The sequence below is a fragment of the Podarcis raffonei genome, chromosome 8 (assembly GCF_027172205.1).
Source record: "Podarcis raffonei isolate rPodRaf1 chromosome 8, rPodRaf1.pri, whole genome shotgun sequence".
NCBI classification, from domain to species: domain Eukaryota; kingdom Metazoa; phylum Chordata; class Lepidosauria; order Squamata; family Lacertidae; genus Podarcis; species Podarcis raffonei.
Genome location: NC_070609.1, coordinates 27,735,903 through 27,843,334, shown reverse-complemented (window position 1 = coordinate 27,843,334; position 107,432 = coordinate 27,735,903). Strand labels below are relative to the sequence as shown.

The 107,432-nt window shown below is 42.6% G+C and overlaps 4 protein-coding genes across 10 annotated transcripts; 2 read left to right on the top strand and 2 right to left on the bottom strand.

Moving 5' to 3' along the window:
- Positions 1-3,367: 3,367 nt before the first annotated feature.
- RSRP1 (arginine and serine rich protein 1) lies at positions 3,368-10,625 on the bottom strand. 2 transcript variants are annotated; one of them, XM_053398752.1, is made up of 6 exons: positions 10,294-10,624; positions 8,707-8,765; positions 7,380-7,976; positions 6,749-6,897; positions 6,244-6,287; positions 3,368-4,543 (listed from the first exon to the last, which is right to left on the bottom strand). In XM_053398752.1, the coding sequence occupies exons 1-5, from the start codon at positions 10,365-10,367 to the stop codon at positions 6,279-6,281; spliced, it is 888 nt and encodes a 295-aa protein (XP_053254727.1). In that variant the 5' UTR covers positions 10,368-10,624; the 3' UTR covers positions 3,368-4,543; positions 6,244-6,278. The 2 variants fall into 2 exon arrangements, with proteins under 2 accessions (XP_053254727.1, XP_053254726.1); XM_053398751.1 differs by lacking the exon at positions 6,244-6,287 and having other exon boundaries at positions 10,294-10,625.
- A 1,306-nt stretch (positions 10,626-11,931) lies between these two features.
- Positions 11,932-20,178, top strand: TMEM50A (transmembrane protein 50A). Its single transcript, XM_053398753.1, has 7 exons — positions 11,932-12,128; positions 14,113-14,223; positions 14,948-15,060; positions 16,846-16,913; positions 17,586-17,678; positions 19,206-19,272; positions 19,723-20,178. The coding sequence occupies exons 2-7, from the start codon at positions 14,131-14,133 to the stop codon at positions 19,766-19,768; spliced, it is 480 nt and encodes a 159-aa protein (XP_053254728.1). The 5' UTR covers positions 11,932-12,128; positions 14,113-14,130; the 3' UTR covers positions 19,769-20,178.
- A 1,297-nt stretch (positions 20,179-21,475) lies between these two features.
- Positions 21,476-42,239, bottom strand: LOC128418743 (RH-like protein). Of its 6 annotated transcripts, none has more exons than XM_053398750.1 (11): positions 42,039-42,239; positions 36,429-36,457; positions 35,982-36,168; positions 33,536-33,686; positions 32,118-32,265; positions 26,039-26,205; positions 24,972-25,109; positions 23,831-23,961; positions 22,873-22,952; positions 21,768-21,841; positions 21,476-21,578 (listed from the first exon to the last, which is right to left on the bottom strand). In XM_053398750.1, the coding sequence occupies exons 3-11, from the start codon at positions 36,146-36,148 to the stop codon at positions 21,552-21,554; spliced, it is 1,083 nt and encodes a 360-aa protein (XP_053254725.1). In that variant the 5' UTR covers positions 36,149-36,168; positions 36,429-36,457; positions 42,039-42,239; the 3' UTR covers positions 21,476-21,551. The 6 variants fall into 6 exon arrangements, with proteins under 6 accessions (XP_053254725.1, XP_053254722.1, XP_053254720.1 ...); XM_053398747.1 differs by lacking the exon at positions 42,039-42,239 and adding an exon at positions 40,189-40,536 and having other exon boundaries at positions 36,429-36,619; XM_053398745.1 differs by lacking the exons at positions 36,429-36,457; positions 42,039-42,239 and adding an exon at positions 40,189-40,536.
- Positions 41,209-104,533, top strand: MACO1 (macoilin 1). Its single transcript, XM_053398743.1, has 11 exons — positions 41,209-41,554; positions 68,376-68,517; positions 69,685-69,811; positions 72,045-72,168; positions 75,305-75,483; positions 76,992-77,490; positions 93,840-93,998; positions 94,894-95,076; positions 96,714-96,834; positions 99,796-99,970; positions 102,452-104,533. Exons 1-11 carry the CDS (start codon positions 41,475-41,477, stop codon positions 102,652-102,654), a joined length of 1,992 nt encoding a protein of 663 aa, XP_053254718.1. The 5' UTR covers positions 41,209-41,474; the 3' UTR covers positions 102,655-104,533.
- The last annotated feature ends 2,899 nt before the right edge of the window (positions 104,534-107,432 follow it).

Below are 107,432 nucleotides of genomic sequence, written 5' to 3'. Positions count from 1 at the left end.
TGGGGAGATGAAAACTTTGGCCACTGGCCGAAAAAGGATCCTCACCCTTGTTCTTGTGGTAAATCGGATAGTGCAGAACTCTGCCTGGTTTGCTGACTAAATGGAAATGTGTGGTGGTGGTAAAGGAGCCAAGTGGTGGCACAAAGAAAAATATGAAGAGTTAGGGCTGTTCTTTCCAAAGTAGGCAAATCATTTCCATAGCCCTGCCTTTGAAGCAAGTGGGATTAACTTATTCCTGAATAGCCAGACGTGGTTAGCAGGCACCAAAGCGTGATTTAACAATATGGGGTTTGTGCTATTAGAAATGCAAAATTATGTACTGTATATGTACCCAGTTCTCCAATATTGCTTTTGTTGAAGAACATTGGTTATTTGCCAGGATGTTCTTTCAAGTGGACAAACAGGAGGCCCTTAGAAGACAAATGGCTTAACACCTCCCAATGCCTAGGAGCGGCAGGGACATGTGATTAAACCTACAGTAACTGGCAACTCCCTCCAGTTTCCATGTTAACGAAAGAGCAGTTTAGAAGGATCAGAAAAAGGGAAGCCTAAGCAATAAATGAACCCCCCTAACTTGGGGTGGGGTTGGAAATGGAGTTTTATGGCTGCTATCCTGTGCCTCAGAAGGGAATTATGACATCATTGAAGAGGATCATGTGTTACAAGTCACGCCCACCGATACATAACCTGTGTTTTATTCCCTGGTATGAATGCAGGACGACTCCAGAATATAACAAGAGTTGCCTAATCTCACAACAATGTATTTGAAATAAAAATAGTTTACAGTTTTCATAAGTTATCAGTGTGGCTATAAGAAACTGGAAAGTGATTACCAGAACAGTAGGCGCTTACTGTAAATATTCCTTTCCTGAGGGTGCAGAAAGAAGCCAGAAGAGAGCAGGATGAATCTAACCTGAACCAATTAGGAAGGGTGGCTCACCTAATTAAAGTGACAAAATTTGCTGTTGCAAACCCTGCCCAAAATCACCCTCTATGGTCGTGTACCTAAGAACATTGCCACAAAGGATGCAGAACCCTCAAATATCCCATAGCACCTTCCCAAGTGTATTTCAACCCTGTTCCATGTGTTGTCTTCCAACATGAAGTTCCAGATTCAATGTAGATAATAAAATGAGGTATTTTATTAACAAGCAAAAACCCATATATGTACAGCAGCCATCAGCTGAACTTAATCTTCCCTAACGGAACAAGCTGAAAGGTTTGGTCTTATACAATCCTGTATGTTTATGATGCATACATAGTATCAGCTGGGGTGCATGCAGGAGTTAAAAAAATGGAAAGGGGGTGAATGTAATAATTGGGTATGGACAAAGGGGCTTGAGAGGGAATAAGGCATGAAAATGGTGTGCAAGGGTTGAAAAAATGGCAGAGGGAAAAGGAGTGGGTTGAGATGAAAGCAGGTGCATGAAAGGGACTGAAGAATAGGGGGTAGTGACTTTGTAATTGGGCAGATTAAAAGGTTGTTTGGTAGTTGCAATGTGTGGACGGCAGAAGATGCAGGTTACCATGGGGATGTGTTGTGTGCAAGGAAGGGGTTACACAAAAAAAGGCATGGATGTGGGTGAAAGCAGGTGTAAGGCAGGATTGTATTAGTGGCTTCAAACATGGGGCTGGGAAGGGGGAAAGAAAGCTTAGCATTTGCTTGGTGTGGAAGGGGGAAGCTAATGGGGCTTTAATGGAGGGAATGTCAGAAGGGTTGTAGAGCAGAGTGAACAGGGGCACAGTTCCTAGTTAATTTAATTTTGTAATAGCTGCCAGAGATGTCCGGTGCATGCAATGTCACTAACAAGGAAGAATGAGATCTGAAACTGAATTGGCTTTAGGAAGAAACTAAATATCTGGCCTCACTACCCATGTCATTGTGAAGACACAAGTGATCCTCAACAGATCATTCAGTCAACTCAGACCCTATCTTTGCAAAAACTACCCAACAGGATTACTTCAAGATGGACAGTCAGTGTGGTGTAGTGGTTAAGAGCGGTGGACTCCTAATCTGGTGAACCGGGTTCGATTCCCCGCTCCTCCACACGCAGCTGCTGGGTGACCTTGGGCCAGTCACACTTCTCTGAAGTCTCTCAGCCCCCCTCACCTCACAGAGTGTTTGTTGGGGGGAGGAAGGGAAAGGAGAATGTTAGCCGCTTTGAGACTCCTCAGGGTAGTGATAAAGCGGGATATCAAATCCAAACTCTTCTTCCAAACTCTTCTACTTCAAATGGGACTGTGTTCCAGGTGACAAATTAGATGCCTAAATGGAAAGGATGGATTGCCAACAACTTGGGTTCATTTATTGTGAACTAAAAACTCTACATCAGTGTGGTCCAACATGTGGGCTGCAGGGTACCAGAGCTCTGGAGTAGTGGTGTGAGCATGGGTGGTCCTGAAGACAGCAAGCAGCTACTGCAGCAGGAGCCACCTGGCACCAAGAGGATGGGCGTCAGCTGGGCTTGGGGCAGCAAATAGTGAACAGACACAAGCGCAGTTGGCCACTGCCCGAGGCACCCTCACAAGAGGGCTCATTGAGCTGGGTGCTTTGGGTGGTCCCTTTGGCCGCACTGCTTATTTCCAAGGTAAATAATGGGGAGCCTGGGGAGGGTGGGAGGCGAGAGGTCACACAGGGCAAGGTGCTGGTGGAGCAGGCAGAAAAAAACCATGGGGTGCTAAGTACTGTGGGGGGAAAAACCATTTGATTTTCTTCAGATGTGCTTTACAGGACAGAATATAGAGGAAAGGATTGTTTTTAGCAGCCAACCATAAATTCCTCTTTTCCAAGTTGGTTTTGATGAAGTAATGAGACATCTTCACAATATTTAAAGATTAAGCTTCATAGCAGAATTTTGAATAAATGTTAACATTCAAAATGCTTCAGGCACAACTCAGTTAAGAGGGCATAGTTCACCTTGCAAATGCCAATAATTTTGCTTTGCAGTTCCAAAGCAATTTTGATTTGAAGTGGTAGTACAAAAGTTCTGTTGCGCCTTTGCTTTTACTGAAGGGCCTTACTTTCCAAGGCAGCAGGCGACTCAGCCTGGATGTCGTACAATTAAGGCAATGCTGGCTACAGTAGAGGCCTGGAAATAAACACGGCAACTCACAGCAAAACCCCCACAGCTTCCAGTAGATGGTGCTAGCATTACACAATCTCAGCCCGTGAACATTACATTTGCTGCTGTGGATGTTAGGTTGGCTGTTTTGTATTTTGTTGACAAAGTTTACAGAAGAATCTGCCACATTTTCAGATACCAAAGTTACAAAAAAAAATGCAACTTGCTCATGCCTCTTTGGCCTTGAACATCCCATCCACTTTTGTCAAGTATAAATGCTCAGAAATGTCACACAATATTCAGGATAGGTTTATTTAAAAGTTTTTATTTTATACACGTAGTCCAGTTTTATGCATATTAAAAGAAAGGTGCTGCTTGTGCAAGTGATCTTATCTCTAGCTTTTAAGTCAAGTCACAAAATCTAGCTTTCTCCTTAAATGTCATATGAACTAATCACATTTAGCAATAGCAACACATCCATACAATATAGGGATTACCTAATACCTACTTTCATCTGACATAAACTTTGCCCCAACCAAACCCTTCTGCTTGAAAGGCAGTCTACTTAAATTCTACCTTATGTTTGCATTACAACATTATAAGCAAACTACAAAAAAACCTGAATTTATATATCTAGCACTAGGCTCTTAGCAGTTGTACTTGGAACATGCACAAGCTCAGGTCATAGCTGACATTGCAAATGTTTTACTTCTAACTAAAAGTGCAACATGAGAGCAATTATGCTGGTTCCATAACAAGACAGCAGACAAAAAATATTTTAACCTTGTGCAACTGAAAATTCAAAGTTTTGCCACTTCAAGAGCACAAGTAGAATTTTCTTTGCTTATCCTTCTGCCACTAGCAAAATATGGTGGTGTTCAGGTTAAACAGGAATGTGGGAAGCTACACAAGCCAGCTGAATTACCACCAGGAGCCATAAATCACACTTTTTAAAGTGTTGACTTGAAAAGTATTAAAAGTGTAGAAAAAATAATTTTATATGTAGTACAGTAATTAAGCTACACTCACATTAAACACTAGAAGTTGCTACATGACTCACAAGGAGAAAAGTTACCCACCTGTAATTTAGTCTATTACAGCCACATGAAAAGTTATTTACAGAAATGTAAGATTCCAACCTGTAATTTCTGGACCTCTATATAACTCCCATAGTATATCTGGAAAATAAACCAAATCTCAAATTAATACAGTTTTAAGCATTCTGTATTTAAACCCTGAATTTTGAGAGGATTTCAAACCCCATAATGCCTCAACAGCTCAAACAGATCATGGGTACTGGCATGCTCTAGAGGATGTACTTTTAGGTGAAATGTTATGGAACATAACATTTTCCTCGTTCCCAACAGGAATCCATTGACCAGATGGGGTCTCTTTTTTCTTGTCTTTTCCTGAGGACAGTGTGGCTTCTTTAAAAGGAACAGTTGCTGGTTTTAGGGCCAGTGACCCTGCCACAATGCATTCTGAAAAATAAAATTAACATAAATTGTAAGATATAATCCAATTAGAACAATGTATGAAGACATACAGAGCTGCTTAAAGATCAATTCCTGTGCAAACTTCCATACTTGAATCTTTAAAGCTCATAGGTAAGGACTAAAACGTTCAATTCCTATTAGAGCACTCTCCACATTGCTACCTGTCCTATGCTTCTAAGCCAGGCATAGGCTAACTCCAGCCCTCCAGATGTTTGGAACCACAATTCCCATCACCCCTAGCTAACAGGACCAGTGGTCAGGGATGATAGGAATTGTAGTCCCAAACAACTGGAGGGTCTGAGTTTGCCTATGCCTGTTCTAAGCAGATTTAAAGCTGATTTATCTGTAACTGGGATAGGGGACCAGTGGCCCTCCAGATGTGAAATTATAACCTGCATAATCCCTGTTCACTGGCTGAGACAGAATTGGGAATTAAACAGTATCTGGAGGGTCACAGTTTCTCTATCCCCACTCCTAAGGTTTGTGATGTTTTACACAATCCATATTAAGATATCTAAAAATAGATCATATATCAGAAATCAAATCTCCACAAAAACCCATTATCGCAATGTGCACCATATTAGTAGAGATGTAGGATTTGTTTTTCCAGACCCCTATACCAATTCTGTCTTTTTTTATATATTTAAATTTTCACATGAAAGGTTGGAAGCATGTTTTTATTTTGAAGGAAGTGCCCCTGAACTCTGTGTACTTGCTTCTGAATAGAACTATAAACTACTCTCTTTCTCTCTCTATATATATACATACATTCAATTTATTGATCTCAGAGGTACAAGAAAGGCACTGTCCTGCACTGTAATACTAGTCTCAGATCCCGTTTTTGGCATTTTCTGTTATTTTTTTCTGGGTTGTTCAAAGGGAAGGTCTATTTTAAACCTAATCACATAGCTCAAAGGAAAGAACAAAATCTGTTCTAACACACTACAGCTGTAATCCTAAACTTCCATATCTGAAAATAACCTACAATAAAGCTATCAGGCTTTCAAATAAACATGGTTAGGATCAGACTCAAAGTATGCGCCTTTGGTTGACTCGTATCTAGGCGCCTCCACCCCATTACAATTTTCCAGGGCGTGTGGGGAGCCAACACATGAAGAGAAGGCTCACTACTACAAGTTCCCTTCGCACTACTTGATGAAACAACAGAGAGTGCAACAAAAAGTGTGGGACTAACAGGCTATTCCCTGCTCTTTCCTTCATTGTGAGGCATGAATGCCTACTGAAGAGGGGAGTTCATCTTTGCTGTTTTCAGAAAATATTGTGTATAACCTCATTCATTCCTTAATGCTGTGTTCACTAGATAATCTGGAAGATGAATTGATGAAGTGTAATATTTTTATCAAAATAATTGTTACATCATTAACTCCTACATATCAGCTTCATAAAGATTAGACGATCTTGTTTGCAAGTGAAGTCCGATTCTTCTGATCTTCCCCTTCACATCTGGGAGAGCTAACAATACCATTTTATAGTTGTCTAAATTCCTGCTTAACTTAGAAATGGAACAAGCCCCTGATATTTCACAGTGAGTACCACAGGATTTCATTTGTGTAAAAGCTTTCTAATCTTCTGGAAAATGTGTAATATAATACAGCTTTTGCTAACTTGGCTTTTATTTCCCTCCCCTAAGTTAGCTTGGCTACAGTCCACAATCACTTAGTTACCACCAGATTTTCTTCATCAGTGCTGGAGACCATATTCATGATTTCTATAAGACAGAAATAAAGCATGTAAAATGCGCTGTGTGTCCAGATAAAGAATTTCTGGGAACTTTTCGTTGCATCACAATTTGACAGGTATTAGAACACCATTTGAAATTTAACATCCATATAAATTAGCCTTATCTGGGTCAGCAAAACGTATGAAAAAGGACCCCAACTAGTAAATTGAAGAGCTAGTAAAATATGTAATTTATATTATTATTTAATCATTAGGAAATCTCAGAACATTTTCAAAGAACTCAGATGTTTAGGATTACTTGGTAACTTTACCTCAACAGGCTAAGATTTGACATCTGCCATTTGGTTTCCAAATTTGAAAAATATTAACTACATTTTGAAAATATTTTCAAATATTTATTTTCAATTGATGAAACAAGGCTAGCTCTATTTTTTTTATGTAGTTTTTCAAAGCATTTAGTTTTAGCATCTGAATAACCATTTCACTTACCATAGTCTTTACACTCTCCTCATTTGGCTTTCTGCTTTCACTTTCTTTTGATATTGTACCAATTTTCAAGCTGGCTGGCAGGACCACATTGTCTGTCCCCAAAGTTTTTGCTGCATTGGCCTTTGCGATTTCCAGTAGCTCTTTTTTTTCTAAAACAAATAAACAACAGCAGGTACTCAGCCCTCTAGGTGACATGGGTTTAAAATGCAATAGAAAACTAACTGAAAGCACCAAAAAAGGAATTCAGACAAGTTCCACGGTGCAAGATAAAGGGAAGTTAGTGATGACTGAGCAGAAAAGCTAAATTTATACTTGGGGGTAGAGGTGATTTTCAAAGACAGTACACTAAAGAATTGAGACAGTGACTTCCCAAACACATCAAGTGATTCTAAAACCAACTAAGGATTTGAACACAGGAACTGAACTGAACTGAACCAACCCAAACCACAGTAACTTCAATGTACAGCTATTCTTGGAGAAGAACTCTCTACTTCTATCAGTTAATGAAAGTACAGCAAAAGTCTCTAGACAGGACTTTTTAAACTAAGATGGGATATATTTTTTCTATAGCAAAGTTTGAAAATATCCTAGTATGCTTCTCCACCGATATAGATTGATGATCTGCCAATACCTTTTTCAGTCAAGCGAAGAGGGGTTCTACTGCGAGATCTTGATCGAGAACGGCTTCTCCAGCTTCTATAAGCCTCAGGATATATGGTTCTTCCAAATCCATAGTATCTTCGGCTTCTTGACCTGCTTCTAGAGTAAGATCTTCTATAGCATGGTCTTCCAGGAGACCTACTACGTGATCTGTATCTTGGAGGAGAGCGGCGGTATCGCCTATGGTATCTAGGATGGTATCTTTCTCGGTATTTGTAGCTACGTGATCTTGACCGGCTTCTGGAATAAGATCTTGAATACCTTCTGCACCTCCAAGAACAATTTCTTTTAGCACGTAATCTTGATCTGCTTCTTGACCTACTCCAGCTTCTGGAGGAAGAGGAAGTGCTTGAACTTGATCTTGTGGAGTAAGATGACCTACTAGATGATCTTGAAGATGATCTTCTGCTACAGCTGCTCCTTGACCTTGAACGAGACCTTTCTTTTGGTGAACTCAAAGTCAAGTCATCCATAAAGACTGTCATCTCATCTGTCTTCTTGCTAGATTTTTGCTTTTCGGTATTTTTCAAACTTGTGCCTTCTGCTTTCGGTTGCCCAGTTCCCGTTCCTTTGTTTAGGAGAAGGAGGAATAGATAGAAGTTTTGATTTAAAACTTCTGCTATTGTGAACTATGAAAATGTCATAACTGCATAATGTTTCTTCCAAGTCAACTCGGAAGCATTATTAAAAACCTTATGCCTCAAAGATTTTAAGTGGCATGGTTCAGATCTTTCATTTGACAGCCATAGAACCTCCTTTCAAACAAAAATGCTTGAATTCTAGAAGCTAATGCTCCACTCACATCACAGAACGGTCAAATTAGTATTTTGAGCCACTATGGAGCTGGAGGCATTCAACTGTATGCAATATGAAGTATTTAACAATCAAGATGGCTGCTGTTATATAACAGCAGCCATTTTAGTTACAACACACTGGATCTATCATACTAGGGTATAATCACTCCTGTTTCCTTAATTCTTCAAACCACTTTTGTTCTATGATCCTGCTCTCTTCATTAAGAGTTTTATTTGTTAATTTGTGTTTATTAATAATCAAAGCAAAAATATTGACTGTACTGTATTACTACCACAAAGTATGAAAATTATTCTAATGCCTTAAATAGAGGAATATTTATCACTAGCAAACCATACAGGAAGAATGTTCTGTCTGGAGCCTTGAATCACCTAATTCAGCAAGCACCTTTGAATTGCAGACAACAAATTAAATGGGGTGGAAACATTTTAGATATAAAACATAATCAGCCAAACACTAGACATACATTCCCATAAGCAACATACCAATAGGTGCTGAAAAACTCCCATTCTGCTCAGGACTTCCATGGTTCTGCTGCGGATTCCTATGAACAAGAGTTGCAACCATTCAGTCAGTTCTTTTTTAAAATAAATTTTATTAGAATTTAAGAAGAGCTACAATATTATCCTTCAGTTCATTCTACAGAAAAATTAATACTTTCTCAGGTCCTTCCCCTGCAATATGGGGATAATACTGAGCGACATTGTACTGTGAATTTGATGCACTTTCAACATACTCAAAGTGTTAGGATCAAGTTACTAGTCTTTTCCTAAGCATTTTTACTCCCATCTTCAACAGTGCTTACTCCCAGATAAAACGTCATCTCGATTGTTAATCACACACTGTATAATTTTACTTTCTCCAAAAGCCCCCTTAACAGAAAGCAGATTTTACTGGGCTTTTCAAAAAAAGGACTCATGCTGCTCAGTATGCAAGTGCCTAAAAAATAGCACAATCCTGCCAATGCCAACCACCACTAAACCCTGCTGATTTCAAAGGAAGCATTCAAGGCTGCTTTGGACATTTATCTTTGGGAAACATACATGGGATTTGGCTGTTTCTGACAGCTTATTGTTCTAATTTAGGGGGGTATGGAAAAACTAGACTGCCCTTGTGAACTCTCATGGTAGTTTACACAAAAGACACGTTTGTTCAAAAACATGCTTGACAGCATAAATTACTACTTTACTTCAAGCAGTAGACTAGAGTAGTGTACAAATTAATTAGCTGTAATCCAACGCGTGCACTCCCCCCCATCCCACTTAAAGCTGGCAGCCTTTTCCCAAGCCCTTTATTATCTTTCGCCAAGTGCCACACCCGTGAACAATACATAGTAGGAAGTGAGCCCTACTGAAGGAAACAGGGCTTTGCTTACTTCTTAAGAATCGTGGGCACGACTGCATTGCTTGCATACAAAGAGACGAGAGGTTTCTGCCTGCCTCCAAGGATCTTACTGTCCCAAAACGGATTATGGGAAAGGGAATTAACAAACAGGGGGGAACACCAAGGGCAGGAAGAAATGACCCTGAACAACTACAATTACTTCCTTGGTTTTGTTTGGTTACAATTCCGAACAAGTTAAAGAAATGGCACACCACAAAAGCGAGTTTGGAAGCAAAGAGGGCTGGCAGCACAATCCGACGAGGATACTCTTCGTACCCCTACAGAAGCTTCATTTTAAATTTTTTTTTTACCTAACAGGGTTGTTGTGAGCCATATCAGCCTTAGCCTTCCTTCCACCAATAATAGGTTTATTTGTTACGGGTTTTTCCTCTCCCCCCTCCCGCCCTTCAAGTAGCTCTGGATGGCAAACTCGAGTCTCCTCCGCTTTGTCCTCACAGCTGATGGGTCAATCCGACGCCAACCCGTGTCAGCCTGTACATCCCCCCTCGGGAAGAGGCCAATATTGACCCGCTTCTCTCTCTCGCAGGAGCAAGGAAGCCTTGAGAAAGCTCGTGTTAGCAGCCTCACTGCCTCCAGAGTCTCCTTCAAATACCCCCGCTTCGCCTCACAGCCTTTAGTTCTCCCCTCCCCGCGCGAAAATAAGAGGGGAAAAATCGCTTCAGACTCACTGGTACCAGGCGGATGGGCCCTGGCTTTGTGGTGGTGCCTGAGGGGAGAGCCCACCTTCGTTGGTAACCGCCATGACCGGAAGAAGGAAACGAAGGGAAGGTGCCGAAAGAACAAAAATACGCTCGGAAATCTCCACAAAAAGCCGGGGCTGGTAATAAAGCTCGCTCGGTTTTCTCTCAAATATGTCGTCAGATGCGTTTTTAAAAAATTAAAAAAATCACACAGACTTCCCCCGAACAACAGCGTTAAAATCGCTCCACAGTCAACAGCTGCCGCCAGGTCGACCGGCTTGTTATGGCGCCCGAGACCAACTGAAATGGCGCAGAAGCTTCCAGATCCTCAACCTACGAAGGGAGGGGGCAGGAGGAGGAGAGATTACAGTATGTGTTTGTAACGTAACATTGGCGCTAGCGCGCAAGCGTAGTTCGGAATTGAAGGTAGGGCATAGAACACTGGGCGGTAGCCATAGAGACCGGGAGGCGCCTCCTCCGCCCGAAGGATCAATGGTATAGTGAGCGCTAACTGGGCTATATTGCAGGGTTGTCGTAAGGCGCCTTCAGCCTCATCTTCGATCTTTGCTTGCACATTATCCTGGACAGAAGCCATATCGAACACTTTGGGCCTTACTTCCGAGTAACCATGTATGCGCTTGTTCTGCACGCTTCAGTTTCCGCCCGCTATATTATACAATACATATCGAAATTGTGTTTTTTAGGTTATAAATCTCCCAGCTCGGATGGCTCGCCTTCATACGAGAATTAGACTCCTGGATTAGCCAGGATTCCAATACTCTTGTCTCCACGATCGGGGGAAGTAATGCTTCCGAATACCAGTTGCTGAAAGAACAGGATGTTGGACTAGGTGGGCCGTTGACCTGATCCAACAGGCTCTTCTGATGTTAGCTTATTGATGACAAGACAAAAGCTACGTTTTGTTTTGCGAAGTTAGTCAGTGTAATAAATACATCATTTTAGTGGTTAACTGCATCCTTCCGCGACCCAGAGCAAACTTGTCCGGAGTGCTGTTTTCACACTTTAAAATTCAGCTTTTTCCCCCAAACACACAAGGGGAACAAATCTAGGCATGAATGTATACCCGCTCCTTCTGTGCATCTGCATGATTACTGTTCTGACTCAATTCAGATATTATTAATTTTCATATTTTACCGGCATAACGCTGCTTTTTTAGTTGGAAGACCTGAGTTTGAAAGAACGTGAACTTTTAATTATACCCCTTTGGGGCGGGGAAAGAGATGCTGGTACCAAATCGTGCGGCGATTAAGCCCTGCCTTTACTCCGAATGAACAAGGCGCGCGCGCGCACAGCTTCTACACCAGGCACCATTCTTGTCCTCGGTTTATATAAGCGCACAAGCGAGCCTTCGCTGCGCGGTCAACGTTTCACCACGCTAGAACCCCAATAAAGCAAGTTTGCTCATTTATTATTCTGCATGATTGCGAGTTTTGAAAAGTAAAACGTTAATAAATATACACTTCTTTTATTAAAGCAGTGCCGCCTTCCCATTTGGAATCAGGCGCAACCAGCTCCAAGACATTTGCGACCATGAAGGGCACCAGTGCGCATGAGCAGACTTAGCTGCTCCCTTTTTTTGTCCGAGCCCAGCCATTAGCATCGCAGCGCCTGCGCAGTATAGGCGCCTTCTCCGTAGCTTCGGCCTTTTCAGCATCCGGGTTCTAAGCCCGTGTCTTTGTTTACTTGGTACGGAAAGGGGCGGTTCGGCTTTCTTTCCGCTGGAGGCGAGTCGGTCAGCTGAGCCAGGGCGGCGGCGGCTTTTCCCTTCGAGCCGGTTGTCTCAAGAGCGCTTCTGAGGCGAAGTAAGTGCGGACGGAGCGTCGCTGGGGCGGGTGGGGCGGCCAGGAGGGAGACGGGAGCTGCGTATCTCGCGGGCAGCCGCTGGGCCCACAGGGGTGTGTCGGGCTGGAGATAGAGCGGGGAGCGCCGCCGTGCAGCGCTGAGGCTCAGCTTCTTTATTCCAAGCCCCAATAAGTTCCGTGGGACTTCATCCTCCGGAAGTGTGTTTCGGGCGACGGCCTTCCATCAGTTTCCCCCTCGCCGTCCGTTTCACTCCCCTTGGATTCCGTGGGATTTGCTCCCGAGGAAGCGCATTTTAGATCGCATCCTTCCCACAGAGCTGGGCCACCCAGCCTCCAAACTGGCCGTTGCCATCCGCTTTACTTGGAGGAAAGCCTCACTGAATTCAGTGGGGTTTACTCGTGAGGAAATGCGTTTTCCATAGCAGCCTTCCCGGAGCTGGCCTGTCCAGCCTTCCAAATTAGCCCTCCCCATCTCTTTTGCACTGAATTCAGTGGGGTCTGTTCCTCAAAAAGTACATTTATGGTAGTTGCCTTCCTGTCAGTTTTACTCACAAGCCCCATTGAAATCAGTGGGATGTGCTCCTCAGGAAGTGGATTTAGAGCGGCAGCCTTAGCTTAGAAACTTGGATTGGGTATCCAGCCATCATTTGGCCAGTACCATCCTCTTTACTCTGAGAAATGGATCCCTTTCAGTTGAATGGGATTTGTTTCCCAGCCTTAATAGAGCTTTTGTTTGGATTGATCTGCCATCCATCAATTCGCCAGTTTCATCTATTTTGGATGACTTTTTGTTCGCCGCCTCTGACCCATAATATGATCTCTGGGGGGGTTGGATGGCACAGGGACCACCAGGATGAAAGCACTTCCCCTGCAAGTGGGTGGGTGGCAGGAGATATCCAGCTCCATCTAATTCTTGAGATTTGTATACACCTACTAGTAGGTTCTTTGGCTGACCTGCAGGTTAAATCATGGTAAATTTACTCAGGAGTAGCTCCAGTATGTTCAAGGTTACTGAATTTTAAGAAGGTATGCACAGAACTGCCCTGCACACACTTTCTTGGGAGGAAACTTCATTCAACACAGGGGTGGTGGCATGGCTATAGCCAGGATTTTTGTTTGGGGGGGGCGCAGAACTGACATGATGGGTCAGCTAAGTATTTCCATAGTTTTACTCGTCCGGGGCGGGGGAGCTGCCCCTCCTTGGCTGCGCCCATGGATGGTGGGAATTGGAATCTCAGCACTATTTGGAGACCATCCAATTAGGGAAGGCTGAACTTATTACAAACTATTGCGTTGATAGTTCCATGGGGTCATGAAGAGTTGGACACGACTAAACGACTATACTACAACAACAACAACAATTGCTTTGATGAGGTTAATTCTCAGTTATGGTGTTTGGGTGGTAGCCTGATTATTAATGTAATATAACTAAGAATCGCCAGACAACACAGGGCAAGGTAGCTGTGGCTTACCTGTACAGTTTCAGGTCCTTTCATCCATCCCCTGTGTGCAGTGCAGTACAGTAGAATCCTTCTCATTTCTTCTCCCTTAAACAAGTATATTCCCCCACCCCATGTTGAAATGATACCTCTTGGGAATTCAGCTTTCCAATTGTGAGGCTGTCTTGCTTTGTTTTCTGGCTATCCTTGATTGCAAGTGAAGTATTAACTTCCTTTGGAACATTTAAACATTGCATTTCTTACATCCCTAGCAGTATTTCAGCTACATTTGTGTGCTGCCTTTGTGTTTATTTCCTTATGTGTCTGATTTTATCTTTTATTCTCTTACTGGTATTTGTAACATTGTGTTGTTTTTAAAAATGGTTTTAATGTATTTTTAGAAATGTCTTTGAGCTTTATTTGTAAATGGTAAGTGATATAAGAATAGGTTTAAATAAATTCTTCTCACTTCAAATGCAATTAATACATTTAAAGCCACACACCTAAACAGAAGTTGAGAAACAAATTTCAATTTTCTCTCCTAGGTTTTCCAAAACTCAAATATGTCTGGGTTCCTTGAAAACATGAGATGCTCTGAGTGCGTTGACTGGGGAGAAAAACGAAATACAATAGCTTCTATTGCTGCAGGAGTGCTGGTATGTATACTTAAATCTCTTGTTTGCATTTCTGTTTTTCTTAAGTCTTGCAGTGTTGTGGATTCTCCTCATTTGTAAATTTGTGCATGTTAAAAGCCCACTTGAGTTTAATTGAATAAAACTGTGCATATAGAGTGATACATTACAAATGGGTAGCTCTGTTAGCATAGTATATTAAAAACAAGAAAGCATATTGTACTTTAAAGTGTACCACTTCTATGGTGACTAGAACCTGCTTTGTCAGATGCAGTAAGTTGTGTTTGTTGGCAGATATAAAGATACATACATGTGTACAAAACATACAAAAAGGGCACAGTATACAAGAGATACTGTATGTGACAACATTATAAGAAGCCCAAATGTATGCAGGGTAAGAATAGCAACCCATTCACACAGTAGTAATTGGTGATGGCTGTGTCTTCCTAGTTTCTCTGTGGAAATTTAACACCTGTAGCAAAAAAGAAACCCACAGCTTCAGTTTAACTGAAGCTAAATAGAATCAAATCTGATATTTCTAGTTCACCAGTTCCATACTGGAGCTTCTAGGATCTTTTTACTGAATTTTACTTTGTGGTTGACTGAGCATCAGAACGTCCTGGGCAACCGAAATGTTTTGCCACCAGCTTCTGATTGTTGCCATTATTGATGTCTGATAGAGTGGTCATAGTAGCTTTACAGCAACATTGTATTGAAGATCATGTTGGAAACTTTTGTGTTCAAATAGTTCTTTACAGGTTGGTGGATTATCATAGATGCAGCTGTTAAATATCCACATTCAGATGACTTCAACCATTCATACCATGCTTGTGGAGTGATAGCTACAGTTGCATTCCTAATGTAGGTACTACTAATATTCTTACAGGATTTGAATAAGAATGCATATTGTAAAAATGCTAGTTGGATTTCTTATATTTAATTAATTATTAAAAACTTGCACTGACTTATAAAATGAACCCATTACTTGTTGATATGGATTATGGGATATAGGTTCCAAGATGCAGGCTAATGAACTAAAAGTACTTGCACTGTGTTAGCATAGGATGACTGTTTTGTAGCCTAATCCTAGGTATACTAACATAGAAGCAGTGTTGTGGGTTTTTCAGATTTCAACTGGCAAAATTTCATATCCATATTAGGGTAATTTGCGTGGGAGGACCCTATGGGCTGATCAAATTTAGCATATTTATTTTACTTGTATTTAGTAAACAAAACTTTAAAAATGAAACTGCCTAGCTTGTCTTATATTGTATTTGCAGTTGGAATCCATTCATTGTTACTAAGGAACTTATGAAATGGAAATATTTTCCACAGGAAAAATAGAAACTTGCCCAGAAATTTTTTTGCTCCTACATCAGAGTTCAGAAGTCCACCCCACTGAGCTTAGTGGGGCTTACTCTCAAATAAGTGGCCATGGCATTGAAGCCCTTGTACTGTTTTGGGGTCAGGAGAAATTTATACTAGTCTTTTATTTAATCATAATGATTTAAAATTATTATGCTGATTCTGGTATGGTACCTGACAGTACTGAGGCTCTGAGGCTATATAATGAAAAGGCACAAACATGAAAAAGCAGTATTCTGAATTTGAGAACATATCTGGACTTACAAGCATGCAACAGGGGTGGTTTATGTTTTGTTTTATCCTAGAATAGCACAGCTTTACCTTCCACTTTCTAGCTTAATGAGTTTCCCCGGTGACCCATAGTGTCTGTCTCGATTATATCAGAATATAGTATGGTCTGGGTTGTCTCTATACTGGTATGATGCAATCTTGAGTAAGAAACTCCCAGACTGCTTCCTTGACTATGGAGGGGGTGAGTGAATTATGGCTGTCAGCCTCCTCTGGAGGAGGGATGGGAGAGCCAGCTGTATGCCATCTACCCTCCTCCCACCCTCTAAACTGTATTTAAGCCAGGCTCCTTTGAGTGCAGCAAGACCAGTACCAGAAATTTCATTGTTGGTTAACTCTGGTTTTGCTTATTATTTATGTATTTAAGCTAGATTGTGTTTTTTGTTTAGTCTGTATTTCAAGGTTTTGAATCTCATGAGCTGCTTTGGGCACAGCATATTGTGCAAAAGCAGCATATAAGTAAACTCAATCATCAGTTCAGGGAGGGGGCAGTCAGTGGTGTTAAGATTCCTGAGCTGTGAAGCTTTAGTCTTCTGTGTTTGATTGTACACATTGAAATTTGAGAATAACTGCAGGCTTGTAGGCAATTGATGTTTTGCAGTTGTGATTCCTACTTCAGTGATAAGATTCCAACTTAGTACTTGACTAATCTGTTTTGAGCTGCTTGAATTGTTCTTCAGAACAGCTGATTCCCAAATGCAAGGTAGTATTGAGGTATATGGAGAATTATTGTCATTGCTTCATAGAAAGCTGGTATAGCATAGCAGCTACGAGTCTGAGTTACGGAGCAGGAAGACTCTACCTTGAGTATGTCATGAATTCACCAGGTCACATTAGGCAAGACCCACACTGCAGTATGGATATAATACTGCCACCCTTGCTGTGTTGCTATAAGTATGCTAAAGTATGCACGTGAAGCAGATTGTAACGCTAAACAGTTCTATACAAATGCCAAGTACCTGAATGTGATATGTTATGTTCTTTTTAATGAAGGATCAATGCAGTATCCAATGGACAAGTGCGTGGGGACAGTTACAGTGAAGGTTGCCTTGGGCAAACAGGTAATCTTAAATAAAAATAATAGCAAGTGTGTGGGTGTATGAGAGAGAGATAGCGCTGCTAGGGGTGGGCCATATCAGGTTTTCAACATCACAATATATCACCAGCTAAATACCACAATATCTCGATATATCAAGCTATATATCTGCAGCAGTGGAGGGCCTTGACGAGGCTCCCTGTGGTGGGCCTTAAAATGTAAGGAAGTAGTAGATTTAATAAAAATATTAAATAAGTATATATTTAAGATATTTACAACTAACTTCAACTAAGTGATCTGTTTTGCTGTAAAGCACATCCCAACATAGATGTGCATTGCAATTGCCATGAGTGCCTTTTTTTAATACAGCCTTTCTCGTTAAGCAGGGGTTTGAACCCAGATCTCCCTTGCCCCCACTCCACTGCACCAGGCTCTCAGAAGGGCTACTTTAGGGGACAGCAATGAAAAATGGTGTACCAAGTTTATACATTTTGAAATGTTGCACTTACTCAGCCATGACACATGGAGAGCATGCAGATGTTTCCTAATGCACACAGGCTTTAGGTAGTTCTGAAGGGACTGTTAATTTGTCCTCTTCAGGTCACATATTGCCCATTATTTAAATATTATTATGTTATGAACAATGGAGCAGCTTGTTTTTAAAACAATTGGTGTGGGTTTGTTTTTTCTTTTGCAGGTGCTCGCATCTGGCTGTTCATTGGATTTATGTTGGCATTTGGATCTCTGATTGCATCTATGTGGGTCCTCTTTGGAGGCTATGTTATTCAAGGTAGAGTATCTGTTAAAGGCAACCTTTCAAATTAGCACTTTAGCTTGTGCTTATGTATACATTTTAAATTGCAATCAGGTTAAGTGCAGAGACCTTGTCTCTTGCATTATGAACACTACCTATACCCTATAACAGGCTTCCTGAAACTCAGCTCTCGAGTTGTTTGTGGCCTACAACTCCCATGATCCCTAGCTAGCAGGACCTGTGATCAGGGTTGGTGGGAATTGTCATCATAAAACATCTGGAGGGCTGAGTTTGAGGAAGCCTGCCCTATAATAATGAAAGTGTCTCTTATGTCACTATCCTACCTAAAAAAGGGGGGGAGGCGGCTTCTGTATCACTTCTTTTGGAGGCTGAACTGTTGCTGCCTGTGGCACTGTCTTCCTTTTTCTGAAAGGATTTGTTAATTGTGGGCTACACTTGGAAGGCCTGTGAGTTGCAGCCTGGCATAATGATTGATGGATGATTCAGTCTGATTAGGTTGGGAGATTGCTGAGAATCCTGTGTATGGCACCTTCTTCTCTATTGGAGAAAGGCTGGTATAAATGCAGGAGGGATGGATGGGGAGCCTTTGTCCTTCCAGATGTTGTTCGACTACAACTTCCATCAACTTCAGTTAGCGTAGCCAGCAGTCAAGAAATTAAGCAAGTGGCAGTCCCAACATCATCTGGAGGTTTGTGGGTTTCCCCCCTTGTAAATATAAGCTAATGAGGCTGCAATCCTGAACACACGTACCAGAGTACACATATTTCGATCTCAAGATCATCATCTGAGGCCCTTCCTCCAGGTGCCTACCCAAAACAAGGTGCACCAGTTGGCTTCCAGGGAGAGGACCTTTTCAGTGGTGGCACCCCAGCTATAAAATGCCCTTCACCTTGTGCCTAAACTGTAGTATTCTCGGTGCTGGGTGAATACCCTTATTTTCTCAACCTTTTAAAATATTAAAATATTTTTTGTGATTATAGACACTTTGGGAGTGTTAAGATTTGTGAAAATTTCCTGTGCTGTGAGTTTACTACTATATTGAGTTGCATCCTGTAGCTGGTTTGATGCTGTATTATAGATTTTATGGTTTAGGACATGGGGACATAGGAAGCTGCCTTATACTGAGACAAACCCATGGATCCAACTAGTTCAATAATATCTACACTGACTGGTAGTGGCTCTCCAGGGTTTCGGAGTCTCTCCCAGCCCTTCCTGGAGATGTTGAACCTAGGACCTTCTACATGCAGAGGCTCTACTACTGAGCTATGACTTGATGATCTTATTTGTGTATTTAGTTGTTTTTAAGTAAGAGACTTTTGAGAACCATTGTGACCAAAAAGCTGTATAAAAGTGTTGTAAGTAAACAAGTATATTCATTTTCCAGATTCTGGTAGCAATGGTAGCCTAAGAAGGCAATAGGCGAGCCCTGCAAAACTTAACAAATCAGTGAGCTGGTCATTGTGCTTTTTTGAGGGGTTGGGGGAGGCTACAAATAAGCTCATGGACTTCAGATATAGGACATTCTTTTTTTCCCCTTCCCAGACAAAGAAAAGATCTCTGTATACCCTGGGATAGCAGTCTTCTTCCAAAATGCTTTTATATTCTTTGGGTAAGCATTTCTTCAATTGATTTGTTATTCTGTGTTTAAATGTCACATGCTTGGAAGTTTAGTAGCTTGGAGCACTGTCATTCATACCAAACCTACATGTTCAGGTCATGGAATAATAATAAATAAGTAAATTTCAAATGAGTGAGCAGGACTGGCACAAGCAGTGTTGCACCAGAACATCACAGCGCTAACACAGAGACACATGGAAGTCTCTTTTTTTCCAAAGCAGCCTTACGAGTTGAATCCTAATCACACTTCCCTGAGAGTAAGTTTGGTTGATCTTTGTGGGGCTTTGTTGTATGAAAGATGCATAGGGCTGTACTGTAGAAGACTATTTAAAATATTTTTATCTTGGCTTTCCATAAAATATTTTCAAGGTAACTGCTTTGCCCTGTTAGATGTGACAATTCCAACATTCTATGCAGTTAATCCTGTCTCTTTTCTTAACAGAGGTCTGGTCTTTAAGTTTGGTCGCACTGAAGATTTGTGGCAATAAGCAACAGAATATGTCCTTCTATTTTTAATTGCCCACTCCCTTTTGTAAGCATTTGTGCTCTGGTATCAGTGAGGATGAAAACTGGCAGCGCTTGAAAATCATGAAATTCCTTTGTTTTTCATTCTCTTTGAGACTGTTTTCTACTCTTGGCTTATGACATTAAATATGTAGCATGTGAACTAAAATGTAAAACTGAGAAAAGAGATAACACTTATGAAGTCCTCTTCCTGACTGTTTTTATAAATGAATATTAAACAATGTAAATGTTTCTTTTACAGATCATTTATATGTGTGTGTGTGTCTTCACATTATAACTTATTTTTGAAAATGGGATTATGAGTGGCTTTGGAAGGTTTTCAAATGAAAGATGTTGATGCGGTGCATTAAAATGTAATACAAATGTACTAACATCATATTTGTTCTCTAGATTCATTAAGGGTGGCTTTCCAGCTGTGTTTGGGGTTCCTTTGTTGTGCATACAGTTGATCTGTACTGAAGCTGAAGTAATTTAGTGAGTCTTGGGTGGGGGAAGGCCAAACAACACATTTATTGAATGCAATTCAGAAATCAAAGTTAGAGAGGTCACACTCATTCACACAAGTGCCACTGGGATATTTATCGGGAATGGGTGCTCTCTCTGATGGTCAGCCTAGAAAGCAGAATGATGGGCAGGTGGAGCTAAGCAAGATGAAATCTTCCACTGATCCTAGGGGTGCAGAGTCTTGCCTACAAATGGGTCCCTCTAGCTGGAGTTCTTATCCATTTTCTGCCTGGATCTGAGCTTCTTTTGTACCTTGCAAGGTTATCCAGTGCATGACAGGCTGATTTGCATCATAGCAACCAATTATTAGGCTGCTTTTTCTGGGGGAGACTTAAGTACCAGGTGTGGGGAACTTTGGGCCTTCCAGATGTTGCTGAACTACAGCTCCCACCATTCCTAGCCCTTGGCCATGCTTGCTAAGACTGATGGGAGCTGTAGTTTATTAACATCTGGCAGGCCAAAGGTTTCCCACACCTGAACTATTAACTGAAATGTTACCATGCTTCTGAAGTTTCTGCTGGGCCTGTGACTTCCAAGTATGATGGCTCTTGTCTTGTTACTGGTGGCTTTATGGTGGTGCTGTAGAGGCAGTGTTCTAACATTCGGTTTGTGATAGCAAACAGCAGTTCATTTCCCATGCTGACTTCATTCCTTTAGTATTTTTCAGCTGGAGTCACAATCCACTTAAGCCATTTATGCACAGGGTTAATTGGGACATTAAAGGCAGTGGTAGCAGTAAGAAAGATGGTAGGCATATGGGGATATAAAATTACAACTGTGGAGGCATAGCACATTATAAAATACTTAGCTCCATATATCACACTGTACACTTGGACAACTCTTCCACATTACCAATCACTCCCTTGCAAGGTGCACCACCTAGAAAATGCCCCCAGAATCCTCTGCAAGGTGGCAAGAATTTTACAACAGACAACTCTGTGTGGAAAGTTGTTAAAACCACTGCATTTAAGGTGCTGGCAGGGGGAGGTCAAGTGAGGTAAAATCCACATTTCCACGCCCCCTTGCCAAAGCAAAATCCTCAGCATTTTGCAGGTTCAGCTGTAAATAGTATGCCTTAGAGAAAAGAAGGCGGTTGGCAGCCTCCTTAATGAAGCAGTAATGTAGTTCATTCAGTCTTGCAAACAAATGGTTCCTACGAAAAGGTGCACAACTTCTGATGGCTTTAATGGCAGATCGACAAAATCTTCCACAACTAGTTTACTGCAGTCTTGATGCCTGTATTCAATATCCAGCAGCTAAATGTGGAAACTAAAAACAAAGAAACATTATTGAATTTTTCTATGAGGAAAGGTTATAACATCTAAGGCTTTTAAGTTTAGAGGAAAGGTGGGTAAGAGGGGCCACGGTAGAGGTTTATAAAATTAAAAACGGCATGGAAAGTGGATAGAGAACAGTTAGCACAGTGACTAATAGCTAGTGTGAAATTTAAAAACTTACCTCCCAAAAAGCTTGATCATCAAAATACTTTGTTATAGGAGGTGTTTTCCAGAATTCAAAAGTTAGTAAGAAACCTAAGACATTGGGAAAAGAATGCAAAACATGTACTGAAAAGTGACAAACGTTTCCCAAAATACCTTTCACTGTACCCTCTAAGGCCCCATATGCACTATACACTGAAAGCAGTATCATACAGCTTTAAATAGTAATTGTTTCCCCCAAAGAATCCTGGGAACTGTAGTTTGGTAAGGGTGTTGAGAGTTGCTAGGAGATGCCTGTTCACCTCCGAGTTGCAACTCTCAGAGCAGTTTAACAGTCAATCCCTCCTCCCATGGAACTCTTGGAATTGTAGCTCTGTGAAGGGAATAAGGGTCTCCTAATTGTACTCAGCATCCTTAAGAACCTAGAGCTATGAGGATTATTTGGAGAAAGCCATTATTGTTTAAAGTGGTATGATACCACTAAACACATAGCTCGGGCCTAAGTTCACCATTGAAGCACATCCTTCAACCGTAGCTATTTGACAGTTGGAACACTAGTTTTTCGCTTGATAGACCTGTATGAACATATATGGAGGAATTACAACTTTAAAATTATAGGCTTGCATCCCCTAGACCCATTAAATAAATGAGGCAGGTAAGTGATGTCTCTCTTAAGCCTAAAGTGTGGCATAGGCTGTGTACACACTAGAGCATTAACATGCACATAGGTCACAGAGATCCAAGTTTAGCATGTGGCACTTTAGCGCATATTCATCCACACATGAGTGCTTTCAGTTAAATTCTTTTCCCATCTACACTAGTGGGTGGTGCTTGATGGGGTATATTAACACTCAGTTTGATCCAGGGCAAATTCTCCTGCTTCTTTGTTAGTTTCTACATCTACTGTCATTATCAAGCATTCTTGAAGTATTCGCTTTATCTTTGCTTCTTTCCTCCTCTGCTACTCCACATATCCAGTGGATCATCCAGTCTAGCCCCTTGCTTGGTGCAGCATTGAAAAGGTACAATGTGTGTCCATTGAGCAATCGGACACCAGTAGCATTCAAGGAAGGGAGAGGCTTTAGCTCCATAGAAAATCACAAAGAGTGTTTGCGATAACAGACCTGTAATGAGTCCAGCTATCAGACCCAGGGAAATGATCGCGCAGGATGCACCAAGTTCAGTCAAAGCCAAATAACCCATTCTGAAAATCACAACAACAAAAACCATTCACAAACCAGTAAATACTTTACCACTTATTCAGTGCTACAGTCTTGGTGTTTTTCCATAGGCCTTACACTCTGTTATTGATGGGGGAGAATTCCATGTGATCCACAATTCATATAATATGAAGTGATTTAATTTTCATTTCCAAAAACATTTGCATGAATCAAAACATAACCATTCTTTGACATTTGCACTTCTCTGAATTTTGCTATGCTGCTATTCCAGCAAACATGTGCTAAAAAAACTATATAAGGAGTGAGTGTGCCTAAAAATGTATATACAAAAATGCAACACATTAGAGAAAATGGTTTGCAAACATGTTACGTTAGGCAAAATTGCATACAAAAATATGTAAGGGGCAATGTGCAATATGATGCTGGCAGTTTTTTGTGAAGTCTATCACAAACTGCAGCAGAAATGCAGCCACCTGGACCAAAGAGAAAATTAAAGGAACAAAATTTAGAAGATCAATCCTTCCTTACTATCTCTGTCTCCTGTTTTTAAACTTTCTCTATTTAGAGAGCCCTTTTCACACCAGCTGATCTTACAAAGACCTCCTTCACAATTGCCATTGAACCACAGGACACTGCAGAGAAACTGGAGGGCACATGCTTCAAGTGTGTTACTACTGACCAAGAGCTTTCCACTGACTTGTTTGAATTGAATTTTTCCTAGATGATGTCCAGTACTACAGTGGATGGTATTTCCTTTCCCCCCTCCCTTGCCTTTAAAACTTTTAAAATAAAACCCTCAAGGTGGTGCAAGCTTTCGGTCTACACACTTCCTGGTGGGGTCCAATAACTATCTCCTGAAAAGTTCAGAGGAGATAACATTTGAGAGAGAGGTTCCACCTACCCTTCTAGGTCTTCCTGGCTGTCTATTAGGATAAGAATAATGCGGGTGATCCCTCCAATCAAACTGGGCAGGCCAAATGTGTAAAGAACTCCACAGGTATCATGAATCCTGAGTGCTGGTTCCAGGCGCTTCTGAGTTTGATGGGAAGGGTACATGTGAAAAACAAAAATGCTGTGTAAACACCATAAATTCAAAGCACATTTCAATCATGCAACTTCCCCAAAAGGAACTGTAATTTAATTTCACGCAGCTGCAATTCCCAGCACCTTCAATAAACTTCAGTTCCCAAGAATCTTGGGCAGGGAGTAGTTTAAATGTATGGGATGTGTGCAGCCAAAGGGTCATGTGAATAACCTTTAACGCTGCAAATCAGAAGGTAGCTGTTGAAGGGCTTGTGGGCTGGCTATAAACAGGACTGTCTTGTCTGCCACAATGCCATGGAAGCACAGAGAGGGGGACACTGCTTAGCAGTAGATCAAGAAGGTTCAGTTTCTGGCATTAAGAAGTTTAGAGCAACAAGACTGGAAAAGACTAGCATACGTTGAAAAAGACCCAAGAGAGCCTGTGTGGCATAGTGGTTTGCAGTCAGACCAGGACCAGGAAGATCAAGGTTCAAATTCTCAGTCAACTATGAAGCTAACTGGGCCAGCCACAGTCCCTCAGCCTATCCTACCTCACAGCATTGATGCGAGCATAAAATGGAGAGGGAGCAATACCATTTATGCCACTTTGACCTCCTCAGAGGAAAGGTGGGGTATAAATGTAATAATAAATAAATGGATAGGGTTTCATTAACCAAAAGAGTCAAGGATTCCCCAACTGCTCTGTAAGATGACATGTGCAGGTCTCCTTGGGGCTGGCCCTACCATTAGGCAATGTGAGGAAGCTGCCTCCAACAACAGATGCTTCAGAGACAAGAAACAACTTTAAGCACCATCCCACTAAACCTGCCTGCTGCTCTCAGATGAAGATGAGACTCAGTCTTAGCACCACTGTTGAAATGAGAGTCAACTGCCAACCAGACTGGCTTTTGCACAAGGAATGGAGGAGGCGCCATTTTGCCCTTTGCCTCAGGCAGCAAAATGCCCGCTCCTCCTTGCCCACAATCCAAAATGGGATGGTTCAAAATGGGAACTGTTACCTGTAAAAAGGCAAAGCCAAGTACAGAGCCTGCCCCAGCTGCCAGACCTAAAGTCATCGCAATCCAAGGGTATTGGATGAGGGAAACTGAGAAGCCAACGGCAACCCCACCAGCCAGAGTAGCATTCTGGATGTGGGCCTGTAGAACAAGCAAAAGAAGAAAGTGAGGAATGAAAAAAGTTGGCTGGAAACGTTTTACTGGTGAAAAACGCTGGTGTGTGGGTGGGTGTGTAGATGTTTGTGTGGGTGCGGGTGTGCATGTCTTGAACCAGGATTACCAGCAGCCAGGCACCAGTTAGGCTGCAGAACCAGCCTGTCCACCATATACCAGCAAATTCAAGTTGCGCAGTTCTAGCTGACCATTAGGTCTTGTGCAACAAGCAAGTTTCCCCAGAAGATCAGACTTTCTGCGATAAGGAAAGTGATGGGGACCTGCACGGGAAGTGTGAGACGGGCACTTGCTTTGATGCACACATTCTCCAGTCTCCACGCAAACAACTGAGAGGGAATGCTCATTAAAAAAACCAATGAAAGCAAATATGCAAGCAAATCAGGATGATTTCTCAATAAATAGGTTGCTTGGAAGTGCAAGCATCTCTCTTCCGCCTGTCTCTCTAGTTAGGAGAAAGTGCCTCTAGAACAGGGGTCTGCAAACTTTTTCAACAGGGGGCCGGTCCACTGTCCCTCAGACCTTGTGGGGGGCTGGACTATATTTTCTTTGCAGGGGTGAACGAATTCCTATGCCCCACAAATAACCCAGAGATGCATTTTAAATAAAAGCACACCTTCTACTCATGTAAAAACACCAGGCAGGTCCCACAAATAACCCAGAGATGCATTTTAAATAAAAGGACACCTTCTACTCATGTAAAAACACCAGGCAGGTCCCACAAATAACCCAGAGATGCATTTTAAATAAAAGGACACAGTCTACTCATGTAAAAACATGCTGTTTCCTGGACCGTCCGCAGGCCATATTTAGAAGGTGATTGGGCCAGATCCGGCCCCCGGGCCTTAGGTTGCCTACCCATGCTCTAGAAAGTTAGAGAACAGAAACTTCTAACTTACCATGTGGAACGTCCCATTACTACTGGTAGCCTTTGAGACTGCAAATGCGGCCACAGCACTTGTAGCCATTGCAAAATAGGTGTTGTAAATGGCAACCATTTTTTCCTCTTCATTCTCTACCAACACAGAATTGAAGCTGGGCCAGAACGTCCAAAGGAAGAGAGTACCTAGTGAACACCCACATACAAAAAGAATAATTAGTGCCCTCTTGAACCCATTAAATACTTGCTTTTGTTGGAAGTGATAGGGTGCAACTCAGCTTGCACTGCATCGGCTAATGTATCTGCATGAGAAAAGGTAGATAGAGAGAGGAACTTCCAGGCTTCCTAGATTGTCCTGCTTGTGCCTGACCTGTTGATCTTCCCGCAGGTAATCTTATGATTGCAGACCTCACTTCCTCCTCACCTTCCCCCTTCTTCTCCAAGACCCCATATGAGAACAGATTTATTTTGAGATTTGTCCTATTGAGATGCCAGAGCAAGCGTGGCTCAATTAGCCAGGGAGAACTAGGATCTTTCCTATCAAACACATATTTCCAGCAATAAACATTAGCTTTGTTACTTTCCTAAACCTGGAGTCCCAATGAGATTGTATCTAGCGTACAAAGAGCTCCTCCAACGGGCATTCCATGTTCAGTTAAGACTCTGCTAAGCATTCAACTCCAAATATTCACAGACTGGGCAGCTGGACCTGAATCTAGAACCAGGAAGGCTTGGGCTTGGATTGGCAGGCCCCAATACAAGAGGAGGAAGCAAAAGAGAACGATGGGAACTGAGGTTAGTGGAGGGGGCTGTCTGTGCCTTGACTTCAGCCACTTTAGAAGGGAGAGAAGGAATGCTGGCTCCCCACCCCAGACCTTCCAGCAGAGCAGAACGCCTCTGTGGAGACAGTGGAAAGCTCAGGAGGGGGCTGCAATTGATCAGGCATCTGAACAGGAGGGTGCTGTATTGTTACCTAGAACCAGGAGCTGCCTCCACAGATGGGAGAAGACCCACCAACTCCAAAGCAGCATGCAGTGGCAATCCCAACATTTCTGCAAAGCGAGTGAGCCCCACCAGTGAGTGTACCACGCCTCATCTTCAAAAGCTTGGCAGGTAGGGTAGTGGTAACTATTGGGGCATCTTCACTGCTTCCACCCAGTTCTGACTTTACTGCCCAACAGTGGAAAGATCCCTCCGGCGCCCCCCCCCGTTTCCCAGAGTTGTCAAACTTTTTTAAGGGGGGGACCCCAAAATTGTTGACCTTTTTTAGGAAAGGCTGCTCCCACCCTCGCACTGCTGCCCTGTGCTGCTCCCACGGCAGGATCATGGTGTGGGGCTGGGCAGCTGGATGGCATGGGAGGCAGGCGGGGGTCTCGTCCGGGCAGGGGCAGGCAACACGAGCTGGGCCATCCGCGTCACCGCAGCAGAGAAGCGCTCACACTCAGCCGCAGTCTCACCGTCCTTGCTTGGGGAGGGTGACTGGGACGGGATTGGGCAGGGGAAGGAAACGCAGTCCATGTGAAGGAGTGCAGAGGTGGTGGGGGCAGCGGGAGGAGGCAGGCTCCGTGCAAGGCAGTGGAGAAGCAGGGGAAGGAGGGAGGGGCGCTGGGGGCAGCAGTTGCAGCGTGTAGCCTCGAGCGCGGGGATCTTTCGAGGTAGAGTGTACGGGGGGAGCAGTGGTAGAGTCACATTTATTATGCGCAGAGCTTGGGATGCAAGCACACACCACGCAGCTGAGGTGGTGGTGTGTCGCGGAACCAGTGGAGAGAGCTCCAGACTGCGGGAAAGCATCTGGAGCCTTCCTGCCTCTGATGGGTGCAGGAGGCTCGCAGGCACAAAGCCCCAGCTCCACCTCGCTTACCTCCCCTCCCCGGACTCTGCCTGGCACCCTCCACTGCTTGGCGCCCTGGCTCGCTGCGCCACTACGCCCAATGGTAAAGACGTCCCTGCTGCCCAATTCCTGCACTCCTGAATCATGGCTCTTGAACTCTGGGCCTGCTGTTGAGCCTGTACCATTATGTGCCTGAATAAAGATCCCTTCCATACCTACACATTAGTGCATCTGGTTGCATGTATTGGCTGCGAGCCAGGACAGCTTCAGCCAGATTAACCTGTGCTGCCAATGTCCCCCCAGCCTGAGGAGATAGCATTGCCATCCTCGGACTCAGAGGCCTCCATCGCAAAGGCCCTTGTGAGACCAGAGTCTTCCCTGCTCTGCTGGAGCAAAAGACTGATTGAGCTGCCTGGGGCCCTTTAACTGGTAAGTCGCTTTACAGCAGGGGCAGGGCTGCAATATAGATGCACCTGCTGTGGTTATTTTGAGCTCAGTCCTCATTTGATGGCTGCTGAAGCAACATCAGAGTGCTGCTCTCCTACAGAGCAGCTTGAGCTTTACATCCAGCCATAGCCCTGTCTTGCACCAATGGATGGGTGAATCTGTCCGTTGCAGTTTCTCTCGGTTTCTTGTTTTTCTGAACTTAAATTCAGTTCTCCACATGTATGCGGAAATTTGAATTTAAAGAAGAACAGCAGCAGAATTCCTGCAGGCTCTTTCTCAGAAACAATGCACAATCTAAAGGAAGACTTCCTGAAATTTATTATTTTTTACATTTATATTCTACATTGTTTTCCTTCATGAAGCCCAAGGCAGCGTAAACAAAGTTCCCAGGAAGTCACCCATCCAAGCACAGACCATGCCTAGCTTAGCTTCAACAAGGTAGTGGTCTCATATGACCATCCCCAGAGGCACTATGTTGCCTTTGGGTCCTTCCCAATACCCCAGGAGTGGAGCAAGCAATTTGCAACAATTTGTTTACCACTACTGCTTTGGGCACTACCTGTACTTAAACAAACAACAGAAAAACCTATACAGTATTCAAGATTCAGCCTATCAATCATCCTGCACATGGCAAAACAAACACTGAGCCAAGAAGATATGTAACTGGATCTCCCACTGAGGTATTATGTTTGCAAGGAAACAACAGGTGCGTGTTGCTTGTAATTTATTGCAGCCATGGGAGGCAGGCGGGGATCTGTCTGCAATAACCGCAGTGAAGAGTTGACCACCGTGGAAATTCCATGCCTATCAGCAAGTTCAAGACAAGTGTCAGGCTCAGAAGCTGCAGCTTAAAGTACTAGCAACAGAATCTCCCGTGTTCTTCCTCTGTCAAGCTGCTCCTCTAACCCAGGGATGCAGAACCTTTTTCAAACTCATGGCAGCATTCCCACCTGGGCAGAAGTGGGTGGAGTCGCCACAATAGCTTTCCAGCGGTAGTGTCACTGCTGTTTACCAGGAGAGGGACAGGTGAGATAGAGATGTTTAAAAAATGAAACAAGAGTGGAAATGTTTGCCTATTCATCCCATGTCTGCAACGGAAATCAATCAAGTAAACACAATTGATATCTACTGTTTTTGCTCTCAGCCCATCAACAATATGTGACTAATTACCGTATTTTTCGCTCTATAAGATGCACCAGACCATAAGACGCACCTAGTTTTTGGAGGAGGAAAACAAGAAAACAAATATTCTGAATCCCAGAAGCCAGAACAGCAAGAGGCATCGCTGCGCAGCGATCCCTCTTGCTGTTCTGGCTTCTGGGATAGCTGCGCAGCCTGCATTTGCTCCATAAGACGCACACACATTTCCCCTTACTTTTTAGGAGGGAAAAGGTGAGTCTTGTAGAGCAAAAAATATGGTAATTTGCATGGTGCTTCCCTTGCGTTAAAATGAATAGGGTAGAATAACATAACCTACGTAATTAATTACATAAGTTTTGCAATTTCACCACAGCAGACCATGACACAAATCACGTAATTTTGGGCAGAAGGTAAACTGCAGCAGAACAGAAACAGAGCTGCTGTGTTAGAAACTGAGATATGAAAGCTAGGAGCTAAATGACACCTTAATCCTAGGTTATGGGTGCAACAATGGAATGTCTAGGTGCACTTTTTTATAACAAGAATACAAAGCTGAAAATGAATGAACTGCAGCTAAAAATATTATGTTCTTTTTCACATGGTCTAGTCCTTCCTCTGCCCACCTCCCTAATATTTTTAAGAGGGTCTCTTCTCCAGTCTTCAGAGAGTAGTTGGAAGTGGGGAGGCAGAAAAAGGTCCTCCTTTCCTTCCACTCTGCAGTTGTAATCTGAAATCTTAGGCGCAGTACTGTGCCCTGAGCTCAGAAACTGCTCACGCTAATGAAATTCCCTGTCACAAAATGCGCATGGAACAATGGGAGATTCAAACACTATAAAGCTAAATGCAATGGATACAGGGTGTAATGGGAGGCGATGCCTTCTTGCATCCCCATGGAGGGGTTGGGGCTGTGCCACACAGTGGCGGAAGCACCAAGATTGCCTCCACTGGTGCAGCCCTGACTTTAACCCTCTCAGCTTGAGGCTGCAAAGCTGTTGCTGGGAGGTTATTGCTGCAGCTCCACCCCTCTGGGCGAGCACAAAATAACTGCCATGGGTAGCAAAAGAAGAGATGCTGGTCCTTTGCACAAGCGAGTACTGTGCTCGTGGCACTTTTATCAATATGCGAATACTGACACCTCATTTTTACAAAAAGAAAAAAGCCATCATCATCATTATTATTGCCATATGCATTAATTTTCCAGGATAGCGTAAAACAGCCTAACACAAGTGATGACTGCATATTTCAGCAACATGGCCCTCAATGATTCTGCTCCAATTGTTTTTTGGAGAGGGAAATTTTCAGCTAATCACAAGTTACACACACAACTTTTGGCAACCTGGGCCTGTGGGATGGGCGGTTCCCTACACCAAACACTGTTCTGCTATGAAAAAGGCATGCTTATCTGTATAAGCAGAAGGAAATGTCTCTGAGGCCCAACCTCACTCTAACACATGCGCCACCCATTAACGTTGTAGCACCAATCAAGCCATGACTCTCTGGCCGGGGAGAAATATGGAGAGACTGGAACTGCACTTTACAGCTCAATTAGTGGAGAATGTCACTTCTGCTGATTAAAAAAACCTCTGGTCATTCTGGGCTGGGCACTTTTCCTTGCAGGCTTCTTGTCTCTCTGTGTCATTCTATAAGACTATTTCCATGAAGGTTCAGCCTGAAGAGCACATACAAATGTGTTTGTAATTATTATACTGAATCTGGCACTTCAAGCTGAAGGCAATATCAGATCACTTTAAAAGCCATGGATTCCCCCAAAGAATCCTGGGAAGTGTGGTTTGTTAAGGGTGCAAGGAATTACGTGACCCCCACTGTCCCCACAGAGCTACAACCTCCAGAGTGGTTTAACCCCTCTTCTCAGGAAACTCTAGGGACTGCAGTTCTATGAGGGGAATAGGGGTCTCCTAACAATTCTTGACATTCTTAATGGTGAAGAAGACTGTGGCCAGGTGGCAAGCTTTCCTGCTCAGTTCGCTGCCCAGGTGCTGCCAACGGGCAACTTCAAGATCCCTCCGTAGGTTTCTTTCTCTTTAAACCAGACTTGGACTAGGCAGCCCTTCAAACAAAGGACTCCTTCAAATAGATGGCTGTAAAAGCAGGACACATGGTCACTTTACCCCCAGGCAGATGCCCCAGAAAGATATCCATGATATCAAAAGCTACTGAGAGATCCAGCAGAACCAAGAGATAGGCTTAGTGCATGGCAAAAGCCATCCGCCAAGACAAATACAGTTCCAGAACTGGGCCTGAACCCAGATTCCATATAGTCACAGCCATGTACATGCCATACATTTAATGCACCACACCCAGAATCCTGAGAACTGCAGCACCCTTAAACTACAGTTCTCAGGATTTTGGGGGGAGTTGGGATGTGCTTTGAATGCGCTTGAGATCTATAGTGTGTATGCAGCCTGAGTTTCATTTAAGAACACTTGAAGTTGAGTCACCAGAACTATACACACACCAAATATTGTCAGATCTTTGTTGAAATCAAACTCAGAAGTCAAATGCCGGTTGCTGAATAATGTATCCTACTATGTCAAATGCCACATTTCAACATCAACATCCACTGGGGAAAATTTCTCAAAACGTATTTGTTTCAAGCTCCAGTAAAGAGATTTGTTTGACCTCCCAACCCTGCCTTAGGACACTGATGAAAACAGCTTACCCAGCATTGCAAACACATCAGAGGCAGGCTTTGATCTTTCTTTCTCAACTTTTGGGTGCAGTGACGAATTGTAGAGGACCCAGGAGACAGTGGAGCCAAAAAATGCCCCAAACAAATGAACATGCATCAAGCTGATGTGGCTCTTAATCTGTAGACCACAAAAAAACAGTCACCATTTCATAGAGAGCCAGGGTGGAATGTATTCTGTGGGGAACTGGATGCTGGAATGGAAAGGACTTTAATCTGATTGAGCACAGCTCTTCCGTTAATATATATTATGTAGGAACTGCAATAAAAACGTTGCAGCGTGCTCCTGCTCCATGTGCCTGCCAACCAGCCATCTCTGCCCTCTCCCATATCCTATTCCTCTCTCTGGTTTTCTGTTTTCCACCCCAACATACCCACTGAGGCTGCTCCACCCTCACTTTGCAGGGTATTCCCCCTCTAAAGTTATTTTGACTTCTGCAAATTCTGGGTCCCCCCCACCCCGCCAAATCTGCATGGGCTGTGCTATTTTGCCTACCCACTCGGGGAACTGAGCTTGAAATTAATATACAGGATTAGACAACGGTGTGGAAGAGGGTTATCTATCAGTGCACAACAGCTAAACAGAATCTCCATAGTTCAGAGCAGGGGTCAGGAACCTCTGGCTCACGGGCCAATCTTGGCCCACCAGGGGATCCAATTTGGCCCATGAGGCCATTTCCCCAAAGCCACACCCCTGTCAATCAGCTAACATCACTCATAACTTCAGGGGATGGATGAAAATGCAGGGTTCAATTCTGCTGGGAACTGGCACACACATCCAAGGCAAGCAACCCTGGTTTGTTGGTTTTTTGGCAGGCTTCAGCTATGAGAGGGCCTGCTCATGATGGGGAGAGGAGAAAGAAGCCCTTGCCAACCCCATACTTGGTGCCTGGGGAACGCTGCGCAAGGGATTTCGACAGGTGAGCAGGACTACCCACCTATCAATCATGTGGTGCCATAATGACATCATGTGATTGACAGGTGGGTTGCCCCTCCCCACCTGTCAAAGTTGGCCTATGGGGTGGAGCCAGATAAAGTTCCAGGGAAACAAGCCACTTGTTGCCGAGGGCTTCCCATTGGAGCTCCTTGCTGGCTGCTGGTGGGGTACAGGATGCTGGACAAGTTGGGCCTCTGGTCTGATCCAGCACCAAGGGTTGGTAATCAAACCTACTAGAGGCCAGCAACCTTAAGTCTTAAGACACAGAGAGCCACTCTTGAGAAAGGCTGCCTTGGCAGCTAATGCCAATTAGGGAAGATGGCAAAACAGGGCAGCTGTGCTTGACCCACAAAGGGACGGTTCCAGAGGGGAAAAGGCCTCTGGAAATGGGAAGCTGCCACGGAATCACCCACCCCACGCCTTGTCTCAGTAGCAAAGAGGTTTCTATACATACCCCCAGAACATCCACAATGATCCATCTGTTCCCAGCGAAAACAGCCACCTCCACCATAGCCATGCAGATTAACTGCATCAGGTTGGCTTTGCCGAGGATCGCGCCAGCTGAAATCAGCACCGCTGTATTACTCATAATGGCTGCCAATATGCTTTGGGAAAAGAAAAAGGAGAAAGCAGTATTGTCCGTAGCATCATTTTAGAGTGCTGAAGAAGCCCCCTCCTCCAGATTGGGAGACTGGGTGGTATCCTCAAACAGGATGTGCAGACAGTGTGGATATAGCCAACTAACTTGTTCCATCAGTGCAAGCATTTCCGATTGTGCATCAGAATTTCCCCCTCTCCTCTCCCCACGCTCCCTGAACCTCCACAAATCTCTAGAGGATTTAATGAACTCCCATAACAGATTTAGGGGGCATGTAGGGGGAGGACGGGGGACGGGGTTCTCCTGCATGGAAGTTGTCATTGTTCTCTCTTCAAGCCCCTCCTGCTTCTAGGAAACAGTGGGGCAGGGAAGGCAGGGATTTGACTGGCACACCCCACACCTGAGCAGCCTCTTCCTCCACTTCTGACAGGTCCTGTGCCCCCGCCTCTGCCTGCTCCGACCCTTCCTCTTCCCTGCCGCCCTGGTTCCTGCCTCACAGGTGGCACCAAACCCCATAAATCTCTGGCCCTATCTCCTGGGTCAGTCTCCAGTCCCCTCTGCCACACACTCGTCACAGCCCTGACATGGCGCCTGGGATGACACACAAGAATGTCATCTAAAAGCAAAGCCAAGACTGCATTTTCTCCAGAAGTAGGGCTTTAATTATATGGACATTTATGGCAACTTAATCAATAAATTAGTTGATTAATCCACCAAATTCCATACGGTTAATCAATCTTTATTATTCAGGTGACAGCTGGTCAGGCAATCTAATTGTTTAACCCATCTGCAATAAAATAAAACATACATAAAACTCTGTGTGTATGTGTGTGTGAGAAGTATCCATAGCTGGGGAAATCTTTTACAAGTGATAGTTTGCTCCTCCTGTTTCCCAATTAGCTAGAAACCTCTGGATTCTGTTTCCCAGGCCAGGGCCTCTACTGTCTATTGCAAGGGTGAGGAAACTTTGGCCCTTCAGATGTTGGTGAACTACAATTCCCATCAGACCCGGCAAGCATGGTGAGGGATGAGGGGAGCTGTACTTGAGCAACATCTGGAGGGCCAAAGATTCCCCACCCCATAGCTATTGGGTTTAGCTAGCCCTCCACTGGGCCTGTGTATTGATTTAGGCTGCAGATTGGTCCACAGTAAATTCTGAGGAGTTTCACAAGCCTGAAAAAATTCTGGGTATCCAGAAACTGCGGAGGGTGTCACTAGGGGTGGCGCCAAATCTTTTCCTAAATGCCTTGGGTGCATCAGAGTCAGCAATGGATTCAGGGGAAATTGACTTGAACGATGATCTGCATTACTGGCTGGATATTAATTTGAGGGAATAAATTAATTTTAGATGACTTTATCTGGATATGATTTGGGGATAAAGAATCGGGTACTCGAAGGAAAATTTAATTGATTTGGAGCAAGCTCTGTTGGGTAATGAACTGAAGAGGAAATCATTCGGGTTGATCTGCTGGGTTGACTAACTGACAAATGTATCTGAGGTGATTTGGATGGAAAACTCATTATCTCGCCTTCTGCGACATTTAAATTTTAAATTTTGCAGCTTTACATGTAAATTGGCATGTGCAAATTTTTCACAAATGTGCATCTATGGGTCTATATTGCAAATCTTGCAAGTACCAAACAATGCCCCTGCAGAACTGGTTTTTATGCGTTCCTTGCATTGGCCTGAATGTTGAAGAATCATTTCATTTAAAGAAAAAAACACACCAATAGAGATTTATGCTACAGGTGCGATGAAAAGAGCTGTAGATGCCCTGACAATAAGGTATAATACGTTCACTAATCCACTCACTCAAACACTTATTTTCTAGCTTAGACTTTGCCAAACTGGCACCCACCAGATGTTTTGGGCTCCAAGTCCCATCAACCCCAGCCCCAAACATCTGGAGGGTACCAGGCTCACAAAGGCTGCTCTAGCTAATAAATGCAGGTGTGTGTGGGTCTGTGTTTGGAGCACACCAGGAATGAAGACAAAGCACATCATTAAGAAAGGGAACAGGCTCATTCATTTTGAGTTCAGCCCCTTGATCGTTTTGGTTGCCCTCAGAATAAACAGCTATGAGGATGGGAAGCCTGGTATTATTGGGCTAAAAGTGGGCAGAGTTTGTTTGCTCTGTGAATGAGAGGAGGGAGGGAGGGAGCGAGAGAGGGAATGAGAGAGAAGAGCAATATTTCTTGGTCTCCAGCTGCCCATGTTTCAAAGAAGCATTCTAAACTAAATCCATAAAGCCTCAGACATAGCATCCACTGGTCAAGGCAGGGCCCTGTAAAGCTTATCTACCTTTGCAGATTTATCTTCACTTGCCCATCTGAGAAATGGAAAATGAAGCCATTCACGATCAAAGCCCACTGTACTCCAAGGGCTGCAAGGAAAAGGCTGAATCCAGTGCTGCTGAAGCCGTATCTTCTCAGGAAGGCCAGGAGGAAGGCGAAGCCCAAGACCACCATGATGTAGACATCTCGAAATGCTGCGTGCAACAGAGGCCATTATTCATTTGTTATTTACATTTGTTTGTCACTTTTTACATGCGGACATAAACACACTCCAGATGTAACTCATCAAATACTAACACTACTTAAAATAATACAATCAACTTACTCTCATTTGGGGGAAATTGAGCCTCACCCTTGGAGACTCTCCCCAGCCACTTAAGTATTTGCTCAATTGACCTACTAATTAAACAGAATAACACCTGCAACCCTAATTTCAATTAATAAGCAGGCTTACCTGGGTAGAGTGCAAGGTCTTCTTGAACACTTTGATGGTCATATGAAAAGAAAAAGAAAAATATAAGGATGAAAGCAGCTTCCAAAAAGAAAATGAGCCCAGGCAGACGAATACGGAGACTTGGAGGGTACTGAGAAGACATGGTGTGTCCATGAACTACAGCATTTCAAAAGGGAAGCGGGTGTTAATTCCTTGAGTTAAAAGAGAGAAAGTAGCTGAGAAAGTCTGAATGTGATAGCCAGAAGGCATTAAGTCCTTATCTAATGCCGCCCAGGAGAGCAGGCCAATCTTCTGTTGCTGGGTATTTTGAATCCTGTGGAGTTGCCTTGTGATCTGAGGTTGTGGGATAAGGCTGTGCTAGAATGAGGGCTCTTTTGAGTGGTCAGAATTATTCCAGAGGAATTAACGACTAACTTAGGTTCATTAATTTCCGTGAGTCTGAGCAGGGCTAGCACTGGATACATCCTGAATAACTATTTGATATGGACAAAACTTTCATGGCCCAGATGCATGGAGTGTGATGTTCAGTTTTCCAGTACAGTGGTACCTTGGTTTATGAACTTAATCCATTCTGGAAGTCTGTTCTTAAACCAAAGCAGTCTTAAACCAAGGCATGCTTTCTCATAGCAGCGGGGGACTCAATTTACAATGGAACACACTCAACAGGAAGCGGAACATGTTCTTATTCCAAGGCAAAGTTCACAAACCAAAAGACCTACTTCTCCTTTTGCAGTGTTCTTAATCCAAGTTGTTCATAAACTAAGCTGTTCTTAAACCAAGGTACCACTGTAAAGAGAAAAGGTGTGTGTGTGTGTGTGTGTGTGTGTGTGTGTGTGTGTGTAAAGCTGGTGTTAAATTATAATGGAATAATAATACTGTAATAATAATAACAACAACAATAATTTATTACTCTGCCCATCTGACTGGGTTGCCTTTTGGGCAGCTTCCAACAGAATATAAAAAACATAACAAAACATCAGACATTAAAAACTTCCCAACGCAGGGCTGCCTTCAGAAACTCATATAATTGTTTATGTCTTTGACATCTGATGGGAGTCCAAAAGCACAAGCTTGCATCAAAATTGCATTGTCAGTCATTTGTGAACCGCTCTGAGATCTTTTGATGAAGGGCAATATATAAATATTTTTTTTTAAAAAAGGTTAGTGCAAGGATTTCTGCTTGTGTAGCAGAACTCCCCACCCCCCTCACGAGCCCCTAAAACCTGCTCTGGGTGTTTCCCCAACCCTTTGAAGCAGATTTGGGGAAGCTGCTGAGCGCATGCAGGCAGAAAAGAATTCCATTGCACAAATACTTGTGCTAATGGAATGGGGGCATGAGATACTACCCACAATATGTGGTAATTGAACTGGACCTTTCATGTGCACAAAATGAGCTTTCATAGCAGCTGCAACTGTTGACAGCACAATCATCTTAGTATTGCTGAGTGAAGTGACAATTCAATTAAGATTGTAGGCACATGCAAGATGAGCACCCTGACCATTGATAACAGCAGTGATTGATGTCAGTAGAATCATCTTAGCATTCCTAAACAAATTAATACCTGTAGTGAGACTAGAAACCATTGTCTCTATTGAGAACGGAGTGAATATAATAGAAAGGTGAAGTAACAGGGGCACAATCCAGTGAGATGTTCTCTGGAGCAATCATGGGAAAATTGAAATGGGCAGCTTCCCATCTGCTACTGCCATAAGCCCGGGCCAAGAAACCAGCTGGATGGGTGGGGGCTGGCACTATCAGTGGGCTCTGCTTTCTGAGGATGCTGCATGCTGCCACAGGCCTTGGTATGGACCGCTTTCATTCACTAATTTATTTATTTCAATTAGGGATTGGGGGAGAAATTTTGATTCAGTTCACAGTCACCCTTCGAAATTTGCACTTCTCATAATTTTGCAATGCTGCTATCCAGCCAAGTAAAGTGCACCAAAAATGTACTAGGGTAAAATGTGTATAAAAATGCATGTTAGTGAAAATAACATACACAACTGCAGCATCTGATGGAGAATTGCTTGCAAAAATGTGTATGTAAGGCAAAATTGCATACAAAAATATGCATATTAGAAATTCACACTAAGATGCTGAATTTTCACAAGGATTTCCCCCCCCCCAAAAAAATGCAAATTGATGTGGAAATAATAATAATAATTTATTTATACCCCGCCCACCTGGCTGGGTTTCCCCAGCCACTCTGGGCGGCTTCCAACAGAATATTAAAAACACAATAAAACATCTAACATTAAAAGCTTCCCTAAACAGGGCTGCCTTCAGATGTCTTCTAAAAGTCAGATAGTTGTTTATTTCCTTGACATCTGATGGGAGGGCATTCCACAAGGCTACCAAGAAGGCCCTCTGACCGGGTTCCCTGTAACCTCACTTTCACAGTGAGGAAACTGCCAGAAGGACCTCAGTGTCCGGGCTGAACGATGGGGACGGAGACGCTCCTTCAGGTATACCGGGCAGAGGCCGTGGAGAACTGAACTTGAGTTTGGAAAAATGAGAAACAGAAAAACCAAAATTCTCCCATCCCCAATGGAGGAAAAGTATTGTTGCACACCATCCCAATCTCCCGAGTGGTGCAAGATTCCAGGGGTTCCAGGCGCCTGTTCAGGGTTCGTGCTTCCTTTTGAATGAGGGACAGCAGAGACTGTGGTGTCTTTGTGATGTGTTGTTTATCTACACATATATACCACCTGAGCCTACAATGGAGGGGTTCACAGCAGGTCTTGCTTCTCCTATAGCCACGGCCTTGGATTCCAGCAGAAATCTGGCATAGCCCTGTCTCCTAGCTGCACAGCCTGCTGGCTTCTACATCACCTACCACAACTCTGCCGTTGCATTTCTAACAACCAGAGTTTTGAGGTACATTTGTTATCTGACACAGAGCCACTTCCTTTGTTACCTTAATGGCTCATACTTAAGATGGCCATTATCTCACCAGGGAGCTAGCCTGGCTATTCCAGGAATTGCATTCACGCTAGATCTAAGACTTGGAAGGGGGCTCAAGCATACAGCCTACCCTCTGCAAACTCAAAACAGTATCCTTGTTTGAAGCAGAAATATTTCCATTTGTGTTATTGACTGTAAGCCACCTACAGACGCTGTGAGAAAAGCCTCCCGGCCACTAAATAAATATTTTCATGATAATTAGCTTGGTTCTATTTTGTCCATACATGGGTTACTTATTGATTACTTTTCTATATCTCACTCTTCTTCAGTCATGGAACCCAAGGAAGCCTCTTATCTAGGCCTGGCTAGATTCAGACCTGCTGAATTCCCTTAAAGCTGCTGTATCATTTGAAGGCCTTTTCTGTATTGACGCTGCCATAATCGGCAAGTGGCAGCCCCTTCCACAGGGAAATCAAACTGTGTTATTCTCCCCAAGTGTTTATAACATTCTTACAGGATGCAATCCTAGCCCCATTCACCTGGGAATAAGCTCCATTGAATTCAATGGGACTTACTTTCTTTGTAAATGTGTTCAGGGTTGCAGCCTTAGTCTGGAGCTCAGCCGGCTATGAACTTCTTGGTTTTACTGTTGACTTATTACTGCTCTAACGATTGTTGTTGGCCACTTAGGGCAGCTCCATTTGCAGGAGGAAAGAGGAACATAAAAACTCATTAAAAAGATTAAACAAGGTGCCTTCCCATGATGCAGTTCTTCTCTTCTTTCGAAGACGCTGCCACGTCCTAGGCATGTCTACTCAGAGGCGAGCACTGCTGTATTTAATGGGACTTACTTACCTCCAGAAAAGCATGAATAGGCATGCCGCCTTGCCCCTGAGTAGACATGCACACAATAGGATCGGGCTGTCAAGCTGCGATGCTTTATAATCGCTTTCACACGCGAGGCAAACGGCATGGGACTTACTTCAAAGCAAAAAACGCTCAGGGCCTGGGGCATAACAGCATTTTCTCAACTGGCAAAATATTTACCCACATAACAAAACCTGGCTGGTAACTAGGAGTACACCCAGCTCCTCCCTTGGCAGAGAGCAGCAGCTACTGCTACCTTAACAAATGCCTGTCAGGGAAGAAAGGTCTTCTTTGATTGGCCAAGACTCAGTTTCCCGTGTCACTTTACTTAGCCGTTACACCCAGTCTCACCTCTCGCATTCTCTATTGGTCCTCCTTAACACCATTTATTCAAGTCAGAGATTTATTGGATACATAGCCTGTCAGTCAAGCTGGAGGGGGGGACTGTGAGCGAGCTGTGTTAGAATGCAGCGGGATCACCATTCTTTGCCTCTTTTTACCTTTGGTCCTTGGATTACGCGAGCCTTTTAGTCGGGGTTTTATTGGCCAATAGCCCCGCCAATCAAACCATAGGGGCTCGTACCTAAATGTCAAAGCTAAAGGCGGGATACAAAAAAACTCCTTTCTTTCATTGGGGGATAGCTAGGCTGCTCCTCCTACTTTGGTACCAACTATTCAACGATTGGGTAGCCTCGCCATCAATTTAACAAATCCTTACTTTCACGGGCTGCTCTGGACGCCGTTCTCCCAGCTGGGCGGGACTCGTCATCCTAGAAAAGGGCGGGACCAGAAACGTCGGCCTCCTCATTGGTTCTGCCGCCCGCCTCTCTACCCTCTAGCCCCATATTGATTGATTCGCTCGTCCGTCGACCTCATGTTATGCCTCCCGCCGATTGGCTTATGCCTGAAAGGAGGCGGGGCAGGGCGCGGAGGCTGCGCGCGGGGACGCGGCGGCGGGGAGGGACAGATCTGAAATTATTTTTTATTTCTTTGTTTCCTAGTCGGGCGGGGGGAGAAAAAAAAGGAGGGAGAAAGAAAACGGGGACAGGGGGGAAAGGCGAGCCAAAAAACCCCCAAAACCCCAGACCCGGAGACCCGCTGAGACTCCCTCCGGCGGGTCCCTCGGACAGGCTTGGATGTTGTCGCTGTGACCCGGGCGGGGCAGGAGCGGAGAAGGAGGCGGCGGCGACGGGGGGCAGCAGCAGCAGCAGCAGCAGGCGCCACCACCACCGCCGGGCCAGGCCGGGTTGGGTCTCGCCGGGCCGGACGGGAGGATGAAGCGCCGGAGCGCCGACTGCAGCAAACTCCGGCGGCCGCTGAAGCGGAACCGCATCACTGAGGGCATCTACGGCAGGTATGGCCCGCACCTGCCTCGCCCCGCCCCGGCCTGTCAGTGGCATCGAGGGAGCCTCGCCGGTCCCTCCTTCCCTCTCTTGGCTTTGAGGTGAAGCAGGGGAGGGGGCGCCTTCGCCGCCTCAGCCCCCGACGGGGCTTCCTCCTCCTCTTCCTCCTCACACGGAGGAGGACGACAGGCGAGCTTGGCGGGACTCCCCTCATCCCCACAGAAACGCACACGCGCACCACTTTCACACGCCCCCCTTCATTATCTCCTCCACACACCCCAATTGCTTCTCCCCTCATGCAGCCACTTCCCGCCCTTTGTCCGCCCTCAGGCTCCCCTCAGGGCCCCGCTTCTTTGGCGCTCTGGGCCATTGTCTTCAGAAGAAGCAAAAGTAGCCCCCTCCCACGACGCCCGACACTTCTCTCTCCTCCCCTCAAAACGCTTTGGGGTAGCCCTGAGTGGGCCTTGCCTTCTCTTTCTCTCGCTTAATAGTTACCTCGGATCCCTCCTCAGCCTTCCTCTGAAGCAACGTCTCTCTCCCACGTTTCTGCCCCCCACAGAGTCCGCTCAGACTTGGGGTTGGCACCGATCCTGCAGACATGCATTGGGGGCGCCTTCTTTCATTTTACTGCCTCTGTATGATGGCCCTGCTTGCTCTTAAGTCAGGCTGCAGCACAATAGTGGGATGTGACCCACAAATAGAAGACTGATGCTTAGGGGCCTTCTCTCTCTCCCCCCCCCCCCATGCCTCACTTTGGGAACCCTTCCTCTAGAAACCTCCCTTTCCCTCTATACCAGATGTGGTGAGCCCTACAACTTGCATCATCCCTGACCATTGGCCAAGCTTGCTGGGCCAAAAGTTCCCCACATTTTTTCTATACTCACATCTACACTGACAACTCTTGCTTTGAGGCTTTCACAGGGGCAATCTCTGTTGACAGATTTCCCATCCCATTACTCCAATGTGTGTGCAAACACACACACACACGCTACTTGTTCTTACACTTTATCTTCCCATGCATCTGTTAGAATGTCTTCAAATCATTGCTGATAATTATTGTATTTTTAATGCTGCAACAAAGACAGGACAAACTATTTAGTGACACACACACAAATGCTTTGTGGCCTCAGAAGCTTCACTTCTGGCTCAATTTCCACTTCCCCCAAGATAGTTGTCTTTAGAACTTGGTTCCCCTTCTCCCAATTGTGGGAAGCTTTCCTCTATGATCTCCCTAACAACACACATACCCTTTCTCTTTTTAAGAGGCTTAAGTGAATGATGCTCTGCATTCTATTGAAATATCCCCCCACCCCTCTTCCCTGAAACCACACCTCCTCTTTAGTTGCCATTTCTTCCGCGCCCCACAACTCTTGCAATTTAAGTGTTTCTAGATACAGTACCAGACAGATCGTCCCCCCTCTAATGCCTTTCTCTTAACCCGTTCCATACAACCTTCCCTACAGTGCTAGTGCTCTTCCAGTCATTTTGCTCCCACACCGTCATTTGATGTCCTCACCACAGTTGTGGTTTCAGTTACATTGACTACCCTACACTTAGTGGCCTCCATTCCCTGTTTTTCTCCACATAGATGAATACATTTCCCTAGAATGCAATCACACCCATCAGTTGGGCACCCACAACCCTGACTATTCTTGCCCTTAAGAGTTTCCTCATTTATATTTTACTTTGAAGTCACGCTTTCCATAGAGTGGTAGTCCTGTTTGCTCTCAGTTTTGTCACTCATGCTACTCTAGATTGGTACTGTATTCTGAAGCCCCACCCCACTTCAGTTGTGTGGCCTTCCACCCACCCTTCAACTACCACTGCACCTAACTCAAAGGTCCTTTAGGCTTCCACTATTATTTTCCCTCCTTTGTATTTCTATTGATATATTTGTCAGACTGCAGTTCATTTGTCATCCTCTGCAGTGATTGTCATACTTCTATTCCTGCTTGTCCCATCCAATCAAACTTCCTGCCACAGTGCTCAACCCTGCCCTGCATTGACAGCCCTACTCTTAAGAGTCTACCCCACACACATTGATATACCTTTCCCTAGGATCCCCTCACACAATGCACTGTATCCCAGACACATACTGACAATTCTTGCTGTTAAGAGTCATCCACCCACTGTGTCCTTGTCCTCTGCACTGACAGAGATCCCACTTACCCCATACTCATTTGAGCCACTTTTACAGTGACAGGCCTGACTCTCAAACTCTGCCCTCGCAAATTCTGCTGAAGTCCCCATTCCACTGGGTATTCACTTGCACATTGATAGTCCTACCCTTAAGAGTTCTCCACCTTCTGTGCCATGACAGACCTACAACTTCCCCATTCATTATGCTTCCCCCACCCAGACCAAGCCAGTGTGTCCAGTGGTCAGGGATGACATGAGTTGTAGTCCAACAATATCTGGAGGGCCACAGATTCCCCATGTGCTCCAAAGGACACCCACCCACGCACATATCTTCCTCTAACACACCTTTCACAGCAATGAGGAAGACCCTCCAGAAACTGGCAGTCCTCTTTTACCCCACACCAGATAGGCTCTCAGATTCTCCCTTGCATTTGTTTTTACTGCCACAATTCCATCCCATGTCCCTAACTACCTTCCCACTGTGCCCTCTTATTGAATATATGCTGAATACTCCCACAAGTATGTGATCAAAACATGTTTTTTAACACTGAAGCCCCTTCCTGCCCCTTAGGACTTCCAAACCAGTCTTTCAAATGACTGACTTCTTCTCCTTGTGATGTCTCTTCTTAGACCACTATCCCTTTTTCATTTAACCTTTTCTGTGCTCATCTTAATGTTTCTTTCAGTCCCGTCACGCTATGCTATATTATATCGCTTCATGAATGAAAAGTTTGCCTGATATGTTCTTGCCTTCTTTGCGAATACTCATATCTATTCAGGAGACCGTCTGATTCACACCTCCTTCCCAAGTTGTGTTATTTCACTTTCTTTTTGTGTCGTCTTCCGTTTTTGTATGGTGACTTATTTTTAAAGCTGTGTCAGAGTGAAAGGCAATGATGAAGATATTGTTCATATTCTCTGGTGAGTGGGTCTCAGGATTTTCCATGGCTATTTCCCATCTGCTATTAAATAGGTCTTGGGGAGCTTCTTTTTTAAGTTAGAGAAATGACTGTTGGCTAGAGCCATCTCTATTTACCTTGCTCTATTTACTTCTTACAGCCAGGACTCACAGTTTCTGGTTCATCAGGTGTTAAAATTATGCACAACTTGCAGAAGTGCTGTTATGCTGTCAGTTTGTACAATTACAAGGGGCCTAATAGATGTGAAATTTTGGCAGACAAAATTGCAGTTGTCATTGACAAAGCCTAAGAAACTGTTTTTATTGAGACTTGGAAAAGAGACCAAGCAAAACTTCAGCTTAATACCCAGTGTTATGCAGTTTATGACTTCTGCCTTCACAGTAGCCACTGACTTAACCACATGGGCATAGCTGTTCCCCCAAATCAATGAAAATAAGTTAAAATACATAACAAACTAAGGTTCTGCCCCCCTAACAAAAGGCCTACCCCCCCATACAAAAATCCTGGCTACGTCCATAAATGGCCATCTTAAAGAATACCGTAAATTGGGACAAGACTAAACCATGAGAAATTGGTTTTCCTCAAAGACTTTGCCCAATTGAAGTCACAATTTTGTTATAAAAAGATAGCATAAGTGATTGCTTAAGAACATTAATTACTTTAATACATGTGTATACAACTTTACACACAAACACCAGAACAGTGCTTCTCTGTTACTTTTCTTACTGTACAGCAAGCAGCAGGATCTTATCAGAGGTGGGGTTTGGGCCTCCCAACAATTTAATGTTAATTTACCTGTGTGTAGAACTAGCCACTGAAGTGTTAATTCTCTTTGTTAGCTATGAGTATTACAAGCTGTCCCATTTGAGCTCAAGCTTATGTAGATCAGCTTTTCTCAACTTTATGCCCTCTGGAAGTGTTGGGCTACAAAACATTGTTTTGCTATCTTCAACTGATGGAAGTTGGAGTATCAGAACATCTGGAGGGGATGGCAGTGGAAGATGTTACATGTTTTAAAAATAATGGAAGGAAAAGACCAGGGAGACTTTGTCCTTTGCACATGCTAGGGAATAACACAGCAAAAGCCGGTGCTAATCACGTATGTACTACAGAGGGTTGTGTAAGCCATAGGAACATGGCCCCTGCTCTCAGTGTGTGGTGGTGTGGCTTCAGCTTTGTGGATCCTGCTTTGCAAGGTCACAGCAGTTTATTTTAATTTAGTAGTTATGCCCTTTCTGCAGATATGAGGCTAATACAGTCAACTTGCCTGTTGAACATGTGTAAGCTGGTCAGCATGTGCTACAGACATTTGGTTAATTTATTAAGCAGATTAATTTGTGACTTTAGCCTTTTTCCTGCATTTCTTAAATCCTAATGCAGCAGAATATATTCCTTGTGTTTTATTTTTCCCTGCCAATAGCAAAATAGGTTTGTTGGCTTTATTTTGAATATTCCTGCAGAGATGTTGGGGGTGGATGAACAAAGCACAGTTGCCTGAGGGTGAAAGGAAAAGACTCCCAGGCCCAAAGAGGATCTGATAAAGTGTGTCAGAAAGACAAAATGCTGTTGATTAGTAGGTCACTTGAGGAAAGTGTTGCAGGTCTGTATTACATTGTCAGACTTGCCTGTTCACATTGATGTTTGTGATAAACAGTAGCATGTTGAATAAGCTATCAGCTTTCTCTGTCGTCATATTTCTAGAGTAGATTGCACTGGCTTCCAGCTGAGGTGGATGCATAATATCTCTGCCTGCATGAGGTTTGGTATAAAGCAGCTAATGCTAAGGGATAGTGAGAAGTGGTTGCTTATTAGTAACTACCAATTAGGAGATATATTCACTTACAGTATTTCAGGTTGTGAAAGAGAAACATAAGATTCTGTAAGGATTTCAAAAAATAATTACCCTTTTCCAATTATTAGAATTATTAATGTCCACAGCCCTGTAAATTTGAATCCTTGTTGCTAGTTGACTTTTTCATTTCTAGGAATGGTGGTTTTTTGTTTTTGTATTTGTGTTTTACTGTTAACAAAAGCTCTTGCTTGATTTTTTTTGGGGGGGGTGTAAAATATTGGTGGTGTTTCTAGAACACCCAAAATCTAAAATTTAGCAGGATTTAGCTTTCTATCCAGAGGATGCTTCTGTTGTGCTCCTGCTGCTGGACCTTGGGGTCCCTTCCAACTCTACAATTCTATGATTCTGTGATTCATTGAACTCAAGGGGATGTACAGAGACTGTGGGTAATTCATCTTATCCTCAAAGCAGTTCTGTGAAGTAGATTAGGCTGGGCGAGAGTGACTGCCCCAAGGTTACACAGTGAGCTTTATGGTAAAGTTCAGTTTTGAACTTTGATCTTGCTGGCCATAACCAATTCTCTAACCACCTGTATATCTTACCAAAGTTCCCAGTTCAAATGTTACTTCAGATATAAACTGAAAGGGTGGCTGTAGGCAAGCTGCTATTCTCAGCTGCAGTAGGGGATATACTGACATGCTTTAAAGAGCTGTTGTAAAGCTTCATGTGTAAATGTATGTGGAGGACTTTGAATGCTTTTAAAACATTACATAAATGCTAAGTATCATTACTAAAAATAATATTATTTCTACAACAGCCAGTTCTAGAGCTGGATTTTATTATTATTATTTAGTATTGTGCTGGTATCCATTAATTTGTGCTGGTATCCATTAATTTAGACATCTATGCTGAGCTGGTGCATATTCATTTAAAGTCTGGGATTCAAGGAACTATTTAAGTTCATCAGAGGACATTTTCTAGGTGTTGTTTATACACACACACACACACACACACACACACACACACAAAGTCCCTGCCCACATGTTTGCAACCTAATAGACACAATGCAGAAGGGAAAATGATAGGGTGGGATAACAAAAATACGGAAAGTAGGCACCTGTTCTTACATAATTGATAAAATGACCGGATGGGATGGTCATTGTTTGGGGAGGGGAAGAGTCAAGTGGTAATTGCTCCAAGCCAAGCTGATGAAGTACCCTGTGCCTTCTCACCTGGCCTTCTACTGCAGCTATGTAAATGCGCCCAGTATAATTTTTAAGTTAAATAGCTGATATCTTCCCTCTCTTAAGAGTTTCACCAACTCCTCTCAACTTCCAAAATAGTCTGCTATGTGGTCCACCCAGTAGGATGGGGGTGGGTCTGCTGCTCAGGAAAAACAAGTCTAAACAAATCCCATGGTCTCATGGGACTAGTTGTGCAGGTTTTCATCTGAAATATTTTTCTGCAACATTACTCCTTTTGGGAAAGCAAAGCAAAGAAAATGCAAGAGGTTGCAAAAGAAACAGGTGGGGGGGAATCCTGTGCAGGTGATATTTAAAGAAAGAAACTGTACTGTCTTTCAAGTGTTCTTTACTTTGAATACACTGTACATTCATTTGATCGCTTTTTGCGTCAAGAAGCATGTGTGGGTGAGACTTGCAGTATCAAAGTGGGAAGGTAGTACACTGTTCATTTTTTGAGGTGTGGGATATCCTTTCAGTAAGCAATCCCTAGCATATTGTAAGGCTTGCTCCAAACTTGGTCTAAAATGATTATGTAGTTATTTATAAGTTGACCCTGTGCTCCAAGGCAATGTACAATACTTAGAAATTGAAAACAATAATCTAGATTTATTGGCAAGTTTTTATTACATTTTTTTTAAAAAAAATTCATTAGTGTTTCAAAATTGCATTCTAGATGTCAGAGACACATTGTGTTCTGAAATAGCAAAATAATGTGACATTGATCATGCTGCATCAAGAATATTTAAATCCAAGTTTTTTTATTTTAAGAATTGAATTTTCAATATTTCCTTAAGTGGTGGATCATTGAGTGATTTCTTAGGCATTCTTGAGCCTGCTGGTCAAAATGGAGTTCTGCTGGTGGTGATGGTGGACTTGGAATTCCTTAGCAGAAGCAAAGTAAAGGGATATTGAATTCAGTTGTATGACTAAAATATTCTTGAAGGAGAATTTTAGATGTTCAGAAAGAGCTGAAAAGCAGATTGTTGAAAATCATGGGCCGTGATAATCTGTTGGTTCTATTTATAGTACACTTGGGATCTGTAGATGCAGTAGGTAGGAGCAAATACATATAAAACAGATATTTCTTTTTATGGTGAACACTAATGTACTGAAATTCCTGCATGGGTTCCTTCAGTGCAGTGTGTAGATTACAGTTCATTAATGGGCATTTTGTGCTTAGGAATCATCTTTCTGTACTGTAGCCTGAATATCTTTGTCTAAATTGGGGCAGCCTGGATCCATTTTCAGGCCCCAGCACTGTCTAAGCTCAATGCAGCACACATTATAGTGTCATTCCGGAGCCACCCCACCCCTCAGTCTTCTGAGTTCTAAGGGAGGGATGCCCCAGTAGCTTCTGTGACACAAGATGGAGACCTCCATTCAGTGCTTGGGAGACTAATGTGTGCCTGACCAGCTTAGACGCAGAGCCTTGTGCGCAGCTATTGGCACTTCACATATTGCTGCTGGCCTGGGCAGTACAACATTGCCCATCTGTGACTTGGCATATGCTGGATGGCTGGATACAGTACTGTTGGCCTTCTCTTATCTAAATCCTGTTTAGAAACTCACATTTGTCTGTAGATTTGTTGTTGGAGCCATTGTGCAAAATGGGCTCCTGTTCTTGACGTGTTTTACCTTTAGCATTTAAAAATTCATTTTTATACTCTTTCTAAAATATTCAGTTTCTTTTCCTTTTTGGATAGCAAAAACATTTTCAGAGTATTTTAGTTGAGAAGTGAAATGCTTCAGAAATTGCAAAATACTCTGTTGGCATAGCCACTAAAATTTCTGATCAGTTTTTAGAAGACCCTTATAAATCATGAATTTCATCTTAAGTTTTCTGTTTCAGGAAGGGATTGTAATGGAATGCCAGAAGTTTTATTCTTCTTGTCATTTCCCAATGTGCCAGCTCTATGTATGTCCCCAGTACTGATGAATCATGCTGATTTTAGGGCTTGTTTTACCTGGACTGTAACTTTTATTTCCTATTTGTCATGTCATTTCTTACTGACAGTTTCTACAAGCATGCCTCCTTGGCAGACTGTAAATGCCGTTTGAGAAAGAAGCATGTGCTAATGAGGATTAGCCTCTTTGATGCATATCAAAGATGTTTTTCTTATTTTTTAAAAAATGCTCTTCCTCTTCTGTCCTTTCTTATATCACCTATCCTGACTCTATAATCAGTAGGTCATGACATGAGAGGAATGCTGCATGCAATCACATTAGTCATGGTCTGCATACTTTCAAGTTAGGGTATTTTCTTGATCTGCCTTAAAGTAGCAGCAATCTTTATATACTAGTATCATAGTTGTACATAAAATGCGAGCTGCACAGTAGGGGAGCTACTTTGCTGAACTGTGTGGTAAAAGAGAGAAGGGGATGTTTTTCTTCCTCGTCACATCTGGACTCATGTCTATCAGAGTCTTTATCTAATTTTTTGGACAGCTCAGTCCTAAGGGACCACTTCAGTCATAGCACAGTGAACAAGGGGTATTAGTACAGTGGATCATAGGACTGGCTGGGAGAGAGCTAACCAAGATTCACAACAATTTCCCAACAGAATTTAGAAAAACAACAACACGTTCCTATACTGTATTTTTCTTCAACTTGTATGCAGACATAATGATAATAGAAAGGCAAGTAAAAACTCTGGGTTGTAGCCAACTAAGCTTTATTCAGAGTAGAGTAAACCCATTGAAATTAATGGACCTAATGGTGTTTCTGGCTTCAGTGGCAAGGCACTTAAAACAGTAGTGCTCAGCAGGGGTGTAGGAAGGGGGGGCAGGGGGGGCAGATAGTCCCGGGTGCCGTCACTGAGGGGGGTGACATTCAGCACGCCGCCCGCCCACGACTCCAAAGCCTACCCCAAACCGAATGTCCGCCATGGGTGGCACGATCCACCCCAGTGGGTGGCTCGCTCCAGCCCTGGCTGCAGGGCATGCACACCGTTCTGGGCACCTGAGTGGCTATCCTGTGCCTGGGAGGGCACTCTCCACGCCACGCCCCCCTCGTGAGCGTGCACACCCTGGGCAGCGCAGACATATGCTCCGCCGCTGATGCTCAGGACTTCAGTAAAGAATCATTTTTACAGTGATATTTACAGTTAGTTCAATTTAGTTGTATTAAAGACATATACTTAATTCCCTTTTCCTTGTCCACTAAGTGACTGCTCCCAGGGCTGAACTCCCTTTGATGGAGACATTCTTTTCTTGAAAACATCTGAAGTGTCAAGACACACTGTGGTGGTGCTGTTGCTGCTGCCATAGATAACAACAGCCCCCCCTTCTAAAGGCTTTGCTGGTTTATGGTATGTAATATTCAAATTTTGGAATAGAGTTGAAGCTAAATTCAAAACAAAACAAAACAAAAACAAAAAGCCAATAGACAAAGCTTATATTATGGAGTCTTTCAAAGGGATAGCCTGGAATGGTGATGAAGTTAGTTCTTATAATTCTCTTTTCTCTCTTTTTTTTAAGAGGAAGAAAATGGATGGTGTGTATATTTTCAGTGGGTGCTCTAAAGCAGGTATCTTCAACTTTTTGAGACGAGCACTGAAACATGCAGTTGGGGATCTGTTTATTACCATATATTTGCATGGTGGTAGTAGTCTTGTTGCGACCCACCTTGGTTCAGCTGCTAGTGGGTCCTACTAGTGGGTCGTGAACCACCAGTTGAATACCAGTGGTCTATAGCAAATGAGCTGATTTCTTACAGAGTTGAAGTTTACAAGGCCTTGTCATAGAAGCCTGCATTATATTCCATCTTACCGCTTCAGTGCTGCTGTAGTGTGGAAGGCTGGGAGTCCATCTTGTGTAACCTGCCCATGATTGCTTAAAGCACACTTGTGTGGTCCTCTGTGGTGTCTCCTTGTCTAAAGAGTTATCTTCCAGCAACATTGCTAAAAGCACCATTCAGCCCCAATTAGGAGGGGTTCACACTCAGAAAAATATATACCATATTGACCCGAATATAAGCTGCACCCGAATATAAGCCGCATGTTTAAAATTCAAAGGGGGGGGGAGACAATACCCGAATATAAGCCACTCCCTTAAAATTCCACAGGCACTCAAACCTGTTTCGTTTTACCATGTGTCTGTTTCAGCAGCGATATCGTAAAAGCCCATTTTTGTAAGGTTGTGAATTTAAACCACACTTTAACTTTTTACGGTCGGAATTTGGGGGGAAAAGTGAGGCTTATATTCAGGCCAATACGGTAATATAATTCTCTGCACTGTTTCAGAATGCAAACATTAGAAATGCATGGATGAATAACCCAGCAAGAAGAGGTTGAACCTAGCTGCCTCTCTCTGAAGCTAGCCTTCTCTGTATTTGAGTTTTCAAAACTTGCAGTTCTTTACCTACATGAGCTCTAAAATGTACAAATGCCAGCATTACTGCACTAAATATCCTTTCTGAGCAGACGATAGATAATTTTGGAATGGCCTGAAAACAGACTAGTATTATCAATCCTGCTTTCCCAGTATTATGTACAGTTGTGTTACTGTGTAGGCTTACATTGAACTTAGGATGATAAAGAATTGCCCCTCAGTAAGGTCAGGCAGAGAATCTTTACAAAAACTTACTTAGCTTCTCCTCCCCTTTTCTTAGGCAGGCTAGCAAATATAAGGAGGAGTTTTAACTAAATGCTCATAGACCGTGACATCATATTGCTCTGGTATGAGGCAACTGCCTTTTTTTTTTAACTTCAATCTTTCTCTAGAATATTTGGGGTTGCCAAATATTAATTATTTCCCTTTGGCATTTTTGCTGGAACTTCCCTACCCCCATTTCCCCATCTAGTTAGTTAAGAAATTGGCACGTGCTACTTTCTAATTGCTTGTTGTCATATCTCTCATATGTAAAGAGTGGTGCTTGCTGCCAAAACTGTGTGTATACAATCTTTCAGTCATCTTGAGTTGATTGGGCTTTTCTGTTCTTTCTCCTTCTCGTTTGCCTGTATTAAAAGTCTTTATCTCAAAGTGACATTCTTCAATTTGATATGTTCTCTCCTTTTATTCTTTGCACTCTTAATTTGTAGCTGCTTATTTTTTGTTAAAAATAGCCTTTGACGTCTCTATTCCTTGACACCACCTGTAATAAAGCCTTCATTTCATTGTTGATGCAGTTCCTTGTAACATTGCATAGCTTTGATAGCACTTAATACCAATCTTCTGCAGGTTTAGTTTTGAGAGGAGTTTGAAATTAAACTGGTAGATTTTGATTTCCATTTTTATGTATTCTTCCTCTGTTCAAAACATCAAAAGAGTTTTGTGGAAATTTAAAGACTAACAAATTTATTATGGCATAAGCTTTATGGACTACAGTCCACTTCATCAGTTGAGTTGCAGGTGTATATCTATCTATCTATCTATCTATCTATCTATCTATCTATCATCTATCTATCTACACATTTGTTTGGAAGGTGGGAATTGTAAACAGTGAATGAATACATGAAAGAATGAGGTCAGAGGGAAATGAAATGGAGAAAAGTACAGTGACAAGTTGCTAATTAAAGATGGTAATTAACAAAATGGTTGTTGATAACAAAGACATTCTGGCATTGGAATACCAATTAACACATATGTGATAAATATTATTTGTCTCTGTTCAGTCCACAAGTGAATCTGTTGATGTATAGTAATTTACCATTTTTTAATATTGCTTTGTTCCAGAATGGCCACTAAGGTCACATACAGAGTCACTTTCATCATAGTGTACCCTGACACTCCATGCTTGCTTTTTAACACACCATGGATTCCATCCTGTTGTCATATCCATCTGCAATGATTTCTTTATACTGGGGTTGCCAACATGGTGCCCTCCAGATTTTTGGACTATTGCTCCTGCAATCCCTAGCTGTCGACCATGCTAGTTTAGGATGCTGAGCATTGTAATCCACATCATCTGGTGGGTACCACATTGACAACCCTTGCTTTATACAAACCGTGCTCTCAGATGCTTGAGTTTATCCTATTCCATATGGAGGAATAGCATAGATATTTAATGAACTCCCACAGATAGTGAAAGCAATATGATAATCAAAGTCTTATGCTTTCTTCCTGTTTTACTTCTTTTGATTAAATGATCTTGCTTCTCTTACCCAAGGTGCTCTTTAAAAAAGGGGGAGGGGTAGAACTTGATTCTTCCCCTCTTCTCCCTTTTCACATGTGGCATAGGAATTCATTTCTATTACAATGTTTTATAGTTGACTTATTTCAAATAAATGTGGGAGGCGCATAGTCCAATCAAGTTGAGTGCTCTCACCAATTTCTATGGGATTATTAAGCATATGCTTATCACTTTCTGATGTACTGAATGGTACATCATGTCCTGCTTGTCGTTTCAAATAGGCAACTGGTTGTTGTTGCTTATTACAACTTTATCCCACCTATCCTTCAAAAGGAGCCCAGTGCAGAAAATGACAAAGCAGCACAGCAAAACAATTTAAAAAATAAAATAAGAGCATTAAAAAACTTTAAGAACAACTATGTTTATTACTTTTTGGGGATGGGGGCTTGCAGAGGAGGCCCAGTCTGTCTTGAAGAAGCTAACTGCATTTGTGTGCTGGGTGTGGAGGAGGGGGCTTCTCTCCTGTAGCCACCTGCTTGATTTCTATGTTGGATGTGGAGGAAGAACAGAATACTTGTTCCCTCCTGCACCAACCCTTTCAAATGCATGTACGTATGTAGCTCTTTTTTTTTTTTTTTTGCCTTTGGCCACCAAGCTAGCTAAATGCAGGACAACTTAATATTCTCTGAACCTCATCTGCAGTATGGAGGAGTCTGATCTACCTTGGTTTTCCTACCAGCAAGTATGTATATGAAGTACGTTGAACAATTAGCATGCTGTGTGTGTGTGTGTGCGCGCGCGCGTGTGTGCAATTGAAGGCGCTGAAACTTAAATTCTTGCTTGTTTGGCTGCTGCTCAGTTTTCATAGTGTGCTAGATCAGCTTCTCAATAATTACATGTGATAATTTAGTCTCTTTTAAAGCTAAGCAAAGACAAATACACCTTATTTTAAAGGGGTACACCACTGCATTGTGGTGGATTGATGAATTAATAAAATATTGAAATATACACAACTGAAGAACTATAGTGTCAGAGGGCCACTTCACACAATACAGCAGGAGCAGGTACCCATCTAAAAGGTAGAATGTCTCTAGCAGCTAGTGTAGGTGTATATATTCTATTTATTTATAGAAACATGATGCACAAGTAGTGCAGTGTTAACACCCAGTGTCTACACCCCTGAGAGTTCCTGTCAGTAATACGGCAGTGCACATACAGAGGAAATTATGATCCATAGTCACCTCTGGTAACAAAGTGGAAGTGGGGTGTATGTTGCATTTTTAAAACTATCTTACTTTTTTTCTGAACAGGGAACAATAACTCATTGATAGAACACATACTTTATACTCAATTGGTTCTGGGTTACCCTCAGGAACCCCTGCCAGTTAGATTGGGCAATACTGAGCTAGATGAATGTGCTGTAATGCAGCTTCTGTGTAGCATAACCCTTTTACAAAGCAGCCAGATGTCCTCCCCACTTTTTTTTGCAAGCTACCTTTTTAACCTTCTTCAACATTTCTGAATCACCTGGCCTTAGTTTAACCAGAAATGAAATTCACTACAATGTGAAAACCATGTTAACCCTGGCATTGTGAGTAATATTCCTTATATTCTGCTTTACTGCTTCCTGAGTCTTTTTATCTTCTCTGACCTCTTGTGTTTTTCAGCTGAGTTGCAGTTTTTATCTCATCAGACCTGCTGTTCAGGAACATTTGCTTGTTGTGAATAAATTGCTTCTATACTAACACCGCATTACAGAGCTGGAAAAAATATTTCTAAGTGACATTCCCACAATTGTGGAACTTTTTGCCCTCTCCTGAGCATCTTTTGGAACTGTTGCAGTAATTTTCTGCATGTTCTTAGTTGTGAGTGGCAGGGCTAAACTGGAATGGGATGGGCTCTGTAGCATATATTTTTTAAAGACTGCTTCATGTGTGTCTACCATATATATACATATGTGCGCACACACACACACACACACGCACACACACACAATGCATATGTATATGCATTTGCCATCAGGTATTAGTACAGTAAGATAATGTGTTGCATCTCTGTCAGTCTGCCAGATGTTTATCCTATTCAACTGCCCAGTAAGATGAAATGCAATGTGTAAAATACAAAATCACAACCTAAATAAAACCAATTATAAAAGACAAACTAAGAACCAAGTGATTATAGCAGGTTCAATACATTCCTACAGAAAGATAACGTAACTTTTCAAAAAAAAAATCTAAATAGGCCTTTAGAGGAGAAAGGTTTGATATAAAATCCACTTGGTTGAATCCCATTACTCTGAAAGAGTATCTTACATACTGCTGTTCCTAGCAAAGTGGCTTGTATAATTGGTTACATACAACCTACAACATCCAGCTCTATAACTTAGCAATAAATCAGAGTGTAGGAGGAATGCTACACCTTGCCAAAGGATCCTCAAGATAAGGAATATAGTTGTTTATTTAAACTTATTCTTTCCTGTAATTCCAGGGTAGCTTTTACCTTGTTACGCCTCATTTTGCCTTCTCTTATACAGTGGTACTTTGGTTCTCAAACTTAATCTGTTCTGGAAGTCTGTTCTAAAACCAAAGTGTTCCAAAACCAAGGCACAATTTCCCATAGAAATACAATGCAAAACAGATTAATCTGTCCCAGACTTTTAAAAACAACCCCTAAAACAGCAATTTAACATATGCAATAAACTATGTACTGTACTATAAAATAAATAAAACAGTACAGTGGTACCTCGGGTTAAATACGCTTCAGGTTACAGACTCCGCTAACCCTGAAATAGTGCTTCAGGTTAAGAACTTTGCTTCAGGATGAGAACAGAAATCGTGCTCCAGCGGCGCAGCAGCAGCAGGGGGCCCCATTAGCTAAAGTGGTGCTTCAGGTTAAGAACAGTTTCAGGTTAAGAACGGACCTCCGGAACGAATTAAGTACTTAACCTGAGGTACCACTGTATCTGTAGAAAATTTTGTTGGTAATGGTAAGCTGCTTAGGACAAACTCTGACTCGTACCTGCCACCATTTTCTGACTAGTGAGCCTCTGTAACTTTCAGCTGTATCAAGTGTGCCCTGGAGGTATAAAGTTTGAGAACTCCCTGTGTAGCGAAAGTAGACACAGACACCATTTTTTCTTCCTCTCTAATTATAGAACTCTGTGTGCATAATAGAACTTGGAACCAATGGAATTGATTTGGCCGGAGGTTGAGGACAGGCTAAACAGAAGTACTTCATCATGCAGCACATAATTAACTTAGGAAATTAACTACTACAAGATAGAGCACAGACTACTGACTTAGGCCATTCCTCTAAGAATATATCCAACCCTTTTAAAAATTCACCTATCAGTGGTCATTAGCCATAATGGTACTTTTCTATATAGTATATCTGTGAACTCCAGTTATTAGAAATAAAGTGGGGGTGGGTATAACACCTATGCTGTGCTTGTAAGCTTCTAGAGCAGGGATCAACAAACTTATTCAGGAGGTGGCCGGTCCACTGTCCCTCAGACCTTGTGGAGGGCCAGACCCACCCTCTCCCAAAAGCACCCCTCTCCTGAAAGCACCCCCCCTCCCAAAAGGACCCCCTGCCACACTCGCCGCCATCTTGTCTTCAGCAGCAGCATCGTCGTCCTCTGCCTCGGCCAGGGGTTCGCTGGGCGCAGAGCCCATGCTGCTGGCCTGGGCAACGGAGGCAGCCTCCCCACCGCCACCACTTCCTCCCGCTTGGCTCTTGGCCATACGCAGCTGCCTCAGCAGGAAGGAAGGAGCATTGCCCAGGGGCGTCCGTGGCTTTGGATTGGCCTCAGGAGCTTCCTGCAGCCAATCCGAAGCCACGTCAGTGTCGCAGAAGTCAGTCCCCACGTGGTGAGGCCTCTGTGCCGCATCAGTTTAGCGTGGGGACTTACCGAGCGGGTGTCAGGGTCTGCAAAGTTTGCGGGCCGGATTAGCGAGTCTGGTGGGCTGCATCTGGCCCCGGGCCTTAGTTTGCTGACCCCTGTTCTAAAGGGACTGAATACTCAGGCGTAACATGTGGGGGCTGTGGCCCCAGGTGCAATTTTGAGAGGGGGCACAAACAGGCACCTCCACAGCAGGTTCCTTTATCGGAGCCTGGCTCAGTGCCAGAAGGAGCTGCACCTTGGCTGCAGCACTTGTGCCTGTTGTAGCTCTACCCCCCGGGTCAGGCCTGACCCGGGAGATGATAGCAGGCAAGTGGGCGACAGCAATGCTGCCCATCCTCCTTGGCTGTGGCACACCTCGCACCTGGCGGCAGCAGCTCTGTCATTGGGTCACTTCTGACCCAGCGGCGGAGAGCAGAGCTCCTCAGCTGTAGTGGCTCCAGGTCACATTTGGTCCGGCTGGCGGAGAGCATCCCACTTTGGCTGCGGTGAGGCCTGACCCGTGGTGGAGAGCAGGGGGAGAATGGACAGCAACTTCCCCGCCCCTCTCCTCCCCTGAACTGTGGGCATGGGAGGGCGCCCTCCACACTCTACCCTCTCTTGGGGGCGCACTCCTCATGCCCGCCCCAGGCAGTGCATGCATATGCTCCATGGCTGTGAATACTGACTGCTTTGAAGTGGATGGACCTTTTCTTTAATTCCTCAAGGGTAGTTCATATGTATTGGAAACTTCCCAAACAGAATAGTAAGGGAGCTTTCAAAGTCCTTCTGTGTAATGAATATCCTCTGTTAATAAGGCTTTTGTCACAACCATCACATCACAATGCCTAGATAGATCGATGACATGTTAGGTCTGAGAATAACAAATCTGTGCTGCTAAAAGCTGAAAGAACCTCCACTGTGTGAATTGTAGTATCACAGAATTATAGACTTGGAAGGGACCCCGAGGGCCATATAGTCTAATCCCCTGCAATGCAGGGATCTCAATTAGATCATATAAGACAGAGTAAGGTGCAGTAGAAGAATGTGCCGGATAACAAGGTCTAAGTGCACCAGGAATAGATAACCTGTGTCCTTCCAGTTGCTTCTGGACTCCTGCTGTCATCCGCCCCAGCCAGCTTAGGCAATAGTTGGGTCAGGGGTAATAGGAATTCCAGTCCGCCAGTGTCTGGAGGGTCACAGTTTGCTGATCCAGGCTGTAGCTGTCATCGCCTGCCTATGCATTAAGATCAATGTCTAAGGCCCTGTTTTCTGACCCATCATCATGAACTATTAGATAGGTGGGTCATAATCTCAGCATCTACGAGTGCCACAGGTTAGCTAGCCCTGTGTTCATGATAATGCATTGAGAGTAACAACAAAAACTTGAGAGAGGTCAGTCAAGGAGAGCATGCTGGGTGGGAGGGTGACAATGCAAACAACTTACAGATGACTTGATTAATGAACATTCAGCCTGATTTGTTTGTGGGGAGATTAGATGACATTGCATCAGGCAAGTGTTATCCCACACTTTCCTGTGCATTTCCCTGTTACTTTCCTTATGCAGTCTGATATTCCAGGGAAGCGGGTTTGTTTCCCAAGAGCTGTGAATCAGCTTGAATTTGCTGAGATGTGACTGAATCCCCCAGAAAATAGTGACAGTCTGCAAGCACCCTGTATGCTGTGATTCTTTGCTATAAGTCCTAACAGAATGATTATTACATTGCCAAGCAAGATGTTTTGCTGTGGGCTTAAAGCAGGCATATCCACAGATGTCAGTGTGAAATTATCCTGCCTTTACTGGGCAGCAGTGAATGAACATATACTAAGAAATAGTTATGCCTGTGGAGTGATGAATGCCCTTCTTCTGGCACTGTTTGCCTATCAAGTGGACCATGGAGAACAACAGGCTACTCTCCGTTGTGAACAGTGGGCCCTTGGTTAGGGCAATGGTTGATGTGGGCAAACAGTGCCAGAATTGAAGACATTGCCATTCTACCTACTCATTCTTTCACTCTCAGCATATGACAGAAGGTTACAAAGCCTTAAGGAATTAGAAGTAACTGCATGAACATTGCCCCTTCCTATTACATATTTTTGACTTCTGTGATGTAGGCAACAGGTTCGTAGCACACTGACTTCATGGGAAAAGCTCTGTGGTACACAACAGGACTGGGGAAAATCACTTTCTGATTTTTGATGCTTGTATTAAGGATATACTTCATTCAGCTCTTGCACACAGCTTCATCTTACATAGATGGCCTCGGTCCAGTATACCTGAAGGAGCGTCTCCACCTCCATCGTTCTGCCCAGACACTGAGGTCCAGCGCTGAGGGTCTTCTGGCGGTTCCCTCGCTGCGAGAAGCCAAGTTGCGGGGAACCAGGCAGAGGGCCTTCTCGGTAGTGGCACCCGCCCTGTGGAACACCCTCCCACCAGATGTCAAAGAGAAAAATAACTACCAAACTTTTAGAAGACACCTGAAGGCAGCCCTGTTTAGGGAAGCTTTTAATGTTTAATAGGTTGTTGTATTTTAGTGTTTTGTTGGAAGGCGCCCAGAGTGGCTAGGGAAACCCAGCCAGATGGGTGGGGTATGTATGTATGTATGTATGTATGTATGTATAAATAAATAAATAAATAAATAAATAATATGATTATTATTGCAATGGAATAAAATGGTACATAAAGGCAGAGAAGGTGGGGAGTGCAACCAAAGAAGGGAGAAATGAGATGAGCATAGAAAAGAGAATGGAGGAGGAATCTGAGCTCCAGAGAATTGCTGTAAGTGCTGCTGTTTAGGGTGCCTGCACAGAGCCTGCAGGGCTGGTTTTCAGAGGAGTGTGGATGATTTAGGTGAGAGAAACTGCTACCTGCTCAAAAGGGGAAGGTTCTGCTCATTTATTCAGCAAAGTTTGTGATCAAAATGCGTAATAACATTATTCAGAATCTGCATTTTTAAAAAAATAAATAAATTTTATTAGTATTTTCCACACAACAACAACACGAAAGATATCAAAAAATAACAATACACAACACACAAAAATCAACATTTAAAAACTAAAGAAAGCAGCAACAGCAACAAAACCAAATCCATATCTTACAAGTTAATATTATAAACAATAAAACAACTACAAGACATTGACTTCCACCAATCCCACAGCACCACCTTTATCTCTCATTGTGTCTTCCTGTTTTCCTGTTTTCTTTATCATTTCTATCCTAACATCTAGATATAAATCCTTCTTTCATATCCTTTCACTTCACAAGGTTATTCCAGACTCAGCCAGATTTCTGCCCTCAAACCTTGACTTTTGAGGTATTCATTTAGACACTCCAATTCTTTTTTTAACTTCACTTTTTGGTTTTTGTCTTCTTATGTCTGTCAGTTTGGCTAATTCTAAGTATTCTGAGAGCTTACATAGCCACTCTCCCCTAGTGGGTAACTGATTCACTTTCAAGTACTTAGCCACCAGGATTCTTGCTGCAGACGTTGCGTATAAGAAAAAATTAGTTTCGTCTTTTGGAATATCGTCATTTAAAATTCCTAGAAGGAATGCCTCTGGCCTTTTACTATATGATATTCTTAATATTTTCTTTATTTCTTCTGCAAATTAAGCAAATCTAGAAACCAAGCAAATCAGTCTTCTTTTCTCAGGCCTCTATTTGTGCCCAGAGGAGGCAGTTCCTAATTTAGTGGCTTTTTCTTCTAACTTGAGGGAATAGGATAATTTTATCCTGGTAAAGAGGAGACTGTGAGGATATATGATAGTCATCTTCAGATATCTAAAGGGCTGTCACATGGAGGGTGGAGCAAGCTTGTCCCCCCCCCCCCCCCGCTTTGGAGGGTAGGACCTGAACCAACGGATACAAGTTAGAAGAAAGGGGATTCTGACTAAACATCAGGAAGCACTTTCTGGCAGAAAGAGTTGTTTGACAGTGGAACAAACTCCCTCAGGAGGTGGTGGACTCCCCTTCCTTGGAGGTTTTTAAGCAGAGGGTGGATGGCCACCTGCCACGGATGCTTTAGTTGAGATTCCTGCATTGCAGGGACTTGGACTTGATGACCTTCAGGGTCTCTTCCAACTCTATGATTCTATAATTGCTTGTTTGCTTGAAGTAATATTCAGAAAACATTGTTCTGCGTTGCTGTTCAGGTTTACTTGCAGGGCTTCCTTTTTTTACTTCCTCTGGCAAGCTTGCTCATACTGTATAAAATTTCTTCTTCTTCTTCTTCTTCTTCATTGAATTTGTTAGTCATGCCCAGGAAACACAAAGCTACTAAAGACCAAACAAACAGGCAAACTTCTGTCCAACATAGATACATTAAGACCAAGAGGAAAAATAAATACATTAGAAACATCCTGCCCACTTCAAAAAGGTCATAGGCAGTTAAAGGCCCAAGGCCTGGTTATAGAAAGTTTTTGCCTGGCACCTAAAAATATATAAGGATGTCGCCAGGCGAGTCTTCCTGGAGAGAGCATTCCACAAGGGAAGTCACTGCAGAAAAGGCCCATTCTCTTGTTGCCACCCTCTGGACCTTTTGTGAAGGGGGCACATGATGAAGGCCCTCAGATGGTGACTGCAGGTTCTGGACTGTTTCATATATGGAGAGGTGGTCTTTGAGGTACTACAGTTTCTTTATCCTGCTAGACATGTTGTTGCTGCTGTTGACTCGAGATTATGCCTAGAACCCATATGCAAATATAATATTCCTGATCTACTGACCTAAGAACATCAGGGAGCATGTTGCAGCATATTGGTCCTTCCTCCACCTGTCTTTTGTGCAAATTCCCTCTCTTTTTGCATTAATTAGTGCTTGTATAGTGTTGTGTTTGTGTCAGCGCAGAGTTATAAACCAAATACCAATACTGTGTTAAAAACAATGGGCCAGATGACCTAGAGCCAGTGGAAAGCTGCTTCTCCCCCCTCCAAGGAAGAACATCATGGAATGAGGGAGATTAGTCTGGCCCCATCCTTCAGCCAGAGAAAGGACAGCTCACCTTGCCCAAAAGAGCACTTTGTAACAAGAACTAGTGTCCACTCGCTTATCCACACTTCATCTTGTCCTGCTGAACAGCGATGCAGGTACTTTAAATAAATACCATAGCCATTATTAAAGATGTAGCACTATGCCATGTTTAAAACCTACCATGGAAGGAGAGGGCAAGGGAGTTCATGAGTCCTATGACACATTCCCAATCTCTTTATAGCAGTTAAGAAATTGGGAATGCCAGGTCTGCACTAGACTTCATATAAGCAGCTAAGAACTCTTATTATGGCTACAGTTATTTTGGTGGAGCAGGACAAATCATTGAAGTATGCACATGAAACCGGAGCCCAGGAGGTGGGTTACATTTGTCCAACAAGTATCTTATTACAAGATCATTCTCCGGCAATTGTATAAGGTCTTATAAACTATGCAGATAAAGTTGTTTCCATTCTGTTGTACAGGCTTCCGGCACGTATGGTGGCTTTTAGACATTATCTTGGAAATAAGAGAGCAACTCTTGAAAAGCAAAATAGCATTGTGCATATTGTTCAGGGATTGCCAGTGCTTGAAAGATAGGGAAGGCTCTCAGTAATAGGTGGATGTTTGCTAACTGCTTGAAAATATCTCAGTTTTAATTGCTGTTGTAATGACCAAACTGGCTCTTCCTTTATTGTGTAATGTGTATTTCATTCCCTCGAAATAATTTCTTCAAACTATTCGCAGGAACTGGATGGAGTAATTATTCTGGTGAAAGAATGTGAGATGTCATCAGATGGGAGGGGTACTTTCTGTTGTGCTCAGGCAGTAAAACGATCCTAGAGGGTTGTTCAAGTTTATGAATTAACTTTTTGTATCCCATGCAGCCTGACTTGATTACTTGGAGTGGGCAGGGGTTATACAAATAAATTAAGTTAATATGAGTTTTTATTTGTTTTTAGTTGACTGTTAAGTTTGTTATGCAGAGTTCTTCCTGAGATCCATGCACTGAAGGTCTCCCTGTTTACTTCTAGTAGGCCCACTGGAAAAGCATAGAAGAGTAATACTTGGCTTACTTGCCAAAGTCAGACATAATGCCAAACAATTATTTCACACTGCCTGGGTGAGCCTTAGGCTTCTGTCCTCTCTCCTTCCCTCTCATTGCCCCATGTTTTATTTTTGTGGCAAACTGCAGCTTGCCATTGCATCCAGACTAGTAAACAATAATTTGTGCTTGCCCTCCAAACCAGAATTGGAAACTACAATATGATTGTGGGGGAAGAGGCAGAGAAGGAAGCAAGTGAGCCTGAAGTTCACTCACGTAATGCCAAGCCATAGTGGCCCAGTCCTCATGTAAATCCATCTGTTATCCTCTTTATTTCAGTTTGGATAGAGTGCCTGTTGTCAGCAAGCCTTTCACAGGCAACATTGTAGTACTTATTTCTGTACAGAAATAAACCTGTTGTTCACCAAGGGTAAATCTGCTATTGATGCTGTGATTAGCTGCTATAAGTTTTTATTGGATTTTTAAAAATTGTTCCTATTTTGCACTTTCTCATATGGCAATAGCAGTTTAATTGTTCCTATGGATCCACGTCCTTTAAAGGACTTGCAATAAAAATAGACCTCATCCTGGATGCAGAAGGAGAGATAAGGCGCATGGGAGCAGCTACAAAGTTTAGTTTCAACTATTGCTAGCCTGTTTTAGGCCATTTATTTTGGAATATCAAAATATTAACTAAAAAGCAGAGCCCTACCTTTTAAAATCTGTGAAATGCAGGTAATTGCGGTGTAAATGAATCTAGAAGGCTGAGGTGAGCCTTTATCAGTGATGTGGTTTGCACATAACACCAAGTTACAGTTTAGCCAAAGTGTGGTTTGTTTGAACTTTGAAGCCCAGTGGAGTAACCATAGTTTGTTTTCTGTCAGCAGCCCACAATGTGAAACCACATTTTTTGGTTTATGAACCATGGCCTGTTTTAACTATGGCTTGGCATTATGCCTGAACCTAACAGCCTTACTTAACTATCATTTGTTTGACCCCCACCATCCCTGATGCTTGCCAAGCTACAGAGGCATGAGGCAACAGCATCTGGAAAACAAACCAAGCTTTGGATAAATAACCCATGCCTGCTTGCTTTGTATGTGAGACAACTTGTGGTTCTCTGAACAATTGTGATCATATGCTGTTTGAAAGTTAATCCAGCAAAGATACTACATGGCACCTTGCATTAGGAAATAAGCATTGTCATTAATTGGTAAACAGTGACTGTTTTCTGAGGTACTTTTCTTTACTCTGAGGTGGGGCATCTTGCTGTGTTTTAATGAAATAAGGCTATTGTTAGTACTTAGCTTCATAGTTTTTCACACTTTCTGCAGTGCTGGTATGCAGTGTAGCTGCAAACAGTTTTATCCTTCACACCAACTTAATTCTCCGAACTTTTATGAGAACTGAAGTTTTTGTACTACTCTTATAAGCATGTGACAGTTATGGACTCCAAATTGCTGCAAATTGACTTTGGCATTGTCATCCTCTGATTTTTATGTGGAATTCAATTTGGGGCAAAAATACAATACTTATGCATCCTTTACTTGTGCAAAATACAAATTATGTGAGCATTGCAAACTTACGCCCCAAAACTGTAAACCAAAATTAACAACAGTGACAAATATACTTTCTTTCTAATTATGAAAAGAGCTGCTAGCTGAATCTGTTCTCTAGAGTAGTGCAATATGCCTCTTTAAAAAGGAGCAGAAATTTTGCTTTGGCCGCAGCGTAAATATACATCTATACCTAGGGGCACACCATCTGGACCCCAACTTGTGGTCCCCATTGAAGCCTCACTTACCAGGGGTTTTGCATCTTCCAGTGAGATCTGCCTCACTTAACAGGGTCTCAGGAAGGTTGCATGAAGCCTCTGGAGACCTCCATGTGATTTCATGGGGCTCTCATGAGAATCTGAAAGCTGCCACAGCTGCTTCTCTTTGCTCCTCCAGTGGTGGTGGCATGCCTGCAGAGGCACCCCTTGAATTCCACCTCAGGGGGAGGGAGGAAGCGAGGGAGAAGGCGGGGAAGGGCAGTGGCCCTGTTCACATGTCACAGTAAGCCATAGTTACATACACTGACTGCTTTCATATGGCATGATAAACCATAGTTAATGGTTTACAGTAATTTAATTGTGAAGATAGGTCCTGCTTCACTTCCCTCTGAGTGAGAGCAACAAAATATATTCCTGGTGTAGCATCCAAACTAGCAATTTTAGTTTGTTTTGCTCCAAACAAGCCATGATGTACATCAAAGCTTTTTGGCTCACCAGTATCATGCTGTGTGAAAGCAATCAGCATGTTTGTAACTTTTATTTATTTACATTTTTATCTGTTCATTAACAAAAAAATCTAGGTGGTGTACAGTTGTGTTTTAAAAATCAAAACAAAACAACGACCTTAAAACATAAAATGCAGCATGGACATATCACAACCAAATTTAAACCAACATCAGCATGAAACTGGCAACAGAAAACAATAGTGCCAAAGATCTATAAAGCTCTAAAACTTAAGTAAACAAGTTTTAAAAAATGTTTTCAATTAAGTAATGCCATTTTCTTTTTTTTTCTTTTTTTATAATAATATTTATTAAAATTTCAGAGGAAATACAAAAATATAAAAAAGGGAAAAAAGAAGACAAAAAAGAAGACAAAAAAATACAAAATACAGAAAAATAAAAATAAAAATAGTTAAAAACAAATCAGTCATTCCATATCCTATCTTTCATCTGCCTATTTCCCTGACTTCCTCACACCTCCCTTTTTTTGTATCCTGATTCAGTCATTGTTTCAGCAAATCCTTTATTTTATCTTATAACCAATTAATTAACTCTATACATCCTATCCATCTTTCACCATATTCTGATGTTCAATTTACCTTACTTTATTTAACCTTATCTTACCATAAAATACCTTAACCTTATCTTACCATAAAATACCGTAAAATACCTTAAAACTTAAAAACTTAATACTTATTTATCCTTATATCATTTCTGCTAAAGCCAGACAATTTCATTCCAACATTCTCCCTAATATTCATTAGTTTTACACTAATTCCCAAAATAAAAATTTTCCTTTATAGACTCTTCCAGTTTTCATCCAACGTCCCTTCTTCCTGGTCTCGGGTTGTGTCAGTCCTTATTATCCAATTCCATCTAGTCCATCAACCTGGTAGTCTGATATCGGAGGCTCTTAAGTCTCTTCCATGCCCCTTCTGCAGATCTTTTTCTTCTTGTTTATGCTTGCACTTTTCCTTGTCTTTTGTTGGTCTCTTTCTTAGTTTCTTTCCTTTCTCCTTAGGGAGTAGGTCTCCGGGGAATTTCCATCCATACTCATGTCCATCTCCCCACGTCAAACCAGCCCATTCCCCACAGTCCCACTCCCCACAGTCATCAATATCATCCAAAAGATCTTTAACAGCATATTTCAAAATCTCTCCAAAGTTGAGATCCTCCTCAGCTCCAGATTCCTTCAGGCCTAATTCAAGTTCATTCTTCCAAAACAGCGGCTTATACTCCTGCAGGGCCTCGGGTCTCACCATTTGTGTTGCTTGAGGTAGCACCGTAGCTTCCTCCATTATTATCTGCCCTTGCATTTGCCCAGTCGAACCAGTTTCCTGGATTGGTCCCTGTATAATTTCTAGGTCAATATTCCCTATTTGTCCACATTCACTAGTTGCAACAGTCATCAAATCCAACTTCTCATTCATCAAATCCACCTTCTCATGCAACTGCTCCAGCAAAGCACTTGTCTTGCAAAAAGCAAGCACCAGGACTTCTTCCAAACACATTTTTATTCAAGGTCACAGTCTGGTCCCACGATGTTAATCTCGCAGCTGTGAAATCCCCAAGTAAACTGCAGCAACAATTTGACAAGCTCTCTCTAGAGGATACAATTTCTATTTGTGTCCATCTTTTTAAATCATGTCCAACAAAAGAAAGTTACTTTCAGTTTTCAAATATTTTGTTTCTTTAGAATGCAACAGGTAGCAGTGGAATCAATTTGTTTCTCTTTTTTCTTGCTATCTGTCAAAATGTTCCATTCACAGTCAATGAACGTCTCCGATAATTTCTGTCTCTGGCACCCCGTTCCCAGGTTTGAGACGGTGGAAACTTATTTTCCTTTACTCCCTCTCCAGCAGGCTTGAACAGTTTAATTTCCCCCCCTTTTCTCCTGCTTCCAAGGGGGTTTTAATGGTTATAAATGAAGGAAATTTTGACCTTTGTAAAGCGACTTTCCAGGCTATTAGCTTACAAGATTTTTGTTTCAGTCTATTTACAGAAAGCGGAAGGCGGACTTCCTGTTTTGAACCTTCCCGCTTCGGTGCCAAATTAAAATATTTCTTGATCCAATTTTCCGTTTCTACTCACGGGTACTTGTTTAGAATCCAATTGTCGACAGGAAAAAGTCAGCGCTCTCCGGCAATGGCAATGCGGCTTCCCTCCGTGAAAATAGCAGTCAGTTCGCAGCACCGCGCCGATCACCCTCCTTCGCTCCGGAGCCCCAAAATGGGGTTCCCCGCGAATAGGGGAGGCGCTCCTGGTGCTCTGCCGAACCCCACGTTCCCAGGCTTCTTCCACCTGGGATTTCTAGCGGGTCCCCACCTAAGTAATGCCATTTTCAACACACTGCCTCTTTCCCTGAATATTACATCTTCATGTAATAATAGTGTTACCTCAAATGTATTTATTTTCAACAAGAAAAACATGTTCCTTTGACTGCTTTGGTAATGCCTATGTATGCTAAATTAATGCTTTGCTTTCTTTTTTTCTCTTTCTCAGTACATTTCTGTACCTGAAATTCCTGGTAGTTTGGGCCCTTGTGCTGCTGGCTGATTTTGTTTTGGAATTCAGATTTGAATATCTGTGGCCATTCTGGCTTTTCATCAGGAGTGTTTATGATTCCTTCAGATACCAGGGATTGGTATGTATAACATAAAAGTGCTGGTGTGTGTGTGTGTGTGTGTGTGTGTGTGTGTGTACCAGTTTTGGTCACTTTCACATTAAACCCTAGCTTAGTGAGATGTGATGAGCTTCAGTAAACCTCAGGATTGCGTAGTTTACTTTTCTTCCTCCTGTACTGCTAAGATGAGGAGTTCAGAAGCTTTTCCTTAAGTATGGTTGGTTTGTGTCATCAGGGTCAAACAATAGTTATTAACTATGAAGCCAGTCATTTTAATTATTGTACTGTACTCCTTTTAAAGGTTTTTTAACACTGCTGTCCATTGCCCTGATTTTGCGAGAGGGTGGTATATAAATACTTTTATAAATAAATAAAAATAATAAATAAAGCTGGCTTTTAAAAACTAACTGTAGTTATTAACCACAGTTCCGAATCTGGATGACATGGCAAGCTGTGGTTAAGCAAAAGCAAAAACGAAAGCTTCTGCGCATTCCCTCCCAGCTGGTCTGAGACCAAGTCTTGCTGCAGCTCGTTCCTAATAAACTGTAGTTTGTCATAATATGTGAATGTGGTCGTTCTCTCTAAGCCTAACCACAGGGTTGGCTGAGAGGCTAAAATGGAGCAGGGGACCATGAGCTCCTGGGACAAAAGTGCAATCCATCAATCAATCAATTTCACAATGGTTGGCATGATTTTTCTTCACTAATGCTGTTGATGGAGCAGCAGGCTTGCACACTGCAGGGATACAAAGACTTCTGATAAGTATGTTTTTGCTCAAACTGCAATAACTTAGTCTTCAGACACACTTTTGCCATCTTTGCTGCTACAGGTAGTCCTCTGGATATAGTGTCAGAAAGACCACTGTGGTGACATAGGGCCAAACAACACATGACAAAAAGCATGTGTGTGTGTTTTTAATTGTGTGTATCTGGTTTGTGTGATAAGTTAAGGAGTGACTGATATGAATCTATGGTAAAAGAAATGCCCATTTACAATGCAGTTGTAATCAGAAACAATGGTAACAGGAAAATATTGATAATAAAAGACTTGTCATTCATATAAAAGATTCATAAAAAAATTAAAAGCTTAAATAAGAAACCATTGAAATGCATTGTTTGAAGACTGTTCAGTGCAATTATTTTTAAATTTTAACATACCCTTTCTTCTGCCCCTCTCCCTTTTCTGTAGGCCTTTTCAGTATTTTTCGTCTGTGTAGCATTTACATCAAATATCATATGTCTGCTCTTCATACCAATACAGTGGTTGTTTTTTGCTGCCAGCACGTATGTTTGGGTACAGTATGTCTGGCACACAGGTAGGTCACATTCATTACACTTAACGGTAAATGTAAATCTTAGAGCATGATGCAAAATAATGGTTACTGATTATTTTCTCAAAAGCCACATGTAGTCACAGTTAGATCAGCCTACTGTTGCTTAATTTGGTAGTACCGAATTCAAATTGTCTCTATATATTTGAAATTAGTCTTCAAATATACAATGTAGCCTTCAGGTTTAACATTTCCCAGCCCTCATCAATATTGGATATGTTTTATGTGTTTGCTGCCATGGGCTCTTTTGAGAGGTAGGATGGGATATAGATATAATAATATAATAAAATAAACAAGCTTGCTTATGTGAGAATGAACTCTGGAGTCCAAGGCCTGGCACTCAGTGTATTGTGAACTGCACTAGAGCATTTTTAGCGTTAGGGATCTTGGTCTTTCAGGGTGTGCATTTTCTTCTTTCTTTCAGGGCATACTTTCCACATTTACTTGCATGCTGTAGAACTTACGCATTGCATAGGATTCTAGTGCATACTCTAAGTTACATGCTCAGATCATGCAGGACACTGCTCTGCCTGTTGAATCTCCTGGCAATCTGCAAAATCTGAACTGTGTCTTAGAACACATTCCAGGGGAAACTTCTACTAATTGGCAAGTTGTCTTTCAGGGACGTTTGCCTACTATGACTGCTTTTTTTCTTACTTAAGAATCTTAGATTTCTGATAGATAGTTTGCAAACATAAGGAGATCTCCTCGAGGGAGATACAAAATTGTTTCATACACATACTTATGATGATGATTCATATGCTACTAGCAGCACAGCACCCTTTCCCCATAACTTCTTCCAGCACCGTGTTGATAACAATTGGGTGCAGAAACCATGTAGGTGGCTTTTTAAATAGCCACTTGTTTGGCTGCCTGTGGTCAATGAGAATTGTCTCCAGGCAACCATAGAGAGCAGCTTTGGACAACTGGAAGTGTGTTGGTTCTTTAAAGCTGTTGATGTGCCACAAATAACTTCACATATTTTTATTTAATATGGTCTGAAAAAGCCTTTCAGGCTTGTCTTATATGCAGTGAGAAACCATTGTTTTCCACTACAAGAATGAATAGTGATGCTGTCTCCTGTTTCATACCTGCAAGGAGGAGACACTTTTGATTTTAAATGAACCATCATTCCCTGTCACATTTGTTATGCAACTCTCATTTCTTTAAACCATGGTGTGCTAGAACAAAACCATGGTTTGAAGGTGGTTTGTTCTCACCAGCCCTAGTTTCAGCAAACCAAGTTCCCTGGTGTCACAGGAGCCATAGCTTAGTTTAAAACAGAAAGTAACAGCTTTCAGTCTCCTTCTTGCGGGTGTGAAAGATGGCGAGAGAGAGCATGCGCTTTCTCCTAAACATACTATTTGTATCAGACAGACCCTTCAGTGAACTCTCTTCAGTGACTGCTGAAAACATTTTAGCTTAGACAAGGCTACCCAGATGTCTAGAATGCTGATGTGTTTTTAGTTGATTGATGGTTTAAATTTTTTGAATCTTTTACGTAGTTGTTTTAATTTTTTTTACTAATAATATTGCTTTTTTCTTTATATAAACTACTTTGAAGATTTTTACAATCAAGCAATGTATAGATTTAAATAAATAAATACTATGACACCTCAACCTGTGAGAGGTCTACTGCAGGTATTACCAGTCTGCAACCATCACCTGAGGAATTTCATTCTGCTGCTCTGTACTCTCACATTCACAAATGTAATCTAGTTCTTGCTATGAAAAACTTGAGATAAACAAGGTGGGATTTGACTTTGTCCAACTACAATGGATAATCAACAATATATTTAATTCTTCTAAACAGCAATAACAAGTTTACTCAGTCAGTTGGATAATCAGAATAAAATAGACAAAGTGCTGTTCTCTAATTTATGGAAGCTAACTTCCCCCAACCACTAAATGAAAGATTCAGACCTTAAAGTCATATATATATATTTGTTAAGGGAGTACTAATTTCCTTATTTTCCTAGGACTTCACCTTTTCTTCCAATCTATTGTCTTCATTTAATTTCTAAACACCTTCAAACTGCTTACAGAACACATCTCCATAGCCAGCTGGTTTCAAAAGGGAAATGCATTTTAGTTCTAGCTCTATCATAACAAAGCTTTTTATTTTATTTTTCTTAGTTTATAAAAGCCATGTCTTAAGACTTCTGACTTCCTTTTGGATGTTTATGATGCTTGATTTCTGCCTGTCTGTCTCCAACAGAGAGGGGCGTGTGCTTACCAACAGTATCGCTGTGGATACTATTTGTTTATATTGAAGCAGCAATTAGATTTAAGGATCTCAAAAACTTTCATGTAGACCTTTGTCGACCTTTCGCTGCACACTGGTAAGTGTTCCTTCGCTGTCACTGTTTTTCTTTTTCTTTGTAGTATTCTCTCAGATTTATGATCTCATCTGTTATTCCTAAGCAGACTGTACTTTAACCATGAAAGGTGTCAAGCATGTTACAGCTGCATTTGTGAAAACTTAATTCTTCAGAGTTATTTGAACTGAATAGTGTGTCATAACAGAGGTAGATTTTTCTGTCAGCGTGGCCAGGTGGGGGAGCTTCCCAGACATTCATGCTGAACCCTCATAAGCACTTTCGATAGATATAGCAATGTGCTGCTTTTTAAACTTGTGGTTTATTCATGGGCTATTTGCAAAAGGACTTTTAAACAGCAATGCCTGTTCCCAATAACAGAGCAGACACACAGAGTAAAACTTACCAGTTGATGATCGGGGGTAAAATGGAGGTTAAATCCTGCTGCTTTGGCAGGGCAGCTGGGGCACACAGCCAATGTAGAATCAAGCCCTATGCAACAGCTGGTACAATCTTCTCATCAGAATGACATCAGCTGATTAGTGAGTAGGCCTCATGAGCCAAATTTGTCCCCTTGCAGGCCAAGATTGACACATAGGCTGGAGCTTCCCTACCCTCGGTTTAAGCCCTAACCCTATCCCCTGGATAGCTCAGTCAGTTAGAGCGTGGTAATGGCAAGGTTGCAGGTTTGATCCCCTGCATTGCAGGGGGTTAGACTAGATGATCCTTGGGATCCCTTCTATGAAGTGATCCATCCTCCAGACACCTATTAATTATGGTTAACTTTAACCCTGACTTAGTGTGGAAGGATAAATGTTCACCATCTATTATATAATGGTCTGAAGACCTTAATGGCTTTACAGTACTACATTTGAATGTACTTTCTATAAAAGTGCTATCAACTTTGTTTGTATACCTGTTTAGATATTTGGATGACATATATTGATCTGTGTGTGCAAATTAAGTTTGATGTTTTTGTTGTGTTGTGTTTCTTTGTTTGTTTTTTTCTCCCCTTTTTTGTTTGTTCTTTCTTTAATAAATTGGGAATAAGAGAATTAGTTTAAAAAACACCATTGCTTAGCATGATGTGTGAACCAGGCCACTGTACTAGTGCTGCTTGTGATTTCTCCTTGCAATTTTACATGGCCAGTTTGTGCTGTGTATTGGGGGACTTTTACATATTTAATTTGGCTTTTTTACCCAATATATAATTTCCTTTTAAAATTGCTGCCCATTACCCAACAGCTTACCTTCTTTACATTTACAATTTTAAAAACTTGGTTACTGAATTTATTTGTCACTTTCATAGTGGCTAAAGGTAAAGGGTAAAGGGACCCCTGACCATTTGGTCTAGTCATGACCGACTCTGGGGTTGCAGCACTCCTCTCGCTTTATTGGCCGAGGGAGCCAGCGTACAGCATGACTAAGCTTGCTTCTGGTGAACCAGAGCAGCACATGGAAACGGCGTTTACCTTCCCGCCAGAGCGGTACCTATTTATCTACTTGCACTTTGACGTGCTTTCAAACTGCTAGGTTGGCAGGAGCAGGGACCGAGCAACGGGAGCTCACCCCATTGCGGGGATTCAAACTTCCGACCTTCTGATCGGCAAGTCCTAGGCTCTGTGGTTTAACCCACAGCGCCACCCGCGTCCTTCATAAAGGCTACAGTTGCATTAATTGTTAGTGAAGTTCTTCTGAAGTCAACATGGTTCAGTTGGTGGAATGAAGCCATGGACCACACCTTTTATTAAAATTAGTGGGTTGTAAAACTATAATTAATTTGGGTAATTAATGTAATTAGATGTAAAAAATTAATGTACTGTTTTAATATAATGTATGTGGTCTAACACGGTGAATGCCAAGTGCAATTTTTTAAAAAGCTTACTTAAATTCCTTCAGACACCTCCTAGCTGAAAATGTAACTGTTCTGTCCGCTCTGGATTCCTACTTTCTGTTAGCTGGTTCATCAGAGAAAAGTTTATTGTTGCCTTTTCATCTTTAACCCCAACATTTATCCAAGGAGCTCAGTGCAGCATACATTTCTCCCCCCACCAACGCCATTTTGTCCTCACAATAACTCTGTGATGTATGTTAGACTGAGGGAGAGTGCTGGCTCACAGTTCCCCCATGGGGTTTTGGCCACCTGGGTCATAACTTCAATACATGGATCAATTTTTCATAACGGTAGCACAATCCTCTGCCATCCTTGGAGCAAAATAGCTACCCCACAAGCATTGTCGTCACTGTCCCTGCTAAGTGTTAAATGTGGTGATAGACTGACTGTGCAAAGGCTGCCATGGTGCTCTTGTGATCTGAAAACTATGGAACTGATGAAGCTAAACATCTTGGCTGCACAGAAGCCTTCCAGCAGCAGAGTTGAGCAGTAATTCTAGCTACCACTTGGATAAGGGGTACTGGGGACCCTTTTCCGTCCAAGATATGCATTCCCTAATAAGAAATCTTCTGGCAAAATGGAATTCCAGACATGGAAATGTCAGAGGTTTCTACACAGACATGTCTCCATTCTCCATCCAGGCAACAGAGAGGCATTATTACAGTTCAAGAACACATTTCAGCTAAGCAGAAGTACAGAGAGTGGGTGCAGAGTGTGCTAGTGAGTGGTGTGCCCCGTAAGGGTCCAGGAGGCTGCATAGAGAAGCTTAGAGGGCTGCATTTTGCTCCCTAGCTTGAATGTCCCCAGCCCTGACTTTGGGAGAGTCTGCACTTGAGCCAGATGACTTGAGCGAGGGACATCTCTTCCCCCACCCCACCCCGGATCCTTGTTTCACATTTTTTAGGCTGTGCTGCCATGTGTGTTCACCTGTTTAATGTAACTATCTTGTTTAGCTCTGATCTCATCACCCAGTAGTGCTGCCAACACCATCAATAAATGATACATATAAGATTTTGCTCTGTCATTTCTCTTGATACCCTGCAGTGGAGTTATTCATGGTCCTAATCCAGAAGTACATTTCTCTTCATACAATTTGAAGTGTGATTATTTATAAGTGAATAGCAGGGCCATGTTGTTGTTTTCTGTAGACAACTGTTTCTGATAAAGAATGTAATCCTGATTATGTTTTGTGGCATGCTAGGCATTTTATTAGTTTGCTTGTATTGTCTATGTTAACAAAGTCTCCTCTTCTCTTTCTCTCTCTAGTATTGGCTATCCTGTTGTGACTTTGGGCTTCGGCTTCAAAAGTTATGTCAGCTATAAAATGCGATTAAGAAAACAAAAGGAAGTGCAGAAAGAAAACGAATTTTACATGCAGCTTCTTCAGCAAGCTTTGCCCCCGGAACAACAGATGCTACAAAGGCAAGAGCGAGAAGCAGAGGAAGGTAAGTTTTTGCTTAGCACAGACCTGGGGCAGGCATAATGGTTTGCAAATTTAGAACCAGCCTTGTTACTCTGCCTTTTTCCCACTCTTCCTGCTCTTAACCACGGGTTCTCAATCCAGATGCACCAACACAATCCACTCTTAACATAAACAATTGGTCTTGTCTCTGTGCAATCATGTTATTGGGTTCTGCACCTATGCAGGATGTCTTTGGAAACTTCCCTGCTCGTCTCCTCTCCTTTGGAGGTAACCATTGGCCATTTTAAGCATCCCCAAGAGAGATGAGGGCTTTCCCATTCAGTTCTCATCTGACCACCACAATAGCAGCATTGCTGGAGACTTTCCTTGGAACTCTTTTCTTATTTGTTCATTTGGCTTATTAATACTCCACCTTCTGTATGTTAAGAAGAGATTCTGAAGCTGTTAGCTGTTTTATATTCTTGATTTCAATAAGATCAGTGAATTACTTTTCCTGGGGCAGGGTGAATATTTGTGTGTGTGTGTGTTTAGGACTCTAGAATTTTCTCAATTTAATTAAGCAACTTAAAAAAAACTTTTTTGATTTTTTAAAAGAATTACCTAATTAATCAGGCAGTGGAATTTATAAAGTATTTTAAAAATACAAGTATTTATAAAAACTGCATGTGAAAAGCACAATCTTAACCTCCTTAGCTCTCTTCTGTCAGGCAGGAGGAACTCCTCTGCTATGACACACAGATTGGACATTAAATAATGGAAAAGTGCCTTTTGATTCCAAACAATCATTTTTAACATATGAAAATTTAATTAACCATAAATCATGCAATGAATAAGATTTATTTAGCTAGGCACCCTACTTTTTCCCTTTGGGGAAGCAGGTTAAATGAGCTTTCCTTAGTATTTTAAATCTTGCTGAATATTTTAAGTTTATGAAAGTAGTTGCTGTATTGATTCCTGGGTTTATGCATCATATTGCAGACAACTCTTCAGGGTGCTTTAATGGAGAAATGTACTAGACTAGGGATATGCAACAAAATGTTGTAGTTTGGAGTGCTGTTGTTTAGGATTACAGCCAATCCATTTCATTCCCTCCCCCAACTCAGTTTTCTGTGTTTCCTCTTAATAGTTGTTAGCATTCTGTGACTGCTAAGCACACTCAGACTTCACTGGGCTGTGTCTAGGTTCTCTCCACCACACCACACCCCAAAAAACAATTATATGTTTTCCCCAAATAATTTTGTACTTCTGCAAGCTTGGCTGAACCCCACCACCCTTGTGTGAAGAAAGTGTTGTTTTTACTAGATAAACAGCAGCACTCACAGTCTAAACATAGGAAATAGTGAGACTGGTGATACAATATTTCCTATATGTCCTGTATGAGTTTTCTCTGTGTTGAAAGAAACTGCTTGTTTATTTGTTTTCATATCCTTAATATAAATGGTGAGGAGGACATGAGGTTGAGAATATGTGACACTTCTTATTTAAGTTTTAAATATTGCCTCTTTTCTTTCTTCTTTTTTGGTATTGCAGCAGCCAAAGGATTGTCTGATATGGATTCCTCTATACTTTTGCAACACAATGGAGGCATTCCAGCCAATAAAAAGTTATCTTCAACATTACCGGAACTTGAATATAGAGAAAAAGGAAAAGAAAAAGATAAGGATGCCAAAAAACATAACCTTGGAATAAATAACAATATTTTGCAACCTGTAGACTCTAAAATACAAGAAATTGAATATATGGAGAACCATATCAACAGTAAAAGATTGAATAATGATCTTGTGGGAAGTACAGAAAACCTCTTAAAAGAGGACTCATGCACTGCATCATCCAAAAATTACAAAAATGCTAGTGGAGTTGTGAACTCCTCACCTCGCAGCCACAGTGCAACTAACGGGAGCATCCCTTCTGCATCAGCTAAGAATGATAAAAAACAGAAATGCACTAGCAAAAGCCCCAGTGCGCATAAAGACTTAATGGAAAATTGTATTCCCAATAACCAGCTAAGCAAACCAGATGCACTGGTAAGGTAAGGTTGATATGTTAGTGACCTAGTTTCCTCTCGACTCTTACTTTCTCGCTGTTTCTTTTCCCAGTAAGTTAAAATGTCTTTAAAGGATTTGGGCTTGTGCATGGTTCGGGATTGGATTCAATCTATTCCTGCAGTATTGTTGTGCGATCAATATCTAAAGAAATGAACTAGGAATCTGTGAGTTCTGTTCCTAGTTATGGTGTTAACTACAGTAAGCTTACTTGGTGCAGAATTACACAACTATTTTTTCCTGTGGTCTGCATAGGAAGGAATAATTAATTTTGGGGATCGGGCTAATGAGCACAGTTTCTTATATTTGCCTGTGCTTTGCATGCATTTGTATCTGGAAATACCGGTACTTCTTACTTTTTCTAGTAGTGTCTTTCTTGAGGTATACAAAAAATAATGTTATTTCTTGAATATTACTCACATGCTAGAACTGAATAATTCTGGATTAAATGATACCATCACATTTTCAAAACCGGATTAAAGACCCTGCTTCCTAATACAACAGGATTTTGACATGCTATAGTCTTCAAGCTGAAAGAATTTATTGGTTTTGTGTGTTTAAATGTTTCTTCCTGGAGTCGAATTGCAAGTGATGCGTATCTAGTGCACTTCATAGAAATGCTTGCTAGTAAATTCATCCTGTGGGTGGGAAGAGTGATGGACAGTAAACATTATTAGCCATAAAATATGTACTGGAATTTATATAGAATATTTAAACCAGAAGTTATGTCTTGGTTTCCTAAGATTAATTTGAGATTAAAGGCTTGGTCTGGGGGCAATTGTGACTGTTGCTAAAACAACATTCATGCAAAACCTAAAATAAAAATGCTAGAACCCCAAAACCATAGTTGACTATACCACTCACCATGTTGACAGTTCTGTCACTTTCTGGTGAGTATGGCAAGCAGAGTCCAAGCCTTTCTCCAGCTTTGAGCTGGGATTGTTCCAGTAACTGCATTGCTCTGCTCTCAGAAGCACCATGCAACTACACAGATTCTCACACTCTCCAGATTCAAACTGGAATAAAAGGCTGAGGCTTGTTGTTTTGGGTGCTGGGCGGCGTAGGAGCTTGGAGTGCCTTGGCAGCCCAGCACAAAAACAATCCCCTGCCTGAGTCCAAGTTTAGAACTGAAGAGGCGGACAAAGATCATCCCCGTGGTTGCAGGAGTAGACTGACACAACTGTGAGGGCAAGACTCTTCTATCTTTAGCTTCTAATTCGGAGCTGGGGATGGTGGTAGGGGCTTTCCCCTCACCTTGTACATACATTTTTGGAAGTGAATCCCTTGAGCAGTGGGACTTGCTTCTAAGGATATAGAATAATAGCATCAAAGAGCATGCTGTTATGGGTTTGCAGGGAGCCAGGATCCCCGGATATTCCTGGGTGCCAGGTTCTCCCCATAATTTCTGAAATGTGGGGGTTGAAGTCAAGCCAGCTTCCTCAGGAGCTGGGCTTAAAGTGGTGCCATGCAAGAACGAAGACAAGTGAACTGAAAAGTAGAACAAAGGTTCACAACATCTTTTCAGAGACACCAGTCCTCAACTCTGCTTTATTATTAAAGCAGAAGTATAGGCATTTCCAGATTATTTTACCTGTGGCAAATATGATAAACGACTCCATGCTGAACTTAAGCAGGTTTGGGTCTGTTCAGTGACTGGGTGGGAGGCGCTTGGAACTCAGGGCAGCAAGCATGGGGTTTCTATGATAGAAGAAAAGTGGGATATAAATGTACTTAAGTAAATAACATTTAAAAATAAAATTCAAAACAGCTTCCAAAAAAACCCAACATAATTTAAAATACCATAAAATTACTAAAGACAAACTCAATAAAACCAGTAGAAAAGAACAAAGCATTAAATGATAAGTAGCATAACAAAATCTGAAAAGCAGTACTGACATCAGACTTTGTGGTTTGTTAAAAGTCCATGCAATTTATTATTATTATTATTATTATTATTATTATTATTATTATTCAAAACAGTTTTAACCTGTGGCCTAAACCTACAGAGCCAGCACAAAGTGAACATGTTGCACCATTGGGATTCTGCCTCAGAAATGCCCCTCCTTCCAGTCACCCTATACTAACTTTCAAAACTGGGGCACCAAGAGGAAGGCTTTGAGGATCTTAAATGACCTAGCATCCTTTGGCAATTAACATGGGAGAAAAGCACTGAAATGTGAAACACTGTACAGTATTAGTTTGCCTCTGTAACTGAAATTTAGCAGCTAAAAGCAAAACATTTGCAGAACAATTATCAGCCAGTGTTCAGTGTACCATCATTGTTCTGATTATTACTGCTGTTTGTGTTGCTTTGGTGCAGAGAGCATGTATCGCAGCATCCTCCTTTTTCTGCATTTGTAGTTGTTTTTGTTCACCTGTGGCACCGTAAAAACAATGTTTCTGACTAATGGGAAGCAGTGAAAAGAGTCTATTTTTGTCAGTTTGCAGTAACTTATTGAAAACAAAAATATTGTCATTTGTGATACAGTGTGTGTTGTAAAGCACCAGGACGCAACTGGGCCTTGTAGAACTGTTATAAAAAAAGAACAGTTGTACAAGGCCCAGTTGCATCCTGGTGCTTTACAACACACACTGTAGCACAAATGACAAAAAAATATATTTTTCAATAAGTTATATTTTTATTGTATTTTATTTGTAATTCACCAGGAATAATGTGGCTATGAGCAGAAATTAGCTGCTTACGTGTTTCAGTGGGGCTTTAAAAAATATTCATTTTGGCTGGCTCATGATTTAGATTAGAATGATGATATAGTATTCATTAAGCATACTTTAACTCTTAATTTTACATCAGGAAAGGTGTGCCTTTGGAGGCATTCAATATATAGCCAGAAGCTTTCAGCAGAGTTTGGTCCAAGTGTGTGTGATTTTGTGAGATTAGGTAGGTAAGTAGGTAGAGTGAGTGTATTTTGACTTGCTTTGGGCCTAAAGGGTAACTTTTAAATTCAGTGCTGACTGAAAGTCCCTCTAGGATCATGCCCACCGAGGAGTTCCCAAACAGAGATAATCCCTGAGCCCCCTTTTGGCATGGGTCTTTCCAGCTCCCTCTTGAATTCAAAACACATCCAATTCTTCCTTTGAAGTTGAATTACCTAGATTCATTTTTACGTTCAGGTGATTGACAGTTAGGCAGTTCTACCCACCTGTTAAAAGCTGCCCTCAAAAGTCCGGCAGGTTCTGGATTCAGTTCTGTAATCATTACAGCATCACAATCACTTTAATAGAAGTGGAAGCAATAGATTCCAAGATGCCTTTCATGTAGAATCTTTGCTGGGAGTTTAGGACAGCTGGCCTCCTCCAGCTTCCTGTGACTATTAACACATTTCACAAAAGAGCTGATTTCCTAGGGCATTGCAAGCTCAACATGTGGGTAATGTAAGTTGCTGGCAATGTGTATTTACTAACTTGGGAAATTATCTATACCAGGCATAGGCAAACTCGGCCCTCCAGATGTTTTGAGACTACAACTCCCATCATCCCTGACCACTGGTCCTGTTATCTAGGAATGATGGGAATTGTAGTCCCAAAACATCTGGAGGGCTGAGTTTGCCTATGCCTGATCTATACCAATTAATGTACTCAAAAAGGCTACTTTAAATTATATGTTGTACTATAAACCATTTCTGGCAAACAAAGCGTTTAAGGATGTAGCAAAACTTTAATCTAAAGAGTCTTTGTAAGATTAGAATGAAAGCGAAAGCCTTGTAATACAGATAAAGAAAGGGCTTTTACAGAGAAGGGTAATAGAACTTGTATTCTGGCTGGTGTGTGATACCCTGCTAGATGTAAGAACAATAGGAAAATTTGAGCCTCCAGCTGGGATGAAATGCCGATGGATAACTTGATTACTGAGGACTGGTGTACAGGTGTAATATTAGCTAACCATTAACCAGGGTTAGGAGGCTAGGGTCCAGGGAATAGAATGACATGCCCTCCCCTCCCCTGCACCCACCCCCAATTTCTTTTACTTTAGTTCAACCCTGTCTTCTAAATACTAATTTTGGAGAGCCCCAAATTTCTAGAATTAATATTGCTCAGTGGCAATGACAAGCCTAGGTATGCATGTGATACAGAGGATACTGCCAGAGGAGATAACCACAGCCAGGATTTTAGGACTAGGATTTTTTTCTTCTGTTTTGCATTTGTTTTAAACACAAAAAAACAAATCATGCTTGCTCAGTATAGGCTCGTATTCTCTTTTTTCACACCTAAACATGACTGTTGTGTTGCCAGAGTCAGGCTGCAACTGTGTTTCACCCTTTCCCCTTCAACTTGAGTTGCACCATTGGGTGTGAATTGAACTCTGAAGGTAACTGGAGCCATTTGTGCTTTGAAGCGGGGAGGAGGGGCAGGCAGCCAGGACTGAAAACCATTTTCATGTGCAGTTCACTTGGAAGATTTTTGTTCCTTCCAGTTCTTGACTTCTAAAAGGAAAGGTGCCAAAGTTTAATTGCTTAGAAATCTAATTCTCTGGCTGTGAAGTTTTAGCCCTGAATAATGGCTCTGTGTGTGTGTCTGCACACACCAAACGAGATCTAATGGTGGCAGCTGCACTTGTTTATATGTCTGCCCCTTTCATAGGAGCCAATTCCTAGGGGCCGAGGTCCCTTTGGCCTCCCCAATAAAATAGTTGAGGGGGCCAGCCCTCCCCCGGTTGATAGGCACTGCCATTCAAATGGTGTGTGCACACCATGCCTTGTGAACGATTATGCAGGGTGGGGCTTACCTGCCCCCCTTTATGGAGGGGGCATGTAATTTTTATATCAAAGGGAGCATGACAAGTGAAGGGTGCTGAATCCTGCCCCTCATCATTTGGTGCCAGCTCCAGGACTGAGGGGGCTGTCACCAAAGTATCCTTTGGTGCACCCCCTCCTATGTTGATGAGCCCTGGCAGGTTTACCTGGTAGGGGAGGTTGGCAGCATTCTGATAGGCAGCTGGTTATGAACGCTGCCACTTTAATTTTCTGCAATGCTCCAGAGTGATGGTACATCAGGAACATTGTAGAAAATTAAAACAGTGGCTCCTAGGCATCATTTGAGAGACCTACCTGGGCTCTTAGTGCAGTGTAATGACGGTACTTTGTCTGCCTGCCTGTCTGCCTGCTTTTGATCACACCAGTCACTTCTCTTGCAGTCTGATTCCAGTGCCAGATAAGCCACAAGGCTGGGAGGAAAGTGCCTGCAACGACTGCCCGTGTTGAGGTTAGATTCATGATGGGGCAACATCCAGCTATGTTCTCTTGCTTGCCCTTTTTGGTGTAATACTTCGGTTCTCCTCCTACTATACATGAGCAGAAACAACACATGAATAAACAGACTGGACTGCTCCCATCATGTCTAATTTGGCCTTGAAAATATAGAGCAAGTGGTTTATTTCTCATTGATGAGAGACAGGCATTCTTCCATCTGCTCAAAGTCACGGTCTTGTCTCAGGGAATTTCACCTTTGTAGCTACATCTGAGAAAAAGATACAAAATGCTGACCTTTCATTCATACATATATTTGTAAGAATCTTGCATATGTGTAAAGGGCTACATGGAAACCTGCCCTTTAATAAAATGGGGTAATTCCAAACCAGCAATTTTCCACCTCTACGTGTTTTTTAGAAAAGACTTGAAGAACCTTTGGACTTAAACTGCTGCAGGCTACCTGTGTGCCACAAATTACTAACGTAAGCATGTGTGGGCAGGCAACTAGTAGCTTTTATGGACTTACTTGCAAGGCTAGAATCCAGTTCTATATACAAGCAGTTCTGACAGCCAATTTATAGAGTTTTCAGTAAATTAATAAAGAGCTATTGAAGATGAACTGTGTTCCAAAAAATATATTCAATCAAGCACCCTTGGCAAGCAACATACATTTTGATGGGTTTAAGTAGCTTTTTATCTCAAAATGGCAAGAAAACATTTTTTATAAGTGCTGCATTTTATTTTAATGATTGATAGTGCCTTGATGAATAAAGTCAATTGCCTATGCTGGTAATTGGTTGTGCATATGTTACTGTTTTTCTTTATTTGTATCTCCCTTAATAGCACATACCGGGCTTTCAAACCAGTTCACACATCTATAAAGTCACCAGTAAAACCCTGATTAATTAGTTTAGGCGCTGTGGGTTAAACCACAGAGCCTAGGGCTTGCCGATCAGAAGGTTGGCGGTTCAAATCCCCGCGACGGGGTGAGCTCCTGTTGCTCGGTCCCTGCTCCTGCCAACCTAGCCATTCGAAAGCACGTCAAAGTGCAAGTAGATAAACAGGGACCGCTCCAGCGGGAAGGTAAATGGCATTTCCATGCGCTGCTCTGGTTTGCCAGGAGCGGCTTAGTCATGCTGGCCACATGACCCGGAAGCTGCACGCCGGCTCCCTCGGCCAATAAAGCGAGATGAGCGCCACAACCCCAGAGTCTGCGACTGGACCTAATGGTCAGGGGTCCCTTTACCTTTTTTTACAGTCAATTACCAGCAGAATATCTTTTGAGAATGTCCTTTGAGGTCCTGTTCTCTGTCCCATCCCTCTCTTTCCGTCTTTCGGCTATAGGTGAAGGGAGTTTCAAGGATATATTATCCCCTTCAATCATAAGCACAATTTTTTGCTTACAGTATAACCTTGTACTTCAGGTACAAAATACCTGGCACATTCACATTCCCAAATCCACATTCATGGAGTCCATGTGATTGGGGAGATCGTGGTGGGGAATTTTAGGGGAGAATTGACAGAAGGGTAGTGCTAAATTCCCTTCAACACCCATCAGTTCTTCCTGGCAGATATCCTTCTCTGGCAATCTTTCCCTCTGTCAGGCTTGATTCTGGTTTCATAGACTAAGGGAGGGGAAATTATTACCCATTTGCAATGAGAATTAGCAGACAGGGAAAAGAGTTAATATACAACCATTTATTTCAGTGGCATTAATCACAACCAAATATGCAATCCTAAAATCCCCTCAATTTGATGAGACACTCAAATGTAGATTAGGAAAGCAGAAAGAGGAAAGTTGCTGTTGGTTGGTTAGTTGGTTAGTTGGTTGCTTGCTTAATGCACTGTTACTCAGAATTGGCTTTGGACATGGAAAATGAAAGTTCAAATTCCCGTTGTAATACTTGCTGAATGGCTGTGGACAATTTGCTCCCTTTTGGCCTAACTCATTTAAAAGTATTGTTAGACTAAGACCTGACTTGTATCTGACAGGGGTACCATCTGTTTGGTGGCCAGTGGGTAGAGTCACACACCCCAGACACATTTAATTGTACTTGCCGCAGGCATTGGCCCATGTGCGTGTAGCGTGCCTGCGTAATACTTATAGGAAAAATGGCTTTATTCATGGGCCGTGTCCTGTATAAATTGACCCCAAGATGCCTTTCTGAGGTCCTTGGTTGCAGAGTAGGAAACAGATGTAGCTACCTCCAGCAATTTCCCCTAAATTAGTTACTATTTCAGCAATAAATATCTCTTTAAAGAAAGTTGCAGATCACACTATGGTAATGTTCGTCATTCGAAATTTCAGTTATCTGAAAGTAAAATAATTATACCCAAACTTTACTGCATAAATACTGATTCAGATATCTTAACAGCCAGAGTTTGCCCACTTCCTTACTTGTTTGTCTTTTGCTGGCTGGCTGCAGCAGTTTAGGGCAGAAACCAGGGAGGGAGTTTGGACAAGTCATGGGTTAGAAATGTCCCCATAGGAAATAATGGAAATCATCAGCTTGTTATACAAATGCTCAGCTAACGAATGATTTCTTAGGAACTCACTGTGTTCAGATAGTGGTACGTATGTGTATAAGCCAATATATTCTTGCCCTTTACCCTCTTTTGTTGACTATTCCACCCACAACCACCTAAGGGTCTCTAGATCTCTTAAATCAGAAGTAAGGAAGTTTTTTCATCCAAAGGCCACATGCCCTTCTGTGCAGCTTTCTTTGTACTACATGCCCCTTGTGAGAGGACCAGAGTTAAAAGTGGCTGGAGCAACAAATTACCTTTCTATAGTAGGCTAGTTTCTGTACTGAGACTCTCACACTCCTCTCTGTTCCAAGGAGGAGAAAGGCATTATCAAAGCTGAATGACACATTCCAGCCAGGCAAAAACAGTAGTGGGTCAAAGCAGGGCCTGGGGAGAGTCCAGAGGGCCTCATTTGGCCTTTGGGCCTGAAGTTCCTCATCCATGTCTTAAATAATTCTGTCCATTCTCCTCTTCTTGGAACACCATTCCATAACACTTTCATCTCTCCCACTTTTGAGCTGCAAGCTGTCTGGGTCAAAGAACTATCACCTTTTCATTTATTTTTTAAAGGCCAGAATGCACTAGTGGTGCTGTACACATCATATACCTCTTCATAAGGTATCTTTAGAATAGAGAATGATAGCAATATCCATACTTTATAATTGCATTGAAAATGGCTTTGTTCTTCCTATTTTCTTCAATATCCGTATTATGAAATAAAGTTCATTTACAAGCATTTTGTGCTCTGTAGGCCAATATTGGTTTCAAAGGAAGAAATGTTCTTTTTCTGGTATATAATTCTTATACTGCTGGTTGTTTTCAAGCCAAACTTTGCTGGATGTTTTCATGTTATATTTATAAGAGATGCACATCTCAGGAACTGTGCAACCCAGGTTACTTATCTCTTGAGTAATCAGCTAAAACGTTGAAATTGCTTGTGTTTTGTAATGGCTCCCACAGTGGACTTTTATTGTTACAACTAATGAAGCAAGTAATATCTGCTATTAGCTTAAAAAATAGGGTATTTGAGTTATGTAATAATGTACAATTGAAGGTAAGATTTACAATATCCTTTTATCAAAATAATTTAATAAGGAAGTTGTTCCTTAGAGTTGTATTGTAGTTTATTGGCTTACGAGTTTACTTCTCTAGTTGATTGTTTTTATGTCAGATTTCTCTGTTGTTAATCTGATTTGTCATGTTTCTTATATGCAGTTGTATCCTTTTAATACCCAGGTTCTTGTGTCTACAATAAAATTTGTGGCTCCATAGGAACTTGAAAGGCTCTGAAAAACACTTAATGTTCTCTTTTGCAGTTTCCTATTTTCATTACAATCTGCAATATTGTAATTCTGCAAAAGGAAAAATTACATTTTGCATGTGATTTGAGCCCAGAGTTCAATCCTGTCATTACTCATATAAATGTGGTTTATATATGCAGTGCTCCTTCCACCTGAATTGATATACAGTGGTACCTCGGGTTAAGTACTTAATTTGTTCCAGAGGTCCGTTCTTAACCACTTTAGCTAATGGGGCCTCCTGCTGCTGCTGCACCGCCACCGGAGCACGATTTCTGTTCTCATCCTGAAGCAAAGTTCTTAACCCAAGGAGTCTGTAACCTGACGCGTATGTAACCTGAAGCGTATGTAACCTGAGGTACCACTGTATGGTCTCATACTGTAACTACACGTTACATTCTGTTGTGTGTACCAGTACCCTAATACCTACTGCTTCTAGAGAAAAGCTTCAGAAGTGGGCATTTTGGACTAAATGGCTGTGGAGACGGGTGTTCAGCTGTTCTTCCACTGCAGTTCCCTCAGCTGTTTTCTCCCATCAGCTGCATATTTGCAAAGATATAGTGCAAACATTATATGGAGGCCCACAGAGGATAAAGCTGTTAGGGAACAGGATAAGCACCTCTTTTCTTCTTCCAGTTGCTTCTCCGCAACCAGTGCCTCTTCCCAAAGCTGCTTTGACATAATAGAAACAGCCAGAGGGGTTTCTGTTCTCATTTGCATGTGTAGCTCTGCTTTCGTGTTTGACAGGATAATAAATGTGCTTGTTTTATGGTGGGTGAATGAGAGGATCATAATACCACTGTGAACAAACCAAATGTGTGAGCTGTACTATCAGTTCTTTTGGCCTACCTAGCCAAATAATGTTGGCAAAAGAATGGACATTTGTAAGCTTTTGTTGTCACATAATAGTTCTTTCTCCCCCAAATATTTTATAAAAGCAAACCCAGGGCTTTATAATTTGGTGCACTTTGCTAAGGCCAGATAAATATTTTTTGCAAGGTAGCTCCAATATCAAACGCAGGGTCAATATACACTTTTTTGTATCTACGGCCATACCTTCCCCACACCTTATGTTGCATATTATGTCAGATGAGGGTCAAGTTGGCATGGTTTGAGAGAAATGGCCTTACAGGCAAAATTGGGACCTGTGTTTTCTCCAATTAAGCCCGGGGTAGAGAGTGCTGGGCTAGGTGGACTAAAGGTCTTCTGTATTGTACGGTAGCATCAGATGTTCATACACTAATAGGCCTGTTCATATGAGTGTTCTTAATCATTCTGCTCCCTCTTAGCCTCTGCTGTGCCATCTGTACTAACTACTGGACTGTTAGAACTGGCCAATGTGATTTGGATCTAGGGGTCTTAATAGACCACAAGCTTCACACGAGTCAACAGTGTGATGCAGTAGCAGCAAAAAAAAAAAAGCAGCTAATTCTGTTCTAGGCTGCATCAACAGAAGTATGGTGTCCTGTTCAAGGGTAGTAGTAGTAGTGCTCTATTCTACCTTGGTAAACGTCTTCTGTGAAGTGTTTTTGCTGACAATTAAAAACAGTGCTGTTCACCCAAGCATTTACTGGACATTAATTCTTGGCTAAATGGATCTTACTGTGATTCCTAAAAGGAAGAGTCAGATCAGCCTTTTTCTGTGAGAGTGTTCCATAAACAGGGCTCTGCCACCAAAGAAGCCAGTCCCTGGTTGGTGCACATTTTATCTCTGATATCTGCAAAAGGGTTTCTGATTAAGAATTTGGTGACTAGGCAAGTTCATATTGTGTAATTCTCTGCCCTGGTGTGGATCAGGGAAATGTATGACAGAATGATGTCAGGATATGGATTACGTGTTGCATGAAGCTGCCTTCTAACTGTCTTAAGGCTTAAATCTGTTACAAGAGCCAGTGAATGGTATGTTAACATCTCCACAAGCAGTCACTGAATGTCCTTTGGAAAAAATGCTGGCTAGCAACTAACAACAGTGCATTTCTAGATTCTCTGGGTCTCTTGATCCTTCATGGAATTCATTTCACCAGGGGGTCTCCAAATGCAGTGGTCTCCCCTCCCCTAACTTATCAAGCATTCTGAAAATGTAGATGTGGGAGAGGGTCTCTCAGTCCTTGCTGGCTGGAAAAGATAAGGCTCAATGTCTCTCTCAGTTTTTCTGGAGAAGTGTGAGGGAAGTCTCTCACTTCACACAAGACTTTGGAGATACTTGGGAGCAGGAGAGCATCTTACTCCTAGTTGTATCTAGTCATGGTGTGGAGTGAGAAATCAGTCATCCCCCTCTCTCAAATCATCAGTGCACGTCACAGCCTTCGAAGGAGTGAAGTCAGTCACAGCTGCAAAAAAAGGGAGGCTACCAAGCCCAACAAAAATGTTTGAATTATGCATTTTAAAAGTTTCAGTTCAGAATTCCTGTTCAAATGATGTGGGCACTCACTCACACGGTGGAAATGTGCACCCTGACCCATGTACATTCAGACGTAAGCCCAGGTAAGTTCAGCAGGGCTTACTTCCAAGTGCATAGTAACACAGCTTTCGTTTTCTAGATTAATTCAGGCAGTGTAAGAAGATCCATCATCACAAAACTAGTCTTGAGGATTTACAGTATCTTTCACATTTATTTGTTCTCCATTCATTGACCAAAACGTTTCCCTTTATGTACTTATTAGCAGATAATGGACCAGGGGCAGAAGGGGCCACGTAATGTACTTTTATCTAGTAATGTGTTGTGTGTTTATTTTTAGACACTTGTGCAGCCACAGTACACATAGCAGAATTGAATACAGCAAGATCAGGAAACTTCTCAACTGACTACTCTATAGTCTTAGGAAGCAATTATAAGCTGATTGTTGTTCCCTTAACCATGCGTAAAATGGTTTTTAAAAAGTTTTTTCCTTTGAACAATTTTTACTATTTGTATTTTCAGGAGGAGGAAATCAAATGGGGACAAACCTATGCATGAATACACAAACATTTAAACTCTCTTCCAGCCCAAACTAGCTTTTCTCCTGCAAGGTTCCAGATAGCCATTTAAAAAGGGAGGAAACCTAGTGAGGAAGGATGTCTGTATGTAAACTAGGAAACTTCATAGCTGCTTGTCTTGTAGATCATTAGTGGGCCTTCAAGTCAAGTTGAGCTCAGGTTATTGAGAGCTGGACTAGCAAATGAACTGGCAAGTCCTGGTTCAAGGACCCTGAAGGCATACTCTTCTATTGTCTCCCGAGACAGAGGGATGCCAAAATCTATAAATATATGAGTAGTTATGCCTAGAAACTTGAAATATTATTTATAACTCTAAGGCATGATTTCCAGATTAGGAGTCAGGATTTATCACAAGCAGATTAACAGATCACAGGCATTTTGTGGGCGTGGGTTATTGAGTTGCTGGTAGTCTCATTACCTTGGCACAATGAGCAGGTAGAATCTGCTGTCATTTTAATTAATGCTGTTTTAACAATGTAATCTAATTTGTTTTGGGGGGTTTCCCATAATGAGATTGAAGTATTAGGAAAGTAAGCAAACTGTTTAAGAATCAGTTCTAGCTTTTGTGTTCTCGCATAACAAAAGGATATTAGCATGTGTTAGTTTTACTTTAATCCTTCTGATGCTTTCCGAAGTGGGTATAAGGGATAAAGCATATTGGAGAAACAGTTTTTCTTTCTTATATATCCTTATGGTTCATCTCTGAGGACATACAGAGGTGAAAGAGAACTTTTTAAACTGCCCAAAATAGGTAGGGGGTGTGGAAGAGAGAAATTGGGTCCAAGGAGGGAAATTTTCACAACGGGGACAAGAAAATGAATATGTGAAAAAGTATTGAGGTTATTTTCCATTGGTTCAGGCTAGGAAGCTTTGAAAACAAAGGCTTGTAATTAAGAAAAATTTGCTGTTCCCTCCCTAAACCCCTGGGATAAGCAGTTGTAAATCTATAGAAATTAGGAATTTGAAGAGTGATGAAGTAACTTCATGTGGTAGGTCCCAGAGACAGACTTTTGGGGCTAGTTCCCCTTTGGAATCTGGTTTGAGACTTTCTCCAGTAGATCCCAATACACTCTTTCCTAGGCTGCTTTAGTTAAGAGCCAGTGAGAGTCAGTGCTATGATGTAGAGATTAGATTGTGGGACTATAGCTGAATTTGAATTGCCACCCAACCACAGGCTTGTTGTAAAAATAAAATGGTGGAGGAAGGGAGAACCACATGCCCCATCCTAAACTCCATGCAGAGTGAGATAAAAATAAACTACCCATATGCAAACCATGTCAAGCTGATAATATTGTCACATTTGAACTGGGGAAGAGCATCTTTATTTTTTCTGCTGTATTTATAGACCACTTTTCAGCCATATAATAACAGATCAAAGCAATTCACAGTTAAAACTATTCAGGTCTATTCAAATCTAAAAATAAATCCAGAGACCAACAGGCAAAAAGCCAGTCAAATCATAGCAGCAGGAGGACAATTAAAATACAACACCAGAATAAACAAAACAGAAGCAAAAATAGCTTGCTTAATCTAATTGCTGAAGCCATGGTGAGAAAGAGAAGTTTTCCCTCTCTTCCAAAAAGTGAAGAGAGACTCCTGTCAGTTGGTTAGAGTGTGGTGCTGATTGCTCTACCTGTTGAACCTTCAAGGCTCAGTTACCCAGCAGTGGGTGGAGGGATGCTGCCCACGTCAGTAGGACGCCCAGCCGCATCACGCCTCCTGGCTGACCAACTGGGTAAGCTGGGGGGGGCGTGGCCACCTGCCGTTTAAACAGTGGTGTGACTTTGGGGCACCCTCCATTTGTCTCCTTTCATCGGATCTCCCAGCCCACCCATCATCTTTGCTTGTGTTGCTTGACTATGGCCTTGCTGTGACTAATGCTGGTCACCTGGTTGTTGGGGCCAGGTAGGAATTTTTCCGCTTGGCAAATTGGCACCAGCCATTTGGTTTTCGCCTGCCTAGTAGCTATCGTCACAACTTTGCAAGGTTAGGCAAGGTAAGCCTTGTCATGGGAGGGGCAGTTGTTGCTTCCGGCCTGCCCCTCCACGCTAAGGGTATCCCATTAAAGGGATCCGGGGGTGTGGTTTCTGTCCGAAGCCTGGGTGTGGGCTAGGGCTATGCCACGACCCCATCAGTGACCCTGGGGGTGCTCTTAATTGATGTATTTCATAGGGCTCCCCCTATCGGTGGTTGACCCTTTGACGGTGGTTGACCCTTTGACAGTGGCGTAGCGTGGGTTGTCAGCACCCGGGGCAAGGCAAGTAATTTGCGCCCCCTAACCCGTGGATTTTAGCACTCGAGTGCGAGCGCCGCCCCCCCAGATGTTGCGGCCGGTGCGGCCGGCCCCCCTGCACCCCCCACACTACGCCACTGGGGCTGGGGGCGAGCGAAGGAGCCAAGGACCCCCCCAAAGGCTCAGCAGGAATTTATTAAATTTATTATTTGCGGAGCCCCCGCGGGCCGAGCTGGAGCCAGCGGCGCCCCCTTCCGCCGGGAGACCCTCGCCCGCCCGCCGGCTTCGTCTCGGAGGGTTTTGGGGAGGGCAGGGCGCATCGAGGCCCCTCGGAGCTCTCCTCCCTTCCAGTCGGCAGAAGCAGCCACCGCCTGTGGCTGGGCCGAGGGGATGGTGGCGGCGGCGGGGTGCAGAGGCTGCCCGTGCCCGGCCAGGCGTCGGTGGCAGCGTTGGCGCTGCTGCAGCGGCTGCTCCTCCTGCGAGCAGTGAGTGGAGCGCAGCCGCAGTGGCGGCGGGGGGCGCGCGCGCTAGGGCGCAAGGCTGGCGGTGGCGGCGGGGAGCCCGGCGGAGGAAGGAACTTGTCCCTTCCCTCTGGACTCGTGCCCCCCCAGATGTTGCGCCCGGTGCGGCCGGCACCCCTGGCACCCCCCACGCTACGCCTCTGCCCTTTGAGACTTCCTGCAGACGGGCAGGAGTCAGGATATAGTCTTGCTTCACCCAATTGCCTAAGCCAAACCACTCACATTTGTAACCAATAAAGTTGTGGTCTTATTTATCCCATTAACCCAACATATGTGTGTCTTATTTCTGGGGGAACTGCGGGGCCCGGGGCCTTGCCACGCATGTGGGTTATGGATTTTAAAAAAAATAAATGCTATTATATTCAGACTATTTGTCAGAGTGGGAAGAAACTGTCATTTAAATCAAGACTTTTAGTGGTGTAGTATTAGCTAAATGAGCCACCTTGGCAGGAAAGGTAAAATATCAATTTACTTGAATGGCTGACATGGTTGTTAACTTTCAGTTGCTTTTATTTTTAGTTTCTATGTTGAAGCAAGATGGGGTGGGTGTGGGGCGATAGGAGCTTGCCAAAATCCTCTATCACTTATATATATTTGCTAGGTAAACCATGAAATTGTACTATTAAGATTCAAGTACACAGAATTGAAGTTAAAGCTTTCTAATGCTAAATTTTGCTGTGTTGTGTTCTCTTTATCACAGCTAATGTCAATAAAAGAAAGGGTTACCTTCTAGCCTGGGAAACGTACTTGCACGTACAACTGACAGATCCCTATTTATATCCCAAGTAAAGGCCAAACTACATATGACTGTGGCAGATCTGTGTTTTCAAATGTGGTTCGAGGAAACGGGTGCTTGTGTGATTTTGGAACATAAAATGGTCATATGATCTTCTGATTCTGAATTGTACTGTCCTTCTCAACCGGTTGCTTCTACCCTTTCCATTTCATGAATAACTTTCCCCCAGCCAGGCCTCAATACCAGAAGTGAGCCTGGCTGGCATAAATGTAACTGGAGAAGAGATTTAAAGGGCCTGTGGGTGGTGGGAGGGGGGTCGGTGCAGAAATGTCAGGTGTGCGAGGAAGGAGGCTCATCATCCTACCTACACATCACTTTTGCAATGCAAATTGCCTCCCTTATCTCACCAGCTTGCAACTTAGTTCTGCCAGTCATGTATAGCTTGACCCAAAAGATTGCACAGTAATGGGTGCAATGAGATAAAAGGTTGGGTGGAGAAAGTGGAAACATGCTTAAAGGCCCTTGATGGCCTTTTCTTAAAGGAGAAGCCCAGGGCCAAACTTTGAGCATTCAATAGATCAGGCATGTCCAACTCCCAAAAGACTGTAATCTACTCCCACTATAAAAAAACTGGAAGTGATCTACCCATTGGATTGACCAAAGGTTTTTTTTTTGGGGGGGGGGATCACTCAGGATCACGCAATTGACCAGGGGCAACCCGCAATCGACTGGTAGATCGCAATCGACCTGTTGGACAGCCCTGCAATAGATAAATGAAGCTATCTCTGTTCTCTTTAAAAATACATAAATTAAAAAGGAACTACTGCTCTTTATCCTAGGCTGGAACAAGATATTAAGAAGTTAAAGGCTGACCTGCAGGCAAGCAGGCAGATTGAACAAGAGCTGCGCAGTCAGATTGGCTCTCTGACCAGCACAGAGCGGGGGATTCGGTCTGAAATTGGACAGCTCCGACAAGAAAATGAGCTGCTTCAGAATAAGTAAGTTAGGTTCTCACTTCACAATATAGTGGGCCTTTTCCTCCCAGCTGATTTTTGTACTTGTAATCTGATTTTTTAAAGAACAAATATAGATTTTTGAAATCTCAAAGCCCAAGCCAGGCAAAGTTTATCTCTCTTGAGCTCCATTCATCATTTCAGTGGAAAGAGATTTAAGATTTAAAAGTTCTTGACTATGCCCAGATAATGGTCTAAATTTTGCACTCTGAACTGTTTGCTATAGTACCAAACTCTTTTAGTACTGACAGTGCTGTAGAAATTAATAACTCTTTCCTATTGATCTGTAAAAATGCTATATGAGCATATGGAGAATGACATTTATCTCTTGTTCAAAGAGGCACATGATTTAAACAGCTAAAGGTCAGACTTAACAGAAATGTTATTCACACCTTAGCTCTGCTATAGTGCTGATTTCCTTCCACTCTATTATAATGAAAAGTGATGCACATAGTGTCCCCCTACCCAAATCCTTCCTATTATCCACTGAACTCTTACCCAAACTGGTAATCTGTATACTATATAGGCATCTATATACAAATTTCTCTTAAGACGAGAAATTCTGCTTTGACTTGTAGTGATTGGAGGTTACAGAAAGTGATTGGAGGTTACAGAAAGTGATTGGAGGTTGTATCCAGTGCTAGTCCTACTCAAAGTAAACCCATTGGTCATGACTTAATTTCACGAATTTTAATGAGTAGGACTAGCACTGAATGCCACTCATGTGTTACCTTCTTCTGAAATTTAGAGAGCAGTCTCCATTTTCTCAGAAGGGAAAGCTGAGTACTTAAAAGAAGTTACACTTCTGGAATAGTACTTTATTTTCTTCTCAGGCTAAAGAAAGCAGCAGGGATCATGTTCCTTTTCTTCCCTCTTTCAGACTACATAATGCTGTGCAAATGAAACAAAAAGATAAGCAGACCATTGGCCAATTGGAGAAAAAACTCAAAGCAGAGCAAGAGGCACGAACCTTTGTAGAAAAGCAGTTGATGGAAGAAAAGAAAAGGAAGAAGTTGGAAGAAGCAACTGCTGCGCGGGCTGTTGCATTTGCTGCTGCTACCAGGTACTGGGCTCCCTCTCTCATAACCCTAGAATTTGGTGACATCCAGTGAAGCTGAACATTGGAAGATTCAGGACAAACAAAAGAAAGTACAGTTTATTATATGCATGTGATTTTTTTTAAGGTGTATAATATGAAAAAACAGATTCAGATAATAAAAAGAAATGTCCTGGTCTGTGCCATTTGAAAAAACAGAGTCAGATAATAATAATAAAAGTACTTCACACAGTGCATATTTAAACAGTGATGGCCACCAACTTGGATGGCTTTGAAAGACGATTTGACAAATTCATGGAGGAGAGGGCCATTGATGGCTAATAGCCATGATGGTTATTCTCTGTCACCACAGTTGGAGGCAGCAGTGCTTTTGAATACAGTCAAACCTCAGTTGTCAAACATACCGTATTTTTCGCCCCATAGGACGCACCGGCCCATAGGACGCACCAAGTTTTTTGGGGGGGAAATAAAGGGGGAAAAATTTATTTCCCCCCCAGGCGCTTGTGAGGCCGGCAGCGGGGAGACGCACTGTGCCTCCCAGCTGTCCCCGGAGCTTGCGGGGCAGGCAGCGGGGAGAAGCGCTCTTCTCCCCGCCGCCCGCCTGCAGACCAGGTCCGGGGACAGCAGGAAGACGCGCTGCGCCTCCCCACTGTCCCCGGAGCTTGCGGGGCAGGCAGCGGGGAGAAGCGCTCTTCTCCCTGCCGCCCGCCTGCAGACCAGGTCCGGGGACAGCGGGAAGACGCGCTGCGCCTCCCCACTGTCCCCGGAGCTTGCGGGGCTGGCGGCGGGGAGAAGCACGCGTCTCCCCGCCGTCAGCCTCCAAACCACATCGGGAGACAGCGGGATGGCGGCGTTCCGCCTCCCCGCTGTCCCCCGACCTTGTGGGGCTGGCGCTGCGGCTCTCCTGAAGCCTGGAGAGCGAGAGGGGTTGGTGCACACCAACCCCTCTCGCTCTCCAGGCTTCAGCGAAAGCCTGCATTCGCCCCATAGGACGCACACACATTTCCCCTTCATTTTTGGAGGGGGAAAAGTGCGTCCTATAGGGCGAAAAATACGGTAATCCGTTCCGGAAGACCGTTCAACTTCCAAAATGTTCAACAACCGAGGTGCGGCTTCCAGTCGGTTGCAATAGCTTCTTGCATTCAAGCGGAAGTCGCGTTGGACGTTTGGGTTCCAAAAAATGTTCAAAAACTGGAGCATTTACTTCTGGGTTTTCGGCATTTGGGAGCCGAAACATTCGAAAACGGAGACGTTTGAGAACTGAGGTTTGACTGTACCAGTTGTTGGAAACCACAGGAGGGCAGAGTGCTTGGATCCTGCGTGCTGGTTTCCCACAGGCATCTGATTGGACACTGTGAGAACAAGATGCCACTGGCCTGATCCAGTAGGCTTTTCTTATGGTCTTATAGTGTTTCAGGTTGCAGGGAGGGATCACATTTTGGTATTCTCTTTTGCTTGATGATCACTAAGCTGTTTTATAGAAACAGCAAAAAGTATGAAGGCATGTGGCACTATCACTTGGCCAAAGATAAGCAGACCTGGAAATGTGACTGTCTGATTGTAACAACACTTTAAAAAAAAAAAGTGGCACACACTGAAAGTCTCTCTCTCCCCACCCCCTTGGTTCTTGTTTTGTTTGGCAGAGGGGAATGCACTGAAACTTTACGAAATCGCATCAGAGACCTGGAGACAGAGTGCAAGAAGTTAACGATTGACATAAAGCTGAAAGAAGATCAGATACGAGATCTAGAAATGAAAGTGCAGGTAATGAGAGTGCACCACGACATTGCATGCCTCCTTCACAGCCTGAACCTGACCCTTCAGGATGCCTGCCACGTTTTCTGTGAGAGAAGAGTGCATAGGGTTGTGTTTCTTTCTGTTATCCTAAATAGGCCAGACTTAGTCTAAAAGCTAATTTTTCTTTGCCATGCCTCCCTCTTTCCTTGAAGGAAACTTGCCTACTTGAGCTTTGCCAAACACCACTTTAAGGTTTTTTTACACATTACATTTGAAGGTGGTTCATGGATGGCCCGCCCAATGGGATGTACAAGCCTAGAGCTGAGAAAACACAAATAGTCAAGGAAGCTCCTGACATGCACACACAATTATCAGCAACTAGTTTTTCATGACTTGGCTTGCTTCTGGAGGCCAAGTTTCATCTGTAATATACTCCTGCATACCTTGTTCTTACAGGTATGCTGAAAACTTTGATCTATTTGCAGATTGCCCTTTTGCAGATTGCCCTGTTTTTTTCCTTCCCAAAGTGATTGGCACAGGACCACCCCTGTTCAGTATTAAGTGGGAATTGATAGATTTTTATATTCTGCCTTAGTAGGATAATCATCCTGTTTATCCTCATAATAAATTTATAATGTTAGGTGCGGTTAAAATATAATACTCTAAATAAACTAATTGCAGTTTTTGAGCCCTCTTGGAGGAGAGGATAAATTAAAGTAGTGAGGGAATGGTATTTGCTGGGGATAATCAGTGGACAGAGAAAGGGTTAATCACTTGCCCTCCAAAAAGTGTAGTCCCAACCTGAAACAAACTATGATGTTCATTTGTATAACACTCTTACTCCACTGTTAGAAAAGCAAGCTTTGATTAAAGTTTTTAGGAACAGTGTCAGTTTTAAATAGAGACGTGCATTTTAAAAAACTCTGTAAAACATAGTTTCAAGTTTTACACTTGTTTCTGAACCTGTTCATGGTTTCCCCCATAAATTTGCAGTGAAATGTTTCTGTGTTTTCCTCTTCCTCTTCCGCAGGCCCACATAATCAAAGTGGCTAGGGAAAAGTAGCGTAGCCCTTGCTTTGCTACACAGGGAGCTGTGAAATGTGCAAGGAATATTTTCATAATAATCAAAAGCTTTTTGTGTTTTAAAGTGAAAAGTGAAAAACAGTTTGACTTTGTGGTTTCAACAGGTATATTAAGTAAAACCTATTTTTTTATTGGCGTTCTCAAGTACATGTAACTCTGGAGGCTAAAATAGTTCAAGTACCCCACCCCTAAAATAAAGCCTGGACAGGTTGAGTAACTTGTCAAAACCCCTTAAGCAAACATTTTAATTTACAGAGAGGGAATGTTATATAACATTCTCCCCCATTTATCAGGAAGTTGGAATTTATTGAGCTTTTCTCTAGCGCTTCATTATTGTACTCATTTATTGGCCTGTGGGGCCCCACCTGCTTTCCAGTCCTGATTTGCCTTCTCCCTATTGTGCGGAGAGTCCGCAGTGCAGCGGAAAAGGATATATTTTTCATTGAGGAGGTCCCAGGTTCAAGCTGTGGTATTCCAATTGAGCAAAGTGTGTGCATTCAGGTAGCAGGGCTAAGAAAGATTCTCTGCCTGAGACTCTTCAGAGCAACTTTCATCCTGGGCTATATGAAGTATAAGGCAATATCATGTGTTGATATTTCTCTGAATGAGGTCCAAGTGGGCCTAATAGGTTTAGGCCAGCAGTGGAACATGTTTTTTTTTTCAGTCTGAAGGCCGTATTCCCTTCTGGGCAACCTTACAGGGGCCACATGCCAATGCTGTGGAAGACCAGAGGGAGAATTGGGAGGAATGAAATGTTTACCTTTGTGCTGTATGCTAGTTTCTAGCCACACCTCTATCCAGCATCAAGGGAAGCAAGAGACATTATCAGAGCTCTAGACTGCAACCAGGCAGGCAACAATGCTCCAGGAGGGTGCAGAGCAAGACCAGATGGGGTTTGTAGCCTTGGGAGAGTCCTGAGGCCAGATAGAGAAGCTTGGAATGTCACATTTGTCCCCCACGCCTAAGGTTCCCCACTTCTGTCTTACACCATGGCTGGCCAACTTCTGATGATGGAAACTTGTGCCATACCTTGGTAAGAACAGGAAGGCCCATGGGCTTAGCTATGTGTGGAGTGCTGCTTATGGTCCTCTCCAGTTGTCATTTACTCTGCTGCTACTGCATGCTTCCCAGCTCAGCAAACTAGAAGTGACCACCACCACCATTAGAATCTCACTCTTTCAACTGGGACAGTCTCTTTCCCAGTCTGGCATATAGTCCGCCTACATTTAGTGCAGGACGTGCAGGTTGACTTGAAGGTTGGCCGCCACTAGCTTAGATCAGATTCTGCCTTTGCTCAACCTGCTTTGCATTGGAGGCTATGGGTAAAGTCTATCATCACCACTCTCATTCCACCCCAGGAAAACTGGTTGTGGGGTCACTGTAGTGGCATGAACATAGAGGGTCCATATCTCGGAGTGACTTCCTGGGGGACTCTTCCTGGACTTCTCTTGCTCTGACATAATCTCACAAATTTATATTCACTTCCTAGTTAAATGTGGTTTTCAAGACTGGAAATTTGTGTGTCTTAATCAACAGCAGATTGGAAGAGCCCCCACATCAAGCCAGCTTTGTGTTCTGCAATTGGTACATTGTTCATGCTGAATGAGCCATAAGAATACACTGTAATCTATTCTGAGCCCTTGGGGAGGCTGGGTGAAGAAAACTGTATTACTACAGCTGAACATGTCAATTTCCAAGCTGTAGCTTCTGCAGAGCTAAATTGCCTTATGAACACGTATATTTTACATACTGCACTTGAGGTCAAAGGATATAACCAAACCCAGCATACTGCAGATTTGACCCCAATTTTTCTCCTTCCCCAGCCACAACCCCAGTCTTGTTCTTTCCCCTTTATCTCAGTATAAAGTTGCTGTTTGTAACAGTCCTGCTTTAATTACTCTCAAGGAACTGCGGAAGTACAAAGAGAACGAAAAGGATACAGAGGTGTTAATGTCAGCACTTTCAGCCATGCAGGATAAGACACAGCACTTAGAGAACAGCTTGAGTGCGGAGACGAGGATCAAGTTGGACCTGTTCTCTGCATTAGGAGATGCAAAAAGACAGCTCGAGATAGCTCAAGGTAAGTGGGATTCTCCGTGCTGCTGGGCAAAGTGATAGAAAATGAGGTAGTGCCCTCTACTGTCCAGTGAGATACCATGGATTAGGAGCCAAAGAATCTAGTGTTCTTGTGAAAAGCACTTCTGTGCAAACACTGGGGACTGTGTGGGTGCCTGCTGGTTTTTATGCCTTGCTGCATTTTCTTCAACTACTTCAAAGCCTGCTCCACAGCCCCTGTCTGCCACAGGACTATGAAGGACTCCATTGGGAAGGATGAGTCAGAAAAGCCCCAATACACACTTCCTGTTCTGCTCGTAGCCCTTTGGATTTTGGCCGCTGGCAGCTGGAACTACCTTTTGGAAATTATTCCTACTTGGAATATAGGGGAAATCCCCCCTCCCCCAATAAATTTGTCCTGTCTTAGTAACCACCCCCACCCCCACCCCCCGACAAACTTCTAAGCCTTGCTGGTATTATTTTGGCTTTCCTTGAGATTCCTCAGATTTTTTTTGCCTGAGGAAGACCCCAGCGCCACACTGAATTTTGCTTTAGGCAACATTTCAGTAGCTCCTCCATGCTGCTGTAGGGCTCAAACCTTAACCAGCATTTGTTCGGTCAGGTTAACTACTGCTTAGACGTCCAACAGTAATTCTGAAAGTCTCCGTGGAAACAGGTTAAACAAAGAGAGTACAGAGGACTGGTTTGGAGACATGAGAGTAATTGCTTTGGTCCACCCGAACAGCAGTGACTTGGTCAGACAATCCTAATCAAATGCAGCAAATTCCACACCAAAGAAATCAACAGTGTTTTGTTTCTCTTTAGAGTGGGAGCAAACTGCTAGAAAACAGATGGTTAAATTTTTATTGGATCTCTGAGTGCAACTCCAAGTGCGGATGCTGCAGAAACGTAATGTGGTAGGAAATTAATAGCCCAGGCACAGCTGGAATTCTTCATTTTGTATACTCTGTCCAGGAAAACAAAATGCTGAGGGAAGTGGGAAGAGCAAATAATAAATGGCAATTTGCTTAAATAGTTTAATTTGTACTTCTCCCTCCTTAGCTGTTACTTTATTTTCTAACCTTGGGGAAATAACCTTCTTGCATAGGCCTCTATAAAAATGCCATTAGAGTTCTCTTCCAGGAAGTTCTAAGGAAATATCGTTTTTTCACCTCCCAAGTTTTTAGGAAATCCAGCAGGTGTATGTGCCCCCAGACAACCTTCATATAGTACCTTTCTTTACTGTTTGCAGTGATTCAATTCACAGCTTCTCATTCCTCCCTGTGCTGCTGCTTTGGCGCTGCTTTTTATTTGTCCAGGCTTTTTTGTTCATTGAGTGGCCCATCCTTTGCCCTCATTTTAAAGTGGGGGCGGTAGGAGAACTCCCAGCTGTCCCGTTCCTGCCTTACTGTGCTGTGATGGTTTCATCACAGCAGGGCAACATGAAGAGCATTGGCCTTGGCAGCAGGGATACAACAAAGGCAAATATTTTGTCTCTCCGGAAAATATTGCTGGAAAGGGCAAGCTCTTTGCTGTGAAAATGCTTGCCAAACTCTGCCCCTTCCTGCTCCTTCCCAGCTCTTCTTGTGATTTGCTTTGGGCTGTAAACTTACACTTTAGCCAGCAGAGGGCGCACAAAGTTAACAAAAGAACAGCGTCTCCCTCTATTTTTGGATGGAAAATCCTATTCAAGATAAAGTCCCATCAGGTCAACTTTGCCTAAATTATGCTCACCACCAGTACAAACCTATTCCACCCACCCCACTCCATCACCAAATAAAGAAAATAAGTACTGAAGGAAAGAAAGTAGATGTATGATTTCTACCCAAAACTTGGAAATAGGTAAAGCAAGAGTTTCCAGCATTAAGGAAATCTGAATGAACGGGTTAAAATAAAATGTGTTAAGAACACTGTCTTAGTAAAGGCATCCTTGTAAAGATCTTCCTTCCGTTTCACGTGGCTGGAGAGGGAATGTGGAAATTATCTGCCAGAGCTAAATCTATTGATTACTGTGGAACACTCAGGTTTTAATTTAGCTTTGCAGTTCTTTTTTTAAAAAGCTGTGCATGTTGTTTTAAAAAGTAAAGGTATCCCTGACCATTAGGTCCAGTCGCGGACGACTCTGAGGTTGCAGCTCTCATCTCACTTTACTGGCTGAGGGAGCCGGCGTTTGTCTGCAGACAGCTTCTGGGTCATGTGGCCAACATGACTAAGCTGCTTCTGGCGAACCAGAGCAGCGCACGGAAACGCTGTTTACCTTCCTGCCAGAGCGGTACCTATTTATCTACTTGCACTTTGCCGTGCTTTCGAACTGCTAGGTTGGCAGGAGCAGGGACCGAGCAACGGGCGCTGACCCCGTCGCGGGGATTCGAACCGCCAACCTTCTGATCATGCCACTTCTGATCCCCTCAGACTCCACCCCATAACATGTTTGTCCACAGTTTTTATCTGGTATAAAAACCTGGCATTTGGTGACAGTTCTTTTCCTTCCTCTTTAATATTGCAGGGCAAATAATTCAAAAGGATCAGGAGATCAAGGACCTAAAACAGAAGATAGCAGAAGTCATGGCAGTCATGCCCAGCATAACATACACTGCGGCCACCAGCACACTGAGTCCTGTTTCCCCACATTACTCTTCCAAATTTGTGGAGACCAGCCCTTCTGGACTTGATCCCAATGCCTCAGTTTATCAACCGCTGAAGAAGTAAAGACCAGCTTCCAGTTTGTCACACGGAAGGCATCACACAGAAAAATATCTTGCAGTCAAGATGAAATTTGTATTGTGTGAGACTGTATTGATTTATTGTTTAAAATAAAAAAATAAAAAAGAGGGAAGTGGGGGGAAAGAACCTGAACATCAAGGTTTGGCTAGAACTGCCCATCAGTTTTTTCTTGTAAATTTTTAGAAAACCTCACAGAACTTTATACGGTTTCTTTCTTGGCCAACGCATTAAGGGAAAAAGAACCCACGACTCTTGGTTTTCACATAGCAAATTCTGCCTCTCTTTTTTCCCCCAAAAAGAACACCTCTTGTAAGGTTTCCTCTTGAAAGGATAAATTAACACAGAGCTCCGCTTGATACAAAACCCTTTCTTCCCATTTAAAAAAAAACATAATGAAGCCAAAATTACAAATTAAGAGTTCAAAGGAATAATGATGGAAATTCCTTAGGGTTTTTTTTTTTTAAGGGCAAGAGGGTTTAAGTGCTCAAGCAAAGCTTTTGATGATGTTAGTGGATTGTGAGGCAGAGGGATGGGGAAGCGCATGTGCAAGAAATCTATTAGCTTACCCCTCTAAGGACCAAACCATATTTAAGGGGGCATCAGTTTTAAGGGAGGGCATAAGGATTGCAGAAAGGGTGTAGACAATAATGTAACATTGGTGGTTGTGTAAAGTGTTTAGTTTCCCATCGGTGTATTTAGTCACTTGAGAACTGCTAACAGTCTTGTTCAACAGTGCCTTGGGGAAAAAAAGATATTTCAAGAGGAAACTCGTTCATTTAAACAATTTTCTCCCGCTTTCACTATCATCTAGCTTGTAATGCCGAGCTCGTTTTACAGAGTCTACTGCAGATCGTACATGGTAATTTAGGTGCCCGTTGCAATCCTAGTTTACATCTCTTTTTTGTTTGTTTGTTTTGGGTACAAAATCCAACAGTGTTCACATGGTTAGGATATGCTGTAGAGGGCTCAGTAGCAGCAGAGGGAGTGTTTTGGTGAAGGCGGAACTGTGCAATGTACTATATACAAGAGACTGTCAGGTTGGCTCAAGAACACGGCAGTTTGCAGGGTTTTCTTTTTTAAAAAGTCAACTGCGATTACGCTTTATATCATCTTGTGTTTGACAATTTAATTTCAATGGGGCTGACAAAATCTCAGCAGTTGTGCCAAGGAGCTTTTTTTAAAAAATAGTAATTTTTTAAAAAAGAAACTCATAAAATTGCACAAAGATTTAAGTTTAAATGTATATTGTGCATTGGTAGGAAAGTGTGTTGCACTGGCGACTTTCAAAGTGTTTAAGGTTTGGGTGTGGGTGGGAGGGGACATGGTGGGAGGGGTACAAAATCGTATTAGTAACTAGCAAAATTATAAAAATCAAACCATTATGATTTTGCCAACATGCAGTGGACTCTGGAAGGACAAAGTTCTTCTTTAAAAACAACAGCAATTTTTAAAGTTTCATATGAATTGGCAAGTATGCCTTGTTTTAAAAAAAATTAAGTAGGACAAGCAAGTCAATAAAAATAGTATTAAAATCCATCATTTTAAATCAGATTCTTTTGAGATAAAAAAAAACTTCTAGCTTTAGCCAGGTGTGCATGTTGCTGTCATTTTGCATTTTTGAATCATCTTGTGTAATTGTCACCATGAAAGTGTTACTCAGAAATGTCATAGGTTTTCATCTTTGTGCAAAACATGGACTATTGTCACTGACTTTTTTGTGTTGAGGTTCCCCCATTTTTTATTTTTTTATTTTTATTTTTTTGCTGCCCTTTGGGCACAACTTTTGTTGAAATACTCGGTCTTGGCTGCATTCTTTTTTTTTTCTGTGGGGTTTACAAAAAATAAACATTTTCTTGCAGATAAAGTAGTTTTCTACTTTTTTAAAAGAAGAAATGCTATTATTATTATTTATTAGAGTTGTTAGTTGTTTGTAACCTGAAGATGAGTTGATTTGGTGCTCTAGTGCTACAAGCCTGCTCTCACCACAAACTGAAACCTGGTGGGAAAATACACTGGAAAGTGTGTGCTAACACTTGCTTGACACAACTTCATATATCCACCCTGGCGTGCCAATTAGAATGAATGCCCATTAAATAGCTGACTGTCTTACCTTCCTGAAAATGTTGTGCACACGAATCTGGATGGATTCTCTATTAATGGGTCATATGGAAGTGACCTGGGTCTATCTTCTGGTTAATCTTACAATTTTTGGTTGATCAGTAGAATCTGCATATACTTGCTTATGAGGCAAAGCAATTTTCAAGAAAAGTGCACACTGATGGTTTTTATAATGGGGGGCAGGTGGGGATTATCTAAGAATAGGTTGGTTCACACATTACATGGTGAGTAAGTTACCACCCACAACATGCTCCTTCCCACCAGCTGAAACGCTCGTGTTTTTTTTCTTGTCATCTTTATGAGGTTGGAGCCAATGTTACAGACTGACCTTAGCAAGAGCTGCCTGCCAAAGGGAATAGTTGCCTGGCTTGTAAAATCTGATGTGTCTGATCTTACCTAGAAATTTGGCACCAGTTGATCAGGTAGGTTCTGCTCTATGTAAGCGCTTAACCGTGAGTTACACTAACCATAGGTTGGTGCTTTAACCTCATTAAGATCCTGAATGTATTAGGTTGCCAAGCTAAGCCTTTTTCCTGGAGAATGTTTGCATGAAGACAACTGGTGTGCCCTGACTGTGCCTAATCCTTAACAATAGTCTTAGAAATAACAAGAATCTCTGGTTAAGGAAAACAAACCATAGTTAAGCAATACATTTTTTCCATGTGCCTGGAGAGTGCTTCAAATACAAACCAAATTTAGCCAGACTCTATAGGGCGACCTGATGGACATTGAACCCTACATTTTCCCTTCTACACACGACAAAATTAGCTCTGGGTATCTGTTTACTCAAACCAAATCTGCAAGGGGTAAAAAAAAAATGGACCGAAGGTCTGAAAAATGACATTGATTTATTTATTTCCTACAAAGATCTTTACTTTCCTCCTAAAGCATGCCAAATGCTCAAAGCAATTCTTAAATCGAAGTGCAATGCAGTTTGTGAACTCTGCTATCCTTCCTGGATGATTAGGACAGACATTACATTGTCCCAATTAAAATTATGAGTTAGGAGAGGTGAAAACTGTGTGAAGCATGTCGTGTGTATCTTTTATATGCAATGAGAAATGAATGGAAGGCAATCATTCCAGACAAAGGGAACTGCACTTGGCCGGCCTTTGATACACAGTTATATGAACTGCTTGAAATGAAAAGGAAAATCCCTTCAATTGGCTCATCAACTTTTATTTTCTGTTTTGCCAAATTGTGAAGCCAGGACTGCAGAGAAAGGGGGTGGAGGGAGGTTGGATTATAACAAATTTGGCTTATAATAGACTTCTAACAGTAGAGCTTCAAGTATAATGTTCGCCCCAAATGATTGACTTACTTGGAAATGAATCCATGCGAAGAGAATGCCCCTATCAGTTTTACTTATCACATTCATTATGCATCCACGGATTTATCTCAATTAAGCCCCTTTTCAGTGAAATCTGAAGGATTAATGTTCTATTCATAGATCCAACTAAAAAAAAAAAAAAGCACTTTCCCCCCTTCCAGTCCTTTTCTGAAGTCCTATATAATGATTCTGGTAAAAAAAAAACCAACCCTGAGCAATGAACTTGCTGGCACAGGATGCCAAGCACTGATTGGACAAGGGAACTGCAGAGAAGCACTTTAAACAGGGGCGCTTGCTTGGCAGTCCAGAATCCCTTTGGCTTGGGGGGGGGGAGTGAGGAGGAAATCTGGTGACATGAGGGAGCCAATCCCATGCCACTGCCTGCTATATAAAGCTTTTAGTACTAGATCTTTCCTCAGTCTGGGCAAGTTGTCAGAAGCCACCAGGCTGTTCCTGCTTGACTCAAAGGTTCATGCCTGACAGCGTCTAACTTCTGAAAAGAAGTATTTTTTAAAAAATTGTATTTATGTATATAAATGTTTCAAGGCAGCCAACAACATTGCTTTTTAAAATGCAGAAATGCAGCAAAAGCAGATCAAATAGGGGAATAGGAAAGAAGCAGAAGAGGAAATATTCACCCCAGTGGCTCAGAGGTGCAATAGCTGGGTTTTTTAAAATTAAAAAACAACAACATGTTGCTTTCGTCACCAGAAGGTCAAAAGCAGAGGAGTGGAAGGAGCTGGAAATTGGTCCCACAGCCTCAGTGCCATTGTGAGGAAGGCCCTCTCATGGATAATTCACATACCACCCCATACCTCAACTTCAAGGTAACCAGAGCAGGCTCTCCAAAATGGTTCCTGAGGGAGAAGAAAGTTCTGTAGGTATCCACTTAGACCCATTGAAATTGATGGGCCTAAGTCATGCCCATTTCAATGGGTCCACTCTGAGTCAGACTAGTATGGGATACAACCCCACAAACCTTACTTTTCAGAGCACAATCCTATTTGAAATATGGTTCAGGCCTGGTCCAAGTCTACCTTAAATCTAAAGAGGCTTAAGGATGGACAGCAGGAAGGGCAGTTGATGTGATGGCCTGGGACTCGGGCTCAGAACCAGAACCAGAGGAGTTTCAGTCCGTACCGGATCCTCTGCCTCAGGTGCCATCTGAACCGAGTCTGCGGCCTGATTCTGAAGAGCCCCAGTCTGCACAGGTTCCCCTGCAACAAGCTCCAGCTGGGCCGAGTCAGGGGCCTGAGCCTGCCCTGGCTCCAGATGCGGGGATTACCTTGTTACCCTCTGCTGGGTAATCACATAC

Coding starts and splice junctions, on each gene's coding strand:
- RSRP1 (XM_053398751.1), bottom strand. CDS start 10,367: ATGGCGGTTACCAACGAAGGTGGGCTCTCCCCTCAGGCACCACCACAA. Junction 7,977..8,706: donor GAGTTTTTCAGCACCTATTG/GTATGTTGCTTA, acceptor TCCTAAACAAAG/GAACGGGAACTGGGCAACCG. Junction 4,544..6,748: donor AGGAGAGTGTAAAGACTATG/GTAAGTGAAATG, acceptor TTTATTTTTCAG/AATGCATTGTGGCAGGGTCA.
- MACO1 (XM_053398743.1), top strand. CDS start 41,475: ATGAAGCGCCGGAGCGCCGACTGCAGCAAACTCCGGCGGCCGCTGAAG. Junction 93,999..94,893: donor AATGAGCTGCTTCAGAATAA/GTAAGTTAGGTT, acceptor TCCCTCTTTCAG/ACTACATAATGCTGTGCAAA. Junction 95,077..96,713: donor GCATTTGCTGCTGCTACCAG/GTACTGGGCTCC, acceptor TTTGTTTGGCAG/AGGGGAATGCACTGAAACTT.
- LOC128418743 (XM_053398745.1), bottom strand. CDS start 40,348: ATGCCCCAGGCCCTGAGCGTTTTTTGCTTTGAAGTAAGTCCCATGCCG. Junction 23,962..24,971: donor TTGGCTTTGCCTTTTTACAG/GTAACAGTTCCC, acceptor CATCAAACTCAG/AAGCGCCTGGAACCAGCACT. Junction 21,579..21,767: donor ATGATCAAGCTTTTTGGGAG/GTAAGTTTTTAA, acceptor CTTTGTTTTTAG/TTTCCACATTTAGCTGCTGG.
- TMEM50A (XM_053398753.1), top strand. CDS start 14,131: ATGTCTGGGTTCCTTGAAAACATGAGATGCTCTGAGTGCGTTGACTGG. Junction 14,224..14,947: donor CTATTGCTGCAGGAGTGCTG/GTATGTATACTT, acceptor GTGTTCAAATAG/TTCTTTACAGGTTGGTGGAT. Junction 19,273..19,722: donor AATGCTTTTATATTCTTTGG/GTAAGCATTTCT, acceptor TTTTCTTAACAG/AGGTCTGGTCTTTAAGTTTG.